This window comes from Prosopis cineraria, unplaced genomic scaffold (genome assembly GCF_029017545.1).
Source record: "Prosopis cineraria cultivar Desert tree isolate PC_DT_omini unplaced genomic scaffold, ASM2901754v1 PC1, whole genome shotgun sequence".
Taxonomy (NCBI): domain Eukaryota; kingdom Viridiplantae; phylum Streptophyta; class Magnoliopsida; order Fabales; family Fabaceae; genus Prosopis; species Prosopis cineraria.
The window spans coordinates 46,348,683-46,453,862 of record NW_026555332.1 but is presented as its reverse complement, the minus strand read 5'-3'; the positions used below and the strand labels follow the sequence as shown (position 1 = coordinate 46,453,862).

At 33.8% G+C, this 105,180-nt stretch overlaps 9 protein-coding genes across 20 annotated transcripts in view; 1 reads left to right on the top strand and 8 right to left on the bottom strand.

Moving 5' to 3' along the window:
• The window catches only part of LOC129284884 (uncharacterized), a 4,771-nt gene extending 1,943 nt beyond the window's left edge, over positions 1-2,828 (bottom strand). Inside the window, exons 1-6 of one of the 3 annotated variants that reach the window (XM_054920382.1) lie at positions 2,547-2,828; positions 1,524-1,712; positions 946-1,425; positions 590-624; positions 370-462; positions 83-236 (exon numbers count right to left, since the gene is read on the bottom strand). In XM_054920382.1, coding sequence (XP_054776357.1) covers positions 83-236; positions 370-462; positions 590-624; positions 946-1,425; positions 1,524-1,712; positions 2,547-2,679 — 1,084 coding nt within the window. In that variant the 5' untranslated portion in view covers positions 2,680-2,828. The remainder of the gene's footprint in view (positions 1-82; positions 237-369; positions 463-589; positions 625-945; positions 1,426-1,523; positions 1,713-2,546) is intronic. The other 2 variants (XM_054920391.1, XM_054920402.1) reach the window with 2 other exon arrangements.
• A 20,329-nt stretch (positions 2,829-23,157) lies between these two features.
• LOC129290477 (PWWP domain-containing protein 5-like) lies at positions 23,158-26,250 on the bottom strand. Its single transcript, XM_054927266.1, has 2 exons — positions 26,114-26,250; positions 23,158-26,024 (listed from the first exon to the last, which is right to left on the bottom strand). The coding sequence occupies exon 2, from the start codon at positions 26,012-26,014 to the stop codon at positions 23,516-23,518; it is 2,499 nt and encodes an 832-aa protein (XP_054783241.1). The 5' UTR covers positions 26,015-26,024; positions 26,114-26,250; the 3' UTR covers positions 23,158-23,515.
• Positions 26,251-29,772: 3,522 nt separating this feature from the next.
• LOC129315565 (E3 ubiquitin-protein ligase UPL4) lies at positions 29,773-39,683 on the bottom strand. 4 transcript variants are annotated; one of them, XM_054959373.1, is made up of 18 exons: positions 39,430-39,682; positions 38,117-38,782; positions 37,909-38,019; positions 37,632-37,748; positions 37,376-37,534; positions 37,121-37,282; positions 35,400-35,552; positions 35,199-35,320; positions 33,971-35,111; positions 33,704-33,787; positions 32,163-33,383; positions 31,806-32,036; positions 31,623-31,727; positions 30,985-31,065; positions 30,820-30,891; positions 30,583-30,711; positions 30,415-30,498; positions 29,773-30,306 (listed from the first exon to the last, which is right to left on the bottom strand). In XM_054959373.1, exons 2-18 carry the CDS (start codon positions 38,747-38,749, stop codon positions 30,241-30,243), a joined length of 4,671 nt encoding a protein of 1,556 aa, XP_054815348.1. In that variant the 5' UTR covers positions 38,750-38,782; positions 39,430-39,682; the 3' UTR covers positions 29,773-30,240. The 4 variants fall into 4 exon arrangements, with proteins under 4 accessions (XP_054815348.1, XP_054815341.1, XP_054815351.1 ...); XM_054959366.1 differs by having other exon boundaries at positions 39,462-39,682; XM_054959376.1 differs by having other exon boundaries at positions 30,820-30,888; positions 39,462-39,681.
• A 3,136-nt stretch (positions 39,684-42,819) lies between these two features.
• LOC129285138 (nuclear transcription factor Y subunit B-10-like) lies at positions 42,820-46,648 on the bottom strand. Of its 4 annotated transcripts, none has more exons than XM_054920701.1 (9): positions 46,525-46,648; positions 46,362-46,431; positions 46,004-46,234; positions 45,785-45,914; positions 45,510-45,524; positions 45,298-45,372; positions 45,143-45,193; positions 44,904-44,985; positions 42,820-43,166 (listed from the first exon to the last, which is right to left on the bottom strand). In XM_054920701.1, the coding sequence occupies exons 1-8, from the start codon at positions 46,631-46,633 to the stop codon at positions 44,917-44,919; spliced, it is 750 nt and encodes a 249-aa protein (XP_054776676.1). In that variant the 5' UTR covers positions 46,634-46,648; the 3' UTR covers positions 42,820-43,166; positions 44,904-44,916. The 4 variants fall into 4 exon arrangements, with proteins under 4 accessions (XP_054776676.1, XP_054776689.1, XP_054776698.1 ...); XM_054920714.1 differs by having other exon boundaries at positions 44,904-44,978; positions 46,525-46,646; XM_054920723.1 differs by having other exon boundaries at positions 44,904-44,953; positions 46,525-46,643.
• Positions 46,649-48,235: 1,587 nt separating this feature from the next.
• LOC129285350 (probable LRR receptor-like serine/threonine-protein kinase At1g67720) lies at positions 48,236-54,972 on the bottom strand. The gene is given in 16 exon segments (XM_054920995.1): positions 48,236-48,565; positions 48,568-48,829; positions 48,919-49,054; positions 49,248-49,434; positions 49,548-49,616; positions 49,721-49,847; positions 50,223-50,464; positions 50,549-50,703; positions 51,563-51,631; positions 51,839-51,910; positions 51,989-52,057; positions 52,169-52,240; positions 52,421-52,553; positions 52,728-53,233; positions 53,512-54,046; positions 54,626-54,972. Coding segments are annotated over 16 exon segments (2,787 nt in total). The 5' UTR covers positions 54,708-54,972; the 3' UTR covers positions 48,236-48,494.
• Positions 54,973-60,077: 5,105 nt separating this feature from the next.
• LOC129317285 (L-ascorbate peroxidase 2, cytosolic) lies at positions 60,078-63,394 on the bottom strand. Its single transcript, XM_054961646.1, has 10 exons — positions 63,171-63,394; positions 62,775-62,913; positions 62,498-62,672; positions 62,335-62,400; positions 61,476-61,524; positions 61,297-61,379; positions 61,089-61,168; positions 60,624-60,726; positions 60,453-60,511; positions 60,078-60,358 (listed from the first exon to the last, which is right to left on the bottom strand). The coding sequence occupies exons 2-10, from the start codon at positions 62,891-62,893 to the stop codon at positions 60,340-60,342; spliced, it is 753 nt and encodes a 250-aa protein (XP_054817621.1). The 5' UTR covers positions 62,894-62,913; positions 63,171-63,394; the 3' UTR covers positions 60,078-60,339.
• An 11,016-nt stretch (positions 63,395-74,410) lies between these two features.
• On the top strand, positions 74,411-81,620 carry LOC129318278 (uncharacterized). Of its 3 annotated transcripts, none has more exons than XM_054963021.1 (14): positions 74,411-74,515; positions 75,764-75,863; positions 76,118-76,245; positions 76,333-76,486; positions 76,624-76,733; positions 76,898-76,981; positions 77,065-77,113; positions 77,200-77,291; positions 77,601-77,733; positions 77,913-77,989; positions 78,070-79,292; positions 79,857-79,958; positions 80,068-81,025; positions 81,230-81,620. In XM_054963021.1, the coding sequence occupies exons 2-13, from the start codon at positions 75,771-75,773 to the stop codon at positions 80,559-80,561; spliced, it is 2,739 nt and encodes a 912-aa protein (XP_054818996.1). In that variant the 5' UTR covers positions 74,411-74,515; positions 75,764-75,770; the 3' UTR covers positions 80,562-81,025; positions 81,230-81,620. The 3 variants fall into 3 exon arrangements, with proteins under 3 accessions (XP_054818996.1, XP_054818979.1, XP_054818987.1); XM_054963004.1 differs by having other exon boundaries at positions 77,913-77,992; XM_054963012.1 differs by lacking the exon at positions 74,411-74,515 and adding an exon at positions 74,620-74,693 and having other exon boundaries at positions 77,913-77,992.
• Positions 81,621-88,728: 7,108 nt separating this feature from the next.
• Positions 88,729-92,050, bottom strand: LOC129284361 (AP2-like ethylene-responsive transcription factor TOE3). 2 transcript variants are annotated; one of them, XM_054919828.1, is made up of 10 exons: positions 91,097-92,050; positions 90,927-90,952; positions 90,734-90,764; positions 90,524-90,611; positions 90,290-90,435; positions 90,004-90,048; positions 89,790-89,893; positions 89,580-89,689; positions 89,326-89,441; positions 88,729-89,234 (listed from the first exon to the last, which is right to left on the bottom strand). In XM_054919828.1, exons 1-10 carry the CDS (start codon positions 91,663-91,665, stop codon positions 89,147-89,149), a joined length of 1,323 nt encoding a protein of 440 aa, XP_054775803.1. In that variant the 5' UTR covers positions 91,666-92,050; the 3' UTR covers positions 88,729-89,146. The 2 variants fall into 2 exon arrangements, with proteins under 2 accessions (XP_054775803.1, XP_054775796.1); XM_054919821.1 differs by having other exon boundaries at positions 89,331-89,441.
• A 3,252-nt stretch (positions 92,051-95,302) lies between these two features.
• Positions 95,303-97,551, bottom strand: LOC129291787 (60S ribosomal protein L4). Its single transcript, XM_054929317.1, has 2 exons — positions 96,383-97,551; positions 95,303-95,686 (listed from the first exon to the last, which is right to left on the bottom strand). The coding sequence occupies exons 1-2, from the start codon at positions 97,484-97,486 to the stop codon at positions 95,573-95,575; spliced, it is 1,218 nt and encodes a 405-aa protein (XP_054785292.1). The 5' UTR covers positions 97,487-97,551; the 3' UTR covers positions 95,303-95,572.
• Positions 97,552-105,180: the final 7,629 nt, after the last annotated feature.

Below are 105,180 nucleotides of genomic sequence, written 5' to 3'. Positions count from 1 at the left end.
CAAAAAAATGATTTACAAATCAGAGAGGTATAATCTTGGGCCTAATTTTGGAAAACAAAATAAAGCCAGAGCAAAGGTTAACCACCACCAACTCGTTTTGTTTTGTCCTTTTCACTTCCAACATGCAGACCACCAAGAGAGGCTCTCTTTGTTGACATTGTTAAACGTGGAGTTGCCTTGGCAGGTAATTTAGGTTGCTTTGCAGTAGATGGCTCTCCCCTCCTGGCACTGAGCTTCTTCAAAACAAAAGAAACTGGTGTTAGCAACATAAAGTCACCAAAATTTTTAAGACTTCTTGACCTCCGCCTGAGCATTAGTTTGCCTACGTAGAGCAATGAGTTCTCTTCTCGCGTTTCTATATATTCATACCTGTGAAACTGGGGGACGCACAGGATTCTTGGTCATTTTTCCCAATAGTTGCACGCTGGTGGTACTTGGATTCTTAGAAGATGAGGCTTTCAACTAAAATAAACAAGAAGTTGTTTGAGGGATTTCTCTTAAAATTGTCTTTTTTTTTTCCATGAGATGAGAAGGAAATCATTGAAAAATTCAAATTATAAACATGTATTGATATTAAATCTAGTCCTACCTTGTTTCCAGAAGCCATGCAAGTCGTTTTTATCACTGGAAAGGGGGAAAAAAACAATTTAAGTAGACAATCAACTACCACAGCAGAAGTCAAGAATATAAGAACAGAGCGATTAAATAGTATTCATCCTGCTTTCTGCCTTGCTCATGACATGGTCAAAAGTGCAAAGGAAAAATTAGTGGCATGCAGAAAAGATTGCGGCTTAATTATAGACAAGAGCCCAATGCTCATCATGGTAAAGAGCTTATCCAGTCTAATTCTACAAATTTTCATAACCCCTTTAAGCGTGTTAACTAGGTAGCTAGAAATCGCCAGTACGACAATACAAAGTTTAAAGTCAGAGAAGAGAAACTTACAGTCAACAGTCTGGAGTCCTACAACACCGGATGACACTTGGCTATTTCTACTCGCCACATCGGAAGTTTCGCTGGATTTCTGAATTGAAGCTCTTACTTCGTCAAATAAATTAGCCTCTATACTTTCTAGAGTCAAGCTATCGCTTTCTAACGCAGAGACGGACTCACACGACTTGTGCACATCCTCTTTAATTCCTGGTAATGGCCGTTTACAGTCATCGGTCTGGGACCCTGCTACGCCTGACGTCAGTTTGCTGTTTCCAGATGCCACCTCAGACATCTTGCCTGATTTCTGAATTGAAGCTCTTATGTCCTCGAATAAATCAGCCTCTAGACTTTCCAGCGTCAAGCTATCACTTTCTAACGTAGAGATGGAATCACAAGACATGTATAAGTCCTCTTTAATTCCCGGTAGTGCATGCTTTTCATCCTTCTCTGCACCTTCAATTATGCTGGACAACTCCTCAGGATCCAAAACACCTGAATACAATAAACACATGGCACTAAAAATGAAAAACAACAGACGTCTTAATGAAGCAAGAAAACAACGCAAGTTCCAAGGGTTCAAAGATACGTACCAGCGCTTGTGAAAAAAGCACTATCCCAAGCTAAACTTTTACGCAAATTGCACTTGTTTTTCTTTGCCTTTCCCATTTCAAAGGTTTCATTTGGCCGGGGCTCCTGCTCCCACTCTTCAAGTTTGCTTACTGCGTCCTCGAACTTTTTTGAGTTTGGAGTGTCTAACAGCTCTGCATGCTCTTGGTTTTCTGAAAACATGTTATTTAAATAAGAATTAAAAATATGCATATTAATTTGAATGATTCAAAAGAAGGGGAGGTAAAGAGAGTCTACATAGATTTGCACACAAATCTTAGAAGTGAACAAAACATGAGATTAAGACATGAAAAGCCCGGGCCAAGAAAAAGACATGGTCCTATAAATAATATGTTAAACTCAGTGCTTTGCGATTACATAGGAAATACAAGTCAACACCTTGCAACGAGTGATCCACCATAATTATATAGTCGAGTGACTGAGATACAACAGCCAGTGCGACAACTGACAATCATAACATCACTTATGCTTCGTCCCATTAGCCTCTAAATGCATAAATCTAACAAAAATGTCATGAATGAGTTTCATCTGGTTATATAAAATCGTAAACGTATCACTGAAGTCAAGATGCTAGGACAGGCGGAGATTCCTGAGGATATCATATCATAATTGAGACCACAAGTATGTAGCTCAAAATTAGTTCTACTTATTTCCTAGAAACAATAAACCTTGATATCACTGAGATTTGCAGTGAGCAAGTTCTGCTTTCTTTGTTTTCTTTTCCTTAAAAACAGAAAGAAGGAAACATCTTAGCCAAATGAACCAGTAATACCCTATGTGAACAAGAGCAAGTATCAAAACCATCAGTAATTCAAGGTTCCGACAGCGTTCGAATGACGAAACACCAGTGAGGTAATTTAATAGAAACGTTAAGCGAAGTTAAGCAATAAAATCCCAACCAACAATCAGAATTTGATACGTCACGTATATCAGGACAATAGAAATTTTGAGTAATATCGCAGGCAACTGGGAGTTAAAAGGCCAACCGGAAAGGTGAACCGAATCTTGATTGTCGGGATTCCCCGAAAGGGGATCAAGAAGCGAATCGTCGGCCGACAAGACGTCGATAATGCTAAGTCGCCGATCTTGAACATCCTTCTGTCTTTGAGAACCCTGCATTTCAGAAAATATGATCGATCTGAAACGCGCTTAACCAGCGAAGACAAGCAAGGATGCGAAAGATTCTGAAAGAACAATCGAAAGTGAGGATCAGAGTAGGGCAACTCTCAGAGTCAGGGGCCAAGATAGGAGGAAGTTGTCCGATTTGAGAATTTTGAACTGAGGAAGAAGCGGCTTTTTGATTCATTGTATTTAAAATAAATAATTAAGCATTTAGCTTTTTTAAATGAAAAATAAAGAAGACAGGGGGGAAATGGGAGCGGCATGTGGCACACCATTAAGCCGCAACAAACTTCGGCTCCACGTTCAGAGTTCAAACTGTGAAATTCCGCAAATAAGATGAAAGTGAATTTTTTTAATTTAATTATTCATTATTTAGTAATTTTTTGGCCCAAGAAAACCATTTAGTTCTATATTTATTTAGAAAAATAATAATAAAATTAAAAAATAAATTAATAATAATTAAATTCTCGACAAATATTTTATAAAATAAATTATAGTAAATATTAATTAACAGTTATAAATAAGAATTCATATCTTAAATTAATTGTTATATTTAAAATTTAAATATTATATTTGTAATTAAAATTTTTAAATTTATAACTACTTAAATTAATATTTATAATTAATTTTTTTAAAAAAATTTATTAAGAACCTGGATATTATTAATTTTCTTTTTTAAAATTTAATTGTCATTCTTCCTATTTAGTTTCCTTAATATAAGTTTTTTCATTTATAAAATTGAAATCATTAACCATAGTAATGGGAAGCGGGAATGATTTTATCAAGATTTTAAAAAATTAAATTGGTCATCAAACCAAGTGAAACATTAGTTTAAAGTTTAATGGTCGAACTATGATTGAATCATAATCAAAATTTATAAATAATTTAATTATTTTTAATAATATACATACAAAAATGAAAAATAAATCTACCAATAATTATAAAACCAACATTTAATTTAAAAAATATTCAACTAAATGTAATTGTTCATAATTTGTTTTAAAAAAATCTCTCTATGTAGCATCCATTTGCGTCCTCTCCGCAATTTCCAAAGCAAAACCACTAATATACTCCACATGCATAAAAATTCTAAAAACATCACGTTATATTTAAATAACATTAATTTAAATCAATTCTTCCTATCTTGCGTTGATCCAAAAATTTTAAAGTAAGGCTGTCAAACTTACAAATTAAAATAAATTTGTGATATGAAGGTAAACTTAAATCATAAATTTAGATAATAAATTTGTAAGAATTTACCGTTATTAATAAATAACTATTAAAAATATATGATTAAATAATTAAAATGTAAAATATGATCATAATTTAATTTAAATATATTTTAAATTTAAATATAAATTATTAAAATTAAATCCATCTACGTGAATAAATTATCATACTTAATGTAAAAATTTTAAAGTAGAGCAATTTAATTTTAGTATTCCTAGTTTTTATTAATATTAGTTTTTTGGCTCTTTAACTTTTATTTTTATTTGAAGCAGGTCTTATCATTTTTATGACTGAATTTTACATAATATATATTTAACACGTTCAACTCAATAAAAAATCAATAAATTTAATTGAGTTTGCATTTAATTTGAGTTTTTAAATAAACTGAGATGATTTTGTAAATTAAAAATATAAACAGTAAACTCAATGAATTAATTTGTGAGTTAATTGAGTATGCATTTAATCTGAATTTATAAATAAATTAATATAATTTTATAAATTAAAAATGTAAAAACAATGACTCAGAAAGTTAACTTGAGAGCTTGATAGTAATGGTCCCTCTCCTATTCATTTTCTTCCTGCTATCCATCTCTCTTTAATAATAATAATAAAATAATAATAATGATGATGATAATAAAAGCACGGCTACAAGCTTGCAGCGACAAGTCTTCAAAGGAATGTCCACTGCTTGTAGGAGGCGAAGGCTGATGGCCCTTTTCCTTCCATATTTTCGAGAGCCGGTCTTCTTCCTTATTTCTCTTCGTCGTCGGCCTGAAAGCTTGAAATAAATCTGTAGCATTTTTCCTCCAATCTCATGGTTTTGGTGCAGATTTTGGGACGCAAGCAGCACGCCAAATGTGATGTTTACAGTAAAATAACTTCTCTTCTTGCATTTTTTCTAAAATCTCTTTTATTTCTTCACATTTCATCTTTTCTCCTAGCTACTCAGTTCTTACTTTTTTCCTTTTAGACCTAATCGCTTGAACCAGTAAATCAGATGGTTTTTTTTTATAATCAATTCGCTGACCTAATCCTGGTTTTGCACCATCAACCGCACCGGATTGGTGACCAGTTCTCAATTTAATTGGTTGATTTGGCGATCTGATTCAGTTTTTAACGCCTTGAATTTTATAGTCACAACTATTCTTGCATTTAAATGCATAACAGAAAATAATAAAATTGTATATCTTAATCTTAATCAATGGGCAAAATAGAGATTACATTTACATCAAATCAAATAAGTAGTCTTTGAAATAACCATGTCGTCCAATAATTTAGTTGAAAAAAATATATTTTTCTATTATTTTTTAATGAAAAGAAATTTTTAAAAATAATAAAAAAAAGAGAAACATTTCCAGCCGTACAAACAGCCAATTTTTAATGATTAAATAACCTACCACCTTGTAAGAGTATTTGAATTTTAATTGGATATAATTAATTATAAAAATAATTGATTAATATAATTAACTTTAATTACAATTGACTATGTTATAATACAACCTATTTATATATTATTTTTTTAAATTGATTTTGGCTACATAAATTATCATAAAATACATTATGTTTTAAAATTAAATTATTGATAAAGTTGTATTTAATATTATTAAATTTGTTAAACTTTATTTGAGAAATAAAATATATTATTTAACAGTAAAATTGAATTAATAAGCAATCTCTCAAAGCTTATTTTGAAATGTGATTTTAGCTCAATAATCAATTATAAAAAAATTGATTGTTTGAATAATTTTTACTAAAATAGATCATTTGGCTTGAAAAACTGATTTCACACTCAATCCAAACAGGCTGTAAGGGTATTTAAAGACTTAGTTTGGTTTGGTTTTGGCAAAAGATTAAGCCAAACCAAGCTAATCAGTTCACCTTAGAAGGAGATCTTGATTTTTTGATTAATCAATTTGGTTTGGTTTAAGTTGGGATCAAGCTTGGATGAATTTATTTGATTTTTCCCTATTTTTTCAAAATCCATATATAAAAAAATATTTATCAATAATGTCTAACTTATTAATTAGCATAATTCATTGAATTGTTATATGGATGAATGGAAGACTCCTCTTGCATATTTGACGGAAAATTTGTAGCCGTTCTTTTATATTGTGGAAAGCATGATATTTACATGGAAAAGGAAAAACAAACATATTTAAAAATGATTTTGGACTGTTGGTTATTAAATTAGTGATGATTTAAGCTAATGAGAGTTAAATAAAGTCAATAAGAGTTATGAAACTCATTGCATGAGAGATTGAGCTTGTAGTAAGAAAGTTTAATTGTGTAAAATTTAAAAGTTCGAAATTTGGTGATTATTGGTAATGGTTGTTATTGTTCATTATAGCTTAACCTTGTGAAGCATCTAAGTGCTTGACTTTAGTTCGTTCTCAAAGATTTGAAATAATTGAGAAAAATTTATTTTGTCTTATTACTTGTTAAAGTAATTATAGGTGTTTATGAACTTGAAATTATATTTTATATACATGTAACTATATGAATTTATATATTGTCTTTATTTTAAAAATATGCAATAGGGCTTCGTACATCAATGTAATTGTGAAATATTAAAATGATGATTTAAACTCTTTGAATTTGGTAAATTTTGGTGAATATATGTAAAATCACTCTTATTAATCCACAATTAACTCTGATCTTAAGGTAATCATAAGGTTTAATCCAATTAAATTACCAAATTTATAAAAGTTACATAAATGAGATTCCAAGTTTTCAAACTATTGAAACACTTAAAATATACTTTCGTGAATCATAAATAAGAGTAAAGCAAGTTTACAAAAGTATAGGATGCCAATTTGTATCAAAACATTTGTACTAAAGTTGAAAAAAATAAATGAGTATAGTAAAATGAAGGTGCTTCATGATATATCCTTTATGCATTGTGGCATGTTTTTCTCTGTGTCATGTACCAGGAGCATCACACAAATTATGATAGCATAAGTTCTGTCAAATGATCGTTCTCAGGATAAACTTTTGATGCACCCTATTTCTTTGTTGGACATCTGATTGAAGTGATCTATTGTTTACAAAAAGATCTCTCAAACCACTAACAAATAGCAGTATTCTCACTCACATATCATTTCTCATTAAAAGGTTGGATACTTATTTGTAAACTTACTCATTTTTCAATTCAAGCACAATTAGGGAGTCCAATTTCATATCCAAGTGCCAAATGCTCATAACAGCCTTAAGATCACAATCAATGAACTTTAACAGGCTTGTATAGTACACCATGACAACACAATAACTTACAAATTTACAATTTTAATGCTCAACCTCTTAATTGCACAAACAGAAAGCAAAACCAACTTACACATTACTCTAATACAGACATCCATATCATCAATTTTATTTTTACACTAATATTTTGACCTTAACTAAGCATTGATATCTAACATACAATATTATAAGGTTTAAAATACACAGTTTACTCAAATTATCAATATCAAATAGTACAAGTAGTCAAAATAATGAGGTTCTTAGTTGGCAATTTTTAAATCTTAAAATAATTTAGGCCTATGAGTTAGGATACTACAATCTTATGCCTCAAGTTATTTTTTTCCTATTTTAATCCAATGAGCTAGCACCTATACTATTAAAAAGAAAGGAGTGAGTATATCCACTCAATAACTAAGGCTAATCTAGCCTATAGAAATGTATGTCAACTAATTATAATGATACAAATGGAATTAACATATGATCACATATTCATAAATTTATCACAACAATAATCATTTCATTAATTTTAGTCACAATACATACAACTATGTTTTTGACAATAACAATATGTAAAGATCGCACGTGTCCTCAATAAGAGATGTATGACCGCTATAATAACAATCATGAGGCTAAAGTATGATATACATGATCAATGCCATTTTTATACCCTCCTAATACATCCAACATAAACTAGTGGCTATTTAGTGAGCTGCGTGTAAAATTTCCAATTCTTAAACATATAATTAGTGTGTACTTAACTTTAAAGTAGAGCTCCAATGATATTTATAACTAATTTAATAATAAAAGATGTTATGAAAAGAAAAATATCAGCCTTGGTTATATAAAAAACTTAAAAAGGCTAAGTAAGAAAACCTCTTAAAGATGGGATCCCATAAATCATTAAATCTAAAAATTAGGTTTAAAAGGTCATTTATCCATAATAAATTAGAGTAAAAAATACTTAGGAAGCATGAGAAATAATTAATATTAAAAATAAGTTAAAATAAGGTAAAAAGGATCATTGTTTCTTCATAAGGGCATTTGGCTGCAGCTAAACAACACTAAGGTGCGACCAACACTTCTAGTGAAATTTTTAGCCACGGCCAAATAGTCTCGAGAAGTCCTTTGGCTATAGCCAAAAAGCTATTGGTCGTGGCTAAAGATATGACAACAACTGTCATGATAGCTCTCCAACTATGAACTTTTGATGTGCATAACTTTTGATGTGCATAACTTTTGATTTGAACTTCCAATTAAGGTGATTTAAGTGTCCACACTTCAACAATTTTATAATCTAGCTAATGGTTTTAGTTTCATTTCAATTTGACATTAGATGAAGAATTTAGACACTCAGAATCACAATTTCACATTTTTACCTCTAAACCATCAACCAAGTATCCAAATCTCAAACCATAAGCTATTAGCCCACACAAGGACTTAAACCATACTCAATAAATTCTAATACACTTGTCTAAATAGTAATAATTATCAAATAACTCTTAACACAAGAGTTAACCACCCAACCATCATAAAGCACATAATAGGTGGTGAATGAAATTATTTACATTCAAGTTAAATAATCACTCAAAACATGTTAAACTCATTTAATATGTCAAGATATACTTGTTCAAACTATAGAGCACACTACCATGGTCATATTAGGGGTTCGGTGTAACACACCAAAATTTTTTTTAAAATAATTTAACTCAACCATAGTTGGGTTACAGCCACCCAACACATTTTTATATCAATAATTTCAATATAAAATATTTTATAATTAACATTTCAGATAAATTTTTACCTCCCACATGCCATTAGGCTAAATCACATTTGTCCATCCTTATACTCCCAACAAGTAAACTAAATCACATTTGTCCATCCTTATACTCCCAACAAGTAAAATAAGCAATTTAATAAATTTTCAACACAAGCCAGTTATTTGGCCTTATAATCATGCCATTTTAACCAATCCAAAGTAAACCAAATATTAAAATTACAGTCATCCAAATTGTACTAAAAATAGAAATAGTTTGAAAGGCATGATTACATTTATATATTCATATAATTGACAATAAACAAAAAGCCCTAATATTGACAATATAATACATTATAAATCATAAATTAAATACCCAAAAGAGACAGTGGATCTATACCACTAAGCCTCTGGGACTCCTCCACGTGTCACTCGTGGCTCTTCTCCTGAAAATTGTTAACCATATAATGAGACTCAAAAGTCCCAGTAACCAAAGCCAATTTATGATAGTGTATACAAACAGTTAAGTGTGTGCTTACTAAGTGAGAATTAAAAATAATATAATTCCAACAAATATAAGGAATATTATAATAAACACAAACAACCATCCTTATATCCCTCTATTAACCTCGAGCCGTAGCCCTCACTCGGTGCTAAATTACCCGGCCAAAGGTAGATTAGCCCGAGCCCTTACAAGCCACCTATTGAGCTCCAATAGGGGCGTACCACGTGGCACATAAATACAACAACAATAGCAAGTCTCCCAACACCTCCCACAATAATCAAACAAATTCATAATAATATTGCACAATTATACAATATTAAAAAAATTTCATAATTTTCTCAATAATCACCCAATTAACATGAAGTAACACTAATCACAAATTAAAAGCATGGTTACCTTGTGGCTTTTTCAATAAATTATTCCTTAAAATTTCTCTCTCACCACAATCTTCACCAGTAATACAATCTACAAATAACATATTATTTATAAATATTAGTTTCAATTTTTGAAACTAATAAAATAATTCTAATAATAGAATTAAAAATATAACATAATTCCTAATCTCAATCTTAATACAAATCTATAGTTAATACTATTAAGTATAATTTTTAACTCCTCTTTTAATTATCAATAAACATTGATAATCTAAAAATCAAATTTTAAACTAATTTCTATTATCAAAATTTTCTTTTTATTTTATAAATTCGTACCTAAAATACCCAAAAATTAAAAATTAAGTCTCTAGCTTAGAATCATAATCCTATAACCATAATAATTCATTTCTCATCCCAAATAATCATCTAAACCTCAATAAATCAACATATATTTTCAGATCTAGTTTAGAATTTGATCCATAAGCCATAAATTCAAAGATCATTAACAAATTTATACTCTATAACATTTATTATACTACTGACAACCTCAAAAATCATATTTATTCAACATAAATTCATCCCTCTTCCAGATCTTAAATTTTCTACCACTACAAACTCAGAAACAAAAGAAAAAGGATGACTAAGAAAAAATTTTAGAACACTTACTTAGTCTTGAAAAGTTTAAAATCACATCCTAAATATCCTATTAAAAACTCTTACCTTAAAACCCTGCACCGGTGAATTTGGCTCACAGATGCTCTCTCTGCCGAAGCTCACGCACGAAAGAAGGAATGAAGAAATGAAGGAACAGGTGAGTTTTTATAAAAATTCAGTGGGTCCCACATTTTTTTAAATTATTTTCTCTCTCTTCTTCTTCTTCTTTTTTTTTTATTATTATTTTATTACTGTTACTGTTGAGGCGGCGGACGAAGCAAATTCGTTTTCTTCTTCTTCTTCCTTTCTTTCTTGTTTTTACACCTTTTTTTATTATAATAATAATTTAATAATATTATTTTATTATTATTTTTTTTAATTTTCTATTAACCCAAATTAACTATTAAAATTTATATTGGGTTGTTACATTCAGACCCTTCTATGGCTAAGAAAATCAAAAAATAACTAAATTCAATGTTTAAGACTGCAAATACAAGTAGATTTTAAACAAACATAAGTTAATATAAAAGATCTCTAGTTGGCAATAATTTTATTTAAATTACAAATAAAAGATAAAACTAGAAACATTATAATTGATTACTTAGTCTCTAGCTTTATAAGGCCTCCTTTTGCTCTTAACTTGATCTTCGCCTGTAAACATTAAACTACTGGAGTGAGATAAACATCTCATAACCAAGTAATTTAATCAAGTATATTAAAGTGTGGCAATCATAATAATTAAGAGTTTAATATCACATAAGGCAAACCAACATTATTCGCAATGCATCTTTATAATGTGTTTCGCATGATCAAATGTAGCCGCTTTATACCACTCCTTATATCATCTAATCGAATTCATGGGCTATTATCTCATATAGGTTTAGTTCATGTGATTGGATTAGCCTCGCTCTCTAATTGTGAAGGGTCATCCAGCCAAAGGCTCTCACATTCACTCTTGAACTATGGATTCCCTCTACTCAAATTTTAAAGTATCATAAGTACCTGACCCACATCATCCAATTCAGGACAGGTGATACTGAGCATCGTGCCTGACCCATGCTGTACTTGTAGGTTATTAGCAATACTAAATACATGTAGTAATGATGTATGCCAACCACTGTGCATAAACTCAATAAAGGCTACTCCACATGCATTTTCTATCATAATCCCTCTACTATACTAAGGTAAATTCTCACCCATTATAATCATGCAAGTTCAATCAACAAATGTGAATAGAAGCTCATACATATCATAGTAATTTATCATCCTTATAATTTTTAGAACTTGCACGGTTATCACAGTTTATACCACATTATAGTTTACAATGGCTTATTATATAATCAACTCATAGCTGATCTAAGCCCACAATTCATATTTCAATTACCAGATAATATCTATATAAATATAATCACCAAACACTTCATCATAATGAGTCATGTTTCATATTTAGGTAATAGTTTAAAATCAACATATTCATCCATAAGCTCATTTCAAGTTATCTATAATAATGCTTAAAATGTAAATGCAAATACAATGATATACTGTACTTAAATTTTTGATTACCTCAACTCTTGGTTTATCAACCAAGAATACTCGTGAGTACTAAATGGAGCCTTCAATAAGCTCAATAGCCCTAGCAATGGTCAATTTACAATCAAACACATCAATAGTTATTAACGACTGATTATCTTTAATTAACTCTAATCAAGGCCTAAACTTAAAAATATCATTATGATCATTTACCCACAACTGAATTTATTTTTAACTTCCATTAGTTCATTTAGACTCTCATTAGTCTAATCAACACCATTAATACTTCGTACCTTCTTAACACAATTAATTAGCTCTAGAATTTACTTCAAACCTCACTTTAAAATCTTAAAAATTTATTAGTATCATAACTTAAAGGTTAGACACTTAAATAAACACCAATTAATCCCTTTGAAGTTAAAATTCTAGGAAAAATCACAACCCATTTTTGGATTCTTAAAGAACTGCCAAAAACAATGATAAAAATGCACAAGAGAGGAAGAGAAGAAGTTGTCGGCACTTACCTAAGTGATTAGAAGCTCCAAATAGACTCAATTAAATTCTCACAACAAGCCCTAGCAAAGCTCTTCTCGTTTAACTTCAAATTTTAACTTAACTCTCTAATTTTTTGAGCTGAAATGTGGATTTGCAGGCTTCAAAATTGAGTTTTGACTGCGGCCAAAGACTAAAAATTTAGGTTCTAAACCCAATTCATCTAATTGGGCCCAAATGTGGCCTAATACCACCTAGGATCTAATTCTAAGCACTAACTAGGGTCTGATAGACCTATTACTTGTCTATATATTATCTTTTAATCTAAATTAACTCTCAGTTGTCTAATTCATCCTTAATAACCTAATTAACCTTAAGTTAAATTTTTCAAAATGTTACACTGCACCCTTGTAATTGGATTACCCAAGTCTTTAGCTAGTGAGAAGCTACACAACTAAGATTGTTACACTTACTTATGAGTCCCAATTTCTTCTAATACTAATAACCATAGGTGTCGTACCATTAAACTAGTCTCCTCATGAATCGATAGATAGTAGTTAAATTCAAATCCCTTGATAGACAACTGGGATAGCTCTTCAAAGAATAAGTGAGATAATAAAAATAAAAAGGTAAGCCATCAAGCTCTAAAAGATGGCGTTACCTTTTGGATTTCAATTTTTGTACTCCTCTTCCTACGACAAATTCTTGCCACAAGGATCATGCCATGCACCCATGCTCAACTCATAATATGCACACACTTATACATCAACTCTTGATTTACAAGCTCTTAAGAATTTAAATCATGGTATGCATTTTCAATCATCAAAATTTACTAATATAGCCTTCTATTTATAACATTTATTCCTTATTACAATCTCAATCTTCTCCTCAATCTCATTCAATTCAAATTGTCATCATCATATCATATGATTCATTCATGTTAGCATATTTATGCACAAATAAAATCATTTATCATCAAGTTACACATGAACATATTATTAAGGTTAAAGTCAATGTTTACGCCATAATTGCATCCAATACATGTTCAAGGCATATTTATCTCTTCCCCAACAAATTATAATAACTTATAACTAATTAACAAACAAATGCATAAACTAATTTTTTTTTTATTACCTCAAACTTTTGAAAAGTTAAAAGTTTATCCTTCAATGTAATTTCTCCCAAAGCTTCTTAAAAGATTGAATGGTGCCAAATTATAATTAATCTACAAATTAATTACATCAACAATCATTAATATTCTCATTAGTATAAATCCTAATACTCTAGCTCAACACTTTCAACTCACAAAAATCATAATCTTTTACCTTCAAACATACCATTAGGTTCAATAGCTACTTTTAATTCATATTATCATTAATAGACCATTGAATCATTATTGATGGCAATTAACTTTTCTAACTACCTCATTAATTACCTGATCTTGGTAATTAATTGCTCCACAATCAAGCGCTTGTAAAATCATATTTATTAGGTTTAAACAACCAAACCATTTCTATTAAATCTACTTAGATCAACAGGTTTGGGCTCATAGCCTCAATAGATTGAAAATCTTCTTCGTTAAGTTTCACACCTAAAAAATATGACACAAATAGCACATAAGAGCAAAGATTCAACCTTCAAAATGAAAACGACAAAATAAGGGTCGCCACTAAAATGTCGAGGAAAATCTTAAGAAACATTTAAATGAGATAAAGATGGTCCATGAAATGAGAAAATAGGTTTGAGAGTTGATTGAGTGCGGGAAAGATGTTAGGCATATCATAACACCCATTTGTGAGAATGGTTGCCTGAAGTTAATTGTGCTAAATTAATATGACTTTAAATTTACTTTAATTATCCCTTTCTTATTCACATGTTTGGTATATAACAAATGATAATAATAAAATCAAGAACATTTATTTAATTACAAGGGAGAACTTGACCTAGAATTAGGCTTGGGACCTACATACTCTACTATAGGGTCAAAGTTCATGTAGTTTAGCATTATAAGTTGTTGGTAAAAATTTTTTTAAGAGAGTTTAATTAAAAATAATTTACTATTTTGTAAATAAAATAATTTTATGAAATTTGAATGTGTGTGTTTCAACTTGCAAAAAAGTAATTTGATTTCAATTATTTTTCTCCACTTTTTTGAAATTTTAAATAAGAAAAAGAAAAATAGTTTAAATTTTTTCATTTTATTATTATTATTTTAAAAATTTAACCGCTATACTGTGGAGTTTTATTGGCACATACAATGATACAATTATTTTAAATATTTGTGGAGATTTTAAAATCTCACATGACAAAAAATTTTAACAACTTAATTTATTTACTTATATTTTTAAGTATTTATAATATTTTCTTAAGCACGTATATACATATTTTTTTAAAAATTTAATCGTCATACTTGTAAAGTTTTATTGATTTATATGGTAATATAATTATCTTAAATATCTACAGAGATTTAAAAATCTCACTTGACAAAATTATTAGATAATATATTATTTCAAAATGTTTTTAAACTTTCTTGATTTATCATATAATAAATATTTCTATAAAAATCATAATCGTTACAATTACGGAGTCCTATTGGCTCACATAAAGATATGATTATCCTAAAGGTATATGAAAATTTAAAAATCTCACGTGACCAAAAGATCTAGTCATGCCATAATTTAAATATATTAATTTAAGTAATTAGTTTTGAAATGTTTATTATATTATATATTCACAATTTCTACTTATTAATTTACTATATAAATTAATAATCACTATAGCTATGAGAATTTGTTATCCCACATGATGAGATGATTAATTCGAATATGTATGAAGATTTTACAAATCTCACATGATACCACTTAAATGTTTTTAGTTGATTTAAATCATATTTGGGAAAGGATAAAAACAAAATTGTTAATTTAAATAATGAGCCACTGGAACCCATGTTTAATATATAAAAATTCACTCTTACATGGGTTTCCTATGGCTTTGTATTCAAAAAAATATACATATATAAATTCATACCTGTGAAATCTTATTCATTTACATAGTATGAAATCATTTTAAATACTTACAGAGACTCTTAAAATCTTACATGGCAAAATCTAAAAATTGATATTTATGTTTACCATTTGAGTATGAAAGGATATATATGTTCAAGGATAATTCATTTAAACATAAAATTCACAGAAGCAATAAATAGGGAGCGGACCATTATTTTCTTTTGACTTGGCCATACAATCTTAGATACTTGGCTTGATGCTTAAAAGATATTTAAAAGGAAGAAAAATAAATAAATGAAGCAGCAACATTCTTCCTTTAAAACAACAATCATATAAACCATGTAAGTAGCCTTTATATAATTCCCCAACAGTACTAATTTTTCTCCAAAAATGATTAACACCAAATCAAAATCTCATCCTTATCAATAAGATAACACTAACAAACTTGCTGAGTCTATGCATTTTTTTTATGCTAAAATGCATTTAAAATCCAACTTACAATCACAAGAAATCCCTCATGGCTTGAGACATAAATATGATGAGGATGTGCTCAAAGCTAAATCAAAACAATTGGGATAGCAAATAGAACTTTAGTTTAGAGTTTTTTTAAAGAAATTCAGAATGCATAACATTTACAAGTTTGGAAAAAGAAATAATTACACAACCCCTCTTACTGAAGTGAACAAAAACATTTGAGCTTAGCACATTACCATAGTTAGTATGCAACCAATATTTGATTCCTAAGTACCTGAAAGCCTAAAAATGAGAGAGCTATACCTTTAACCATTAAAAGGCACAATATCACACAGGAGATTATAAGTAACTAATTAGTAACCCCATACTAACTTATGCCAACCATATAAGAACTTTAAAAAAGAGAGAGGGAGAGGAAAAAGTATTTTTCAAACTATGGCCTTTATCTAAAAATTTTGAACTAGGTAGGATACTCTTATATTCACCAACATACATACATACATACATACTACATACATACATACATACATACATATATATATATATATATATATATATTTAATTGATAAAAGTGGCAATCAAGGACAATGTAAGCAGATTAAACTCCTTTCATACATAAATGCATTCATATATTTAAGGATGACCTAATCAAAATAGGAATTAAAAGGGGTGCTTGTATGAGCACTTTTGGCAATGATATCTACACAAGTTATGGTTTCCTTGTGAATCACCAACATATTTTCAAACACCTTAATAGACATCTTTCATGATGCAAACAACACAATAATGAGATCAATTTTTTTTAGAAAATGGGAAAGAAAGTACTTCAACAAAAGAGGTCATAGATTGCCAATCTATCTCCAATCATGTAAAAGGCGTTAAACAAGCATAAATCACTGAGGTAGAACAAACACTTTTTCAGGATAAGAGCATATATAATAATAAAACCAGAGAGCACTCCATTCTAATAAGCACATGTGCATATACAAAACCATTACAATAATAACAAAATCTACTAGCAACATATATCATCTTTTATTAAGGCAGGAATCAATCTCAAAGTTTAGAAGTAGAACATCGAATTGATTTTGATCTAAATGCATTAAATCAAACAAAGATTGACTTTAGACCTTTTAACAAAGATAGTTATCTCTAATTAGCTCTTCTTCTTTTTTTCCTTCATTTTAATATACTCCCCTTCACGGTTCAGTCTTCCCTTCTATATCATGTGCTGCTTTGCTAAGCTTTAGCTCGCTCCTCCTTTAGCTCTTTTCTTGTTCACTATTACTCTCTCCCTCTTAAATTCATCTCCTCTCAAAGCTTTGATCACCTCTATTCTCCCTATTCTTCTTATGGCTCTATCTCGACCTCTCCTCTATTGCTTCAGTTGTTCTCTCCTCTGCTTTTCTCTAGCCCTTCTCTCTCTCTCTCTCTCTAAGCCTCCATCCCCCTAAATTCTATCATGGGTCTCTACTTTTATAGAAGATGAATAACATACTTGAATTGCACAAATCTATTGAAATTTGACTTGATTTAACCTTCTCCTTCATCACATGACATTGGATTTCCTCTCTTGCAATGCCTATCTTCTTCGGTGTCATCTCTGATCTTTCCTCTTCTTGCTAATTTTCACAATCTAATCTTGAAAGTAGATGCAAGGAAGGGTTTATTAAAGCATACATGTGAGGTGATTAGGTTTTGCGTGTCTAACTCTACTTTTTGACCTCTGAGATAGAGAATGGTAAAAGTGAGTCGGCCTTGTTCCTCTTCTCTGTGCATGCATGTGCATCTCCTCTTTTCCTCTACTTGCCACATCTAGTTGAAGGGTTTTAAGGTTAAGTCACTCTCTTTTTTGTTTTTTATAATTTTAATCATCATTTTTTAGATATTTCAGGTGTAGATATATATATATATATATATATTAAGGGAAACAACCAGACCTATAAGAATTTAAAAAGATTTAATTTTCAAGAAGTTGATCCTCATAATTTTCGATGAGATAATCTGGTGAAGAGATTTTAAAAGATTTAAGTAATATTTTTCCTCTATTTTTAAAATTGATTCTAATGACCAATTAAATTTATATATCTTCTTTATTTTTTTGTTTGAAAAATAATCCTTAAAAAGGATTAACTTTCATTTGTTATATTTATTTGTTTTGAAATATAATTTTTAGAAGAATCAATATTTCTTTTTTCCTCTATTTCAATATTTTTTTAATTAACTCTTAAAAAAGAATTAAATTTCATTTTTATATTTTTGGTTGTTTTAACTAGATAAAAGAAATAAAATCCTAGTCAACAGGATAAAATTAAAATAATATCAAACCTTACTCATTTTTTTATCCTTTCATTTTATATATATTATTAAAGTTTCATTTTTTTGGTTAAATTTATTGTGATTATTAATATATTTAAAAATACTTGGACAAAATACAGTATTCACACTAAGTAAACCATAACTCAAACTTAAGAAAATGGAAAAGGATAAAAGGAATAGACATAAGAGACTTATCCTTAGTGTTTAAAAGTTCTAAAATGTCTCCAATAGTCTAAATCTTGAGCTTTAGCAGAGCTTGGTGTGTGTTCTCCCTTTTCTCCTTTTAATTTTTAACTAACGAGCCTCATATTGTTAGATAGGTTGGCACGCAAGAAGGTGGTGAATTGGGTGACACTTAATTTTTTTGATGAACTAAGAAGAGAAGAAGATAGGAGCAAAAAGTTAAGAGAATTGACATGAGAGATTTATCCTGGTTTAGCCTAAATTTTGGCCTACATTAGTTGTCAAGATCACACTTAAAATTTTTAACTAAACTCACAAGCTTAAGTAGGTGCTTATAATCTCAATATAACTCACAAGACTTATCTAGTCTTGATTCAATAACAAACCTTGCTATAACCAGTAAATTGTTACAATTTACTTGAAAAATCTCTTTTCAAGATTTTAGCTTGTTTACAAAGTAAAGACTTCTCTAAAATGAACTCTCTTGAAAGAGTAGATGATTACACTTGAAATTTTAAAAACATGTGACAGCTTTAAACTTTATCAAGAATGATAAAATGAATGAATGCAAGACTTTGATGCACATCTTTAAAAGCTTTTTAAGAATGTTCAAATAATGAGTAGTTCACTTAAAGATCATAATTCTTGTTTTTAGACTTGAATTGTATCACATATATAGTTTTGGCAGTTAACAAATTGTTAGAACAATGTATCTAGCCGTTGATGACATTCCCTGTGTGTAACCCAGACAATTCACGTGTAAAATGGAGCTAGCTAAGTTTCAAACAAGCATATATGACAATTTAAGCATGAACACCAGGGTGATTCATGTGTGTTTTGTAAGAAAATAAAATGCAAGAAGTTCCGTATGACAAAACAGGTGTGCGACTCTCAAGTTCTCACACATACATGAATTGGCTAGTAGAATGCCAAGGCCAATCGGTGTGACAAATCATGTGTGGGACTAGTTGACTATCATGTGTGAAATGACTAGTTACAAAACCTAAATCATTTTGGAAGACAACTATACGTGGAACACTCTGCTATACACATGTGAAATGGCTGGTTACAAAACTGAGCCATTTTGAAAACACATCACTTGTGGAACTCATGTGCATTCAATCAAGGATTGTATGATTAAAAGACTTAAAACTAGATGACAAATCATACAAGTATACAATATGAATCAAATTTTAAATGGCTTAAGACTCATTTAGGTAAAATGTGTTCGAAAGACTTAGTGACAAAAATGTGTGAATACTTCCTCTTCAGGCGTGAAATAAGACTTTACAATATGCAAGGAAACACAAGGTAACAAATCAAGCATGCATATACAAGGGTACCTTGCGTGAATTAGAGCATAAAAGCTTCATCAAGGTGTCACACAAACACAGGTGATAAATCATGCGTGGATCACTACTGATTCAGGCATAAAATATTAGTTAGTGTGTCTAGAGTGACAAATCACACGTGTGACTATACTGAATCACACATGAATTATTATGCAGAGAAAAGCTCAACTTCTATGATCCAATTCAAGCTAGAATGATATTACTCCCAAGCTTGAATTGACTAAATCAAGTCTTAAGATGCATAAATAAGATTTATGAGCCTAAAATGATGCATTCATTTTAAGATTGACAACATGTGATTAAGCTCTCAAAGTTTTCACATTGAATCTAAGAGCAATAAATAACTTATCTTTCAAATCTTCTTCTTTTCATAATTCTTCATGCCCTTAAAGTTTTGTCTTCATCTATAAATTTTTATGTATTAACACACACATTTTTTTTAATTTTGTAATCATCAAAACATATGATGAACACATTTATGCAGAAATTTGACTATGCACCAACGTATATGTAGCATGCACAGTTGTGGCATGGTACAAAAAGATCCTCCCATTACAAGTTATCAAAAGTACACCTTGACAAAGGTGATGTATATTTTAGCATGTGGCACGGACCCATTTTCCTTTAATTTTCTCTTTTTTTGATGCCCGAGTGACTCGAATTCACTTCGGATGCAAATCTAGAGCTAAAACCACAACCTAAAATATTGATTAGACCTCTTTAGCCATCATACCATGTTAATTTACTAAATTGCCTGAATTTAACTTAGTTAACTAGGGGTTAAACCTTTGGGATGTTACAATATGAGTATGATGATGATATTGTGGGCATGGTATGTGAATTAACAAGTGATATGTTAGTATGATCATAGTGATGATAAGAGTTTACCTTAGTCAAAAATAGTGATTTGGTTCATGTAGATCATACCAAGACGTTGAGGCCTTAGTGTTGGTTCTTTACTTTGCCCTTAACCCCAACTAATAAAGGTAGTAATAGGGCTCACCTTTAAACACCAACTAGTAAAGTTGGTAGTAATGGTTCTGTAACACCCTTACATTCAAGATGGGAGAATCTATTATCCATAAATGAGTATGGGTCCTTGGTTGGATCACCCCTCATGATTGAAGAGCTTAGACTAACCCAATCATATAGGTTTTAGCTCTGAATTATTTTGTAACACATGGACTTAGTTAGCAAAGATGGAGGTTTGAAGAAATGGATGTTCACGCATTTCATTATAAAATGTGTTTAATGATGTTAATTTGTTTTATAATTGCTTACTTTGCATGCCTATAGTTATTTGATTTGCATGAGCATGTTCTAGATCACCTTAGTTATTAAGTGGTTTACTTACCCCTCATTTAATATTTTATAGACATTAGCTCTGACTAGGACAAGGGAAGGCTCCTAAGGCTTAGGAGTCGGATTTCCTATTATAAAGCCTCGTATTTATTTTTTGACTTATCTATAATTATTATGATATTCCAACTAAGATAATTATTTTAATTACTTGTACCATTACATGCATTTGTGATTATTGTTAGTATTTTATGCTCTTCATCAGTTTGTATGAGTAGACATGTCTTTTTAGGGTTAAAAAACTAGTGTAAATATGCTTAGAGTTATTTTGAGAATGGGAAATGATTGATAAGTGGAATAAATGATGATTACCCCCCACTGTACTTTTTGATGATATTGGATTGAGAAGTTAAAATGTGATCTATGATATATACTGTGTTATGGTGTGTTACACATATTGTTCTATGTTCATTGAGTTGGTCTAGGTGATTGCTCAAACTTTAGGCACTTGAAATGGGTTTTGGACACTTTATTTGTAAAGATGGTATTTAAATGTGATTGGTTTGTGCTTGGGTGTCTAATTTTTTGATATGATATCACTTGATAGTGAAACAAGTATCATTAGCTAGTTTACTATATGAACTTTTTGTGAACACCTCACTTATTGCATTTGGGAATTGGACAAATATATGAGGCATGTTGGAAGTTCAAACCTTGATCTATCATGTAATAGCATGTTTTTATCAAATTTTGTATAATATGCCCTAATACATGACCGAAAAAGCATCTAGCCACCGTGCACTATCTTGATGCCAAGGCGAATGGCTCATGTCGTTGAAAATTGACATTTTTGACCCTTCATGCAAGTGTTTTTGAGTTTAATTGGTATCCTATATTTTGATGTATTTTATAACTTTATTTAGGTTTGTTTTGACTTAAATATTTTATGCTTTAAGTTGTAAAATTTAAGATCCCATTTAAAATAAAAGAATTTTATTTATCATGGTGGGCTAATATGGTCCATTCTTAATTACCATAATAATGTTTGATCTAAAGGATTAAGTAAGTGGATTAACTAAGCGATATTGTAGAGTACACATATTAATAGCCAAAGTCAAAAATAAAAACTACTCAAAAACTTATACAATCAAACTAACACACAGACCTAGACCAAAAAAATCAAGAGAACAATCTAAATAGCAACAAAACAAGAAGAAGAAATATTAGTATTCAAGAAAATAGCAGAATAAGAAAGGAAAAAACAAACAAACTAATCATTAGTGCAATACAATAACAAAGCATCAACCAACACCGCATCTCACAGCCTCCAGTGAGATTCAAGCCCTGTAAAAAATTTTAGATACATAATAGCACATCTCAAATTCAACATGGGAGATTTAGAAAATGTAAATTGGAAAGCCTTCTTTAAAAAGGAAAACTCACATTCAAAAACCTAACAAGAATTTATTTGCAAACAAAGAGTAATAATTAATCTCATTTGAGAAAAAATAAATTCATATTTTTATTTTAATAATAATTTATTTGTATTGATCCTTATCCATGAATAGTTTTTTCTTAAGTCTTTAGATGTAATCTTCCAAATAAAAAAGTCACAAAACAAAAACGTAAAAGGAAACAGAAAACGACTGGTAAATATAAGGAGAGAGACATATACCATGGGATCATATAATATACCAAATGACGCCAGATTCAAACCTGGACTTCACCGCTGCATCCTGTTGCTCATACTATTTTTTTTGGACAAAATTTTAAAAGCAGACGTTCTTCCACTAAACATATATTAAATGTTTAAGACATTTCTTCTCATCAAATGAAGCAATCCTTGTCTCAGTAGAATAGTAACAGTAAATTTAGATTCCGAGAAATTAAATATGTTAATATAAACTAATGAGTAAAATTTCGTAGACAGTCGTCACTTGTTAGCGATTCAAAGAGATAATATATGTATCGCACTCTCTCGGTTGGGGGCAGCATTACCACAACAGACATGCTTCTTATGAACAAGAAAGGATAGCTTAAATGGAAGCAACTTTCCCAAAACCAGCAAAATAAAGTAATCAGGGGATTCAAAGCCATTGGTTTTCATACCATAAACCTGATAATTACAGCAACGTATGTGCATTGATTTTCAGTAAGCGTTGAAACTGTCCTATCAGCTTGAACCTCAAAATTTCCCTCATATCAGGTAATACTTACTAGAGCATGGACCATTCTTAATTATATCGGCTTCATCCTATCCCCGGCGATTTCTACGTCATCAATTAGTCAGGCTGCTGTCACCCCTACGTATTAGCATGCTAACGCGTTAGCTTAGCAAAAGACTCAAAATAAGAACCACCATATCGACAAAGAAAACACCTAGCGTTAAAGTCATATCTAAGGTTGGAGCAATCTATGCTAAGGCACTAGAGTTCACCGCCTTCCCCAGAACTTCTTTTCCTGCCTCGCTTTCCTGCAGTAACAGGGGCTTTGGATGATGAAGGCATAACCTTGAGGTGGTATCTAAAAAGCGAAGGTCCAAAAATGCTATATTTCCCAGCGCTGCTGAAAGCGGTTTCTGCATCAGAAAGTCTTTCGAAAACCAATCTGGCACGTCTACTTTTCTTTAACAGTTCAGTCTGCGATTCGATCAAGGGTCCAAAGCGGCCAAAAATTTTGTTGAGGCTTGTTTTTGAAGGAATAGAATCCAAGTTTGTAAATTCAAGAATCAGGGCTGCTGGGCGGGTATCTCCCTTAGAGCTATCATCAAACTGTTCCTTCCCATCAGCAGCAGCTGCTTGCAGTTTGAGGGATGGAGAACCCCCTTCAGTTGGATTCACGGGCAGAAACTCTTCCCTCTTATTCTGATTCTTTAACGGTGATTGCTCTTCAGGAATACTCTGAATAATTCTGTCAGTCCAGTAAGAATCATTGCAGAGCTCCACTGACGAGGAATTATGTGGACTAGTGAAGTTTCTGAATTCTGCAAAAAACTTCACCATAACAGTTAAGCAACCATCTCTTGTGGGATCTGTAGCAGCCAAGCGAAGTTGCGACCACATCTCATCTGCAGAAACTTTGTGCAATTGGATCAGCTTTATATTTTGGGATTTATAACAATAGTCATCAGGAGTGTTCTCAAATGCCTTTTGCTTCGAGGTAGAAGAGTGCAGAATTGACTCGTCACCATCAGCTTTCCCACCTAAAATATGTTCGTCATTTGGGAGATGCAAACACTTCTCAGACATTAAATCAGACAAACGTTTTTGTTTCTTGCAGGGCCAGACGCAATCTCTTTTAGAGAAGTGCTTACGCTTGTGTGAGTAGCCAGTATCAGTTTCCAATCCTTGGTTATCAATTTGAAAATCATATTGCCCTTCCTCCTCCACGTTCATGGGTATAATTTCAATATCATTTTTGAACAACGCATCATTCACTAAAAGCTCATACAGTTGAGAATAACCCTTTGAATGTTGGAAGGCCAACAATTGGGCACGTGCTATTGCAAAATCCAACATATCGAATTCAACAAGTGGTGCCTCCGCTAATGATTTAACAAAGTTCACAAGTTTCTTGGGTTCAAAAGTGATTGCATTCAGAAACCTGTCTCCTCCATCTCTTCTGCTTGAGTGTTCCTGGATTCCAGCGTTAGTAATTGTTTGGGTTTTAAGATTGGTAAACACTTCAGGCGTGCAGGGGCAGGATAAGCCAAACTCAACTCGTCTTGAGACCTCATCCAATGCACAATCAACAGCATGATAAAAGTTGTCCAAATTGCTCTGTTTCTGCATTTGTGAGAAATACATTTGAAATGGCTTTATCTTTGATGCATCGTTCCAAGCGAATGTTAGATCCCCAAAATATGCTATCAGATAACTTTCTTTCTTAAAATGCCTCTTTGCCTTGTCCGATGCAGCTGAAGGATCAAAAATCTGGCCAGGCCACCACGGATGACCCATCACCTTTCCCCAAACTAAATCAGACTCACGGAAATTCAATTCTGTAGATATCGATTTCATATTCATGTCAACCTCCACAGCCTTTCTGCATGAATTAAAATCTACAACCAGATCAAGACCATGGCACTCGTTTTGAATACTTCCCAAAGGCGATGCCTCTGTCAGATTCTGCAGTTTCAAAGGATACGAAGTCTCTACCCGACAAAGATGCTTCCTTGAAATTGGGAATTCATTAGGCAAAGATTCGTTGAAATTAACGCCCTTGGCCTTCATATGTAGAATGCCATCCAGCGGTTGGTAGACAGATTCTGCAGTTCTTGAGGCACATTGATCTTTAGGACCATCCATAGAAACCTTATCATCAGCAGCTTTGACATCGCTCTCATCTCCCATAACAGTGATGGCTCCCTGGCCTGTTAACTCATGAACGTGACACTTCCGCCCGCTTCCGTTCCGTTCATCGCTAAAATCTTCTTTAGCATTTTGGTCCGCATTACGGCACACGATCTTGTTCTCCTCTCCTTGAACCTCTTTATTTAATTTCAATTCAATGCTAGTTGAGCCATTTTCAGTAACTCCACTCTTGTACCCATACTCCAGCTCATTCACAACGCCATAGTTCAATTCAGCATCCAAGACTTTATCAGTTCTGATAACTTCATCAACAAGTTCTGCCCCTGCCTCCATATCATTCGCTCTACACACGAGTTCAGTATCTTCATCAAAACCCTCTCGCTCGGTTCCACAAGACATTTCACCATTAACCGGCTTCACCGACTCATTGGCCCCTCGACCATCTCCAACCCCGCAAAACTCATGATCTCGGACTTTAACCTCGTTATCAACAGACGCAGGGACAACGACACTGGCATTCGTTTCTGATGAATCAAACCCAGCAACTTCATCTTGCCGATCAACGAAAATGGCATCGGTATTTAAATCGATGTGGCCAGAATTAGTAGACATTATGGAAAACCTAAAATGCGAAACAATGATGCAATTTTTTTAGATGAATTTGAAACACCTTGATAGAGTAACCAGAAAAGAGGAGGAGAAAATGCTAACCTGTTTTCCAAGGACTAGCTCTCCTCAGGCTAGCAACGAACTACATTGAACGGCGAAACTCGGAATGATGGAAGAGCAAGTACGCATTCAAACCAAAACGAAGGGGGATTGAGGGAGAATGAGGCACTGAAACGCTGGTTTCGAACCAGAATGCCTCTCTCGGTTCGAATCATAAATAGGAAGAGGACTCAACAATCATAATGGGACGACGTGGCATGTGCTAGAGTGCTTCAAAAGTTTTTTTTTTTTTTTTTCTAAAGGTTATATGCCGGTCATTATATTTCATCATTTTAAATCTGTAATTATATTTTAATAAATATTAATTTAATTAAAATATAATAATAAAAATGATGATGATGACGACGATGATGATGACAACTACTATACTAAAATTCAAAAAATAAATAATAACTACCAAAAAAATGAATATTCTATATAAATATAATCTTTCACCATTATTTTTCCAAAATAATATCATATAATGGGAGATTTATGTGTACATGACTTATAGTTTATGTACATTACTAACTGCATATAACTCAAAGTTTAAAGAAGTTATGGATGAAAAAAAATTAAAGAGATAATTGATTAATAACATCTTATGCTCCATCAGAAAATTAATAAAATAATTTACCGCAGGAGTTATTTACACAGAATTAAAAATTTAGGGTTTTTTGCATAAGTTTTAAAATAAAAATGATTGACATGTAACCCAAATTTAGGAAGTTTTATATAATCTAACCTATACTCATTTCAATTAACAATAAAAACAACTAGTTTATCATATCTTGATATATATTTAGTAATATATCGATGAGTACAGCATGAAAAAGTATCTCTGAATGACAAATTAATTAATGACTTAAAGATTTTCTATTTTGTTAACGAATATTGTGTGTATTAAATAAAACATTAATTAATATGTGAGTAGCTTCGTAAATGGGATGGATCCTGGAACTTTGACCTCTCGTCCTCGTTACAGATTGTATCAACATTTAGAAGCGATCAATTTAATATCAGGGGATTTAAAATCATTAAATTCGCAGGCATATCAATTTTATTGTGGAATCAAACATAGTAGTTATTTCCAAGCTCCATGACTTATCTGATGATGAGGAACCTCTCTCAAGCATATTTTACAAGGAAGGCAGCTGTGTTTTAACTCGGGGTGGAGACAGGGAGGGATTAATAGGATCATGACCCTCCTAACTTTTTATTTTTTCTTAATAAAATGTAAGGGTTATATATTTTCAATCCTAAATTGACACATTTTAAAAACTTTGAGATACTAGATAAAATTTTCATTTTAATTTCATAATAGTCTTTTACACATATATAATCCAACTATTGTAATAGTTTAAAAATATAATTATTATATAGTCTTTTTATTTTTAACAAGATAATGTTACAGTTGCTTTAAAGTATTGATAGCATTTAATTTTACTTTTATTTTATATTTGATGAAAAAAATTATGAAAATTATTACTAACAAACTTTATAAAACACTACAACAAAAATTTTAAGATATATTGGAATGAAAAACATATCAATTGAAAGAATTAAACAGTAAATTCAATAAACAAGTAATAGAATTTTTTATATTGAACAGAACTTTAAATTTCAATAATACATTTAAATTATTCAATACTTATGAGAAAGATAAAATATTCACCAATTTAATAATAGTTTATATTGAGAAGAATTTTTTTAAAATTCTATCATAAATATAATAATTAATTATTCTTATATCATTAAAAAAATTAATGAAAAAAACTTAAAAAATGAAGATATATATATTTTTTTTGTTATATGTATATATATGTATAAAATTAAATATAAATATATGGATTAAAATATTTATATCATATTAATAATATATATAAATTTAATTTTTTTTAATTATAATATATGCTTTATCATTTCAACTCCTCGTAACAAATTTTTTTTAGCTCCACCCCCGTGCTAGCTGGCTCGTGGTGGGAGCACATCCGGTCCTCATCAAGGGTGATGAGCACTGCATCACCCCTAAATGAATTTGGATTGTCTAGATTTAATCTGGACGGTCCAGATTTAAATACTTTGTTTATTTTTTATTTTTTTAAAATAAAAATTTATAAAATTTTAAATAAATATATTTATTATTAACATATATCATTCATAGTTAATCAGATCAGTTTAAATTTAATTTTAATTTTTTATAGTTTTTATAAATTCATGATACAGATTTATTCTGAACTATTTTGAATCTAATAAGTATAAGAAGTTAAAAATTTTAAATCTGAAGAGTACAGACTAAATCTGTATAATCAATTTGTAAAAAATTATAAAAAAATTAATAAAATTAGACTCATTTGATTAAATATAAATGATATATGTTAATGATAAATATATTTATTTAAAATTTTATAAATTTTTATTTTAAAAATAAAAAATAAACAAAGTATTTTAATGACGGTACACATTCGTTCAGGAGTGATGAGCATGTGGTGCTCATCACCCCTGATGAGCACCGAATGTGCTTCCAGCTGGTGGTATTGGATTTATGATCATTCATTGACTTGAAGATTTCATAGATTGTAATATATTAATTTATTTTGTTGTCGGTTTGGCGGCAAGTTATATCTCTTATAACGAATGTTTCCCATTTGCTTTCTTCACATTACAATGTAAGGCATATTAATTTTTATATTTATTTTTTAATTATATCATTACTTTATTTATTATTTTTTTAAAAATCACGCATTAAAATTTTAATTATCATTATCAAAACAATAATTATCATTATCAAAGCTATTGCATAGAGTATTTAATTAAAATATAAATGAAAATATATGAATATTTTTAGAAGCTTAAAATTTCAATGTGAACATTTTAAAAAATTTAAAATCTTAACCAACATTATTCATAAATTATAAATTAATTAATTATAACTTATATTGTGATAAATAATGAAGTCACGATTTTGGGTTGGGCGGCATGATGGAACCAAAATCCTTGACACAAAAAAAAAAAAAAAACCTTTTTCTTACTTCTAAATTCATTATTTTTCTCTTTTTCTTTTTTTTTTCATTCAACTTTTAATTAAAGACCTGCAAGTGCAAGTATAATGAACTAATGAAAGACATTCAATAAATTTATTCTTGAGTCTTAAATTTTTATTTTTTATTGCCTTTTTTTTTTTATCAATCCTTGACCAATATTCAAAATGAGGATAACACAGATCTGATTTAATTAAATTAATTTTTTTCTTTAAATAATTAATAAACAATATTAGTATTTAAGTACAGTAATAGGCTAATATTCATTAGATTGAGTTAAAAAATTGAACAAATCCAGACTAAAAAATAAAATTGAATTGAATTTTAAACTTAGCATATTAAAATAAGGGGCGCAAAATATTAAAAAAGAAAAAATACAAATTGCAAAATATGAAAACTTGTACCCCATGTGTCATTCTTTTCAAAATACCTCCCTCATTTACATGTGGCTCAGTTGATTGTGGTCCGAGGGAGTATTTCACTTCTTTGATGGTTTGGGGGACACGTTACGTAGGCTGGAGATACTTGCTCTTAGCATACAGGGAACTTGGTAATCAAAAATGGTCTGCTTGAACTACTGAGGCATTAAAGATATTAAATCACAGACAGGGACGATAAATAAAATGCAGAAAAAAGTAGTTAAAATACATATGAAAGTAACACATGATTTGCGTATACCCTTGCAAGAATATACAAGTTACCTGAAAATCAAATATATAGCAGAAATACTGAGACGCTGAAGGCGAAAGTCAACTACTGATGTTAAACAAAAGGCCACCATCCAAAGTGATTTCTGTACACCATTCTGTACATGAAAATATCTAAAGAGAAAACACTTAAAAGTACCCCCTGGTTTCTGTACAACCAACCCAAGTCAATGAACTTCCTGTATTTGCGGGCTATGTACACACCCCAACAATTCTAGTCAGTGAAGACTGCAGCATCTTCTCCTTCAGCAGCAAATCAGCTCCTCTTCCAACCACCACCACTCTTGCCAGCAACACATCCAGATCCTTGTCTACATCTCTAGCGACTACTCTAATAATTACAGGTTCAGCATTGAAATGCAGATGTGTGAAGAGAATGAACTTATGAAAGGTGAAATGATCCTTGTCCCTCCGTTATGGCATACAAGAGCTTCTCTTTCATCTTTTCCTGGAATTTATATAAAAAAGAAGGGACCAAAGAAAATAAGACTCCAGTTTATGAACATTAATTTCTGAAGGCTTTAGTCATTTAAGTTTGAAAATAATGAAAAAGTACTTTTGATGAGTAAGGAGGTAACTTCAAGTAATTTGCACAAGTCATCACGCTAGGCAAGTCTGTGTCTGCCCGGTTGGTACAATGCTGTCAAAAATAACGACAGTTAACAGTCATAAAGCCTAGCGTAAAAAACAGAGCTTCATCTTATAGGGTATAGCATCCACACACCTTTCTCACAATAGTCAGCTTAGGATTAAGAGATGCCAATCCTCCTGGAGGAAGTCGAGGTGCTCCAGTCACAAACTGCAGGAATGCTCTTCGCTGTACGTGGTCAAATTCTTGAATGATTTCCAGCAACTGAAATTCCACAGCAGTAAGCAACAGATTATGGGATTGGGTTAACAAAATTACAGTTGAAACAACCAAAAACATATATAATGTCATTTGAATAACAGGAATGCTCACATTAACGATCGGATGACTGCTAGCAGTGTACCCATGATCAAATTTAATGTGATCTGCCAGTTCATTGAACTGCTAAAAAGAGATTATTAAATTTTAGCTGTTTTCATAATTTTCCTCTTCGCAAAAACAGGTTTATACACATTGAGAAATGAAATATATACATACAGGCCAAGAATCAAATTCTCCACAGAGTAATCGCTCAAGTTCTTCTTCACTAAAAATGCGAAGATGCTCAATGGAAAAGACCTGGAGTTGGGAAAAAAAATACATGACAATCACAAGGTTAAAAAAAAAAAGTCAAATAATTCACAATCACAACGTCCAAAAAAAAAAAAACTATCAATTCATTGACTATCACAAGATCTAAAGAAAAAGGAGGAGGAGGAGCATTCTGTAACGTTTTAGTGGGGGGCAATTACATAGCAGAAAATGGGAGCTGAAGCTGACAACCTTATGATCAACATAAAGCCCAAAAACAAGAAAGAATCTTCTTCAATTGATAGTCTTTGTTTAATCAGTAACTATTTCTGCCTCAATTGGAACCACATCTCATCATTTTCGATTCCAACCCTTCAAACCATACAAGCATTAACTTTAAACTCAAATTCGTTTAGCTCATCATAGAATATGTAAACCCAAATTCTCTTGAACATTTGTGTGTGTGTGTGTGAGAGAGAGAGAGAGAGAGAGAGCAAATATAGTAATATAAAAGGTTTGTATATTAATTATCTCTGTTGTTAAAAACTAAACGAGATTAGAAAGTATTTTAAGTATCATTTAAACAAAGCGAATGATGGCAGAACCTGATTAAAACCAGATTTGAAGGCTTCAACTTGTCTGGAAACTCCTGACTTCACAGTGGCATCCACAACAAGTGAAACATAATCGTCCAGGTTTCTCATATTCACCTACCAAAACAAATGAATTCTTATTACCAAAGAAATATCAAAACAAAAACAAATACAATAAATCAAGTAATATCTTACTGCCGTGTGATCAGTCCCAGAAGTAAGAACAATGTCAGGATACCCAGGAAGAGTGAAATCAAGGCAAAGGTCTTCAATTCTTCTATCTCGAAAGCATGCATCAAATTCCATCACGTAATTGTCTCCACAGGCAGACTCCAAAAATTTTTTCCGGTTAACAACAGCCTGAAACTCTTGAAGCACGCTACCAAGCCCAGGATCAAATGACTGAATGTCATACAGAGAAAGTTCCTAAAGAAATGGTAAGAAAATAAAGAGACCAAGTCAAACATGATGACTATCTGTAAGCAAATAATTCTTGGATGTTAGGCTTCAAGTTCGAGTGAAGCTCATAAATAGCATGTAGAATTGGTGTACCTTTCCAAGAATAAGTTTATAGAATGCTTTGGAGAAGTGAAGATCTAAAACCCTTCCATCTTGAAGAGCTTTAGCAACAACTTGTCCCAAAAGGAAAAAATTCTTTGTTACTTCAGAAAACTGTATACCACCAGATGATTCTAGAGTTGAAGGCCACGGACGAGGAAAGAGTCCACAGGGAGGCATAATTCTCGTCTCAGCCTGCAAGTTTGTCTTCAATGAAGAAAACCAATTATCCTCTCTCCACATCCCCATTCCCACTTTCTGGAACTCCTGACAGACCAAGGTGTAGAATTCCAACGTTGGTCCAAGACCAGTACCAACTTCTTCATCATATTCCACTTCAAGAACTACTTTATGACATGCATGTAATTCCATCATTTGTGCAGCAGATTCCAGAATCCGGTTGCGAAAAACTAAAAATTTCTTTCGAGGCAATACCCCAAGGCTCAGGCGCCTGTTGCTTGCTGCTGAATCATTGTAAGACGGATGAGGTTGAATCTGTTGCTGACCAAATGCTGCCAATTTGAAGTACTTGCCTCTTGCCTCAAAACTAAATAGGAAAGGGCATGAAACCATCAACTGATTACACCACAGAGGCATCGCACCAATAGAGAATGTAAAAGGATCCCGCATTTGTTGTTCCAGTTTTTCTGTCAATTTCGCACTCACAAACTCATTCTGTGGGACAGAAGGAACCACTACTTTTAGGCTATCCAGGCTATCAAGTTTCCCTTCAGCAAAAGCACAAATTCTTTCACGAGACATGAGGTGAAAGATAAATCTATTCATGCCTTCCAAGCTTTTAAGCAGAAACAGAATATCATAAGTAGGGTTTGACTTCTCTAAATCAGAAACAAGTTCACAGGAGAATATGTCAGAGAAAAAAGGAGTGTACTGCATATAAGCTGCAACTTTATTGATGATAACAACATCTTTAGGGGAACAAAGACATTCTGGAGGGGCTACGTCCTCAGATTTCACAGCCATTCTATAAGTTATTGTGTGCACTTGACTCCACACTTTTTCACCAGAGGAAGAGTCATTTTGTTTCATTACTTGACCAAGAATTGCCTGATACAGTGTCAATTTAGGATCCAGCTGCTGTTCTTCGAGGTAAAAAACAAGCTTTCGTTCAGTTTCATTACTACAAGAAGCCAAATGTCTTTCCAATTTTGGACCTGCTTCTGCATACGTTTGTGGTTCTCGCTCTTCATGCCCCTGTTGAATATAAGCATAAAAGTAAATATATAAGCTAAAGCACATATATATTAGAACTGTGCTTAATAGAAATTTGAAGATTAAAAAGATATAAGAACTACAACACAAATACCAAGTGAATGGTACCCAAAAAAAAAAAAACAAAAAAAAACAACAACGAATCTCAACATAAAAAAGGAAAATTTAGAATTAACCATTAAGCAGTAGTAATGGGTAATAAAACCCATAAAATGACAAGCGTATAATCATTGATCCATTATAACCTTAGGTCGACACAGATAAAAACCAAATATATGTTCTGCAACAATTGCTGAACTCACATGAGTTTCAGAGGAAGATGATTCCCCTGGATTTGCACTGACAGCTTTTTCATGCCTAGGTTGTAACAGCTTTGTCTCTTCTCCCTGCAAAATAAATAGATCTGCTTATAAGAAAATCCAGGCGCCTTACAAAAAGTAAAAAATAAGAGCATCATGAGGTTCATGCAACAACCTCCAGCCCCAAAAGGAAAATACATAAAACAATAAAAAATATAGAATTAGAATGCAGCTTCACTGAATCAGTAACCAGGAATTTAGAAATATAACCTGTGTCTCAATTATATTGGCTAGCAAAACATCAGGCCCAATATTTAATTGAGAGGAACTTGCATTTGACGGTAGATGAATGGGTGGACTTTCTGCTTGGAATGGTACTTGGCTGGATGATGGCTTTACATGATTTGTGCTTTTCAAGCTAACCTTTGGCCATAAATATCCCTCAATATCATTTAAGGATGAAAAAGGATCAACTGAAAGAAGATCCTCGGCGTAATTATTAAGGTGTGTCTCTCCCTCACCCTTGACAAAACGAACTTTCAGACAAGGATAAGGCAATGGACATCTATTTGGAACAGTAGCATATGAATCCCTTAGTTTCAGTCCGTTTCTTAGAAAAACAGGAAAAGCCTCCAAAGAAGCCAGTGCACCCTGCAAGTTCTGTATTAGAAAAGAAAAGCGTGTGTCTCCAGAAAGAAGCTGAGGATATGATAGGCATACCCTTGCAAGAACCTCAAATCGTTTTTCAATTACAACATCATAACCACCCTGTCTTCCACCATTCTTCCTCATAAGTAGACCATTAGATAAATAGTTTATCAGTGATTTTAGAATTCCACTCTCAATAAATTCAAAAGTAGAAACTTGTTCCTTGCCAGTAATCTTCTCCATAATTCGATATAATATATCATCAACCTTCTCTTCAGGCAGAGCAAGAGAACAATCGCTAGTGGGTGAGCCAAGTGAATCATTTAATGCCACAGACAGTGCTCTGAGATTTTGAAGAATTTCTGTCAATCCTTTTTCAGAATCATATAATTCTGGTGCTAAGAAATTTGACTTTATATTCTTTGCAATATTAATAATTAAGTCCTTCTCAAGCTTGCAAGTTCCAGCATCCAATACAGCTGTGCCAGAGTGATTAGTAGAAAACGCATAACACAGGCATTTAAGGTCCCTAGAAGAAGACTTTTGACTTGAGTCAAATGCCAATCGAATGCCACCAAACACAGGGAACATCAACCCTGAAGAGCTTCCTGGAGTTGATAGCGCATCAATGGCAAAAAAGACACCTTCCTTTATAAACAACTTCAGGAAATTATCTGAAAACTTGTGAAGAATTATCTCAGTAATCTGTAAGGCTAATATCATCAAATGGCGATCCTTTCGAGTGAATACTCCAGCCAAAAAACTGCAACATTAACTAGATAAAATAAATAATTTATCAAAATTATTTAATTTAATACTTCAACTCTGAGGATAAGGCAACTTGCTTTACCTTGAAATGCCAGAATTCTTAAGTGACTCAACAAGCATGTCAGAATTGCTCAAATAAACTAACTTGTGCATCACAAATAAACATCCATGGCAAACATTTAAACTTGCACCAGAATTGAACACCTGCAAAACGGAGAAGCAGGTAAAACAAAATAATGAAAAGGACATAAAAAAGAAAACATGTCTATACTAAAAAACCAACCTGGATCAACAGGGGAACTATATCCGTCCCAAACTTTTGCAGATGATCTGGGTGATTAACAAGAAAGGATTCTTTGTCTTGCAGTAGTTGATCATTCTGATCTTTGTCAGACCTAGGGAGAAGCTCATTGAGCAATTTCAGAACTTCATATACCTGACATTATCATCAATTCTCAGTCAATGTTCACTTGATTTTTTTTTTTAAAAAAAAGTCTCATAAAATAGGACAAACTTGAATTTTTTATAGAGAAAAAATTGAACCAAGTAATATGTTGCAGATTGAAGCCTCCCTTCAACGAAAGGAACTTAATACCAATAACAAAACTCAACAGATGTGGCAAGAGTTTGAATCTAAACTCCAAATCCTCTCAAAGGCTGCAGTATAGGAAAGACATAGCTCATAACATTTTATGTAGCAAAAGAATATATATACGCTTCAGCTACATATTTTACAGCATAAAACCTTCGAATTTTGAATTGTATGTGTACACAATAAATGGCCAGTGTGACAAACATGATCTATATTATACATCATATGTCTATCAGAAGTTTCTTTGTATCATGGAGTTGGAGAATAATTATATTGGATATTCCAAAGACCTTGGATGCGATAGTTCATGAATTCAAGATATCCAACATGCATTTGAATTAGATAATTTTGAAACGGTATAAAAGCAATCTGTTAGTGTGTTAGGCAAAAACCAATGAAAGTGCAACGTGCTCAATTATGACCCTCCAGATCCGTCTCTGTGGTTCACTAAATTCACTTAGTAAACATGCTGTTTTTGACTAGAAAGGCTATAAACTATGTTTATATAGCATTATCCTGCTTTTTTCTTTCCAATCTCTACTTCTGAATAGGGAAGGAAAAATTCAGAGGTCAAATAACAATTATAGATTAGATTCTCAAGTCTGACCGTGACAACAGGGGCCATAAATTAGCAAAAAATATTACTAAGAAATAAATTTAAAAACAAAAAAACCTACATTATACTTTCAGTTTGAAGCACAAAATAATATCACTGGTGTGAAAAACAACATGCTTGCTTTTTGATGATTAAAATGAATGACATTTACACAAGTCATACCAAGCACTACTTAGCCTACAGAATCGATGAATTGTGGTTTGGGCATGGACTGGAGGGCCACTGAATTAAGTGGAATTTCAGGTAAGGTTCCTTTTCAATAGTCGAGGTTTATTTTATTTTATTTGTTAACAGAAACAGATGCTTGTGTGCAACTCATAGGAGAGGACTCTGAGGAGTTGATTGGTGAATTCTAGATAGAGAAGGGAGACACACACACCCTTCACCCACCCACACACAGACGACTACACCACTTAGGGTTCAAATAGGCAACCTCCCTTTTTATGGGGAGGGCCTGATGCCACTGTGCCATAAAGAACTTAAATGTGAATATTTGAAGACAGAACTTAAATGCTTTGCTATAAAGATTTCTGCATTTAAAATGACAGCCCCAAAACTGAATATGCAAACCTAGCCCAATAATGACCTGAAAAGACATGACACCATTCTTCTAAATCCCCATGCAATTAATGAATCCATAAGATAGTGACATGATCATAAGATGGATTGGAGGCCAAGATATTGGTTTTATTTTCTGAAAAACATTAACCACAGAATGTCAAGTTGCAACAGTTACTTAAATTGTGTGGATGAAAACAGTGAAAGACAAAACAGTACTGCAGACTAAGCTGTATACCTGATTGCAATGTCCGCCTATGGGATGAGAAGATGATATCCCATGTGGAAGGTCAGATTTAGCCAAGATATCCTTCAATACATTGCTTATATTTAGCTCATACAAAGTCCTGAAGGCTACAACTGAACCAGAAGAAAGCTTGACGAGTAGTCCAATCAATCCCTGCCAATCAAAATCATAAGCTCATATCATATTCAAAGACAATAGAGAAAATTAGGAAATGTAGACACTGCAAGATGGGGGGGGGATTCTTACATTATAAATTGGTTGAGATAGAGTTGTCCGGCCATTTAAACTTAAAATATGTGAGACTTGTTGAATCAACCCGTGCTTACAAAGTTCATCCAATAATTTGGATGAGTGACCAGCTTGCTCAACTATTTTAATTAAGCAGGTGGCAACATTTTCCACAAGCTGAGGAATTAAGCATAGAAGGTTAATAACTATTAAAAAAGGAATATTAAAACACAGAGGACATAAAGAATCATCATCCAAAGTCCATTCTTGGTACCTGCCGATCCTCATAATGAAGAAGATTGCATAAAATAGGTAGAGCCTCCATGCAAGGTGATAGGCTTTCTGAAGTAAGCTTCTTACATATGTTCACCACAGTAGAAAGAGCCACTCTCTGAATAGGTGTTTTGAGGGAGTGGAGGGGTTAGTGAAACAGAATTATTTCATCAAGAAGCCCTCTAACAACTAAAGCCGATAAATTCTTGGATTTAAAAGTTTTTTGTAAAAAGGGCCAACTTCCACAAGGATGATGCCATGTTGAGTTTGAGGCTTACCTGAATGCTTGTTGAGAAGAAGTCAATGTAATTTAGAACAGCCATAATAGCCCCAGCACGTAAGCAAGCAAGTGGTTGCTCTCGGGATATTTTCTCTAATGCTTGGAGACACTACATTAACACAAGATCTATAACCATATATTCCTTTCATACTATATAAGGGCAAAAATTCAATTAGATATATTGCAAATAAACAACCATGAATAACCTGTTCAGCTACATCTTGATACTCAAAAGCCAATAATCTTTGACATAAAGCAGAAATAGCATCATGACTAACAAGGATTCCAGCTGATCGAGGATACACGTCACATATATAGGTGATAGCCCTTATAGCCAGCAACATTATGTTTGGGTTGCTCTCATGCTTTGCCAGCTTAACCAGTAGCGGTGATAATGAATCCGAGGTCATGCTGGAGAGTGAACCCTCTGTACAAAATGACAAAACTTCACAAAGTTCTGTAAGAACAGCTAATTGAGCAGAAGGCTCAGTCTCTTCACTCAGACTTGATATAAGTTTTTTGAACTTCCCATGATCGCTAGATAATCTCTGCCGATGGTAGCCTCGGAGACTGTAGTAATGCTGTTCCATGTCATCTGAATCACATGACCCATAAGCTGAATCCTTTTCAGGTTCTCCCTCTGAGCGACTTGAAGCTGAGGCAGATGATGAAGTATCCATGTCATTATCATGGGTCTCCAGCATTGACTGTGTGGAATCGGTATGGATTTGATTTGATGTGTTAGAGGAACTCGGTCTCAAGTCCAATGCACTGCACACCCGTTTATCAGCAGGTAGTTCATCTACCATTTCTGGGCGCTTCTGGCCTCGATTTTCCATTAATTGTTTTTATCCAGCAATGCAAATAGACACCTGTGCAGTTCAAAATCTTTTTCAGATTGTCATTCATTACCACAAATTCTTAAACAAAGGCATCCCAAATGAATCTTAATTTAGAAACAAAGGATACTCTGCTCTTTTCCTCTTGCAGAAGTATTCAAGACCAATCTAGAACAACCTCAGTTCTATTGTTAAAGGTTCGTCCCTATAGACCATTGGAAATTATTTCCTATTATCTTCAAAATTAATCCCTGCATTTAGCCATCAGGATCGTAACAAAAATGTGATACAGCGTTCGTGACACCTCTTTCCCAGTAAGGCAATCGTATCAGAGACAAAAGACTAAATCGATAGGAAAGTGATCGATGAAAAAGGAAGGACAAACTCGTACTACTCGAAAGATAACCGACACCGAACGCTCTTAGGGAAAACTCAATTCTCAGGCACTAAACAAATTAAACACAACAAGTTCAAAAGCAAAAATGATGGGCGAGGAAACGGAAACACTCAGAGGGCACATATAATTGACATGTACACATATACATAATATGCAAACACGTCCAGCGTTGATCATTTGTAAACGAAAAAATCCACAGGTAAAAGAGACAAAGCAATCATACTGTAAACAGCAATGACAGCCAAAAAAACCGAAAAAGTGAGGAGGAAGTTGAAGACTCAACCTCAAAGGTTCAATGGTTTATGGTTGAGTTACCTAGTAGTGGTTAATCGGTCTTAAAGAAAGACGAAGAACCAGTTTTCTATGGAAGAAAAAAAAAATATGTTATGGTAATATTAAGGCTGTTCTTCTCCTTCCCTTCGCTTCTTCTTCGTCTCACTTCATCGCCGAATTCTGCCGAGTCCAGAGAGATTAAATTAAGGTTTCTACGAGAACAGCGATGACGGAAAGAGAAACTTAAGTTTTCCCAACAAAAATAAAAATATGTATAGGCAAAGGCCAGGGAGGCACACGGATGTAGTGTAAATCGTAATGCATAAGATATTAATCCTAAGTAAACCTCATACTGAGATACTGATTGTCTGCTTATGACGTAAAATGAATCTCGATGCAGCTCCAAAATCGTGTGATCCAAATCAAATACGAAACCGATTAGCTGAGGGTTGAGTGGTGTTTCCACAAAGATAAGCATCCTATTCTTTTTTTGTGATGTATTTTAAACCATCAGATTAGTGGACTAGAATACTAGATGATGCCAATCGTCCAACCCAAGTTAGAACGTTTGATGAAGCAATGGGCCTGGAATCTTAATTAGCCCAAATGGTTAATTCATGATTTTCGTTATTTGTCTGATGTGTTTATTCCTTTCCCAAGGGATTAATGATACTAAATTAACTAAACTACATTATTTAGAGAAACTAATCTTTTCTTCTAGCTATAAGCATAGAAGGGAACTGCAGCCACTTGGCTTTGCTCTTCAGTTTTTTTTTTCCTTTGCCCATTGGTTGGGCTTGCCTGTCTCTTAATCTCGAGGATAATTTCTATTATTCATAAATTATGTATCTGATGTGTCGTTACTTTTTAATCTGGAATAATTGTTAGTTATTATCCTACCGATTACTCCACCTGATCTAGATTTATATGATTCATGATAAAAATCAGAAACACGAGGAAACAAACGAGGAAACAAATCAGTATAGATTTAGTGCTCATTCCAAAAAAAAATACTGCCTATAATCCATTGTTTGTTGATTAGAAAATAATTTTTGAACATGTCTAACTACTCATATTCAATTTGAATTATTTGTCTTTTTATTTTTAAAATCTTTATTTCATGTTAACCATTTATTTTATTTATATTTTATCACAATAATTATTGAACATGTCTAACTACTCGTGTTCAAAATCTTCAATTCTTTTTTTTTTTTTATGACAAAAACTTCAATTCTTTCTGTTATGATCTTTTCATCACGCAATCCTCCATAAATCATTTTACAGGGGAATGATTTGATTAACAGATATTATAAATTTGGCTGCCGAAACAGAATAATTTGAAGTTTGAACGAGTCAATTTTTACATTTTTAAATTTAAAAGATTTTGGAGAATTGTTTAGGGTTAATGTTTTAATTTCAAAATTCAGATAAATACTTAATAATTTTAAAATATATTATAATAATAACCCGTGAAACATAAAATTTTTTTACTTATATTAGATTTATTTAAAATATCTTAGTGTATCCATAATAATTTGTTAGCATTAACAATTTTATAATTGAGATGTGGTTGCTTTTTTATAACTAAACACTATATTTTAAAGTTTTTAACATTTCCAGCCAAAAAAATATACATTAAACTGTACATCATAATTTAATTTTCAAATCATTCCATTTTAATATTTTAATTAATGAAATCGTGATTTGGGATTTAATTCATCTTTGATCATGAAATTTTGAATAATATTTTATACACACACTCCAAATAATAATATTACTTACACTTGTTTATTATATTATTAAGAAAATAATTATTTAATAAATCTAAACTATCCATGTACAATTTGATTAATTTTCATTTTAATCATCTATAATTGTTTATTTCATAATAAAAATATGTTTTTATTTTTTCTTATATTTTGATTTGTATCAAATCAAAATTTCCAAATCATGAAGTTTTGATATTCCAATTATACAATCAGTTAGTCATTAGATTATAATTATAAATGAAATCATATATTTTTGTAATCGTTTACTGTTTCCTTGTCAGCTAACTTAATTTTTAAAAATATAAATACACCTATTTAATTTTTATGAGTGACAATCTGTGATTTATATATTAAAATATCTTACGTATTTAGTCATCCGTCGTCACTGTACTGGTATCTAAGAACTAAGAATCGTAAATTTATAAATATTAAAGAATAAATTGTATATATTTTAAATAGGAATCAAGTTATTAGGTCATCTTTGAAAAATCATGCAAGAAAGATTATTTTTATAATTTAAAAAAAGCATTTATTTTTATAATCAAAATGCATTTCCGTAAAACTATGTTTTACATATATAAAAGCAGAGAAATCAAGTGCTTGGCCCCAGAAAGAAAACCCTAACCTAACATTTTTTAATATATGATTTAATTCATATTAGTTACATTTATTAAAATATCAAGTTAACAGTTAAAATAATTGCATTAAGTATATAATCTTTAGCAAACATGCGAATAAAATAAATTTCCCAGCATAAAATTTTTCCTTTAGTCCCCCTCTCCCCTCATTCTGGAAGGAAATTAGGGAAAAAAAAATAAAGAGTAAAGAATGTTCTTTTCCTCTAGTATTCTGTTATAATTTTCTGTTCTTATTTTCTTCCTACTCTAAAGAAACGAAATAAATGGACTCCTTTTGGCGTCAATGTGAAATAAGACAGATAAAAAGTGAGGGCAGCTCCTAGCGCTGAAGTATAGATGAACACCAGAGTCAATAATAAATAATGCCTACTTTACTTCGAAAAATAACAGAACAGTGCTAATCCGAGTAAGAAAAATGATACGCAAGAGGCACTGAAGGGGCAAGAGACTTTAGGAGTGGAAGGTAAAAGCCTCACTAATAGCTAAATATTAATTAAATAATAGGGAAAAAGAAAAGAAAAGAGAAGGCATGGCTTTATCGTCCACCATGACCAAACGGATCGAGGGAGGAAAGGGTCACGATACTGCCGCACGCCAACCACATGGCAACCCAGCATTGGCATAGGCACCCCTCACTTTTCAGTTTTCAACTGGCCACCCGTTGCAATTTGCAAGCGCTTTAATTATCAACATAAATTTGAAGAGTTTCGATCATTTCGTTTTTACACAAATTAAGGCGTATGGTAGTGACTCATGAACTTCGAACAGCTTGCATTTAACACCTTGAACAACCCCAGTACAACGCCCGTGCAGTTAGATTCTTTTTTTTTTTTTCTCTTTCCCGACCAAGAAGAATCAGCCGACACAGAAAAGACAAAACATCTCAACCCAATACATGCCGATGCAAGAAATAAAGTAAAAACGCTAAGGATTTTCAGCGCGCGCGCGCGCTCTCGTGCCAAAACGAGCAAGTACAAAAGACTGGACTGGTAGTGACGAGCAAATAATACTTCCAGATATCCAAAGGCAAAAATAGAATATTTGGTACGCCACAACACCAGATAGAACCAGTGAAGCATACTTGGTTCCGGCATTTACATTAACACTATGAAACAACAATGCTGCTTCAAATATAATATACAGACCGCGAAGGGAGAAAATTAAAAAAATCCGGAAACGAGAACCAACATCACCTAATGTCATAAATGCACTAAACATGTCGAATTGCCACTGGCGATTGCCAAATCTCCAATAACATTCAAATCCCACAACTTATTGACGGAGTGTGAATACACCTATTCTGGGCCTTGCATTGGAACCATCATACGTTGAACCTGAGGCTGATTTTTACCGACAAAGAAAAGGTTAAATCAATAGTATGCATGAGAAACTGTCAACTATCAAACTGTGCTGACATTAACTCCTTAAACTACGATTTTCACAAAAGCATAAAATTTCGCAACAGAGGGAAAAAATCCAAATATGGTATTCTAAAAAAAGTCAAGACTTCCATGCTAGAATAATTTGGTATAAAATACTTTGGGATGAAATAACTTTATACCTAATTCTCTCACTCATTAATTTAATCCTTGAACTCTTGGTACAACTCAATTATTATATTTTATGAAGTTACAGAATTATAGAGATTAAGATCCCGTTTGATTACTAGAAAGAAATGGAAAAGAATAAATTAAAAAAACTAACACACAAATGAACTAAATCACCTTTCCTCCTCATGATAAGCATGATAAAACTCATTAATACATACTACAAATGTACGAATTATCATATCCTCCAAAAATCTAATGAATTATGAATTCCAACCTTATAAATTAAACTACTCCTCTCCTTTATAAATGTGGTTTACTATTCTTTTTCATCATCTCATTTTTCACCTTTTTTTTTCAATCCACTCCATTCCATTCCTTTCTAATAACCAAACAAGACTAAGTTCTACTAAATCAAAAAATTATGAGAATTGAATTGTTTTGAGTCAAAAAAACAATGGGGATTGAGCTATTGAGTCAAAGTTAAAAAAATGAATTGATAATTGAGGAAAAGTTCAAGACCAAAAGCTATATTTTCCCAAATACTTTTCATGTTTTAATGTTAAGACGCTAAGCAAGTATCAAAGAAAGACAGGTTTAAAACCCATCAGGCAAAGGAGATGGGGCAATACAATCTGCGATTGGGATAAAAGATGCTGACATCAACATCTTTGAGTACGGGAACCATTAAATTTAAGAACCCAAATAATTTTGATTTGATCACTTCTGACACATCAACTCGTAAGGCATCTGCCTGGAGGCAGACTTATCGCACAAGACACTGCAGTGGCCAAATCTCACAACTCAGCATCCCAAAGTATTTTAAACTTCAAACAACGATAGCTAAAACAACAATAGTTAATGAAATTGAAAACATGGAATACCTTTCTCATAACCTTGGTAAATCATTTGATATACTACAATCAAAACATAATTATAAGGAGTGGAGCTAGCAAGCCCAAACTGCGTCCAAGATTAAAAAAGATAGCATCCATCCACGAGGAGGGTTATATGAAACCAAAAGCCATTATTCACATGCCTTTCAGATCAACTAGCCTCTTTTTTTTGAGTGAATAAATTACCATTCCCATTATTGAGGTCAGAACCAGAAGGAAGCAAAATTGCAACCAAGGATATAGAGTATCCCAATCAATTTTTATGGAATAGAGAAAAGACAGAAGTCCAGGGCTATTGCGGCTTTTAAGGTTCTCCATTCTACATGCTATGCATACTTCATTAGGAATAAGAATCTCCAAGACACTAACAAGGCACCAGCTTCCTATGCCCTCAATTTATGAGGCCAACAAAAACCAAGAAACTGCTATTCAGCACATATAGTGCAATAAAAGCCAGCTGTGGTTGCGGCTCATCTTATGGTAAAGAATTATAAAGCACTACTTCTCAGATAGATGTTTGGCATTGCGACTTCTAATAAAAAATAAAAATTGTATTATGGATGGCATAGTATGGAACTGTTTAATCATATTCAAAGCCTTAAATATAATCTTTTCAGAAGCACTGGAATTAAACCTGGAAACTCCTGCTATGAAGGATATGTCATCAAGTCTTGCATCCCATCACTGTCATAAACCAAATTGTTTGCGCCTAGTAACTATTTAATTTTAGATTTTGAAACAAAAAAACAATTAAATGCAATTAAGATATGAGTCCAAACTGTAAACTCAGCATTTTCTCTATTATAAAAAAATGACGCTGCCACAGAAGCTCAGGAAGAGACATATCACGTGAGATAGAGAATGGGAGGTTACCTGAGAATTTGTATAGCTGACACCTTGCGAGAAAGAACCTTGATGAGCAAGCTGTAGAATTTACAATAAAATGTGTCAACATCAGGCATTGTCATGTAAATAATTTTCTATCAATTAAAATTAAAAGTATGCATGATGCATGTACCAATATATACCTGAGCATTAGGACTTGGTTGAACATCTTTCTTGGTAGATACTTCTCCACCCTTTGCCGAACCCTTGGTATCACCCTAATATGCCACAATTTGAAAAACAAAACATAGACGGGTAAAGACAATGAGAAAAATTAGAAAAGTCGAATCGAATGTGAAAAATTGGAAAGTGGAATAGCTATTGAAGCAGTGGGACAGTCAAAGTATGAACTAACCTCCATCTGCAACAACTCCAATTGTCCAAGGAGAAAGCCCCCACAAAAAATAAGGAAAGCAACATCAGACCATCGGTGAAAGATCAAAGTTGAAAAGCAAGACTCAAACCAATCAAAAGTCCTACAGACTTATCTTCCGTGGAATATTTCGACGTTTCAGGTAGTAGGTTTGTTTCTAGGAGCCAGAAATGCAAAGAAGCTTCTCCAAACTTTATTTAACTTGCTTAACCGATAAGATACGCCATACACACAGCTAAAATCCTGAAGTTTATTACCTCTCTGTATCTGCTCAGATAAATCTTCAGGGGATCGATGTAATCCTCGAACCCCAGAGTCGCCATTGCCCACAGTAAATCATCGCCGTTAATGGTCTTCCTCTTTTCCCTCTGACACTTGTCACTCGCCCTGTAAAATTCGAAACCGATTAAACCCCAGGCGAATAATATTTCCGACAAAAATAACAACATGCATGAACAATTAGAGAAAAGACAAACTCGCTGGTGATAAAGCTGATGAACTCGGAAACGCATTCCTGCACAGTCTCCTTGGCATCCTTTGCGATTTTTCCATTAGCAGGAAGCGCCTTCTTCATGATTCGACTGATATTGGCGATGGGCAGGTATCTGTCCTGCTCTCGGACATTAGAGCGGGGGCTCTGATCACCGCTCTCGTGGCTACCACCAGCGCCGGGACTGGCCGGAGCATCAGCCATGGTTGCAGGAAACCTAATGCGAAAAAGAAAAGACAGAAATCCATGATCGATTAGGCAGACGAAAAACCCTAGAAACGGATCGAAACGAAACCCTAGAGAGAGGGGGAGTGACAGAGAAATAAGGCGGGGGAAGTAGGTACCTGGGGGGATGTGGAGAATTTGTATTTGGCGCGAGAGTGAGATCGATGGGAATGGGAGAAGGATCGGACGCTGGAGAAGGAAGGAGTTAAGGAGACGATTGAGATGAGAGAATGAGTCCTATCAACACCGTTGGTTTTGTTTTAATTCAAGAAATAAACAAACCTTCTCTCTTCTTTTTGCTTTCTATTTCGTATTCTCTCTCCACCTTCGGGGCTCTGTGCTCAATCTCAAGGCTGGGCAGATGATTCGACCACGTGGTTCCTGTACACATTCATTGTTCCGAGTCCGAGGAAGGGCCCTGCAAATTATTGAATCAAAGACTCTTTCAATCTTTCCTATCCGGTTGTTGTTATTATTTAGTTAGATTTATTAAAAAAATGCCTTCCAATAAATCTTGTATTTTCAATTTTAAAATGCATGACCAATTTTTGATAAAATGAGTGTGAAAAATACGCAGCTTTTAATATCTAGAAGGCAATTTTAACCCTTTTGACCTTGAGATCTACAACAAGATTATATTCTAAATGTATATTTTTCACAACTAAAAGTCTTGCATAAACTCGATGTATCAAGTTATTTATGTTCCATTCAATAAAATTATATTAATTTAATCAAATAAAATACTATACATCATTATTTTTATAATAGAATGTTTATTTAATTTATTACAATTTTTATATAATATTATTAATGTTATAATCAATTCACATTTAATATCACTTGAATATCATGTTTTTAGATGATATAATGCATAGGTATATACAAGAATTTCTCTTGAGTGCATACATTTTTATATCAGGGTGGTTTAAATATAAAATATTTTTGGGTGAATTGGATTTAAAATATTTACTCGCCTTTCAACTCGCCATATTTTATGTAAAGGATGAAACTTATGTATTTTATCTTACATATTTAATACACTTTTTATTTAATTAAATTAAAATAAGTGAATTTTAATACATTAATAATATTAATAACAATAAACTATGATAGAACAAATAATCTATAGAATATCTACATACTTTGTATTAATTAAAACAAGTACTTTAAATATATAAAACTAAATGTATAAGTTTTTCTACGAAATAACCTCAAGTGAATGTGCATATTTCACTCAACATTTTAAGTGATATTTAATGTATCAAAATTATTTTGTAAAATAAATAAAACCTACTAATGAAATATATATATATATATATATATCTTAAATCCAATTACAAATTATATCTTAATTAAAATGTAATTAATCTCTCGTTGATATTCATCATTTCAAAAGTATATATTGAATTTTAAATATTTTAAAGCTAACCCTAAAATCTGAATTTTGTTTTACAGAAATAAATTATGAACGCAAAATTGGTTAAAAAGTGACCGTGTTTTCTTATTAAAAATACTCAATCATCCCTTTTAGGTGCCGTTTAACGTTTTAGCATGAAAATTTAAAAAATACTAGTAGCATTTCACTAAGTTATTATTGTTGTATGGGTACTTAACAAAAAATTATGAGCACAAAAATCTTACTAAGTAACTCTTGTTTTCATTTTTCAATTTCCAAGCTAGTAATTGCTGCGGATTCAAGATTAAAGTCAAATTAGAAGAAAGTGCATTAATTAGTAGCTAATTTTTTTTTGGCCAATTAGCAGCTCTTGATATCACACAACAGTTAAGATATGACTTTAATAAACCCCCCCCAAAAGACCAAAAAAAAAAAAAAAACCGCTAAAACCAAACTACAATTAACACGGGAGTAAGGGAAGGATAACTTGGAACACGGGAGTGAGGGATCAAACCCACTCCCATGATTACATAGTTGAAAATTAAGTTACATTGTACATGATTTGTTAATAACATTGTTTGTCATAAAATTTAAGAGTTAAGACATAATCATATCTCTTGATATACTTTTCCATAAAAACTGGCCCCGAGCCGAGGCAAAAAGCAATGTGGAGTTGCCTTTCTAGAGTTGTCTCATTAAAGTAAACAATTTATAACATCCGAGAACTTGTTATCCTACTTCCAAGTCATCATTTATTTATTTTACATTTTTCCTTTTTTTTTTTTTTGGGTGTGGCGGCTGCACAAAGGAAAGAACAATAGGAGAGAATGAGAGAGGAAAAGGTTTAAAAATATGTCTATCTTGCAGTGGGCTGCGCGATGGATTCATCAATAGACAAGTAATTCTCAGCCACACCAAGATCCATTGACCCATATGCATGGAAGAATGAACAGATTGTCTTGATATTTCATCTGAATTGCCTTCCTTCACTGTTTCAGCCTCCCTTTCTATAGAGATTGCATCTTGAATCTCCTTCAGAACTTCAGAAATTGATGGGCGCATGTGCCCGTGAGGTTGAACACACATCAATGCTTTCTCTGCTACTTTCCACATTGATTGCAGGTCGTACTCGTTTCGCAGCGAAGGATCAATGATTCCTTGTATGTCTCCACTCTCAATGTGCATTTTTGCCTGATGTGCAATCAAAGCTAATGAGTTAAATCGTTTCACAGAACTATTTGATTCATAGTTACTGTTTCTGCAGAGAAATCAAAACTCACCCATTGGACTATGTTTCGGCAATTTGCACCAAAGCTCTCATTTGATATTGCTTCTTGACCTGATATGAGTTCAAGAAGAATGACACCAAAACTATAAACATCACTCTTGTCTGTCAGCTGCTGGGAAATATAGTACCTGTTCAGGAATAGCTTAACTTATGTTACACGGAAAAAAAAAAAAAACACAGCAGATGTTGACTTGGACGGTCAAGACAACTCAGATTCAAGTAATACGGCAAAAAAGCAAGACACTAAATTTATATTTTATGATCAGGTTAATCCTTTGCTTGATCTCAAGGGAACACAAATTTTCAAGGTTAAGGCCTTACTCTGGATCCAAATACCCTACTGTGCCCCGAACTATGCTTGAAACATGGGAGACTCCATCAACCGCTAGTTTTGAAAGACCAAAATCTGAAACCTTGGCTCTCATGAGTTTATCAAGAAGAATATTGCTGCTTTTTAAGTCTCTGTGAATAACAGAAGGAACACAGCCAGTGTGTAGATATTCAATCCCTGAACAAGCATGAGACAAATGCAATCTGTTTTAAATCCACAAACACAAGAACAACAAGAAACTTATAATATCCTCTTAAGTATTTTATAAATGATAATTTAGCTACGTATACCTTTGGCAGCATCTTTTGCAATTTCCAAACGCTTAATCCAATTGATACTCTGCCCACGTGTCAATGGACCTAAAAGAAGTTTAGCATGATTGAATATACGCATATGTACTTCCACTCCTTCGTTCAAATCATACAGTCTTACCATGGAAAAAAAAAATGGTCCAAAGTCTTACCATAAAGATGTTCCTTGAGAGTTCCATTATGCATGAACTCATAAATAAGCATACTGTTGTCTCCTTCTTGGCAGTACCCAAGAAGCTGTACCAAGTTTCTGTGATGTATCCTTGAAAGAAGAGTCACCTGGATCAAAAAGAAACATAATCTAATGATCATCATGGAATTTAATCAGCATGAATACAGGTAAAGGTTTAGATTTTGCTTGGGCAGCCATTGTTCCTTGTTCGAGAACAAAGTTCAGGAAGGCAGTCCTAAGAAAACTAATAAATGAGTAGCCTCCGTTATTTTGATCCCCACTGGTTCCCTCTGAATGAGATTAAGACGTTTCATCTAATAGCTACCAAAATTTTAATCGTCAAATGAACATAGACATATCTGTTTAGTTTTTTAAGCAAAGCAAACATACATAGATTATGATATGGAAGTAACATAAATCAAATTAAGCAGGGATAGCTGCAATGCTGGGAAACATGGAGAAGTTAACTGAATGTAGTTCACCTCATTGGAGAATTCTCGCTTTCCCTGATACGAATTACTGTTTAGAACTTTAACAGCAATCTCTTTGCCATCTTTCAGTAGCCCATAGAATACAACTCCAAAACCTCCAGAACCGATCTTCTTCTCAAATTTATTTGTGGCATCATCAATTTCAGCAAAACTAAAGCAATGAGCTGCTTCTGCAGCAGGAGCATCACTCTTGGAAGCAGCAAGCCTTTGTGAAGTGAGGGAAGCAAGGTGATCTGCAAAGAGTATCAAAACAAATCATTCATGTTCTACCATCTAAAAAAATCAACACTACTATAAATTTGGTATTAGATTCCTGCCTTCTTCATAATCTCTTCTTGCTTCTTTGCGTATAAACAGGCAAGAACCTATTGTTGCTAAGAGTAGAGCAGCAGCCCCAATTGATGAACCAACGATAACAAACATGCGGCTCTTCTTTTTGTTTTCTTTATGAAGATTAATGTTTCCAGAATAGCTGTTGAGAACCAAAGGAGTAAGCAGCGGAAATCTTGTACAAGGAGAAAATTGGAGCATTTGACACAAAAGAATTACTAATGATTTTAGAAGAAATATTATCTTCTAACAGAGATTAAAATGTTGCGATTCAATGAAGCTAAATCAAAAGCTCGAAAAGCTAAAAACTGATGAGACTGCCATATGATGTGTTAGCTGAGATTAGGCCGAGATATACCAACGATGGAGGCATTTATAAACATTATCTATCTGAGCAGCAAAGTCATAAATCAAAGGACAATAATGAAAAATCTTAAGAAAGGGACAGAAGCAAATACAAAAGGAACAAAAGAAATGAGAGAGATGAGAAGAACAATATGTTGGTTCAGTGGTATGCAAAAAGGCACAAAAAGTTCAATGTGGCGCACAAGAGCAATGATTATTTTTCCTTTTTTTCATACTCTGGAATTGGAAGTATTAAAAAGAATCAGAAATAGAAGGGAAAATGAAAGAAAGAAAGAAAAAGAAAGCACATGCAGAAATATCAGGCCATTCTACATCCTATGACCTTGCAAGCATAAACAGTCTTCCACTTCACTGACTGGATCAGCAACATCAGTTTTTCTACTTATAAATCCATCAAGTTTTCTGTCAGCACTTCATTCAGGAGGTCTTAAACCCTTAATCTTTCTACCCACACCACGTATCACTCTTACCACCTGAGCTAGTTACAGGTGACAGTTGGTTAGAACTTCATTTCTAGCTAATGTCAAAACATTACATAAGCACATGCAAAAATAAGTATCTTGAAAAGAGGAGTAAGCAAGCAAAATGCAGCATGATTTCAGTTTCAGGTTTGATCAGTAAATATTGATACTCACTTTAGAAACAAATCTTCGTTCAGAAGACCAGATGGCACTGTTCCTGATAACATATTATTTTGCACATACCTATAAGCATTAGAAGCAACGTATAAATTACATCAATGGTAAAACAAAAAATTAGAAAGAAATGCACAAGCTTGAATATTATTTGAACATGACTACAGAGTCAGCAACGGAAAGATGCTCATTGGGTAAGATCACAGAAATATGAGCTAAAGTCAATCAATTTTCAATTTTAGCAAACAACCAATATATCAGTTTCAGATAGCTTACAGTTCCTTCAAATTTGGAAGGTTCACCAAAGAGGAAGGGATATCACCCGTCAACTGATTGTTCTCAAGATGACTGCAAGAGGCAGAGGTTGTAGTTAGCCAGATATACATACACAAAGAATGAATGATAGAAGGTGTCATCAGAGATTACATAATCTTCAAGTCCATGCATCCAGTGAAGTCAGGTATTGATCCGGTCAACATATTTCCATCAAGCCATCTGCACCCATGAATTAAACCATGCTAGTACCAAAATATAAGTTTGATGGAACCAAACATGAAAAATAAGTAGCCTCCTCCCACCAAAATTACAAGGCAAGATGAAACTTACAGTTCAACCAGACCAGTCAATTTGCTGATGCCTGAAGGAATATTGCCAGTCAAGTTTTTAGAAGACAACAAACTGCCATAACCAGGAACACGAGGTAAGTACTACCAGATAAGTTGAACTTCTCTTTTGATACATGTGATGTAACACATTAGAAGCAAGATGGTGGATTTTATTTCTTTATTTTTGTAATGGGCGGCCAAGGAAAACAAATTAATAGACAAATAAAATTAATAACCACAAAAAAAACTTTACATTGAAACTATTCTTGGCTGTGGATCTGAGCTACAGTGGACCCATGACCAAGGAACGGGCAGACATGGATCACCTCCTTCTTGTGCCCAGTCTGCTAAGGTGTAATGTGAAACTACATCAGAAATGGCTGCTCCTGCAAATCATTCAATTGAAGTATTTAACAAAATTCCAACTGTTCATGGGAGATTTCACTGACAACTGTTGAAATTGAAGTAGGTTTACTAATTAAATGGTTACTCTAGACAGGTTCAAGTAGGCAGAAAAACCCTTCATCGTGTCACATTAGTTTCCAAATTAGGGGGATTACCATCTAGTGTGCCATCATTTTTCTCTAGATACTTATTTATCTCCAACGCATTCAGAAGAGGACCCCTGGAAGAATCAGACGTCTTGCCAAATCTAAAGGATAGCACAAAGGGTAGGGTTAAATTGGTAAATCCTGGTTCGTAGAGGCGATATTTTCCTTGAGCATTTTCTTCAATATTAACAACAGCCTTGCTGATATCAGGCTGCCCTGGAAGAACTAGCCTGAATTTTCTGGATTCATCTGGACTCAAATCTTCAATCTCAGCAAAATAGGTGAATGCCCATCCAGTACCTGGAAAACCTTCCAAGTTCATCCGGTAAGTAAGAGATCCATTTGTACCCACTACAGCTGTCTGCATCACTTTCACTGGCGGCATTTCATCAGAGTTAACATCAATTGGTAAATTGGTAGAAATTTTCTCCGTTCCAGCAGCGACATCAACAAGATAATTTGCTTTCTTGACAGAATCTGACTCCCAAATTCTATCAAAAGGATCATCAGGATACCTGATAATGAAAAAAAAAATATATATATATATATAATGTAAGAAAAAGAAACTGCTTCAACCTACAAGAGCCGACAGCAAAACTACAAATGTATCCGCCTAGAAACAATCTGCTAATTAGTTATTGTTTTAAAGAACAGTTACAAAATTCTGATTTTTGCCCAGTGAATACAACAAAATATACATTACAGATCTGTAGGCTCGTACACACGTTAAGGAAGGAAAATGTGAAATGAAGGCTACAAAGCTATAAATAGGAACTAGGAAGGCTTAAAGCACCTGATTGGAGCATCGCTCTGAGCACCAAAATTTATCCTTGCAGAGACACTGAGGTAAAATTGTTCTTCATACTGCGTATAATAGACTGAACCGTTGAATTGCCGTAGTTCAAGTGTAGATATGAATGGTTGCCCGGTCGTTGCATTTGATAAACATACATCTACTGCTGAACTTGTAGCCAGAAATATAAGCTCTCGCATCTCTATAGTATTAGCATCAGATATAACAATTGTACACCAGTGAGTAGCCCCAAAGGAAAGGTCAAATTTTGGGTAAACATTGTTATTATCAAAGTTGCCATACAAGAATGTCGCCCTCAGCAGGTACCTTGTCCTACTGACAACATTAAGCGTGTAACAGTATTTTCGAGAATCAGCAGGAAAGTGTCGCAGTGTTGTGTACTGCTTCCGGGTCTCATTTACAACTGATATGGTGCTTGTTTCCCCAAATGACAGTTTATCATCAGCAGTCCAACGAAGACCAAGTTCATCAGTGAAATTTACTTTTCCTCCGCAGTCCAAACTAACAAAACCTACTTAACATGACAAGCATTGTAAGAGTGCAGATGAAGTGAGTTAATAGCAAATTGCAAAATCTAGTATGCAAGTTTCAATAGAGATAAAATCTCGAATCTCCACGAATCAAGTTCCTACAACAGATCATGATATATATGAAGACTGGATCTTAATCTTGTTATATCTCTTTTTTTTTTGTTGGTGTATGTATTATGAAACAAGCACTCCGTAGAAAATCACATCTGGGTGTGAACCAGCATAGTAAATAGGCCAATTTCCTCCAGGAGATTCGAAGTATACATAAAAAGCTCTACAAGAAAAGAGAATTGCTCAGGAGTTCTTGAATTTATTTAACTCAGACTCCGTAAGCAATCCTTTGGGGCTCATAAAGAAGATCTTAAAACCAAATAATTAATACAACGAATCAGAATGCCAAGAGCATGGGATGATAGAACAGGTACAGTTAGACTTAAAACTTCCATTTTGCACCTTAATTGGCGGCAGAGCGAAGAAGCTTCGATCTTAAGAGAGCTCAGATGAAGAGAAAAAATAATGAATAGGTGTGAGCAAAACAGAGATTGCGCGGAGAAGAGAAGTACCTGGGTTTTGAGCATAGGAAAAGCGGGAGAGGAGTGACAGTAAGAAAGGGAGAGAGGATAGGAGCAGTAGCCTACTCTCCATTTCTACTTTGGAAAGCTTCACTGAGAATATCAGACCATAAAAATGGTGGAAAGAAAAGGAACCCGGCAGAGAAAGCGACTCTCTCTCTCTCTCACACTCGCTCACAATGGAGCAAAAGAAAGTCGAAAAGCAGGCACAGAGGAATCACGATGAACCACCACTACTTAATCTTCGATTCTTCAAAAAAATTTCGGATTGGTAAAATAAAATATGAAGCAGTGAAAAGGAAAAAAGAACTCGAGAGTTGAGGCAGAGAGAGTGCTGGTGCCTGGTGGCGAGATAGAGCAGGATGAGGAGAGGCCTCTGGGACCGGGCAATCCTTGTCGTTGGGTGAGGCGTTTTGTGGGGCCCACATAAAGCGAGCATGGCGGACATTGGTCAGACTCTTCGTGGGAATGAATCACAAAATATTTTATCAATATTTAAAATTATTTTTATTTTATTATTTTAAAAATTAATGTTTCATAACATATATTTTAAAAATAAAAAATAATAAAAATATTTTTTTTTATTTTTTAAAAAAATAATTTTAAAATAGTTAAAAGTTATTTTTATTTTTTTATTTTTTAAAATAATATTTTATTTTTTTATTTTTTAAAATACTTTTTAAAAATATTTAAGTAGTTTTTTTATTTTTTTATTTTGAATAATAAAAAATTATTTTTAAAATAAGTTGCTAAACTGACTTTTTATTTTTTCAATTCTAATTTTTTAAAAGAACAGATTTAAATATTTTTGTTATTTTTATTTTTTTTAATTTAAATATATGTTAAAAAAATTAAAAACTTTTGAATCCGATCCTTACCCTACAAGCAATTACTATTACTAATTATTATTACTATTATTATTACTAATATAATAATAAAATGTAATTGTTTGTGAGTGAACAATAAATATCAAGCGTGCTAAATACGTTAAGTCTCAATTGATAACAAAAGATTTTGAGCTCCCTTACCATAATTTACTTAAATGTAAAAAGATTCAAAGTTTTGATAGAATAAGTGTTCAATTGTTATTGAAATGTAAAAAGATTACAAACCTAAAACTAAAAATTAAAAAGGGCTAACAAATGTAAGAGTATTTGATTGAGTGTTGACTAATTTCTTCTGTATTTTTTTCTTCTATTTATAGTGTCAGAGTAGCAGTAACCTCTTCTTTGAAACCTAGTACATTTTGTCAAAAAATTAGAGATCTCACAAAGCTCATGGCATGGTCTTTATTATATACTCTTCATCTTAATAACTAACCCATTTTATCAAGATACTTAAGCATAGATTTCAGTATTATTTAAGATTGTGACTTTTGTGCCAACGGTCTAATATTTATAACTGACAAAATTTTGACATGTTTACTTATTGTGACTTTTATTGAATCTCGAGGCCGACTCCTTTCATTTATATTGAGCCTGATATTTTAATTACTTAATTCAACTAACTCTGTAACTTATTTGAACAACGTTTTATATTTAGTTCAAATAATAATATCCTCATTACCCTATTATTTATCATTAAAAAACGTTTATTTATCATGTCAGTACTGCAAATAGTTGTTGCTTTTGTTATTGCTCCTTTAAAGACGTAGAAAATTGAAGATCAATAACTCTTCAGCCATCCCAAACATCCCCGGTGGTCCTACTGCTGGGTGCAGGCCAAGGGCGGTTGCTAATAAGGCTGTACGTTTCCTTCTTTCTATTGCTTCACCCTTTGCTCTTCACTCCCATGTTTTTTTTTTTTAAAAAAAAAGGGCTACACGCACGTTATGGCTAGTTATTCGAGTAACAATCTAATCTTTTCTCATACCAGATTTTGTTTTTGAATCTGGGGTTGATATGTTTATACTTGCATGATTTAATTTTTTTTTCAGAGATAATATTTTTTAAAAAAATGTTATTTAAGAGATTTAAATTTAAATATGAAGTAAATTCGTGGCATACACGCTGACCAAAAGAAAAATCGTAACTTACACCGTGTGGTGCAGTAGCTTCTACAAAGATCATCGCATTTATGACGTGAAACTGACTTGTTTTTAACTCTTATTGGTTTGATTGAAAATTTTTATCTTCATATTATATAAACGTTGTCATGAAAACAAACATAATTGCTTACTCCCTCGTGACCCAAGGTGGATATCTACTCCATTTATAGAGATTACGAAAATTAATTCGAGTTAGTTATTATTTGTGAAAAAAAAAAATATGTGTTGGATTTCTTAGAATACTCCTTTAATCACTCGCATGGAAAACAATTCCAACTGATGCGGACAGCCTTTTAATACATGCAATTAAGAGGGAAAATTTGAAAAAAAAATTATAAATTTGAGAGAGAAAATGAATAGTTGTCTTACATTTTACACTAAAACGAGTCTCTTAATTATCTTTTATAATTGGATTAGGAGGATACCAGGAGCGGGTGAAAACAAAAGGTGGGGATCGGATTATCGGAATCACCAACTGGCTTTGGATTACTTTGGAGAGCGAATGATGACGAGCTTTTGTGAAACAAAACAAAATAAAAAGAATTAAGTTTGACAGCTTTTAAAAAAGATGGCAGAATAATCAATGGAGTGGAAATTTTTAACGCCACTACTTTTTTATCCCCTTGGCTTTTGAACTTTGAATTGCACGACTTCACAATTTACGAGCAAACTACTTTGCCCCAAGGAAAACGAATACAGGCAGGCATAGTGGTGCTATATGTATGCGTTTCCTTTTGCCATTTGCTTTTGGGTCTCTGCTCTATAATGGTATCTGGTCAGTATTAAACTAATCTGACCTTTCTTAAGCTCTAAGTATTCAGAAATCTTGAAGAAGGGCGATCCACTTGATGTGCTTTCATGAATCATAAATTCTTCCTATCCATTTTATGACATGACGATAAACATATGACGCTCGTATGTTTCAACCTATAAAATAATTGAAAATAAAAAAATATCCTCTTTATTTAAAATGTAGAACATTTTTTTAAAAGTTAAATATTCAAAAAATATAAAACATTTTTAATTTTTTAAGGTGTAATTATTATTTTTTAAAAGTATTTCTATCAATAAATAAATTTATATTTATTATATAATGTTTCATAGGAATAAATATAAAAAGATAGTGTTAGTTAGAAAGTAGGTAGCTACTTTATTAAGAAACAAGATTCAGTTAAAAATACTTCACATTCTTGAACAGAGTGAGTACATATTAATAACACTTTACAAATTTATTTTTTTCATAACAACACTATAAACTTTTAAAGATGTCTCTACACATTTAATTATTACATTATAATATCATTTTAATTTTTTTTCACTTGAAAGATGATATTAGAAAAATATTTTTAATGAAATCTTATTTTTCTCAAACTGTATCATGTATTAGAATAAAAAATTCTTTTAAAATTATCTTATAATTTGGGATAATAAATTTTTAAAATCAGTTTGAATAGATTAATTTGAATTCGAATTTAAATTTAGATTTTGTATTTAAAATTTTACATTTAAGATCATGTATAATAGTTAAAAATTAATATATTAAATTTTGGCTAAAGTATACATTTAATCTTTTAACTTTACACAATTTTTTATTTTTATCTCTTAACTTTATAAAGTTTTTTTAATCTTTTAATATTAACATCATTAGTTTTATCCTGATAAATTTTTACATAAAATTTTTAAAAATTGATAAAATATTTTCAAATATTGACACATTAAATTTATTTTTTAAAAAATAATAATGATTGACACAAAAAATAATTATTTAAAACTAACAATGTTAGATTTAAAAGACTAAAAAGATATTTTATAAAATTAAATGATCAAATTGAAACCTTATATAAGGTTAAAAAACTAAAAGTATACTTTAATCTTAAATTTTTTTATCTAGGCATAATAAAAAAAATTTCCCTAATACTTGACAAAGAATCAGGCGGGCCAAAGTTTGAGGCCAGCAATTGAGGACGCAACAGCGAACTCGAAGAAATGTGAGGCTGTGATGATTGAGGACGATTGACAATGCAATGGACAACCCACGGTGATGAGAGATGAGGAGTGACTTTGCGAGTGATTGGTGGCTGACGACGATGACATTGGAAATAACTGGATTATGGTGATCAGTAATTTAAATTTTAAAGAAGTAAACATATATAATTATTCGCACCATTAAGCAAATACAAAGAGCTGGGACGTTTTTGTCGATCGAACCCCCTTTATTCCTTGAACTGCAATATTATTTTTTGGTTTCGATACCTGTTATCTTTAGGAGTAAAGGCGAAAAAGATCCTATATTTATGGCTAAAAAAATTTAATGCTGTCATTGAAATTGTGCAATGAAAATCAGTTGCTTTTATTACTAATCTAATCGTCGTATCTTCGTCGAAATAGTCCCCCATCCTCTCGTGTTCATAAAGCTTATTTATCTTGTGCTCTCTGCACAGTCGGAGAACGTGGAAAAGGTTTCATGTTTTAAGTTTCTATGCCAACCAACCAAGATAAAGTTATTAGGTTTAAGAAAAGTTAAGTTGACCATATTTCATCGCGTTTCTGCAATATTTTATCCAAGATAGTTGGTCGCTGATCATCGGCACAACACTATTTCTTCATGAAAGCATTATGAATTTGGTATAAATGGGACCAGGGAATCTGTAGTAATCTGTGTGCAGGGCCGTGAAAGCCACTGGGCTGATAAAGCATTTTCCTATGCCTCAAAAACCTCAAAAAATGTTTACTTGTATCATATATAGCTGGTTACTATTATTGTTTTTGTTAAACATTAATGATAATTACATATTTTCATCAAGAATTTAATACTTGCTTGCACCCTACATAACTAATTATCATCTTTCTTTCTTTTTCATTCTACCGTATCTTGAAAAACTAGAAAACATTACCATCTCTCACCCAAACTAATCCAAAAGTTTTATCATTAGCTTTCCATCAAACATCATTGTTAATTATATTTTTTTCATTAAAATTTTTTGCCACAGCTAAAATAAGTTTTCTGAATTACTCACAACACGGTAAATTAAAATTTAAATTCTTAATGAAAAAAATACTCACATTTATCACTTAACCGTGCCTTGAATAAAAGAATCTTTATGAGTAATAAATTTTTTTTCAAAATTAAAACTAATTAAGTCTTGAAATCAATCATATTATAAAATAAATTAAATGGTTTGCTATATTATTGAAAGTGAAATGTTAAAATTACTTAAGTATGAAATTTTAATATTTAATTTTGCTGTTAAAAAATAAAAAATAATAATAATATAAAGATAGATAAAGGATAATATATTATACCTCTTAAATAATTTCATTTTAAGCCCCACAACGTGTCTTCTTTCATGTTGCATAATTGAAATGTACCAAGACTAGTAATATCAACAACTGTGGTAAATCAAAATGAAGTCTATTTAGGCACCCTTCCACAATTCAACAACTATCAAACCAAAGACATACGACAGTTCACTTAACAGGTGCCAGTGATTGCAATGACATATCAATTTCATTCATAGCTCCATGATAAGCTCTGACAGACTATTATATGGGCCAAAAAAAAGTGATAAACCACTTCAATACTCATAAAACAAGCATAAGAACCACTGCTCAAGACTGGACTTGAAAAAGCAGAAACAGCAACGTCTCTCATTAGATCTTACTCTGTATCTGCAAATCTGATGAAGACCAAGATAAAATCAACCGTCAAAATCAACATCAAGACACGACAGAAATGGGAAAGTTGCTTGGATAGGAATGTTTCCCACTCACCCAAGTTCTGAAAGCTTCAGATGAGCTTCAGCATAGTCTGCAAAGAACGCATCCTCCTCCTGAATCAGAATTCAAGAACGAATTCTAAACTCAGTATACAAACTAGATTATTCACCCAACCATATAGCAATCTATTTCAGAAGAGGGTTGGGAGAAAATGCAGATACTCACGGCAGCATATTTTTCAACAAGAGGACGGAAGACTGGATCACTTAGGAGGGCCTTGTCTGACGGCAGCTGAATCAAACCTTCTTTCTCTCCACTGAGAAGTTCCCTGTTCATTTCGAAAATCACAGTCAGATGATTTTGTTGGTCAGTCTATCCCCTGTTTACTTCGCAGTTCAGTGATTTTTTTTTTCTTTTAAGATTAATTAATTGATTGATTGTGCCAGCTATTTAGCCCCACTTGGTTAGTCACGTGTATCACAAACCATAGAGGCAGGTGCAGCACACTCCCTGGGGGCATTTTCCTTTACCAGTAAGGTGTACAAATTATTGCCCAGTATTTAATATAATAGAAAGAGATTCCAGCACCAAGCACCTTTGAACAGATGATGCATGAAAACAAAAGAAATTATATTTGTCAATACACCTTAATATAGTATCGTCAATTTCAAAAATAAAAGGATTCCTTACTTGAAGTAAGAGTTGTCAAAAAAGAGGGGGTTATGTGTCCAAGGTCCCTCAAATCCAGAGCGTTCTTTGTGGCACCTTCCCTGCATAATGTTTGATGACCACAACCAACATACTCGTTTACCATCATGCTATATGTTGCTCTAAAAGTTTAAACAATAAAAAGTCCAACAAATAAGCTACTAAAGAAACTCCATTTTTCAGATCATACCAGCGTGTGGCCCCCAGATAAAGCAACTATATCTTTATCAGATAGACCCATGTGACCAAAGACATCCCTTAAATGATCCGAGCCTGTTTTTTTTTTTTTTTTTTTAACAAGAACGGTTTGTAAATATTTGATAGGTTAACAAGAAACTTCTACATGTCTGAATTATAAAAACTACTAACCTTTAGTGGCATTTGGTAAGCGACCTTCTGGAGGCGGTTCAGTTTTGTCCTGTGGACAAAAAGACACTTGTCAAGTCTCTGATTCTCTCTGTAAACGTATGTCAATATCAAAATGCTAGAACGCAGTGTTGTTTACAAAACCTTCTACTTAACTTATGGTGGAAGCACAAATTAATCAGAGTAGGTAGGATTCTGGAAGCAACAGTGAACACATTATCACATCACATGTACAAATTCTAGGATGAAGAGCAGAGTTGTGGACCGCCCACTCTCTGTAATCCTCATCCAAAAGAAGGCCATTCATTTCATAAGAACTAAAGTTTTTGTAAAGTTTGTCATTAAGTTCTTCAAATCACGTGCTGAAAAAAATTAAGAGATCTAATCACGGAAGGCTGAGATGTATTCTGTATCCGAAACCCATGGATTTTATCACTGGAAAGCCCACGGATGCTAATAATGCAATCAAAATTGCCCTGTTGTTCTGATTTCCGGAACACAAACTCGCAGAAGACAGAACCAAGGCTGTGATCAAACTATTTATGAGACTGCGGAAATAAATCACAGCACAAGTGCCAGATTAAATGGCTTGATAAATATGTTTACATAGTTTAATTACTTTAATGGCATCAGCTGCATCAAAAAACAGAGAACTGACTAAAGAGTAAAGAATCGGAACGAAAAGACTCTTTCAAAAAATAATAAGATAGAGAAGTCGCTATAGCTACAGCATCTAATGTGGAGATAAAATGACGCTAATCAATCGTAAAGCTACAGCATCTGACATGGAGCTTAAAATAACGCTAATCAACTGTAAGTCGTAACATATGAAGGCACAATTCGAAATATCATGATTACTAACCGTTCTCCCAGGGTGGAAGGGAATCTCGGGTCCTCCAGTAACTTCTACTGCCACAACTCCGGCTAACTTCAGTAAAACACAAACACAAGCTATTTATAAGTTAAAATCAAATTCGAGAAAGTTCAACGATCGGTAGATGTTTAATTGTTCGAGAAATATATACCTGATACAAATCAGCGTAGGATATTATTGGAAACTGCTCCTTGATCGGTTCCAGAAGCCTGACTGCAATGTCAAGACCATTGTTTGCCTCATGGGCGAGCTCTGCTGGGTGCCTTATGGTACCAAATGGCCCTCCTGTCTTCGTCTTCACATCAAAGGTACCAGCTGAGTGCCATCTGCATCACAAATGACGGTTCGCAGCCCAGTAAGTATTATATGTACTTGCCACACACGCACATGCGCATTAAAAAAAAAAAACTGATGGAGAATGATCATACGCCAATCGGAGCATAATGGGAGCACAATGCTTCTCTTGAATGAGCCCTCTGAGCTTCTTCTTGCATTTCTCGATGGCTTTCTGATACTCCTCGCTAACAGCAGGGTAACTCTTCCCCATGAAATTCGTAATAGTGGATTCTAGAGCAGCAGAGAATGATAAATAAGGGATTGAGCAAAAACTTTCAACTCGATCAAACCCTTCGGCTATTTCGTAACTTATGAAGCTCTACAGTTAGATAATAAAACAGCTCGCCTAATCGTACAAATTTGATAGTAATTTCTCGATAACCAAACATATATAATCCTTGAAGGGAAACGATCAAGGCTTGGAAACAAACAAATAATAATACTGAAAATTTGAGGAAAAATGACGAGGAGTGAGGAAAATAGCTGACCTTGGATTCACCAAAACACGTAGAGCGAGACAACACGATCAAGGCAAATAGCAAGATTTGGGTAGAAAAGGGAGCAATATATAGGGGCTGTGCTTGGGGTTTGCTCGAAGATTCTAGCGTTTGTTCAGGGGATGTTGAATTCAGGCCGTTGCTCGACAGCGAAGGACCTCGATGATTGCATGCTCGGGCCCATGGCTGCTAGTTGACACTTCGTCTAGGGACACGAGGAAAATAGTGTAGTGCACGACAGAACAAACACGCGCCTCGTGTAACATTAGGCAAAATGGCGCCACCCATGCTGCAATAGTAGGAAAGAATGATTCGCCCATCCGTCTTCTTTTAATTAAATATAACAATTCTTGTTTTTTTTTTAGCCAAATAAATATAATATAACTCATAATTGACAGTCTAGTACAAAAATTACATCTGGAGAGCAGCATCATCCCACCCCTAAAATTTTAATTTAATATTTTAAAAAACTAAAAATAACAATGAATGATAATGCTATTTGCTCGCAACTAATAATATAGGGTATAATTATTTTACAGTTCTAAAAAAATTTTGAAAAAATTTTAATCTTTTAAAGAATCATATCTTTTTAATTATATTATCATTAAATATCATTTATATAATTATCTTAAAGATGACAATTGAAATTATAATATACTATTTAATTTTAAATATTAATAAATGAAATAGGAGTATAGCTAAATAAATAATTATACAAACTATCTAACATCTTATATTTAGATCAAGTAGGGATTTTAGAAGATGTTTTAAATCATGTCTCGTAGAAAATTAGTAAATTAAGAGGACAGGCTGTTGCTGGTCAAAAAAAAAAAAACGGAGGACAATCTGTTGATAATTATATTACATATTAACTAGTTTTAAATCTATGCATGGGATAATTATTGCCATAAATTTCGGATGAGTAGTTCACGTATTTGGTGGGTATAATAGCAGCATAGATTATGTGTTCCATTAGTTACTCCATTATATGTGTTTGGAAAGTGAAGCACATTGAGCCGCTTCAATCTTTTTTTTTTAAATAAATACAGAAACTATATATATCAAATAAACTAATAGAGACAATGCAAATTAATGAGTATAGAAAATAATATTCCTATCATCATTTACCACCTTTTAACAAAGAGATCAGGAAAATGTTTGCTTCTTTGGTACAAAAATAAAAGGAATAGTCCAATCTCTTGTAAGGAAGAGTCAAGCGATTTCGATAATATCATTAGCCCAATCCTCTGAGATAAATCATAAACGTCTACTTCATTTCTTAATGTTTCTACTAGTGATTTCAAAAGGCCTACATGTAACATTCTTTCTGAAATACTAGACTTCTTCATGTATATATTAATATAGATGTCAATGTGATCCTTGCCGTCTTTGTTTCTCCCCACTTTAAAATTAACAAGGAAAAATGGCATTTAAGGACTATTGTATAAATTTATATCACATGAGAACTAAATGGTTTCATATTTGCTCTAAAGTCCTCTGGTTCTTTTTTTTATTAATTTCATAAGCGAGATGGTAGAATTGTCCCTCAAGTTAAAAAACTAAAAAAAGTAAGAAACCCTTACCAGCGCCAACAATTTAACGGCGAGGTCACAGGAACCTCTACTACTGGTGGTCGGTCGTTGGAGCTTCAGCGTCAACAACATTTTATTTTAGAGATAATTGGTTTAGATGACCAAGGGAGGTTTTGATCTCGGGACACTTGGCCACCTAAAAAGCTTGCCAAACCATTTAATAACATAGAGCAAAAAATAAATATAAGTAATAAACTAAGCTTCTAACCACTTCTATATAATAACATAATAGTGTGTTGTTAATTTCTGAACGAAGCATGTTATTTTACAAATGTTACTTGTTAATCTGACATAGACAATTATAATTTTAGAGTTTTAAAACTTCACTCATTTTACTTATTAAATATTTCAATATGTTATTATCAATCACAAATAAATTATTGTCAAAACTCAATAGATACTTATTAATAAATGACTAACACATACAACTAAACCCTTCCTATTAATTTTTCTAACCTGTTAAAATCATAATAGATTGTTATTATTTTCAAATAAATTGTTGTTATTTTACAAATGTTACTCATTAATCTGACATGGACAATTATAAATTAAAGACTTTAAAACTTTACTTATTTTACTTGTTAAACGTCCCAATGTATTATTATCAATAACAAATAGATTGTTGTCAAAACCAAACAAATACTTATTAATGAATGACTAACGTGTACAACTAAACTCTTCTTGTCAATTTGTTTAACTTATTTAAACCATAATAGATTATTGTTAATTTTAATTGAATTGATTTATTCGTGATTAATTAATGTTTGTAAAATAACAATAATCTATCATGTTTTTAACAAGTTAGAAAAATTGATAAGAAAGATTTAGTTCCATGTTACTATTGCCATAAAGAAAAAAAGAAGGAACAAAGTTGAGGCCCTCAAAGATAGCGAGGGGACATGGTGCTTCAATCAAAATAGGTTGAAAAGTGTGGCTTTAGAGTACTACAAAGGTTTTACAAATTTGAATTGAATGAACAACAGGGGCTGAAAATAGTTTCTTCGTATTCGAATTTAAGTAGAGAGGAACTTCTTACTTTCGCCTGCAGGGTTTCACATGAAGAGATTAAAAGGGCTAGTTTTGATATGGGAACTTTTAAGGCTTCAGGACTTGATGGCATCCAAGCTATTTTCTATCAACACTATTAGCAGTCTCTTAGCGTTTCTATCTGTGGGTTAGTTAAAGATATATTTAGGGATCTAAGAAAAGTGGAGGAAATAAATAAAAATCACACTGTGCTCATTCTAAAAGGGAATAATGATGGAGTATAAAGGACTTCAAACTAATCTCCTTGTGTAATGTTAGTTACAAAATTGTCTCTAAAGTCATTGTTAATAGAATTAAGGGTCTCTTGGATAAAATTATTGGAGCCCATCAGAGCAGCTTCATTGCTGGAAGGCAAAGTGAGGATAGTATTATCATAGCACAGGAAGTTATAAATACTATGATGAAATGAACAAGGAAAGAGGACTCCGTGGCTTTTAAAGTTGACCTTAAAAAAGCTTATGATTGTCTTAAATGGCCCTTCATTTTTAGTTGTTTGAGAGAGGTGGGTTTTGAAGACAAGTTATGTGATATCATTACGGCCTACATCAATACCTCAAGTACCAAGGTGTTGTGGAATGGTGAGCTGTCGGTGGAGTTTAAACCACCTATGGCACTAAGATAAGGTGACCCGCCATCCCCATACATATTCACTATTTGTATGGAAAAGTTGAGTCATGTTATCAGTGATATGTTCTATAAGGGTAGGTGGAAACCTATTCAACTTGTCAATGATGGTCCTTCTCTTTCGCACCTATTCTTTGCAGATGATTTAGTTTTGTTTGGTGAAGCTTCTCGACAATAAGTGCAAGTGATGAATAGATGTATTACTAATTTTTGTGAAATTTCAAGAGAGAAGGTGAATAGAGAGAAAATTAAGCTATTTGTCTCATCCAACGTTCATCTCAACAGATCTTTAAAACATAGTAGAGATCTAAGAGCAGGAATAACGGGAGATCTGGGCAAGTATTTAGGCATTCTACTCATCAATAAGAGAGTCACATACAACTTGTTCGATCCCATCTTAGCTAAAGCCAAAAAGCGCTTATCAGGCTGGAAGTGCAAATACCTCACCCTAATAGGTAGGTCGGTGCTGTTCAAGTCAATAATCTCATCTCTTCCAAGTTATTGTGTGCAGACTATTTTCTTTCCCTTAGGAGTCATAAATGACCTAGAAAAAGCTAGTAGGGAGTTTTCATAGGGTGAAACCGAAGGTGTTAATAAGGTACATCCCATGACATAGGAAGATATCCAAAAACTAAAAGAATTTGGAGGCCTGGGTTTAAGAAATTTGAAATACCAATGTGGCTCTTATCTGAAAGCTTTGATGGGGCTTGGTTACTAAACCTGAGACACTATGGGTACAAGTTTTGAGAACAAAATACAGGTGTGGATGGTGCATTTTACCAAGTATTAAACAAAGAACGGGAGCCTCTATCATATGAAAAAGCATTACTAAAGATTGGGAATCCATCCAATAGGGTCAGGGAAATACGTTCTATCAAGAAATTAGACTTCTTTTTGGCTTGATAGATGGCTTCCTAACAAACAACCCTTATTTAATTTGGTGTAATTAGGTAGAGAGTTTACTGATTTAAATGAGACAGTCGGAGATTATATTCTCTCATTAGGAGGGTGGAATGTTTTCACAATGGTATCTTAGCTATCGAGAGAGGTAGTGGATCTCATTATCAACATTAGAGCCCTGAGTGAAGAGAGAGGAAAGGATAAACACACTTGGTTGTATTCTATTGATGATTTTTTTTTGTAAAATCTGGTTATCTTTCTCTTATTACAAGTGAAGGGGATAGCAAGGAGTCTTTGTGGAGGCATATTTGGCATTAGAGGATACTGAAAAAGGTTAAAATACTCTTCTAGCAAATGGTGAGCAATAAAGTCCAAACAGACCTTCAAATGAGTAGAGGATTACATATCAACAAGCTGTGTTCGTTTAGATGTAATGAAGGGGGGATACAATGCACCTATTTCGTGAATGGCGGCATGCTAAGCGATGGTGGAGACAATATGTTTGCACAGACTTAGAGGAAAAAATTTTCAAACTGCCATATAAGGAGAGCGGATGAGCTGGAATATGTCGACGCAAATAAGAAACTCTGTAACAAAGATTGTTCCACGGGATGTTCTTTTTGCCTATAGTTGCTGGAGTATATGGAGAAGAAGATGTTCTGTACTTTTCAATGACTGAAAGGGAGAAACCCTTGAGGAGCCTCATGATTTCATCTATAAGGCGGCAGCTGATTACAAACTAACAGGCAAACTACAGTCTTATAAAATCAAGCCAGTACCACTTTCTGTGCAAGAAAGGCCTCAAGATGCAGTAAGCTTGGAAGTAGATAGTTCCACACTCAGGGACCGGCATAGTGCGTGTGGTGGGGTCATTAAAGACACTAATGGATCTTGGATAGTAGGCTTTAACCAAAGGCTTGAGCATGTTCTTGTTACAATTTCTAAAATATTAAGCATTTATAAAGGTTTGGAGCTATGCTGGTTGAAAGGCTTTAGGACTGTGGAGGTCTTTTGTAACTATGTGAGTGCGATATCAATTGTTACAAGTGATGACTATAGTTATCATCCTTTTCAAGATATTATTAGCTCTACTAGAATACTTTTGTGTATAAATTAGACTATAAATTTTAATTTTCTGAATAGGGAGGAAAACATAATGGTTGACTATCTTGTTAAGTTTCGTCCATGCCTAATGCCTTAATCTTTTTTGATTTGCCACCAAATAGATAGTTCCTATTGGATGGCCTGTAGGTTTAGTTTTTTGCTTTTTAACTTTCTTGTTTTAGGTTGCCTATTTCTCACTTTCTTTTCTTGTGAATGAGGATTCATGCACTTATTCCAAAAAAAAAAAAGTTTAAGGCTTGTTTGGCATTTGGCAATGGTTTTATGTTCTTAAAAAAATATTTGATAACATATTTTCAAAAAGTATTTTTGAAAAAAAAAATTAAGTATTGTTTTGAAAAATAATAAAATAAAAATATTTTTTAAATATTTTAGAATTATTGTTTTAGAGAGTAAGGGAGAATACGAAAAATATTTTTTCATTATCATTTTTTGTTTTCATAATATATTTTATAAAATATCAGTTCTCAAAATAATAAAATAATAAAATTTCAAATAAATCTTTAATATGTAGATATTTTAATCGAAGGCAGTGGGTAGATCCGAGCGATGCTCAAGAGTGCCAAAACGATCACCAGATCGTGTCTCTGGGGGCATGATGCCAGAGAACGATCCTAATGCCAATATGTCAAGAACAAAACGTGTATGAAAATTGTATTCACTGATCAATTGTCAAATAAGTCAAACCGGGCCCCTTGTATTGTGGTACCCATGGTCATCCTATTATGTTACTCTAACAGAAGTAGTTACGCTGACTTATTGGGCATTAACTGATTAGTAAAACAGAATATAAAACCCACAGCCAATTATACACGTATCAGTGTTGGCATAAGTATATGAATCTCTTTTGATTTGAATACATGTATAATCAATCGGTTCACTGTGCGGGTTCATGTCATGGGTTGGCTGGATCAGGATGGTTTTTGGTATTTAGGTTCAGGGAATCCTCCTAGGATGTGTTGTGTATGAGACGTCGACTGTCATTATAATATTTTTCTTTCATGCCGACTAACCTGTCAGTATGAGTTAGCATTTTGCTAAGTTGGAAAGTTTGTGACTCGTGCGTCCATTTGTATGCGAGATGTACCATGTCTGTGTATGGAGCTCGTGCTGAGTTTTGCAATCTCCTTCCTAGGGAGAAAAAAACAAAATAAATTTTAAACGAATGTTACGATAAATAGAAAATTGCCAGCATTAGGCCAATGCTGTCATTTTTTAAAGAATATCTTCTTTTTGCATTAAAAATTCGTTTAATCTCCATTGTTATCTCTCTCTCTCTCAATAAAAAGGTGAAACATATTGCTTAGCAAAACAGCCCGTGCAAGTTCATTTCTAGAGCAACTGTAGTTTCTATTGAGGGTTCGGTTTAGAGAACAAAGCAAACGGAACCAAATTCAATTTATTCATCAAAACTTAGAGATATATTCAATTTTTTTATGTAGTGATTTTGTTTCGATTTGGATTAAGTTTAAAAATTTTTATGAGATATGTTTCATAATCAATATATGTACTAGTACATGTTAAAAAAATTCTTAATGATGATAAATATTTTAAATATATGATCGCTGCATTTATATATTAAAAACTAATATGTTATCCACTTATCTTTAAAATACATGGTGGTCAATTTTAAAAATATAAAAAATGGTTATAGATAGCATTTAGTTAATTATTTTTAACACCAATTTCGATTTCTGAGCCTATCTTAGTTGGTGATCCAGTTTGGGCTCATCCTTTCCCTCGTGCAAAAGTAGCCAGGAAGGGATTTAGCCTAGTATCTTGCTTGAAATCAATCCTTTTTCTTGCTCAATTCTCTCTAAGATTTTTTTGCTAGTTAAATACGCAAACTAATTGTCGGGTTGACAAAAAATTTAAGGAAGTTAATATATATATATATATATATATATGCATGTATGTATGTTTGTATGTAATAGGAATATGATAAGGCTCACTTTGGCTTGGTTTTAAGTCTGAAAAAGCAAGACCCGAACCAAGCTTATCGATAATCAAATTGATTTGTTGTAACCGATTTATATTGTTTTTGAACATGTTTAATTTCTACTATAAAACAACAAAAGTCTTAAGTGAAAGTGTTTGGAGATCAATTTTAAAAATCACAATTTTGAGCGTGAAATGAGAAGATTTGAATTTGGTAAATGACCCAGTTATATTTAGTGATTTGAATTTTTAAAGAAAAATGTATCTCAATAATTTTTAAATGTTGACAAAATCCAATTGTTGGCACTAGTGGATAGATTTTTAAGCCCAAGTCATGCCAGTAACACTGTCTTTAAGAGTTATTTTGTCATATCGAGTTAATTGTGCGGCAACTTTTTATAATTAAACAGACTCTTCCTGAAGAATAAATAGGGATATAGAATAATAAAGACTAAAAAAATAATACTCAGAAAGCACAAACATGGTATAGCGATGGAGGAGAAAATAGACTTGAAAACTCATGAGTCTCGCACTGGACATTCCTAATGCCTTAAGCTATATATATACTCTTTCCATCTTTATATATAAAGTGTTTTTAATTAAATCACACAAATTAATGAAAGTTGATTATCTAATTAAAAGCATAATAACATTTTAAATTTGCCCTTAATTATTGTAAGTAAAAAATGAATATCTTTTTTTAAAATAAATTAGTAAGAGTAGTTAATTTTTTCTCTTTCTAATTTAATAAGAGTATAATGATCCATTCATTAAAAAATGTATTAACAACTCATTACATTTAAAAATAAAAAAATTTAAAAATTTTTTATATATAAAGACGGAGAGAATATCTACCAGTGTGTAGTTATGTGAATGACTTTTCAACACCAATTGAACATTGGTTTTAAGAAAATAATAACCCATAAAGTCACTTCATGTTTTGAACGTGAAGGAGTTGTGGAGGTTGCAACAATAAAACAATCATTAAATGTTATTGAAATTTGATAAGTGTTGAATAAAACTCCTGTTGGGCTGTGACTCAACGCTTAAACTTTAAACACAATAAATTTGTGTTTTTCCCAAAAAGCCAAAATACAAAATTTATTTAATAATTTTGCAAAACAAATTCATTAAAAAGAATTTAATGCCTCTTTAGTTTGTGAGCTCACTTTTCCTCCAAATACATTTAATTTATTAGCTTACTTTTATTCCTTAATGTATATACATTAAAAGTTTTACTTATGTAGGTATATGAGATTTCTCTGTTTGATACACTCACACAATAATTACAACACTGACAACTATAATTGAAACATCAATTGAATGATGAAATTCTCCTTTTGATACATACACAATAATTACAACACTAACAACTATGATTGAAACATCAATTGAATGATGGAATAAGTGTGCTTAGGTTACTCAAAATTTAAATTCAAAATCAATATGAGAACCAGTCTACCTAAAGCTGAAGTGGCATGGAGTATTTATCGTGTTATCAACTAATTTTCGTCATCCCTACAAATTAATTATCTAGTGTAACCTGTCTAATTTGCGTGTGCATTTAAATTCCGATGTAGAGTACCATGTCATTATAACAAAACTCCTATTTAGCCAACATTTGCATCATGTGAGTTCTAAATAAAATTTCGAGGGTTCGTAAATAGAAAATATCCTCGTTGGCTTAATAGATGATAAAAAGAAAGGCTTACAACGCTTAATGAAAACATTACCTATAATCATATCTACATAGAATCCGACAGTTACACTAATCATATTGCATGGCCGCTTTTTTCATGCTCATGCTTTACCCTCATGATAAATTCAAAATACTATCTTTTTTTTGAAAATGCAAAATATTATTGTTTTGTTTGTTTTGGCCTATACTATGTATTACAAGCATCGACACATTTAAGGGGGTGCTGAGTTGCAAGGAAAGGGAGGGATTTTGCCCTCATCTTGTTTGGATTGAAAAATAAAAAATTTTCCTCCCTTCCCAAATCAAGGAGATTGAGAAATGAGAGATAAAATTTGTCATACCTGAACCAACATATTTTTTATGATAAATTCAAAAGATGTATATACATTTTTCAGTATTTCAACAATAACAAAACAAGAATAAAATTATTTATATATAATTATTTATCCTCTACTATTTTCTTAAACTAAATAAAATAATATCAAATCTTTATTCTCTGTACAATCAAAATTGTTCCCCTCTCCTAGACACCTAATATACTTATCCGGTTATCCCTAATGCGGAGTGGAAGGCGGGACCGCATCCCAACTTCGTTGTCCAGAGTATTGGGGCGAAGGCGATGCCCTGAATTTAATAATATATTTTTGCGTGAATAATTACTCTACATACATTGCATTATTATTTTTTGGGCCAACGATTACATGCATGCATAGTTCTACGTCGTAAATTATCCGTATTAAATGCCACTTTAATTTAGGATAAAGGCGAGGCGGGATATTAATAGAATATCAGCATTCCGGTATTCGTATTAGCTAGTTGGTTTTAAATGATATAAAGTTTAATAGTCCGGGAAAATATGATTTTTGGCACTTATATTTTTAGTTTGTTTTTATATTAATTCGTACATTTTTATTTTATTGTTTGAAGTCTCTTAAGTTTAATTGTCTGTAATGTTAGCCTTTTTATTTTTAAATATGATCATAATAATTTTACAGTGACTAACATGTGCATACACTTAGTTACTTTCTACACCAACGTGTTAAAATTATGATGAATTATGTAAAAAAAAAAAGAAAAAAAAAATAAATGAGAACCCTTAAACATGCAATTAATGGAGTTTCAAAATGAAGAAAATACACAGTTAGAGTAGAAATGCATAAAGATTAGTGGCTATTTTACTCATATAATATCCAATACATTATAATTTTATCCGTTGGCCAACAGAATTAAACACGATATAATGTACACTTTAGATATTTAATTCTGCCAATGATAATAAAGATTAATACTACAAAAACATGAAACTTAAGCACTTAAAATAATGAAATAAAATATGAATTAATACCAAATCACTAAAAAATATTATGACTAATATTTATATTTTTTCTAATAGTTTTTATTTTTTAAAAAGGAAACACTTCAAATTCATTTAATTTAAATTTAAATAATTAAAGTCAAATGTTTCAAATTCTAGTAACTCTGTGTATGGTCACAAAGATGCTATTAGAGACTGGAATTCAGGTGATCCTAGCCCTTAAGGGCTCGGCTTTAAAACCCGATTTTTAAAAATTTAATTTAATTTTAAAGCTTGACCTTTATCTGTAGAGTTTAGAGCTAGGTTCATAAGTCTTCTTTTTGAAAAAATTTAACATTTTAATTCAAAAGAGATTTAAAAGTCTAAATTCAACATAAAACAAATTGAAATCTCACATAAAATTCAATAAAGATTTAAAAGTCTAAATTTAAAATGAAGATTATATTCTTCATTAATGTAAATCTAAATTCTTCTCTTCATCATCTAAAAATAAAATTAAAGCAATTGAAAAGCAAGCTTGAAATTTTAAGCAAGACAATGTTAAGTATTAAGTTTAAGGACCCACACAATTAATTTAAATATTGAAATCCATCACACCTCAAAAATACTAACTAAACAAATTAAACCAAGTGATTAGAGTTCAATGGCAGGATCCTTCTTCAAACTAATCAAACAGATAATTGAATTAAAAGGGTTGTTTAGGCTGAACTATTTTTTATAGGGTTTATCAGGGTCAAATTCTAGAATTTGGTTATTTTAAAAATATAATTTTTAAAATTTAAATTTTTATTTATATAAAACTTTTAAGTTTGACTTTTTAAACTTAATCCTTATTTTTGACGCTAGACACAATTTTCATTTTAAGTTTTTTATTACTCATTTTAAGTTTTTAACATCAATCAACGAACGAGTTTGAATACATTTTAAAAAAAGAATTTGAATACAAATAAAAACCTATAAAGGCTAGCTGTCATCAACTTGCGTGTTTCTGCGTCCGCATCCACATTTCGCAGGCTCTCTCTCTCTCTCTCTCTCAGTCCGACTCACCCAGCTGCACCGCACCGCTCCATCCTTTCGTCTCTCAGAGTTCCTTCTCATCGTAAGTCCTGCTTCCCTTCACTTCCAATCGGCTTAACCCTGCCCATTTCCCAAAGTTTATTAGCATTTGTTTTGGAATTGCTCCCGTACACGTTTAGCATGCCGATCATTTGCTAGGGTTAGGGCTCTGAATCGGGTTGTGATTCACGCGTCCTCATTTTCCCTATTTGGTCTTCAGTGTAAGTTTTCATATTCTCACTGGGTTTGGAACCATCGGTGACGAGTGTACTCTGAGCTACCAGTTCGATTAAGGCTTCCCTCCTCTGCTGCCTGTCTGGGTTGCTGAAATCACAAAAATATGGCATTTTGAAGTACATATTGTGATTAGCTTCGAATAGAAGACAATGTGTGGAGAACTTGATATATTTTTTGACTCTCGAACTCGGCGAAATTGCGAAAATTGTCATTATCATTACTTTAATTTATGTCACTCTGGGTTGTTATGCTATTCCTCTGTCAAGAAAATAATATCCAAGTGAGGTAATAACTATAGTAAATGCGGAAAGACAGGTTCCCTCTAGGTCATTAATCAGGTTTTGCTCCATTTAACTGTAGTTTTTGGTAGCGGTCTGGACCCGAATGAGCCGAACTTATTTATAAGGTGTCGCAGAGACAACTTAACTTTTGGAGTTGGGCAGACGATGGAAATCACAGTAGGGCTTAATTAAGTGCGATTGTAATATAGAGAAATACTGAGAAAGGTTATTCATTGTTCTTGAATAATGACATTTTGTTGCGCATTCTCGTTCGTTGAAGTTCCCACCAAGGGCCTTGGTTGCAGCCGTGCACTGTCATCTCAGGAACAACTGATCACTACTTCACACTTACATGCTATTTTGCTCTCAACAAGGCTGAATAACTTGTTGATCCTAAATTAGCTGTGGCATTCTGAACCATGCCAAGTGCTTGGTTAATTTTTTGACTTGTTAGATTGACATTAGACTGCACATGTTATTGAACAAAATTTTGATTCGATAATTTATGATCTTTACATCACTAATCACTAAATATTGAGCATGCTCTGTGGATATGGATTCCTCCCCCTCCGGGGGGGAAAAAGAAGGCCTTCCTGGTGTAAACCGTCTCATAGAAATCTTATTGCTACTTAAGAGATAGTTCTGGGGACTTAGATGAACTTCTGAGTGTTATGCTGATGAATATCTAAAAATGTTAAAAAGTTTTTCTTTTCTGCGGGGATTATTTTGTGTTTCATGTGTTTTTTTTTTTTTTGGTTTTGCTTAATTCCCAGGACAACCATGTGTGACAAGGGAGTAAAATCCTGCCCCATATGCACTGAGGAGATGGACTTGACTGATCAGCAATTAAAGCCTTGCAAATGTGGCTATGAGGTTCACATTTGGGTCTTTGCCTATGCACGACTATCTTGTTTAACATAAATATGTGTGCTTGTATGTGTTCATATTGCCCTTTGTTATGGTATCTGCATGTTATTCTTGCCCACCAAGTGAAGGTGAAAAATTGTACTTCAAGCTCTCCAGAGCTTCTGATGTTTGAGCTAAACTAAGCAGTGGCATCGTACATGTAACACTTCCTTGATAAGTCATTTTAATTCATTATTTCTCTTTATCCAACTTCTCTGCAGATCTGTGTCTGGTGTTGGCATTACATTATGGAAATGGCTGAAAAGAATGGAACTGAGGGCCGATGTCCTGCTTGTCGTACAACTTATGACAAGGAACGAATTGTGGCCATGGCAGCAAACTGTCAAAGGTAGTCATAGTGTTGTGGAATTTTCAATTTTTCATGCATTTTATTAATTGTAAGCAACTATTGAGTATGATTACCTTGATGAAGCAGATTGGTGGCTGAAATGAATTTAAAGGAAAAAAAGAAAATGCAGAAGTTAAAACCCAAAGCATCAGACGGAAGGAAACATCTTAGTGATGTTAGAGTCATTCAACGCAATTTAGTGTACATAATTGGGTTGCCTCTTAACCTTGCAGATGAAGATGTGAGTTCTTAAATGCTGTTTAGAATCTTATCTTGCTGGATGCATCTCCATGGAGAATGGCTTACTTTCTATATGTGGCTTTCTATAGTATAATTACCTTATTCCTTGGTTAACATTTCATTTGTTTTATTTTACAGCTGCTTCAGCGTAAGGAGTATTTTGGCAGGTATGGAAAGGTTTTGAAAGTGTCTATCTCTCGAACAGCAACAGGAGTAGTCCAACATACAGCAAACAACAGCTGTTGTGTGTAAGTTGTGTTGAGTGTCTGTGGCTGCTATCTTATTGTGACTAGTCTTTAACTATTTTTTTTTTGGTTGAGTTACAGTTCTTTCTGAGGTTGGAGGCTTGTTCTCGTTGGCTGTCTTTTGTAAATTAAGCTGTAGTTCTTTAATCAAAATTCTCTATCTTTAGGTACATAACTTACTCAAAGGAGGTTGACGCTGTTCGATGTATTCAATCAGTACATTGTTTTGTGTTAGATGGTAAATCACTGAGGTAAGGATAAGCTGTTTTGATTGGGTTATGAGATCGTCACATCCATGAGCTATGTGATAATGGGTGGGTATTTGTGTATGCAGGGCTTGTTTTGGAACCACAAAGTATTGCCATGCATGGTTGAGAAATTTGGTAAAGACTTAACATTTAATTTATGTATCCTTGTTAGACAATACGCATGCCTATCTATAACAACATATTTTATCTTCTTGGTCCAGGCTTGCAGTAATAGAGATTGTTTATATTTGCATGATTATGGCTCTCAAGAAGATAGCTTTACCAAGGACGAACTAGTTTTAGCATTTGCTAGGTATGATCTCTATATTCCGGCCCTCACTGGATTCCCAAACCCCTTTCATCTAGTTCTAACCCTTGAAAGTACCTCTTTTGTTTATGTAAAATGGACAATTTTACGCGACCTTCCCCCCTTATCACTGTGTTTTGCATTACCTTAATCTGGATAAAAGCATCCCACTATGGTTTGTTTTATATTGCATAACCATCAGCTTGCATGTTAGACTTAATCTATTTTTACCCCCCTTATTTTTATTTGTTTTTTTGCTTGGGAGCTAATTATTTATTATTGTGGTTTTGTTTAATTATACTTTGTATATTGAAGGAGTAGAATTCAACAAATTATTGGTGCTACAAACAATTTGCATCGGCGCTCGGGTAACGTCTTACCTCCCCCAGTCGATGATCCTAGACATATGTTACCAGCTTCCAGATCAGTTGCCAAAAATCCTTTAGACGTAAGCTTCCGTACCTTTCACTTATTTATAATTATATATGCATGTTTGTATGTATGTCTGTATTGGGGTGGTAAATTGAATTCAACTTGGTTGCTGGTTACTTAGTGTTAGTTGTGGGATAGGAGTTTGGCAGCTAGTTATCCATTTTTATTAATCTCAAATATCGTTCATCCACACAGAAAATGGAGAACCAGGTTAAGGTATCTTGCTCAAGTAGTGGCACTGGGAATAATACAGCACTCCCTTCAGTGACCTCGTGGTATTACACTTGCTGGTTTCACGCTAGCATTAATTTTGTTTTTGCAAATGCTTACTTTGTAAGTTTTTTTTTATTAGGGTTATGCGAGTGTCTGGCACTCTGCCACCACACACAAGCACACAAAATTCTGGTAGTTCTCTGAACAGAAAAGTTGAGGTGTCCAATGATCCTCAAGCCATTGTGTCTGGAGTTTCTAGCGCTGAAAGGTTGACTCTTAACACAAGAACATCAGGTGGAGTTGCATTTGATGCACATTCTAGTGCTTTGTTGGAATCATTAGACTTTAACAAGCGTGATATTGAGGGAACCATGCAAACCCATCAGTCATATGTGACTAAAGCAGGTGTTGTGGAGAAACTTCCTTCTGATGGAATGTCTAACCATGGAACATCTCTGGCAGTTACAGCAGGTGATGGTCTAGGTGAGGTATCTCCTGCCAGCAGAGGCTTTGTAGAGTTTTCCCAATCTTGTGATCTGAACATGGACAGAGTGTTTAGCCATAATTCAAATCATGATGTTAAGGGATTGTGCTCAGGATTGTCTTCACTTAGCATTCATAGTCATGTTGAAGATACATGTTGCACTCCTGGTTCAGACAATATTGGTTTTACTAATAATTCTATTGGTTCATTTGGAAGGCAGCATATGATGGAAGAAAACCAATATTCTGCTGAACAGTCCACCTGGCCAGCTTTGTGGGAAGAAATTATAGTGGATGACCTACTGAACTTAGATTGTGAGCAACCAAAATGCAGTAAAGGCTTCAATAATCTATCATCTGGGATTTCTTTACCTGGTTTGCCTCTGAATCTTGAACAATCGAGCCATCAAGTTTGGCAGCAAGATAAGGTTGGTCACCACAGTCAACCGGGCAAACTTTCTGACTATTTTGATAATGGGACAGGTTTTGATGATAAAGTTTCTCCAGATATGGCAGAGAGCAGCATTATATCAAATATTTTGTCTTTGGAAATGGATGCATGGGAAGATTCGTTTGTTAAGTTGTTAGGTGAAAGTGATGAACAATGCACATCATCAAAAGCACCGGTTTCATGGAAAGTTCATGACAAGAATCAGTCAAGGTTTTCGTTTGCCAGACAGGATGAGTTTTTCAATGAGGTTTCTGATTTTGAGCATAAATTTGCGGTTGTAGGGCATGCTCCTAGTAAGTGTTTTTCACCAGGTGGTTTAATGGAAAATGAGGATGCTTTGACTGGGAAAGGCAGACATGTTTTGCCATTAAGCAGCCCTGTAGATAGCCATGTTGGCAGTCAGTCCTTCCTTTCATCTACACGTTCTGGTGAGTGCTGACTAATGTGACTAATGTTTCCATTTTTGGCCTCCTTTCAAAGTGGGAGGAGCTATATAGGTTTTTCAAGTTAATATCAAAAATCAAAATTTATATCAATAAATTTTGATTTTTGTTGTTTTGCCCCTGGTGGTTCTATCACTGCATGCTTGTCAAGACTGTCACCTATTTGTTTCAATTATGCATTTTATTTCTTTTCCCTTTTCACTTTCTTACAGCTTGAACTTGCTAAACTGCCAGTTTTGTTTGGGGTGAACATTATGTGGACCGTCTCTGCAGTGTGATGTCTGTTCAATTAGTAAAGCCTGCTTGTTAGTTGATTTTGTATTTTAGAATTTAGATTCTAGTTTGTCCTTATCTTTATTATGTGGCGTGTGTTATCTTTTTGGGTTGCTATGTTATTAATTTGGCCTTATATTGTGGAAATCTTTTAACACGTGTCTTTTCAAAAATCTTTCAAGGCTTATTCACTAAACACAAACTAATAGTGATAACCAACAGTGATAACGCTGACTGATTTCTCCTGGATTTTGTTTGTGTTTTATTACTTGCTAGTGTCAAATGCTCATTCTTCAATGCCGCCTGGATTTCCGGTGTCTAGCAGAATACCTCCTGGATTTTCATGTGGGAGAGTGGGAAAGAATTGTAATACTTCTGGTATGAGATTTTATTCATGGCCCAAGATTTACTCCTTTCTCTTGCGCTTCCCGTTGATTAGGATGTCTACTTTTCTTAGTGATATTCTTTTATGGCATTTTTCCCCCAGTGAGCCGATTGCAAGGGCAATATGTTCCTCCATCTGGACATGTTGGCAGGTTTAGAGATGAAGTTAGTGATCCGGCAACATTGGATTTTAGTGAAGGGAAGCTAGCAGAAAAGCTGAACAATGCATCTCTTGACCTGAGGCAATCTTTTCTCCCACAATTTAACCCTGATGAAGATGATGCTAGGCTTAAGTTGTTAATGCAGCAGTCACAGAATTTGAGATTCTCACACTATGTTGGGGACAGATTTTCTCCTCAAAATGATTCATATATAACTCCTTTAAAGCTTCCTGATCAATTCCAACCCAACAATCCTTCAATTTACCAGCAACTTAACTCCCAGCAGTTCAATACTAATATGCTTTCATCAAGTAGCCTGTGGGATGGTTGGAATGATTCTTGGAACTATAGTGGTCTGGGTATGTCGGAGGTTTTGAATGATGGGCGACTGTTACATAACAACTTCATCTCTAATTATGAGAATATCAAGTTTTGAACACATTCTTTTGATGAACTGCCTTGAGAGGATTCAAATATTATATTGAAACCATGCCCCTACCTAATTTTGATTATGTAAAGGTATCCATGTTGTGGCTTGTCCTGTTCAGATATTCATAACCAAGAAATATTGAATTCTCTTTCAAATTCCTATCGAGCACGTGAGGGACGATCTGCATGATCAAGTGAATGAAAAAAAGATGTGAGGTGCTACAGAAAGGGTTCTCTTTTCAGCTTTGGATCCCCGTATCCAAAAATCCGATTCCCCTGACACTAGTGGATTATGATAGACGTCATGGTGCTCATTCTTGGCCTCAGGTGCTTAATTTCATTAGCAACCACGTGTCTGGTTCTCTCTTTTATAAAGGTGTGCAAGACAGATGGCAACTTGGGGATGGAAACCGGTTCTTTCTTTTCAGGTTACATGTCTGGAGGATTCACTAGTTCTTCAAGGTGGTTATGGTGAGTATAAGCTAATGATTTGATGAGGCATGGACGAATATGTGCCGAAATAGAGGGTTTTCCAGCTAGTACTGATCATGATGAGCCAAAAATCCATTCTTAATTTTTAATGATGCCGTAGTGAATTCTTTTTTATGACAGATTATTGCTTCCCCCATTATATGGTTTTTGATAATAACTTAATTTTCTGCAACATGTCTGCAGTCATGCTGGGTCAGGCTTTTGGTCATTGTCCTTTATGGAACATGAGATAGAGAACTACTGTAGTCCGAGTTGGAGTTTATGTCTGGGACCGACAAGGTTAAGTTGGTTGACGTGAAGCTTTCGTTTTTGTTGATGCCAACCTTCAGTCGCTCTTGATCCGCGTTTGGAAGTTGCATGTCTGGTTCAGGCTTGGAAGTAGGCGGATATGGAAATTTTTCTCTTGCTCTGTCCGAGTGAAGGGGAAGTTGTTACTAGATTGAATTGGATTATACAAAATTGTGAGAGATCTCGATGATAACCTGTTCGTATGTGTAGCAATAAAACCATTTCAGTATTTCCAAACTAATTTACAGCTGTTCTATAAAAGGGAGGTAGGTGACTTCCATGTGAAGTGGTGGATAACGGAACTTCAAACAACGTTAAATGACGTGGGCATTAGCTTCCTTATTAACGTCAGTGCTAAGACCATGTAGAAGCTCATTCATGCATGGTTCGACGTTAAATAATCCAAACTGATGCTAAATGGCGTAATGTAATTACTGTTAAACATTATTTAAACATGACTTTTCTAGTCTACTCTCACCAACCATCCATCTTAATGCAATTAGCAAGCGCGGTAGAGGAAGCTGAAAGCTTTGGTCAATTCTTGCGGAGCGAAGTTAAATGAATTGGAGAGTGGAAAGAGGATGAGAGTTGGGCAGCTGGCTGCTCCCCTGGTAATGGCGATTCGGCGTTGACAGGTGGAACCATGTTTGGCTAGAAACGGAGAGGCTCTCGGATGCTCGGCGGGAATTGGGAAGCAAATGGACTGGTTTTCCTGATGACAAGGCATACTGACGCAGGGTTCGTGCAACAATTCTCTGCGCAACCCTTTTGACCTGTTGCATGTAATAGTAATCTGCCAAAAGGCTGCAAGGGAACGTGGGTCACAGGCAGAGAGAGGACAACCTGTGAAATGTCGTACCGCCGGACCTGGTACCCTGGTTTGGTTGGACAATCGTGTGCTTACTGCTTACTCATGTGAGGACACTGGAGAAATCGTCGCTGCCCGCTAGTACCTTTGGTTCTTGAATTGAATAACCTAGGGGCTGGTAGGTTGCTTCACATTATTGGCACGAGGTTACATCTTGATGTAAAGAGAGCACAGAGCAGTAAGAAAAGACGTGGGGGAAAATAAAAAAAAAAATGTGAGGACATAGGAATCAACGAACAATGGGATAGAATTGAAGAACATAAAAGGGGAAGGAAGAGAGGAATTGGGTAAAAAGTTGAAGCAAGCATGAGTTTAATAATACGTTAGGAAGGCAAAGGGGGAACAATCATGGCGACAATGGAATTTAACTTTTGACATGGGTTGGTGTAACCACTAGATTACCACGGCGTAACCTTCAGCACGGGTCGCTTTCAGTGTAAAGGTAGAAGCTCGAACTCTAATTTGTTAACGGAGACCAATAATTTACGGATGTTACGCTAACCTGGTGCTCTTGCAACAACCATATACCAGGTAGAATCTGAAGCATTACAATCACCGACAAATTAATTAATTGCCAAAATTTATGCTTTCTTTGTCATTCTATCATCAACTTGTATAATGGCCACGTAATGTTAAAGCATTCAGTGCAAGCAACTTTGATGCATGAGTTTTTCCAGTTTTTCTAATGAGATATAATAATAACCAATAAATGGCCGTTCCATTTTCTCATATTACAGTAAATTAGATGTGGATTGTGTGCGGCAAGATTTATAACTGATGAATAGTATAGTTTTTTTTTTTAATAAATTTGATGTTTGTTAAAAACTCTTTTCAATTAAAAATAAAAATATTCCTGAATGAAAAATATAACTTCTATATGATTAGTAAGGAGATTAGCTCCAACCATCAGATTCTCTCCACAAGTCGTGCTAGAAAAATCAGGGAAACGAGTAAATATATAAACCCCAGCATTCTTCTTAAAATGAAGTTTTCTAGCTGGGTGAAGGTTTCACATAATTGCAGCGGAGAAGGGAGGGAGACAAGGCAGGGAATGAACAGGGGCTGGGCCTAGAGAGAGCGAAGGCTGGGGGGTAAGTCTCGAGGGGTGGTAATAATGGGGGAGAGGCAGATGAAACTAAAATGCAAGAAAATAAATAAGGAAGTTGGCAGGGCTTGAGGAAGAGAATGTACGATTACAATGCAAGCATAGAGCCCAACAAAGGAAGAAAACCCCAAGTTACAGTCTCAGATTTGCCCATTCATTCGCAGCCTCGAAGTTTGGAGAGAGGCACTTGATTCAAAAGCGACAAAAAGCCTAAGACATGTAATAGTACGGACGTGATAGGCCCCTCTCACGCAGATTTTCAAATCAAATTTCAAAAGCCTGCCCCTGCCACCATCACAAGTCCTCTTATTTTACTATTCGCAATCACACATATGCTATGCGAACTAGGAAGCAAAAGTAGGCCGAGGAGGCCTTTAATTAATTGGTTCATTAGAGCTGCCACGCCAGTCGTGTATTTTTTTATTCACTCGTGATGTTATTGTAGGATGGACAGTACGGGTAAAGCCGAGGAATGCGCGAATCACTTTAGTCCCAGTGAGAGCGACGGGACGGGACGGGCGTAGAGATATAAATCCCTTAACTTCCACGTGGCCTCGCTACACGACAACATCATAATCCCCACTTTAATTATCTCGTACCTCAGTTCTCCACTCCTCTTTCCCTGTCCTTTGCTTCGTTGCCACCACCACATGTCCCTCCTCAGTTGAGCCGTTACGAATGAATTACCATGGTATATGATACGCCGCCCAATTTCTTTTCAGGCTTTACGCTCTCCACGTAATTCACATTCAATTTCGGACACGAAAAGTTAATTTGTGGTATGACTTGTTAATCCACGTAAGAATCAGTTTCTAAGTTCACCGTTCAGTTCTGGAGACAGGCTACTGAATGCCAAATTGCAACATTTGACTCTTGACAAACTGTCAGCATCCATTGTCGTGAGGACTCCCAAGGCCTCACAATAAGCAGACCAAATCATTCAATTCAAATCTGTCATGTTTATAACAAAAATTATAATATACTCTTAACAAATAAAATAAATAATACGTGATAAGATATAACTTGTTATGACTAGGGATGCATGTAACATTTAGATTTTTTAATCTTATAATTAGCTGTTAATTAAAAATAAATTGATAGTTGTGAAGCGATTAAAGTTTCAAGTGATAATGTGATTATTTGGCTCATCGGGATGTTTTATGAATAGATATGAGTGAGAGGATTACGTTTCGAGTCGAAGTCATCGTGAGAATTCTTCTCACCGTGCCACGCAATGCGGTTAGTGTTGTTGCATGTATTGCGGCGCATGGACTAAAAAATAACCCCATAAGTTATGAAATTTGGATGAATTTCAGAGAAAGAAATTACAAAACATGAAAGGAAGAAGAGGATAAGGGCTTGGTTGATAGGGCAAGCTATTTCGGAGCTGTGGAAGGCATTTCTGACTAGTAACCTATCAAATAAGCTACGTATAACCCTTACCTTCCATTCTATCCAATTTTTTTGAATTTGAGTTAGAGGGAAATTGAATCAATGAAATTTAAGAAGTTTGATTTTTATTCAATAGTAATAAAAAGGTTCTCGGGAGTTTTAGAGCTTACGAATGGTTTTAAGCTAAAACTTTGAATCCATAGGCTCAATTTGGCCTTAAGTTAGAGAGGAAAAGGGGTGAAAATCATGTTTGAATAAAATGAGACTAGATGAGGTGATGCAAAGTAGTAATCAAATAGTAATAGATATAGAATAGATAAATAAAAAAGAATGAACGGCTAAGCATACCCAAAAGAGTGATTAAGTGTTTTTTGTCAAATTAGACCAATTGACTAAGTTGTGTATAAATTGGCGTATTGTGCATGTGCGTTGAGAAAGGGAGCTTGTGACAAGCTGTTTGGTAATAGAAATCTATAGGTAACCTTTCTTTTGATAGAAGGGTTGAGGTAATCAAATAACTTTCTCTATTTAACTATTTGTTGTAATTGTGGTGACCTTGCTATGTAGTGCATGAAATTATTTTGAATTGAGCATGTTTTGTAACATTGAATGTTTATTGCATAAAAAGGAATTTTGGTTAAATAAGTAATGAAATTTGTGTAATTTGATATAAAAATATGTATATGTATATATATGAGTAAAGTGGTGATTGTGAACCTTTGAATGGTTTGGAAAGTATGATCATAGGGGTGAGAGTTCACACGAATGGAGATGTGGTGATAAGACCATATGACATATTCTCCTTAGTACTCGATAGGGTGCAGTGATGGAAATGATCTTTTTAGTGCCTATTGAAGTGCGGTGTTAAAAATTTAGACTCCTTGGTGTCTGTGTGATACGGTGTTAGGATCAACAACATCCATTGTGTGTATTGGGAAAAATCATAGTCTAAACATGAGATAGAACACCTTTGGTTGGATGATTCTACTACTGAAGATGAGCTTAGGGCTAATGAGAGTGTTTATTGGTCTAAGGTGAGCTTATGGTTTTAAGTCGGGGTGATTTGAAAGTTCGGTCGATAGTGATCATGCTTAGAAAAGTGGTAAAAAGCAGTGAAAATGGTGAAATATGCTATGTTGATGAGATTTGAAATGTGATATGTAATATATGTTATGTTAAATGATATATTGTGCTTTACTTTTATATAGTTGCATGTGATAGTCAATAGGAGAGAGTTATTCCGTTACTGAGACTATTATTTCAATTCCGTGGTTACATTCTTATAGGATAAAGCAGTGATCAGAGCAAGGAAAAAGAGTTTGAACTGGCATAATAGTGCTGTGGTCATTGAGAAGCTTTGAGTTTGTGTAATAAATCATTTTAGTGTGAATTCTGTATAAATGTGTTGTCATAGGATTGTATGCATGATTTGAATGGTTATGAGTTGTTGGATGAAAAATTGTAAAAAGGTGTAGTAATAATAGTAAATCTTAGTCCAAGTGTGAAATTACGATGAAATGAGTAATTCAGGCTAAGCTTGAGTTATGATTATGTTATGAATGTAAATATATGTAAATTTGTGGTAAAAAGAGCCAAGTGGGCCAAATTGTGTTACGTGGTGAAATTTTATGAAATGTAAAATGGACTGTTGAACGGTCAGATTTTGATATACATATATATGTGTGATGAAATGTAGTCAATTAAGTGTAATAGGTCATTTGAGACTTGATTTAAGACCTTATATAGTCTAAGTATTTGGGTGCGTGAAATTCTTTAAAAAGTTGACTTTTTGCACTCGGATGTCTAAATTTTGATCAAAACATTAGATCACATCCAAACCTGTATCATTAGTTAGCTTATGAGATAAGTTTTGTGTGGGCGCTTGAATCATTATGATCAAACATCATATGTGAAAATGGCGCACGTCGAAAGTTTATCATTTTTACTATTAAATGATAGCAAAAAATTTAGACTGGCGCGCCGTGGCGCATGACGTCTCACACCATGACGCATGACACAGAGGAGAACTGAGCATGTGGCTTTGTGCCACATACTACGGCGTATGTATTGCAAACCACGGTGCATGACCTGTGTTCTAACTTGATTTGGCAGTCTTTAAGCTTGCAATGGTTTGTATGATTGCATTTGACTTGTTTCTGCTGTGTAATTTTCTGATGTGTTGTGATTTTGATGGTTTTACAAAACAGATCTTGGATCCAATCTTTTCAAACAAAATATTTGATTATTAATTGTTGTGATTATTTCAACCTAATTTGGCAGTTTTTAAGCTTGCAATGGTTTGTATGATTGCATGTGACTTGTTTTCATTGTGTAATTCTCTAATACGTTGTGATTTTGATGGTTTTACAAAACGAATTTGGGTCCAATCTTTTCAAACAAAATATTTGATTATTAATTGTTGTGATTAGTGTGGTGATTTAATTAACCTTGCCTAATATTGAGTAGATATTAGGAAAAATTACAATGCACATCGAAAGATAGGACAAGATTTCAATTTAACTCAAAATTTGATATCTTTTATGAAAAGGATCAGGTTAGGCAACCTATAATTTAGTTTGGTTTAAGCTTAATCCAAAGTTGAATTAGATTAGACTTAATCTATAGGATTGTGAGATTGGTTTTGATACTTCAGTACTTCACTTTGCTTTCTTCCCTTTTTTTTTTTATGAGAGGCAATAATTCATTTTAATTTAATAAAGTCAATTAAGATAAAAAAAAATAATCATATAAAATCTATCACAAAATATTAAAAAGCTAATTATAATAAATCTATAACAATTTTCAACAATGAAAAAAAAACATTTCAATTACAATTAAAAAGATTCAAATTCATAACATTCAACAAATTTTATTAATATGTTTAAACTATATTACAACAAACTTCAACAAATTTTCATGTAACTCTAGCATCAGCAAATCAACTCAATTAAAAATAATTATAATAAAATAATTTTATAGAATTGAATTAGATTTAAGTGATTTAAAGCTTTGTCTTCTATCCAATCTAGCTAGAAGATAAAGTCCAATTTTATTGGTCTTTTTAATTCTTCAAGTCAATTTTTTTTTCCTTGGGAATGAATTGGACTGAATTGGCGGGAATTGTTCATGAATAAATAACTTTTGCATAGCCCTAATTATAACTACGCGAGCTGACGAATAAGCACAGCATATTAGACTCTCTATTTTAATTTGATTTTTATATTAAGTCATGTTTTATAGGTCATCCCAAACACCCTCTCCTTCTTTTTTGAATACCCTCACGCTTGAGTACAAAACGAAAGAAAACTAGCTCACCACAGCAGTGGTAGACGTTGAAACATTCAATGGGGACCGTGGGCACGATTTGCATATCAAAGCTTCCATAATGGGCATTCCTTGCTAATTGATCAGTGCACCGCACGCCTTCTCTATAGGTATGGATAATACAACGAGTGTTAGGCCAGCCAAGTCTGATTGATCGGCTGCAGCATAGCATTCAACGGGTGACATGAGTTTCGCTGGATCGCCTGTGGTGACCCAGTGTAGATTCGAGCATTCTCCAGATCGCGCTCCCGGCATAAAATCAGAGCATTAAGTATGCAGCAAGCTCCGCAGCAACAGTACTCGCTTCTCCAAGGTTCTTCTGTTTGAAACCCTTAGCCATTCACCTCGCCAATTCCTTCACACTCCACCACAAGCCGCATGACCCCCCCAAAGCAACAACACCCCCCCCCCCCCCCCCCAAAAAAAAAAAAAGAAAAAAACTCTACTCCCGCATGCAGATTCAAAACACATCGCGACAGACACCACACACATAAAGGATTTACATTCCATAATTACACTCGTTCTTTATTTTTTCTCCACCACTTTTGCTTATATAGGAAACTAAGTTGCATTTTCATTTGAAATGCAGTACTTCTTTATGAGGTAAATACCTACTTTTCAAACATCAACAAACAATTTTTTCATCCACTTTCAGCATAAACAAGCCGAATAAGAATGCTGGAGAAGAAGGAAGTGCTGACCAGGTTCTTGGCTGAAACAGATACTAGTGTCGGATAAGCACCAAAAAAGTCACAAGTTCAAAATGACCTGGTAGCAGTTCGTTGTAATGGTGAAAATTAATCGATTAAACGTTAAGTAAAGGTTAAGCAATTCAATGGCAAGATCTCTTGAGCAGTCCCATAAACACTTTCGCAAACCAGTTTGTTGGCCACAATCAACCTACTAATCAAGCTTAGATGATTTTAAACTGGTGCTTTGACCCGCATAACCTTGTTCTCATCAACTTCTGCTTTAAGGGGCTGAGATGCTAGAGTTGTGATTGATGAAGAAAACTAAGGATGGATCGTCATGTTTGGAAAATGAATCTGACTATCAGCTGCTGCTGTTGGTGGTAACCTTGTTGAAGGGAATCCTGATGATGCTGCAGCAGAGAAGGATGGAATCAAACTTGCCTCGCCATATGGACCTTGGTATTGAAATACCCAGTTTGGCAGAGGATTAGCTTCCATCCTTTTCTCCATTGCTCTTTCCTGAGAATATAATAAATGAGAATGAGTAATCTAAACTACTGCCCAAGAGGGGGGAAACAGAGAGAGACCCAATTAGTGGCCAGAACTCTACCTTACCTGATTAATGGGAAAGAAATCAGTTCTATTCCTGACAGAAGGATGCTGGGTAGCTATCGGGAAAACATGAGACGGTTGACCCTTCAATAACCTTGATGCAGAGTTCTCAAACTAACAGAATGACGAAGAGACTAGACGTTATAAGTTAAAATATATAAAAATCAGAATCAAGGTATAAACACACAAGCAACATAGCAGGGCCCGGAATTGAATTGAGCAGGAGGTTCCCACGAGATTTCTTAACATTACCGCAACTCTCCCATCAACGGGCAGATTGGGCCAGCCGTGCGGGACTTGAAAATCATCAGAGTAAACAGGGGGAGCAATGGCCAAGCTAAGATCAAGATTTGGGTTGCCATCTGCGCAAGTCTCAAAACAGATATGCTGTCAAAAAATAATAGTAATAAAAAAGTCTGATGATAATGCTTCTCATAAGGCAGGGCAAAGCAAACGAGGAACCTTCATTATCTGCCTGAGATATTATCTCCCCTTCGTATGAGCTTGGCTCAAAGTTCGTCATCGCTTCCCTCCCATTGCATTTTATGGCCGCTTTATCATACGCCCTGCTTTCATAAAAGATTGTCGCACACTTAGTATGAAAGAGACATATCAGAAACGAAGTCTAAAAAAATAAAGACGTTTAGCTCGAAATCATCTGATATTTGAATGATACCTTGCAGCCTCTATTTCGCTATCAAATAGCCCGAGATATATATACCTGCAGGCAAGTAATGAACCTAAACCAATTAAAAAAACAGAGATCGGGCTCATCAGAAAAGAAACCAAGATCTTAAGAAACTAAGCATACGGAACCTCCTACCTACTTTCAATCCATGGAGGGATAAAATCTTAAGACTACGTTTAATATAATATAAATGCATGGCACACATAGGAAAATATAAGGCAGGCAAAGCTCAAGCGTTTATCTACGAGTGCAATTCACTTGAAGGGTTTCTTACTTCTTCCCTAGAAACTGCCCCATGCGAGCTTCCCATCGCCCACATTTATGTAGAGTAACTCCTCTATATTTAGAGCTTCCCCTTGAAAAGCCAGTGCTCTGTCGCCGCAGAATATGCACAAACTCTTCCTTTGTGAAATTACTCATCTGCAGAAGAATTACCACAGAAAGTCAAACTTCAGCTAAAATTTAGGGTAATACGAACTACAGTCTGTGAGATCATCTGCTCACTAACCTGCTTTATATCCTCCTCATAATCACTAACATTGAAATTAATATCAGCATCAAGGCCACGGAACTTGATTGCGGCTCGATCATATGCCCTGGAGTTGAAAACCGGATTACGGAAGAAATTACCACGAAATATACTTAAATCAGTCGGTGTGGTCATGCACAAAAAACACAATAACCAGTTTAATAACTTAATTATGAAATAACATTATACCTTGCTGCAGCATGTGCTGTATCAAATCCGCCTACAAGAAAAAACATGAAACACGATATTCATTACATACAGAAAAAGGACTCAACTAAAAGCAAGAAAGTCCAGAATCACGTTCCAGTGTCCAACTACTTCATAAAAATAAACATAAGTCGCAGAGAAGGAATTTCTATCTTCACTACGGATCCTCGCTTACCCAGGTACACTTGTTTCCCACAATCCCTGCACACAGTACCAAAAACAGTAGGTTCAGAAAAGACGAATGAAAATCAAGAACAAAAGAAAAGCAAAATAGGCATATGTGGAGTTCGCATATAATCGGTTATCAACAATACCGAACAGTATATCGAATTTTCGACCACTGACCATATATGCGATTCCCATCTTCCAGTCCTCCTATAAAATGTAACACCGCGGTACTGTGAGCTCCGCGACCTCGGTCCCCTCCGACTCTTCTTGACCTGCGGCCTCTGCTGCGGCGGCGGCAGCATCCTCTGTTCCGGCGTTCCACGGGGACCCACCTCCTTGCACAAGAAATCCAACCATCCCTTACTTGAAGCCGAAGCTGGAAATCGCTGACCGATTCCCAATTCAGTGACACGACTCTCTTCGGCACCGAAGATCGGAAAAAGCTGGATGGTCCGATTACAGCCATCAACACCTTCACCTACTGGAAGATCAACTGCTTTGTAGCTTGTGCCATCATCTATGTTATTCTTCTTCACTTTTCCAAAGTTGTATGCAAAGGCATCATCATAAGAGCAAGAGTCTTCGTCAAAAGTATTGGCGGAGGTATCGGCATTGACGATGGAAGAATTAAAGCTTCCGGAGCTATCCATTTGGCTACCAGAAAGCAGTAAAACATTCTCAGGAGGCACGTCGACGGAATTCGACGCAGAGTCAGAGGAAACGACGTTGAGATTAAGATCCAACATGGTGACTCCAGAGTAACGCGTAAGCGATGATTTTCAAATAACTTTTGCACGGAAACTGGAGCCGGATGACCTCGATCAGCCAACAGAGAAGGAACGGTCTTAACATAAAATGGAAAGGTAGCAGGAATTTCAGGATCCAAACAAAAAGATCGCTAAAAGCAGGTCACCACTGTTGAATGCAACTAACCAGTTGGGGAGAGAGAGAGAGCATAAAGGCAATATTAGTAAGACATTCGGACTTCGGAGGGAAGGAGAGAGAAGTCGGAGACAGGGTATTTGAGACGCCTGCTAGGAGGAAATCACGAGTGGCCTCAGACCTCCATGCAGAAGAGAATGGAGGAGGAGGAGGAGGGGTTGAAGAGTGAAGATTGAGAGAGAGGAAGAGGTTGCTTCGTTTTAGTGTTTATAAACGAAGCGAAGAAGAAGCAAGGGAGGATGATGAGAGAGGCGAAGGGGTGGTGGGCTCCATTTCTTTTCTTTTGTCAAGCGACGTTTAAAAGTGTATTTTTTTTTTAAAAAAATAATTTTTAAGAAAAACTTAGACGTTCAAGATTAAATGTTAGTTAATGAAGTTGTGATTTAGTGACATTGGAGAGATTGCGAGTTTGATCTGCTTATAATATAAGGTTATTAGTGCTTACCTATTTAATTCTTAAAAAAAGATTCAACATTATAAATAATAAACAATACATGCATTCATTTTGACCTTAACTTCTATTTCCCTTGAAATGGTTAATTTTTTTTTTTAAAATCCTGACACTATGAATTGTTCATAATTAAAGGCAGTAAATAATGCGTGAGGGCTCTCTTTTTCTGCATAAAAGGCCAAACATCCTATTCTACTCCTAGTAAAAGAAACATCTAAAAAATTATAAATGTTTTAGGTATTTAATAAAATAAGTTATGCTGAGAATGATGAAGAATGTCAAAGTGGTGTCTGGTAATAAAGAAAGAGGAATGTACATTTGAATGCTAGGGGGAGAATGCACCAAATAAATGTAGTGCCTTGTGGAGCAATATTCTGAGTCAGAACTAAATTGATGGAATATTTATGGAGCAGAGAGGAAAAGTGGACTTGGAAGGATTAATTATTAATGAAGGTGGGAAGAATAGGGTTATGACTTATGAGTAAGAGCGTAGACTGTAGAGGAAGGAAAGGGGGGAGGAATCGGGTGTGAAGAGACACAACGGGGGCCTTAGGAGGAGGGGGCCCCGGTTTCCATGCAGTCTCATCCTCCTCACACTTGTCACTTGACAGCTCTCTTGCCCTTTCCCATCTGACGCCATTCCATCACCTTCTTGCAATTACTTCGATCCAAATCCAACTCACATTATTATTATTATTACTGTCTTTGTGTGATATGAGAAGTCCTGAACCCTTATTCTCTGTTTGAGAACGAGAAAACCCATTTCTGTCTATCCTTGAGAAAAAGAAAAGGTGGTTGTCTGTTAGGTCGTTGAGGTTTGCATGTAGTGTGTAGGATGGAATTTGTTGAGTAACAGTAACAGCAACAATAACAATAACAGCCTCTTTCTTTTTCTCCCCTCGGGAAAAAAAGAATCGTGAAAGATGAATTAAACAAACGAACGGCGCTTGTGCGTTTTATTCATTCTGAAAATGCTTTTTCAGTTACGGCCGTTCCCAATTCGGTTATGGTCCCGCCCGCTCGTGTTGGTTGCTAATGTAGCATGTTTACCAGTATTGCATTACAAAATTCTATTCAATAATGAATTCACACGAATATGAAATTATTAGAGATAGATATATAGCCTTCAACCTGTAACCTACTACATTTGATATCATCCCTTGGACCCTCTCAATACAGAAATGTATGACCCCAAGGTGTGTGTAACTTCGTATTATGTGCTAATTGAATTTTGGTTTCTCATTATGGGATCGTGAAAGTTTCTGTCCAAGTCACTGCTACGTTTGATGAGATCTCACTTCCATCAACAGCCCCTCATTCATGATTTTCCTTGCAGTAATTAGGGCCAACATAACGCACATCATTTATGTTATGGTGATGAATAATTGAACGTCCTCTCTTGATAAAATCATCAGTGTCGCCCCTTAAACAGGCCTTTAAGTTAATGTCGGTAAAACATTTTTTGTTTTATATAGTTATCAACAAATATAACACCATGCGTAAGCAAATCACCAGCGAATAATATTAGAAATGGCTTTAATTTTTTTTTTGGTAGGAAAAATGGCTTTAAATTTCAGTGCTTAGTAAATGAATTATTCTTCCAAGAGTTCTGTTCACCTCTGTCCGCCTCTCACCTTTCGTTTGCTACCTGAACGAGACTTAGGCCCATGTGGTAAATGAGTGACTTTATTTCGGTTTCCTTTTTTAATTTTGGTGTGTGTAAAACAGTGAGTGGCTGGATATCATATGATTAACAAACTACGAACTGTTCCACTACTTATATTTATAAGTAATTCCTAACATATTTTACAGGAATTAAAAAACTATAAAATTCATTAACTATGTTTAAAAATTTAATAAGTTTTTAATTTTGTCCATATTAAATATATATTTTAATAATATATTTTTTCTTTTTAATATTTAATGAAAAATAAAAGAAAAAATTTATAATAAAAACTTAATGATATAACTTATAATTAAGATAAATAAAAAAATCCTCTCTCTCTATTGCATAAATAAGACTATGGAGAGTAATTGGTTAAACAAACATTTGGATCCATCTTAAAAAAGATGGGGATCACCCTGGTAAATCCGTCTCTGGCCAGGTACATCAAGTTTTGAGTGCCCTTGGTGAAGATTTCAGCTTCCAGACGCAATTCCATTTATCATTTGAAAGATAATAACCAGAATCATTTGCAGTAGCTAATTCTTTTGGACAGAGGCGTTCCCTTCAGCTAAAGCCTACAAAAGTTTGTGGCACAAAAAGAAGCAATTTACTTTGTTGGGATGAGATATTCTTTTGCAGTTAAATGTACATTGCGATTTAGGCGGGGGCTATTAATCACATTCAACATCATGCTCTAAATCATCTTCCGATAAGCATTAATAGAAGAATCAGAAAATTGGTCATACGACACCAGACAGTCACATTGGACCATATCTTTTGAAAGGGTATAAAAGCCAGACTTGCTTGCTCACCAAATCCACCACGGGTATAATGTCGGGATCCTTTGAAGCCCTCCGGTAACGTAGAGAGCTTTTGCTTTTGTTCTCATCATATGTCCTAGTTTCTCGTTTTCCCTACGCAAATTCTTGACCTCGTACTTTAAAAAAAAGAAGGCAATCTACATTCTCCTGAAAGCTTGAACCTTTAAAGCCAGGTTCCCCAACACACCACAGAAAAAGAAGACAAACGTCCCTCTTGAATTCAAAAGATCAATTCACGCTATCCGGTGTCAGGACCAGACATGAACACGCCAACTCAAGTTCTTGGCTTAACCGCACCCAGCAAACCCTTCCGACTTCAAAAAGACTAAACGCTAAGGAGATCAGGGAGAATTACTGAACAGATACCAAGTACTCCCAAGTTCAAATAAATAAATCACAACCCAGACTTAAACCATCAAACTAATAGCACCTCAGACACATTCCTCTTTCTTTGGTCATTCACAATGACTTCTAATTAAGTTGCGGATTATACCACGCCAAAATAAAACAGAATATTTTCATTTCAAGATCAATCTTTTCGGAACCAAATTGGTGTCCAAATTGCATACATGAGATTAATGACAAACGTCTGTGACCACACCAAAACCTAACAAAGAAACAGGTTGGCAGGAAAAACCATAACAAATGTTCTCTGTTACTCAAGTTTTACTCCCGCAAGTAACTAGTAATTGCAATCTCAAAACTGCATATATAATTAAAATATTAAAAATAAAACAAACTGTAAATTACGCCCTATTCTATAGCACAAGACTTCACTGTGAAACACCCAACCACTTTGAAAAGTTCTCAAATTCTGCGTAATCAGAGTCCGACACCATGGTTTGATACCATGCTTTTCCTGCAGCCTTAATAGCAGAAGCCTCCTCCTGGCAGCAGACATGAGCAAAGTATATATACAAAGGCTAATTAGAACAATTGATAATAAAAGAACATTTTTCCCAATGATGCCAAAAGGAAAAGGAAAAAAAAAACTAAACAGTGCTTTTAGATAACACGATTTTGGTATCCAGCTTTTCTCTCTGGAGTGCAATAGAGTGCCAAAAGTTGAGAGCACGTCTAGACTAACAATCTTCTATTTTTCAACATGGTTGGATTTAATTTAATCTGCATAACAGTACACACTTGGTCCGTGAAGCATGATCCTATAAAGTTCACTAAAATTTTCACACGAAGAACAACTCAATTGTGATGACTGGGAAACCAAAGTATATACCACAATGATATATACCGTAATGAACAGAAAACAATGCGAACCAAACCAAACATTAAGATGATGATTCATAGATGCTTTCCTGAGCAAACCAAACAAAACATTGAGATGATAATTCACAGATGCTTTCCCGAAAGAAATATTAATTGCAATACTAGAGAATCTAAACGTGAAATCAAACTACTATGCACAAGCAACATGAATGAATGCAAGTGTATGCCGTGTCTTAAAATCACCAACTCCGTTAAATGTTGAAGACCACTTTAGGAAAGCCGCAAGCCATAAATGCGAACGCATATATGCATGCAATAACTTGTACACACGCTAAGGCAAGAACAGAATAATATCACACCTTAGAGAGAGAACTCCTCTTCTTATCAAGCTTCTCTTTCTTTGCTTTCACCCGTTGAGCCTCAGCAAGAAGAGCCATCCTCTTAGCAGTCTTAGCATATGGGTTCAGTTTCAACATAACATTCAGGTTCTTTAGCGGGTTCTTCTTGAGTGGTGCCCTCTTAATTTCCTTCTTGATGGGTCTCACAACGGATTGAATCTCATCGGAGTTGATAATCCTAGCCAAGTCACTATTAACCATCTTGGCCCTTGGAAGAAAGTAACCTACCTTCTTCTCTGAAGGCTTGTCGAATGACCCATAAATCGAATCAAGCTTCTCAAAAGCAGACTTAGTCCAAATAACAAACCTACCCAGATGACCTCCAGGAGCTAACTTAAGAAGATTCAGCCTCTCGACATGAGCAACCTCGACCCCTGGGATGTTTCTAAAAGCTTTCACAGCCTTGGCTCCCTCAGTTCCATACACAATTAGAGGTCCCTTGCGAGAGATGTATCGGCGATTTCTCATTTTACCCTTACCAGGACGGATGGAGTGGCTGTCCTTCGCTTTCTCAGCATCGGGAAAAGCGCCCACCTGCTTCAGCACCTTGATAGCATCCTTAGTCTTCTCAACACACTCAGCTGAGTCGCCGACCACAAGAGGCATTTCCGGCACAGACTCAATTCTGTGACCACGAGCCAAAACAATGGATGGGATTGCCGAGGCAGCAATGGCCGAAACAACGGCGTAACGCTTCTGATTGACATTGATCTTACGGTGCCAACGGCGCCAAATCTTGGTAGGAGCGAACATACGACCACCACGACACATATTACCAAAAGCACCCTGACCGGCACGGTGGGTACCGCCACCAGGGACACGGGGGATACGAGACACGGCACGGCCAGTACCCCATGATTCGGCAGAGGTCTGGTGGCCGGCACGCTTGCTGACGGCATAGGGTTGGCGACTGTTCTTGGAAATATTGGCATGAACGAAGTTGACGACGTCTGGGCGAATGGGAGCCTTCATGACATCAGGAAGAGGAATAGTTGGAGCAGTATCAGTGGCCATGTCACCCTCGAGAGATTGGACAGTGACGAGAGGGCGAGCTGCAGCGGCCATGGCTGCTGGGAAAGAGCGGCACTGCCGGAATGCACAGCTAGGGTTTTTGCCAGGACTACAAACGATCGAAGGCGTGTTACCGTGACTATATACATGTCATATCACAAGCCCAAATCTAGTGCGGCCCAATATGAGCCTACTTCACATCATGGGCTAGCCCGTTGTTTGAGACATTTCTCTTCTAGGCCCAACCGGTCTAACACTTAGTCAATGGCCTGCTTAGTTATGCACTTATTTGCTGATAATTGAAACTCCGTGATCATGCTTGGTTACCAAATAGAATGGATTGAAAAAATTTTATATAAAAATAAATTAAATTATTTTTTTATGATAAGCATGATAAAACTTATTAATATATATTATAAATACATGAATTATCATACCTTTTAGAAATCTTATAAATCATAATTTTTAATTTCATGAACTAAATTACTTGTTAATATAATTTATTATTCGTTTTAATTATTTTATTTTTATTTTTATTTTTTTCAATCCATTTCATTTTATTTATTTTCAAGTAATCAAACATTACCTACTTTTAATTCTTTATCTGTCACAAATAATTATTCCCCTAGGATAGTTATTTCATTTTCATCGTATGTTGTTATTAATTATTAATTGATGATGGACCCCAAAAGCAACACTTCGTTCGACCCCGGACAAAAACAGGGCCCCCGCTCTTCTATAAAGTTAAGTGGAAAATAGTAAAAGAGCACCATCCTGGTTTCTACCAAGTCTTGTTCATCGCATCCAACTCTAATAGAGAAAAATTTATAGAAATATTTAACCGATCACAAATAAAATAGGAATATTATGCCATAACTTTATTGGTTAACACTTAACGTGCGTGTTAAAAAGAAAATGCATGATATGGGTACCTAAGCTGAGAGGAAAAGTAAACGCTCCTCACAACCTCAACTAAATATTGTGGTGTGTTCAATGTCTCAACCAACACATTTTCTACAAGTTCTGGACATAAATTCGAGAACTGAGTTCGCAGGGGTTGAAGAATCTTTGTGAACTAAAGATGACATGGACAATAGAGACATTATTCTAGTTTGGGCATTGATTGATCATCTGCATTTTATACCATAATCTATAAGGTTTCATGAATGATCAGATTATTTTCAGAACAGGCTCTTGCAGATCTCTTTCCCTCTCCAGTTGCAAACTCTCTGATAGATAAAGAAGTTATCTGTATTTTCTCTCTTGTCATTTCCTTCCTCGTTCATTATGCACAGTGCCGGTTTTTTTCCTTTCCATCTTCTCGACAATGTCCCTATCAGCATTCGTACTTTTCACTCTGAGCATGCAAAGCAGGTGTCCGTCGACCGGAGGACCTGAGGAAATTATTGATGAGATTTTCATAACCATTTAGGATAAGTTGAGAGGAAATTGGTCTCTCCTTAGTCTCAGCTTTTACGATTTTCAAAAGATTGTGGCTTCAAGTTTCGCACAGAACAGCTAGCACCAAGCTGAATGTGCGCGTCACTGAAACTGAAGTGATGTTTATAAGTGGGCTATGTTTTGCGTCAGAACCAGTGAACCTGGTTAGATATCGAATATGGCTTCATCATGAACTGTTTATACAATTTTGTCTTCTCTTTACCGAAAGAACCCAACTGTTAGGCTTGTCTGCTCTTCCATATCACAAGGATCACTTCGGGGAGACAACGAGGGCCACAACATAACCCACAAGCACAGTAACCAAGAAAGGTCCAAAAGTCTTGAAGTATAAGCTTGTATGTGGTCATAAGATCATCCCCACGACTTATCCATGTAGTTTCAATTTGTCAATAAGAAATTAAAGCACGAAATATTATTATGTTTCGCACTTGTCAACATCAGTATTTCTTAGGTTTCAAGCAATAAGTTAACTGATCTTTTTGTCTGCTAATTATTCACCATAATGTCTCCAAACTTGTAGATACTTCACTGTGCACTTGGAAAATAACCCATTCATCACCTAGTGACGTTAATCAGCACTAACCCGAAAAGACTTTATCCCCACAAGGTATCTTCTTTTGTGCAAGTAACAGAACCTGCCGTCTTAAGCCTCGCCATTATATAAGCGTCTGCTTTACGCTCTGTGCCGCATATTTCTGTTGTTTCTTTAGCCATTTATCTCCGAGTCCCTGTCAAGTTTTGTTAATTTTGAAGTAATGCCAAAGAACAATGAAAATGTTGAATCAGGACCACCAAGCAAGGTGGTGAAGAGGCTCCCCCCACAGAGAGGAATGGTCAAAGCCAAAATAATGAACCAGATTGTCAGAAAGGTTGAAGAAGCAGGAAGAGCATTGTGTGGCAAGGAAAAGGTGGCAGAAGAAGAGGCTCATCCTTCAAACCCTCATGTCTCCACTCACACCTGAGATCCCAGCAGCGAGGCATTATTCTTCTGTAATGGCTAAAATATCAACTTCACAGTAGCTCCACTTCATTTCTGTGGTTTCTTCAATAGTTGCTGCCTTCTATATGCCTTTTCCACAGTGCATTTATGCATATCAGTCTATCTCTGTCTCTGTGTTAATTGTGTCTTCGTTAATTCACATTAGTATGTTAGTCTCGTACCCAGAACCGTACGTTCAGTGCTTCCCTTTTCAACTTTACCTTTATGCAGGTTCTTTTTCTTGATGAAACAGGCTCTAGTTTTAGTGCAATTTTTATATTCTGCACAATTGTACTCGCTAACATGGTTTGTCTTCGATTAGTTGATGGCTGCAACAACGAGTTAACGTGAACGATGCTGTTATCGGGAAGCCAAAGAAAAACCCCACGATAACAAAGACAGTATTTGGTTAGGGTCAATATGATCCTCTGGGTATATACGTCAAATTTGATCAAATATTTCCATTTCAGAACTGTCATTTTCTGTGTTGGAATTTTCCAGTTATATGAACAAGAACAACCAACCAAACCAACAACGTCACGTGATTGGGTTTGTGGGAGGTCAAGGTTTAGTAATAACTTTCAAACGGCTTTTCTGCTAAAAATAACTATAGTTCGCGAAAGAACACAATTGCTTTAACTTTTTAACCATGTGTACGTAGGCATAACCATAAAGAAAGACAAGATTTTTAAAGACTCCACCGTCCTTCAATTTTTCCCCTTCCCATCATGTCATAATCAAGAAAATATTTTTGTTTCAATGCATGTGATTTGGATAAATTTGATTCTTAAATAAGAAATCAGGCAAGAAAAGAGAATAAAAAATTGCAGCAGAGTAATACGTTTCTGTTACATGGCATAATGGCAACTTTTGTCTCATCATGATGTCAAATGAAAAGTAAAATGCAAAAGTTTACCAGGCGCCACACTTCAATCACAAAATCTAAGTTTTCATATGAAGAATTATCGGAGGGAACTTGTCATTTCCTCATCTTACGGCAATAAAGCTATTCTTGTGTCATCTGCTTTTCAAGTTCTTCACTACCTTCTTGACAGTCACATATGCCTACTCTGTAATTTCATCATTATTTGTTGGACTAGAGCAAATGCTCACAACTCGTGCACTAAAACAGTGTCTTGACACGCGTTGGTTTAATTAACATCCCATTATGTTGGCTTTGGCAAAACCCATAAATATAGTCTGGCCATTTTCAAATAGCATGTCTTTTTGTGACAGAACAATCAAAGCAAAAAAGGCAATCACTGGGTTCCCGTAGTGGCGTGCAAGCTGTCTAGGAGGGCCCTTGATGCCTCCATTGGACCAACAAGTTCATTAATATTATGTGAGGTTTGCCTGCTAGGCAACTTACAAAAGAAACGTTTGGGTACTGTTTCGAATTAATTGCTTATCGAGTCTTGTTTTCTTAGCTTTACTCTTAATTTTTTTTTAGAGGAAAACAGAAGATTGAGTCCCCAATCAGGATAAGGAAAAATCATTGCAATCATGAGTGATAATTTGAAAATCATGCTTTAATATCAGTTTCAATCATCAATTAGTTTTGATGTTTTCTCTCTACATTTGGAGCTTGGACCTGTATGTTATTCAAACGAAGTTCTTATTTAAAAACAAAGGAATTTTTGTTTTGTTCATTAAAAGGTTTGATTGAATCGGTCGCATCTATTTGTATTCATTAGAATGTGAGTGAATTTTTGTTACTAATTCCTTGTTTGCGTGTGAATACAACATATACTCCTACGTCATGTCATTCATACTGTAACACACCAAAAATTTTTTTTTTAAATAATTTAACTCAATCATAGTTGGGTTACAGTCACCCAACACATTTTTATATCAATAATTTTAATATAAAATATTTTATAATTGGCTTCAACTCACACACTATAACATTTCAGATAAATTTTTACCTCCCACATACCATTAGGCTAAATCACATTTGTCCATCCTTATACTCCCAACAAGTAAACTAAATCACATTTGTCCATCCTTATACTCCCAACAAGTAAAATAAGCAATTTAGTCAATTTTCAACACAAGCCAGTTATTTGGCCTTATAATCATGCCATTTTAACCAATCCAAAGTAAACTAAATATTAAAATTACAGTCATCCAAATTGTACCAAAAATAGAAATAGTTTGAAAGGCATGATTACATTTATATATTCATATAATTGACAATAAACAAAAAGCCTTAGTATTGGCAATATAACACATTATAAATCATAAATTAAATACCCAAAAGAGACAGTGTATCTATACCACTAAGCCTCTGAGACTCCTCCACGTGTCACTCGTTGCTCTTCTCCTGAAAATTGTTAACCATATAATGAGACTCAAAAGTCCCAGTAACCAAAGCCAATTTATGATAGTGTATACAAACAGTTAAGTGTGTGCTTACTAAGTGAGAATTAAAAATAATATAATTTCAACAAATATAAGAAATATTACAATACACACAAACAACCATCCTTATATCCCTCCATTAACCTCGAGCCGTAGCCCTCACTCGGTGCTAAATTATCCGGCCAAAGGTAGATTAGCCCGAGCCCTTACAAGCCACCTATTGAGCTCCAATAGGGGCGTACCACGTGGCACATAAATACAACAACAATAGCAAGTCTCCCAACACCTCCCACAATAATCAAATAAATTTATAATAATATTGCACAATTATATAATATTACAAAATTTATAATTTTCTCAATAATCACCCAATTAACATGAAGTAACACTAATCATAAATTAAAAGCATGGTTACCTTGTGGCTTTTTCAATAAATTATTCCTTAAAATTTCTCTCTCACCACAATCTTCACCAGTAATACAATCTACAAATAACATATTATTTATAAATATTAGTTTTAATTTTTGAAACTAATAAAATAATTCTAATAATAGAATTAAAAATATAACATAATTCCTAATCTAAATCTTAATACAAATCTATAGTTAATACTATTAAGTATAATTTTTAACTCCTCTTTTAATTATCAATAAACATTAATAATCTAAAAATCAACTTCTAAACTAATTTTTATTATCAAAATTTTCTTTTTATTTCATAAATTCGTACCTAAAATACTCAAAAATTAAAAATTAAGTGTCTAGCTTAGAATCATAATCCTATAGCCATAATAATTCATTTCTCATCCCAAATAATCATCTAAACCTCAATAAATCAACATATATTTTAGATCTAGTCTAGAATTTGATCCATAAGTCACAAATTCAAAGATCACTAATAAATTTATACTCTAGAATATTTATTATACTACTAACAACCTCAAAAATCATGTTTATTCAACATAAATTCATCCCTCTTCCAGATCTTAAATTTTCTACCACTACAAAATCAGAAACCAAAGAAGAAAGATGACTAAGAAAAATTTTTAGAACACTTACTTAGTCTTGAAAAGCTTAAAATCACACCCTAAATATCCTATTAAAAACTCTTACCTTAAAAATTTAGATATTTCGCACCGGCAACTCGCTTCTCTCTGCCTCAGCTCGCGCGCAGGAAAGGAATTGAAGAAATGAAAGGAAACGGGTGAGTTTTATAAAAATTCAGTGGGTCCCACACATTTTTTTATTATTTCTTCTTCTCTCTCCCCCTTTTTTTATTATTATTTTATATTTACTATTCATGCGGCGCCGAAAGCAAATTCGTTTTCTTCTTCTTCTTCCTTTTTTTTTCATACCTTTTCCCCCTTTTTTTATTATAATAATAATTTAATAATTTTTTTTATTAATTTTTTTAATTAATTTTTTTTTAAATTTTTTAATTTAGAATTATATCCTAAATTAGATTTAATAATCATTTTCTACTAATTTTCTTACCTCTAAATATTATTTTTTTAAAAAAAAATTCTATTAACCTAAATTAACTATTAAAATTTAAATTGGGATGTTACACATACTTGACAAATATAATGTAAATGTGAAGAGAAAGTGTGTAAAAAGAAAAAAGGAAACTATAGAAAGAATATGTGCGCACTAAAAAAAAATTACAAGAATAACTAATTTATGAGAAAATAGGTGAAAATGACCTAATTGAAATGAAAATTAGTCCCAAGGACCAAATATAATTGAAGAACCAAGGCTAATATTTTAGTCATTAAATAATTTGAGTAAATAATCGAAATGTCCTTTTGTGTTAATTAATTTTTTTTTTCAAAAAGGCATAAAATTTGGTCGTCAAAGCTTCAACAAGAGACAGTGCGCCTGTCGAAGCTCTAGTCGATAGGTGAAGTGTCGTTGGAAAGTGTTGCTAAAAAAAAATCAACATCCCATGATTCTATGTAATCATCAAGGATTGCATGTAAACTCAACAATTAGAGGGTGTAAAGATTTTAGTTTAAGTGCAATGGTTCTGAATTAGGTGAAAAGCTTTTGACTTGAGGTACAAGGATTAGAACTTGGATGCAAGCCTTTTGGCTTTGAATGCAAGGTTTCTGGCTTTAATGCAAGGTTTTTGGCTTGAGATGCAAGGCTTTGGGGTTAGTATGTAAGGCTTTTGACTTAGGTGTAAGAGATTTGGCTTAGGGTACAAGAGATAAGGCTTAGGGTGTAAGTATCTGGCTTAAGATGCAAAGTTTCTAGCTTAGACAATTACATATAATATCTTGTGAATTACATATAAATCAAATACAGAAAAAGCACACCCATGTCAATTGTCCAGAATTATATGAAAATGACTATGGATTACATGAAAATTAATATAAAAAAAATTGTGAGCATACTTAAGAAATAATTTACGTGTAATCTCTAGCGAATTACATGTAAATTAAACACAAAGACAGCACGCCCCTGTCAATCCCTCATAATTATATAAAAACGACTATAGATTACACATGAATCAACATGGAAAAAAATTCACGAGCATGCCTAAAGAATAATTTACATATAATTTCTAAAGGATTACATGTAAATCAAATACATAGAGAGCACTCCTATCAATCTACCAAAATTACATGAAAATAACTATAAATTATAAGTAAATCAATATGTGAAAAACCTCACGAGTATGATGTAGGAATAATTTATATCTAATCTTTAGTGCATTATATATAAATCAAATATATAAAAAGTACGCCCTTGTCAGTGCCCCAGAATTATATGAAAATGACTACAGAGTACATGCCACTATCAATGTATGACTAAGGAATGATTTACATGTAATATTGAGCAGATTACATGTAAATGAAATATATAGAGAGTATACCACTATCAATGCCCTTGAATTACATGAAAATGACTATGATTTACAAGAAAATGACTCAACTAAAAGCTTT

What these genes read in the sequence shown, in the direction of transcription:
- LOC129290477 (XM_054927266.1), bottom strand. Translation starts at nt 26,014, where the DNA reads ATGTCTACTAATTCTGGCCACATCGATTTAAATACCGATGCCATTTTC.
- LOC129315565 (XM_054959373.1), bottom strand. Translation starts at nt 38,749, where the DNA reads ATGGAAAATCGAGGCCAGAAGCGCCCAGAAATGGTAGATGAACTACCT. An exon ending in CCAATATAATTGAGACACAG is followed by an intron (nt 33,788 to 33,970) that starts GTTATATTTCTA and finishes TTTATTTTGCAG; the next exon opens with GGAGAAGAGACAAAGCTGTT. An exon ending in TACCTCCTTACTCATCAAAA is followed by an intron (nt 30,307 to 30,414) that starts GTACTTTTTCAT and finishes TATAAATTCCAG; the next exon opens with GAAAAGATGAAAGAGAAGCT.
- LOC129285138 (XM_054920701.1), bottom strand. Translation starts at nt 46,633, where the DNA reads ATGTGTACAGGAACCACGTGGTCGAATCATCTGCCCAGCCTTGAGATT. An exon ending in AAGCAAAAAGAAGAGAGAAG is followed by an intron (nt 46,432 to 46,524) that starts GTTTGTTTATTT and finishes TTCCTTCTCCAG; the next exon opens with CGTCCGATCCTTCTCCCATT. An exon ending in AATTCTCCACATCCCCCCAG is followed by an intron (nt 46,235 to 46,361) that starts GTACCTACTTCC and finishes TTTTCGCATTAG; the next exon opens with GTTTCCTGCAACCATGGCTG.
- LOC129317285 (XM_054961646.1), bottom strand. Translation starts at nt 62,893, where the DNA reads ATGGGGAAGAGTTACCCTGCTGTTAGCGAGGAGTATCAGAAAGCCATC. An exon ending in CTTACCAAATGCCACTAAAG is followed by an intron (nt 61,380 to 61,475) that starts GTTAGTAGTTTT and finishes AAAAAAAAACAG; the next exon opens with GCTCGGATCATTTAAGGGAT. An exon ending in TATCTGGGGGCCACACGCTG is followed by an intron (nt 61,169 to 61,296) that starts GTATGATCTGAA and finishes AACATTATGCAG; the next exon opens with GGAAGGTGCCACAAAGAACG.
- LOC129318278 (XM_054963004.1), top strand. Translation starts at nt 75,771, where the DNA reads ATGTGTGACAAGGGAGTAAAATCCTGCCCCATATGCACTGAGGAGATG. An exon ending in TTAGATGGTAAATCACTGAG is followed by an intron (nt 76,982 to 77,064) that starts GTAAGGATAAGC and finishes TTGTGTATGCAG; the next exon opens with GGCTTGTTTTGGAACCACAA. An exon ending in TTGCCAAAAATCCTTTAGAC is followed by an intron (nt 77,734 to 77,912) that starts GTAAGCTTCCGT and finishes TCATCCACACAG; the next exon opens with AAAATGGAGAACCAGGTTAA.
- LOC129284361 (XM_054919821.1), bottom strand. Translation starts at nt 91,665, where the DNA reads ATGTTGGATCTTAATCTCAACGTCGTTTCCTCTGACTCTGCGTCGAAT. An exon ending in ATGAGGAGGATATAAAGCAG is followed by an intron (nt 90,436 to 90,523) that starts GTTAGTGAGCAG and finishes ATTCTTCTGCAG; the next exon opens with ATGAGTAATTTCACAAAGGA. An exon ending in ATCTCAGGCAGATAATGAAG is followed by an intron (nt 89,690 to 89,789) that starts GTTCCTCGTTTG and finishes AGACTTGCGCAG; the next exon opens with ATGGCAACCCAAATCTTGAT.
- LOC129291787 (XM_054929317.1), bottom strand. Translation starts at nt 97,486, where the DNA reads ATGGCCGCTGCAGCTCGCCCTCTCGTCACTGTCCAATCTCTCGAGGGT. An exon ending in AGAGGAGTTCTCTCTCTAAG is followed by an intron (nt 95,687 to 96,382) that starts GTGTGATATTAT and finishes GTCTGCTGCCAG; the next exon opens with GAGGAGGCTTCTGCTATTAA.